The sequence below is a fragment of the Rattus rattus genome, chromosome 1 (genome assembly GCF_011064425.1).
Source record: "Rattus rattus isolate New Zealand chromosome 1, Rrattus_CSIRO_v1, whole genome shotgun sequence".
Classification (NCBI taxonomy): Eukaryota; Metazoa; Chordata; class Mammalia; order Rodentia; family Muridae; genus Rattus; species Rattus rattus.
Genome location: NC_046154.1, coordinates 32,198,963 through 32,342,067, shown reverse-complemented (window position 1 = coordinate 32,342,067; position 143,105 = coordinate 32,198,963). Strand labels below are relative to the sequence as shown.

General features: G+C 47.2%; 3 protein-coding genes and 1 non-coding gene across 5 annotated transcripts; 3 read left to right on the top strand and 1 right to left on the bottom strand.

Annotated features, from left to right (window-relative positions):
• Positions 1–27,339: 27,339 nt before the first annotated feature.
• On the bottom strand, positions 27,340–27,411 carry Trnae-cuc. Its single transcript has one exon. It is a non-coding gene; the product is annotated as a tRNA-Glu (tRNA).
• A 39,045-nt stretch (positions 27,412–66,456) lies between these two features.
• Positions 66,457–85,273, top strand: Csf3r (colony stimulating factor 3 receptor). The gene is made up of 17 exons (XM_032888497.1): positions 66,457–66,508; positions 67,922–68,012; positions 69,175–69,258; positions 71,297–71,596; positions 73,565–73,688; positions 73,899–74,086; positions 75,221–75,390; positions 75,475–75,628; positions 76,158–76,237; positions 76,558–76,771; positions 77,860–78,042; positions 78,357–78,458; positions 80,313–80,459; positions 80,567–80,707; positions 83,549–83,639; positions 83,785–83,866; positions 84,367–85,273. Exons 3-17 carry the CDS (start codon positions 69,195–69,197, stop codon positions 84,841–84,843), a joined length of 2,517 nt encoding a protein of 838 aa, XP_032744388.1. The 5' UTR covers positions 66,457–66,508; positions 67,922–68,012; positions 69,175–69,194; the 3' UTR covers positions 84,844–85,273.
• Positions 85,274–89,348: 4,075 nt separating this feature from the next.
• On the top strand, positions 89,349–99,573 carry Mrps15 (mitochondrial ribosomal protein S15). The gene is made up of 8 exons (XM_032898197.1): positions 89,349–89,573; positions 89,801–89,842; positions 91,009–91,087; positions 92,607–92,655; positions 93,414–93,498; positions 95,804–95,862; positions 97,681–97,872; positions 98,089–99,573. The coding sequence occupies exons 1-8, from the start codon at positions 89,444–89,446 to the stop codon at positions 98,224–98,226; spliced, it is 774 nt and encodes a 257-aa protein (XP_032754088.1). The 5' UTR covers positions 89,349–89,443; the 3' UTR covers positions 98,227–99,573.
• Positions 99,574–101,782: 2,209 nt separating this feature from the next.
• On the top strand, positions 101,783–137,656 carry Oscp1 (organic solute carrier partner 1). 2 transcript variants are annotated; one of them, XM_032898176.1, is made up of 11 exons: positions 101,783–102,018; positions 107,602–107,631; positions 122,050–122,204; positions 125,424–125,591; positions 126,054–126,134; positions 130,820–130,923; positions 131,557–131,685; positions 132,358–132,427; positions 135,350–135,489; positions 136,683–136,746; positions 137,342–137,656. In XM_032898176.1, exons 1-11 carry the CDS (start codon positions 101,907–101,909, stop codon positions 137,456–137,458), a joined length of 1,170 nt encoding a protein of 389 aa, XP_032754067.1. In that variant the 5' UTR covers positions 101,783–101,906; the 3' UTR covers positions 137,459–137,656. The 2 variants fall into 2 exon arrangements, with proteins under 2 accessions (XP_032754067.1, XP_032754076.1); XM_032898185.1 differs by lacking the exon at positions 107,602–107,631.
• Positions 137,657–143,105: the final 5,449 nt, after the last annotated feature.

Genomic DNA, 143,105 nt, shown 5'->3' with positions numbered 1-143,105 from the left:
CTTCCTGCTGTGCAGTTACCGCTGTAGAAAAGTATCAATGGCTTCATTTCCTATAAACTGGAGTAATTTCCCCACACTTGTGTAGAGGACTGACAGCACATTTGGTATTTAGGTAATCTGAACCAGTTCTTCAAGTGACTGTGTTTTTGCGTTACTGTGAAGACACGGACACGTAGTGCATTGCAATTTAAGTGATTGTAATAGTAACTTCTTGATTTCTACTTTCCTTCTCTGAACCTTCTTGGAGTTTCCTTTCAGAAGCAACTTTTCCATGCTCTTATTACAAATTCCTTTTTAGTAGGAATCCAGAAGTGTTAGATTGAATGGGAAAGCGCTTAATGCATCCGGGTTTGGGGGTCACAGATTGAAATGTCTCCTGTATCACATAATCTGGAGGTTACATCTGTCTGTGACAACAGGGCATTTCCTTATGCATTCTCATTTGCTGCTGTTTAAGTTGACAATTTCCCTCCCAATAAAAATTCATTTATACCTCCTGCCTTCGTAGCTCGGGTATTCACTTTACCTCGTGATAGAAGTAGCATGTTGCTGCCAGAATACGAGCATTGCTTTGGGCAAATTAAAATGCATGTCCTTTCTTAATCCACTAGGAAGGAGAAATAAAGTACACAAGTCCAAGTCTAGACTTTAGTACTTTTCCATGCATATTTCTGCACATGTGAGGGGGTATGCAGTTTGCCCAGTGATCGTTCTTTAGAGAGTTGGACCACTATATTGTGTCTTTGCTAATCATTGACTCTAGTCCCCAAAAAAAGCCTTGTGAAAATGTTATGCCCTATGTAACAGCAGAGAAACATAAAATAAAACTATATTTTATAAAACCAAAGAAAGGAAGGAAGGAAGAAAGAAAAATGAATGAATGAATGAATGAATGAATGAATGAATCTAAGAAAAGGGAGCCAGTTACACCTAAAGTAAATCTGAAGTGAACAGGGAGGAAAAAGGACTAAAACCGAAAGCTGTAAATTAGAAAATGTCTAAATTACTAAAGACAAAGGATGTTTGTTTGAAGAAATCTATAAAACCAATAAACCTCCAGCTGAACCAATCAGGGAAGGAGCGAGGAGATGGGAGTTTACCAGCACCAGAAATGAAAGAGATTACATCACTACAAATTCCATAGATAGTCTTCTGGCTTGGGGTCACATGCTGTCTTAGTCACTGTTCTATTACTGTGTGTGAAAAGGCCCCATGACTTCGGCGACTTAAAGAAGAAAGCATTTAGGGCTGAAGAAATGGCTCAGTGGTTAAGAGCACTGGCTGCTCTTCCAGAGGTCCTGAGTTCAATTCCCAGCAATCACATAGTGGCTCACAACCATCTGTAATGGGATCTGATGCCCTCTTCTGGTGTGTCTGAAGTCAGCAACAGTGTACTCATAACATAAAAGAATAAATAAATTTTTTAAAAAAGAATTCTAAGATTATAGATGCGTACTACTACACCCAGCTTTTCATGTGGGTTCCAGGGATTCAAACCCAGGTCAGTAGGCCTAAGCAGCAAGCCCGTTTACACACTGAGTCATTTCCACCGCCCAAGATTCCACAGACATCAAAAAGGAGTATCTATTTAGCCAGCTGAATCTGAGGTAACAACCTTCCTGCAAAGATAACTTTAGAATCAGATGGCTTCCCTGGGGACTCTTAGCAAGCACTTATGGAAAGTGTGATATTGCGAAATCTATATTAGATTAGGTCTCGGATCCCATTTTCTGACACGTTGTTCCTAAAGCGCTTTGAATCACTGGAATACAAGTCTTTTGTGTACTGTCTTCGCTCATTTGGATGGCTAGAACAAAATACCTTAGACCGCCTAATTTATAAATGAAAGAATTCTATTTTGTGAGGTTCTAGAGGCTGGGAATCCTAAAATCAAGGTGCAGGATGTCTGGTGGGGCTCCTTAGATGGTGGTTCATGGCTGTGCGTCTTCATGTGACTGGAGGAGCAGAAGGGACCAGGCAGCACCGTGTGCTTCCTGTATACAGCTACTACCTCAGGGATGAGGTCAGAGCTCGTATGCTTATCACTGCCCTGAATGCCCTGAATGTCTTTTAAGACCCTGACTTGAGCTCAACAGATGGACTGGGGTGGGAGCGAGGATTTGGGCTATAACATATGCCGAGAGGGCTGGCAGCTGGTGGCCCTACATATCTTCAGGAAGAGGAAGGGGCTGGACTCCCTCCCCCACAGAAAAACTAAGGTACGGCTTTCAGCCTTGTCTCCTCAGGAAGAATAGAGGGACTGCAGGCAAGTCAGTGCAGAACGGCCAGCGACTTCCACAGTCACACCAGGGTAAGGAAGATCCCGTTAAAAACCGAAGGACAGGATCTTGAGTGTTCTAGATTGCTGAGCTCAGGGCAGTGCCTGGAGGGGCGCACTCCTGGAGAGGGGGTGAAAGTTCCATGCTCCTTCTCCATGGTTCCTACCTATCTGTCTACCTGTATTCTGTGTAACATACCTGAAAAGTAACTCAGCAGCCACGAATCAAATTCCCCTGAGTTCTGTGATCCACACTAGCCAATCAATCAAACTGGAGAAAGGCCTTCGGTACACACACCCAGGGAAGCTGGACACGAGGCTGTAACCTATGGTGCCACTCAAAGGCTGGGCTGACCTTATCCACTCCTGTTCCTATTCCCAGAGACTCCTACGTCACCAGATCCTCCTAGCTCACCACCATCCTGGATAACCCTGTGGGTCACTGTGTGACCCCAGAGGTCTCTAGTTCTCACTTGCTTCTGTTCTAATGGGACGGTGTCCCGGTGACCCGTGGCTGGGCCAGCAGGCTCTGGCAGCTGCAGAGTCAATGACTACAAGCCTGTACTAACCAGAAGTCAGTCTTCCAGCGCCTGGGGATCTCCAGGAGTCCTGTGGGGATAAACTGGGGGTAGGGATGCCCCCAAAGGAAAGTTAGCGGAGTGTTAGAAGTCTATCTGAGGATACTACTCTGAACCCAGGCTTTAAGATCCTAAGTAAGTCACTTCACCTAAGACTTTAAAAAAAAAAACAGGGTCTCACTTTATAGCTAAGGGTGGCTTTGAACTTCCGTTCCCCTATCTAGTTCTGCACCACCATCTCAGGTTTACATGGTGCCGATCAAACCCAAGGCTTCGGACTCTGTGCTTGTAGCCACTCTACCAACAGAGCCATATCCTCAGCCCCACTTTACCCCCTCCCACCCCCGAGCCTGTTTCTTACTCTGTACAATGGTGTTTGCTTCAGAGAATTGCCCTGGGATTGAACGACATAATACGAAGATGCTTCACCTAGCCTCTGGTCACAGTGAGCACCGTCCATAGGGGCCCCACCCTATCTGTGAACTGACCCAAGAAGAACCCAGGAATCCTGCGAGCTAGGGCTGAACTCGAGATCCAGGGCAGAACAGCTACCTCTCGATCCTCTGCTTGGCTAAGGGCTTCCTCATAAAAACTCTCCACCGTCTGCTAGCACCTTGCTGGTGTTTTGATTGCTCTGAGATCTCCAGCCCAGCTGCTGAGAGCCTCTCTACCAGCTGGGCCTTAGCTCTGTTCCTCCAAGCTACGAAACAAGCAAGGACCCCAGGGTGGAGTGGAACCCGCCTTTATCTGCCTCCAGAGATGTATATAATTCAGCAGTTAAGAATGCTGACAGCCTGGCTCAGCCCCCTCCCTCCCTGCTTCAGGTGGGTCACATGGCCTCTTCCTAGTGACGTAAGGTGGGTCACCTGGCTTCTATGCCTCAGGTTGAGGATTTACAAAACCAGGCCAGGAATGGTCATTTTTGTTAATTAGTTAATGACCTTAAAGCGGGTGTGGTGCTCTCCGGTGCATCGAAACATTTGCTATTGTTATTTCCGTTGTTTCCGTTCGTTTCTCCAGATCTCCAGCCAAGCGCACAAGAGATCTCGGAACATATTTATTGAATGAGCAAATATATGGATGGGTTCATTAATGAACACGCCCGCCTCTAATGCTCCCGGTTCGCTGGTCACAATGGCTTTGGGTTTGGCGCACCTCGGTGGGCGCCAGGTGCACCATGGCACGTGATCTAACTGAACCTTAGGCGGTTCACTTGTCCAAGATGCCGGCCATTTCTTTCCCTTCCGTTTCATTTTTAATTATACACACGACACAAAAACCACTGAAGAAAAAAAGAAAACTAATAGGAGGAGGCAAAATAAAAAACAATCGACATAAAAAAAAAAAATCACCTAGGATTCCGCACTCTGAAATTACCATTGTTAAGCATTTGCTGACAGTCAGCCAGACTGTCTTCATGCAAATTTCTTTAACAAAGATGGGCTCGCATTATGCATACATCGCCCCGCAATGGAGTGTGACTCTCTCCATGTCAATAAATATGTATCACAGGCAGCGGCGACTATTCCATTGTACAGCAGAATCACAATTTATTTAACCAATTTGCTGTTGGGGGATATTTAGGCTGATCCAATTTCTCACCATTTTCTGTGATGAATATCCTCCTTATCCAGACAACTTCTTGAACTTGTCCAATTATTTCCCTAGGATAAATCTCCAGAAGGGGAATTTCTGAGTCAAAGACAATAGACTTATTTAGGGCTTTTCATCTATGCACACGGCCACAGCGTCTCCCGGGGTTGGCCATACCAATTTATACTCCCACTCTTGGCACAGGAGATGTGGACCACAAATACGGAAGGTATGGGGAAATACATCAGGAAGCTGACATCCGTCGGGAAAGGCTAGGCCATGCCACAGTAGCAAATTAACCCCCAAATCTCAGTGGCATAACACCGAGAAAATTTATGTCTGGTCCAAGTGGCAGATTCAGTCTGGCTCAGGAGAGTCTCGAACAGTGAAACTGAGGGGCACACGCTTCGGAGAGACCTGCCCCAGGTGTAGCTGTGTTTTTCAGAGCCTGGGACCTCCAAGGCTTCCCTGGAAGGACTTAAGAGGTTAGCACCCTGGGGTGTGTGTGTGTGTGTGTGTGTGTGTGTGTGTGTACATGTGTATGTATGTGTATGGAGGCCGGAAGCCAGAGATGTCTTCCTCAATCATTGTACACTTTTTAATTAATTAATTAATTAATTAATTAATTAATTAATTAATTAACTTATTTATTTAAGGACTTACTATGTAGCCCTGGCTGGCCTAGAACTTGCTATGTAGACCAAGCTGGCCTTGAATTCAACAGGGATTGGTCTGCCTCTGCCTCTAGATTAAAAGTGTGTGCCACCATAACCAGTCACGCTGATTTTTGAGATAAGATTGCTCTTTGGACCTGGAGCATCCTGAGTCAGCTAGACTACATGTTTTACAAGCTACAGGGATCCCCCTGCCTCTGCCTCCCCAGCACAGGGATTACCAGCACACACCTCCTCACCCAGCTTTTTACATGGATTCTGGGGATCTGAACACCCAGGCCCTGGTGTTATCGAGTAAGCCATTTCCCCAGGCCACTGGAGGTTCACATTCAATGGCTTGGTGTAGAAGCCACAGCTCATCAGCTGGAATGATCACGTAAGGGTGTGACCTTCCACATGTCCAGGAAGGAAGAGACATCTGACACAAGGAGACAGTGGTGATGTCTCTGCTACAAATAGAAAGGAAGAGCGATGGGAACTGAACCCTGTTGAACTTGTGCTGGTTTTGATTCACTCTGATGAAGTGTCTTGTAAGAAAGGGTTATTTTGGACTGGAGAGAGTGGTTAAGAGCACTGACTGCTCTTCCAGAGGTCCTGAGTTCAAATCCCAGCAACTACATGGTGGCTCACAACCATCTGTAATGGGATCTGATGCCCTCTTCTGGTGTGTATGAAGACAGCTACAGTGTACTTATATGTAATAAATAAATAAATAAATCTAGAAGAAGAAGGAGGAGGAGGATGAGGAGGAGGAGGAAGAAGAGGAGGAGGAAGAGGAAGAGGAGGAGGAGGAAGAGGAGGAGGAGGAAGAGGAGGAGAAGAAGAAGAAGAAGAAGAAGAAGAAGAAGAAGAAGAAGAAGAAGAAGAAGAAGAAGAAGAAGAAGAAGAAGAAGAAGAAGAAGAAGAAGAAGAAGAAGAAGAAGAAAGACAAAAGGAGAAAGGTGAAAGGGTTATCTTGCCTCCATATCCTGAAGATAATCAGGGAGACCAGACTATGTGTGGGGAGGTAGACTGGAGACAGCTCTTCCTTACGCACAGGAAGCTCATCTTCACTGCTTACCCTGAACCACAAGTCCAGAGCCATGTGGCTCCCCAAAAGGCAGGGTGCCTAGTCACCTTGAAAAATTCTGAGTGGCCCAGAGATGGGGTGCATGAGAAATCCTGGCCCCTGCTGTCTTCTCTGCTGCCTTTGCTTTGCCAACAGTCATGCAGTCAGCCCACCCCACGAGTCAGGGACATGTAAGGAGCCATGGCCAGGGAGATGACACTGGTGTCAAGGAGTTGGGAAGAGTTTGAGCAATCCTGCAGGCCTGAGTTCAGATCTTCCGCACTCACAGGCAAAGCCAGCTGGGCTGGCACCGTCTATAACCCCAGTGTTGAGGGGGAGGCACTGGAGGCAAGAGAGCTCTAGGGCTTGCTGCCCAGCCAGCCTAGACGATCCACTGAGTTCCGAGTTCAGTAAAAGATCCTGCCTCAAGAAAGATGAAGAGCAACCAAGAAAGACACATTCGTGGGCACACCTGTACACACACATGAACACATGCATAAGCAGGTAAATTTGTGCACACACACAAACACATACAAAGGGGAATCTTCAGGTCTGACCCCATTCCATGTGTCTTCACGCCCATCACCAGTGCCAGTGGCCCCACCCTCACCTGTCCCCACCTCTTGTTCTCACCCTCTCTGCAGTCACCTGACTCCTGCTAATCGACTTTAAGATGAAGCTCAGATTCACTTCTCTGCTAAGCACCATCCACAGTATAGTCGGAAGTCACTTTTCAAGGGCTAGAAAATATTTCAACAGTAGAACATTGGCCCAGTGTGATGGTTAATGTAAATGGTCAAATTTACAAAACCTAAAACCCTGTTTCTCTGAGGATCAGGCCTCTGGGCATGACCGTGAACCTAATCAAGGAACCATCTTGATTATGTTGAGGTGGGAAAGTCTGCTCACTGTGAGCGGAACCATTCCCTAGGTAGTGATCCTGGACTATGGAAGAGAAGAGAAAAAGTGCTTTTCTCTCTACCATCCATACACCCATCCACTGTTCTCTGCTTCTTTACTGCTGATGTGATGTGACTAGCTGTCTCGAGTTACTATGACTTCAGCTACCTCTGCCTCTGTGGTCCTGCCCTGACACATCACTAGCCACAGGTTTAAGGAAAAATGACTCCAGCTTAGAGCAGGGAGTGACATCCGGAGATGAGCAGCCACTGCAGCTGCAACATTCTCACGGAGATGTGGCTTCTAGAAACCACAGGCCAGGGGCTCATCGTCCTCAGCTCCATCGTCCTGGAGGCCGGGGAGACACCCACTCCACCTTGCCAGATCCAGAACGTGGTGGGGATAGAAGAGGCCAAGGGTCATCCACAGGGACACAGAGGCAGTTTGAGTGGCCCATGTAGGTCATCTCTTAAGACAAACCAAATTCCATCATGACTACGACTTACGCTGTAGGCCCTGCCCAGTGGGAAAAGCTTTCTAAATGAGGCATTCATTTTTCATAGCAGTGGGCTGGACCAGTGAGGGGGAGGAGCCTCCACTCCTGGGCAGGGACTAGAGAAAAGTGTCTGCCGATATCTAGGAACCCCAGCTAAAGGAGACAATCATGCCTTCATTCCTGCAGCTCAGAATCCCCGCTGGAACTGGGTTGGTGGGAGGTCTGAAAATAAGGTAGCAGATATTCCCGCAGAGGCCCTCGGTGCCCAGAGGAGACCACTAAGCATGCGGAGTCTTGGCAAAACCCAGGAAGCAATAAATACAGTCTGTGAGCACTACATTGTAAGGTCTCTGAGAAGAGAGCCCCCCCACAACTCATGTTGTGACTCACGTTTGCAATTTTCAAGTGAGTCGGCCCCAGCAGGGCTAGCTCTAAGTACACAGATAGCAGGGAGCTTCTAACACTAAGCCCATAAACTGTGGCATAGAGGAGACTGCAAAAAAAGAGCCTTGACCGCTATCTGGAGAAGTGTCCTGTGTAGGGCAGGCTTGTGTGGGTCAGCACAGGGGTCACAGCTTGCCTCTAGCCTGAAAGAAATCCCCTAGTTTTATCCCCAGGGGAAGGGAAAATAAATTCTTAACAATGCAGACCACGGGGGCTGGAGAGATGGCTCAGCGGTTAAGAGCACTGACTGCTCTTCCAGAGGTCCTGAGTTCAATTCCCAGCAACCACATGGTGGCTCACAACCATCTGTAATGGGATCTGATGCCCTCCTCTGGTGTGTCTGAAGACAGCTACAGTGTACTCACATAAAAGAAAGAAAGAAAGAAAGAAAGAAAGAAAGAAAGAAAGAAAGAAAGAAAGAAAGTAAGAAAGAAAGAAAGAAAGAAAGAAAGAAAGAAAGACAGACAATGCAGACCACGGTGGTCCAAGACTCACCATTGACTTCAATCACCCTGTCCTGGTGGACCATCAGCAAGGGCCTCGAGGGAATCCCAGAGGGCCACAGTCTTTCTGCTCCAAGGGTTTCTGCAAGGGTCATTCACTGTCTGCATTCAGTGGTTTTGACACCCCGGTGGGGTTTTTTTTGAGAGGATGGGGGGGGGGAGAATGACCTATAAGGGCACACTAGGAGGTTTGGGGAGAGGTGTTGCAACTGTTTGTTTTTTTTTTTTTTATTTCCTTTAATTTATTTTTTTTCCTTTTTGTCTTCAAACCCTTGTGTCCAGGGCTGACTTTCAATAGATCGCAGCAAGGGAGCTGCTCTGCTACTTACAAAACCCGGACCCAGAAGCAGGTCTACGAATGGTTTAGCGCCAGGTTCCACACGAACGTGCGTTAAGCGTGACGGGCGAGAGGGCGGCCCCCTTTCCGGCCGCACCCCGTTTCCCGGGACGAATGGCTCTCCGCACCGGACCCCGGTCCCGACGCCCGGCGGGGGGACCCGCCCCGCACCCGGGGGGGGGGGCAACGAGGCGGGGACCCTTTTTTTTTATTTCCTATTGTTGTGATAACACCATGACCAAAAGCAACTCAAGGAGGAAAGGGTTTATCTGACTTGCACTTGCTGATCACAGCCCATCATGAAGAAAAGTCAAGGCAGCAGCCTGGACGCAGAGACTGAAGTAGAGTCTATGGAGGGACACTGCCTTGTCCCCTACGGCTTGCTTATTAATCAAGAAAAGGCCCCTAAACTCTCGCCTACAGGCAATCTGAAGGAGCCATTTTCTCAATTGAGGTTCTTTTTCTCCCAGAGGACTCTGAATTGTATCAAGTTGACAAAAACCTAACCGGCACAAAAGGAAACTTAATCCACCATAATTCGGGAAGGAAAGGGGTCACCTTGCCCCATGAATATACCACTCCCTGACAGTCCTCTAACCGTGGTGCGGGTCTGAGATGCACTCCCTCAAAGCCAGCTCAGACCCTCCAGGTGGGGAGCCCATCCCACAGAGCAGCCCCCCACTTCAGATCCCTATTGCCGTCTGCTGGTAGTAGCCTCTGCCTCTGATCAGCCAGCTATAAATCAGGGTTTCCACGACCCCTTCCTAAGGTTTGATTAATTTACTAGTCCAGCTCCCGGAACTCGAGGAAATACTTGATTTAGGTTTGCCCATTTATCACAAAGGATATTATGAAAGTTACAGAGGAGCAGCCAGATGGACGGCATGTACGAAGTGGAGGATGGGGTATAAAGCATCCTATCCCTCCCATGTGTATCCCTCGCCGTACATCGGGGGCCCCCAAATCTCCCATTCTCTGGGCTTTGGGGCTCTATAGAGAATTCACTGTATGGACATTATTGATTAACTCATTGGTTAATTGATTAGCTCACCCTTTGGCCTTCTCTCCTCCCCGAAGGCCTAGGCATGGCACCAACCCTCCAGTCACGTAGTTGGTTGCCCTGGTAACCAATCGCCACTCCGGAGCTGTCCAGGAGGGACCCAGAGCATCGGGCGTGTCATTACCACACAAATAGACATTTATCACTTAAGAGATGCCAAGGAATCTAAGAACTCTGTGGCAGGAATTGAGGGGAAGACAAAATATATACTTCAGAGGGGCACAGCCAGGAAAGCTATCTGCCATCCCCAGTGTGGGTGACCCACAGCCAGTCAGGAGAAGACCTAAGGGAATCAAAAGATGGCTCCCCACAGGTAAAGGTTCTTCCTGGCCACCCTAACGTCCTGAGTTCGATCCCCAGGACCCGCATGACAGAAAGAAAAAGAAATTTCCTGTACTCTGTCCTCTGCCCACACTTGTGCCATAGCATGAACATACCTACACATGTATGTGAACACACAAAAATAAGGAAACAATTATGTTGCTAATCTTAGAAGGGGAGAGAACTGCTTTCTCCCATGTCCTAGTTAGGGCTTTATTGCTGTGAGGAGACTCCATGGCCACAGCAACTGTTATTAAAGGAGACCATCAGTTGGGGCTGGCTTACAGATCAGAGGATTTAGTGTTATCATCATGGCAGGAAGCATGGTGGCATGTGGGCAAACATGGCTTTAGAGAAGGAGCTGAGAGTTCTACATCTAGATCTGCAGGAGGCAGAGTGAACTGGTTTGAGCTTCTGAGACCTCAAAGCCCACCCCCTAGTGATCCACTTCCTCCAGCAAAGCCACACCTACTCCAAGGCCACACCTACTCCAAGACCACACCTCCTAATAGCATCATTCCCTGTGAACCTATGGAGAACATTTTTATTCCAAACATCCCATAAGGATGAGCGAGTCCCCCCTACCTTGGTCGGGGACACTGATCTTTGCAGCTGTTGGCTCTGATGGGAACATTGGCTTCTGTGTCTTAAACCTACCAGATTTGGGAATTAGCTGGTTATGGGACTTCTTAGTCTTTAGACCCACGAGAACCCAGTATTTATACTACATCACTGTGGATAGACACTCCTGGCAACAGATACAGATCAAAAGAATTGAGAGAGGACATGAGGGAGAGGAAATAATATGATCAAAATATACCGTGTGGAAAATTTTAAAAGAAAGAAAATTAACAAAGAATATAAAGTTTTAAAAAAATCAAGGATCTAGTTGTGGTAGCACAACCCTTTCTTTAGTCCTAGCATTTAGGAGACAAAGATAGTGAAGCTGATGCAGGGATGGGCAAGCCAGCCTGGGATGTAGTAGGTGAGTAGGAGTTCTCCTCAGTCTATAAGGCTAGGAAAACTAAGGGATATCCTTAATCCTGAAGCCTGCAGGAACTGGGTCCTGGGCTATCTACCCCTTCTTCCCCCTCCGATGGACCCATTCCTCAAGTGTCAGGATGGAGGACCCAGCTTCACTTCCTCTCTGGCCTTCCCCTTGCCATTCCCACCCACCCTGTCTTAATGAAATACCCAGTGATTAACTTCTAGTGGATTAAGAACAGGACAGCTATTTAATTAACACACATGTCTGAAATTACTCAGGACTCATTATGGTTCTATGATTGACTTGTTAATGTGCAAGAATTCAATTACATGCCTGGCAGTGAACTCCTGGCCAGGGGATGCCAGAGCAGCCTGGAAGACCAACACTTAATCCTGAAGGGGTCTGGTCAGCCTGGTGGCTCCAGTTTGAGCAAGGACACAGCCTAGGTTGGGGTGGGGAGGGATCTCTCACATGCTCTCTTGCTCTCTTGCTTGCTTGCTTGCTGAGTGTGTGTGTGTGTGTGTGTGTGTGTGTGTGTGTGTGTGTGCGCGCGCGCGCGCGCACGCTGGTGTGGTGTGTGTTTGTGTTGCTCTGTACTTCTCTCTCTCTCTGTATGTGTGTGTGTCATTCTGTCACACACACACACACACACACACACACACACACACACACACACATACACACAGGTTTATTCTGAAAGGAATGAACAGCTTCTGCTTGGGACAGACACCCCAGACCACCAGTAGTGCTCACCAATCTCAAAGAACTACAGCCAAGCGGGATCAATCTGGTCTTCAGCGTCTTACCAGCAGATTCCCTGGGCCAAATGGGGCAAAAGACCAGAACTGTTGGGAAGGAAGGAGACTTTGTCAAGGAAGTGCTTGTTCTGCAAGCATGACCTAGGTTCAGATCTCCAGCACCCATGTAAAACATGGAGGTTCTGTAGCTCCAGAGCTGAGAAGAGGTGGCCACAGAGTCAGGCAGATCCTTGGAGCTCCCTGGCCAATCAGCCTGAGCTCCAAGTTCAAGAAGAAGAAGAAGAAGAAGAAGAAGAAGAAGAAGAAGAAGAAGAAGAAGAAGAAGAAGAAGAAGAAGAAGAAGAAGAAGAAGGAAGAGGAAGAAGAAGAGGAAGAGGGAAGAGGAAGAGGAAGAAGAGGAAGAGGAAGAGGAAGAGGAAGAGAGAGGAGGGAGGAGGAAGAAGAGGAGGAGGAGGAGGAGGAGGAAGAAGAAGAAGAAGAAGAGGAGGAGGAGGAGGAGGAGGAAGAGGAGGAAGAAGAAGAAGAAGAAGAAGAAGAAGAAGAAGAAGAAGAAGAAGAAGAAGAAGAAGAAGAAGAAGAAGAAGAAGAGGAAGAGGAAGAGGAAGAGGAAGAGGAAGAAGAAGAACTACTTTAAAATATGCAGTGAATAGCAATAGAGGAAGACACCAAAGGCAAAAGCTGGCTGGGGATGTGGGGGGCGAGGGGCTGGGGAGACTGACTCTCTCACAGAGAACTAGAAAGATAGAACGATAGCAGGGCCAGGGCATGTCTGGGGACTGTCTCAGAAAACAGGGACAAACAGGGAGAGAACAGAGTGGTCCCACCAACTCCCTCCTTCAGGGCCTCAGTCCCTCACCTGCCTGGGTCCCTGACTATACTCACTAGGCTGGAGCCTCTGAGGTAGGCCTAGGACCTGCAGCTACCCATGACCCCACCTAGACGGGGACTGACATGCTCTGTACACAGGAGAGGAATAGTCTGGGGAAGAGGTAAGGAAAGATGGGGGAGGAGCAGGGAGAGTAGCTTCAGTCCCCCTGAGTTTCTGGCTGGCACCTGCAGTCACAGAACTCTGTGACCTCTTCAATGCGCAGGGTCTCTCACAACATCTCACAGATTCTTCCACTTTAGAGATATAGACAGGGTGACCAGAGAGGCTAGGAAGCTAGTCCAAGAACACACAGCAGTAAGAGATAGAATGTGGTTGGTCTGGCCTCTGAACCTGGACCCTTCAGTGTGAACCTTTAGCATGTTGTCCCTCATGGCCGACCCCACCCCCACCTCCACGACATGGCTCTAAATGGCAGACATCACCCCAGGCCAAGGAACGATTGACATTACAGGCTGCTGGGGAAGGGGAGTTAGCCTTCTTCAGTGACGTAGCTACCAACAAGTTGCCGGTGCCCACATCCCTGACATACTTAAAGTATGCCATACACATGTATGAGACTGCCAGTGAATAGTCTTCAAGGATTTAAAAAAAAAAAAAAAACTTACCTCAAAGTGTGCAAGGGAAATTCTCAAAGGAGGAGCGTGACAACCTAAGGGACGACAGCCTTGGAGCCCTGGAAGAATACATTCCATCATGAGGCCGGGAGCTCTGTGTCAACCAGGCTCAGTGCATGAGTGGCGATGCAGGGGTGGGAGCTTGAGGCTGGAGCTGGTATACCTCTGTAGGGTGTCAATCCAGTGTCTTTTTTTTTAAGATTTATTCATTTATTATATATAAGTACACTGTGGCTATCTTCAGACACACCAGAAAAGAGCATCAGATCCCATTACAGATGGTTGTGAGCCACCATGTGGTTGCTGGGAATTGAATTCAGGACCTCTGGAAGAGTAGTCAGGTGCTCTTAACCGCTGAGCCATCTCTCCAGCCTGTCAATCCAGTGTCTTAAAACCAGCAGCAGTTGGGGAAACTCAGAGGCTGGCCCCCAGGCCAGGCTCAGCCTCCTACACCCATGTGTGTCAGCCTCAGGCAGGTTACTTCACCTTCCTGAAACCCTTTCCTCTGTGTAACTGAGCCTGGTGACAGAGGTTCCTGGATGGAGTAAACCCTGTCACAGCGTCCATCCCAGTCCAGGGCAGGAAGAGCACTGTTTCATGATTGTCAACATGAACAGGAAAAAGGAACCCCACCAGAGCAGCCAGTGGTACATGTCTGAAATACTAGCACTCTGGGAGCAGAGGCAGAAGGATAGATGGAGAGATAGCCACAAGGTTGAGGCTAACCTGGTCTACAGGGTGAATTAGACTAGCCTGGGTTACAATAACCCTATGTCATATATACACATATTACACATACATACTACACACACACACACACACACACACACACACACACACACACACACACGTTCCCTCCATTACATCCACAAGTACAGGCTTCCCGAGAGGGTGAGGACCGGAACTCTGCCTCACAGAGCTGCCCGGGTGCTTTCATGACTGTGGAATGGGGGTGGGCGGGATATCATAGCCAGTGGAAGCAGTGGATTAAACGATTCACGGGCAGCACCACTGAAGATGTGGCACATGTGTGTGCCAAAGATATTTGATGATGGCGGGATGTCATAAAGCTCAATGGGCCCACAGAAGTGTCTGGTGACACCCAAAACCTCAGACAGCATGTTTATACCAAGACGTCCCAGTAAAGTAAAAGTGGCTGTGCTTGAAAACTTCAGGAGAAGGATTCCACACAGGCAGCGGAGCAAACAGCCAGAGAGAGAGAGACAGAGAGAGACAGAGAGACAGAGAGACAGAGAGACAGAAAGACAGAGATAGAGACAGAGAGAGAGAGAGAGAGACAGAGACAGAGAGACAGAGAGACAGAGAGAGACAGAGAGAGACAGAGAGACAGAGATAGAGACAGAGAGAGACACAGAAAGAGATAGAGACAGAGATAGAGAGAGACAGAGAGACAGAGAGTGAGAGAGAGAGAGACAGCAGAGAGAGAGAGAGACAGAGACAGAGAGAGAGACAGAGAGACAGAGAGATAGAGAGAGAGACAGAGAGACAGAGATAGAGACATAGAGAGACAGAGAGAGAGAGAAGAAACACACAGAGACAGAGAGACACACACAGACACACAGAAACATAGAGACAGAGAGACAGAAAGACAGAGAGACAGAGAGACAGAGAGACAGAAAGACAGAGATAGAGACATAGAGAGACAGAGAGAGAGACAGAGAGACAGAGAGAGACAGAGAGACAGAGATAGAGACAGAGAGAGACAGAGAGAGACAGAGAGACAGAAAGACAGAGATAGAGACAGAGAGAGACAGAGAGACAGAGATAGAGACAGAGACAGAGACAGAGAGTCCAAAGGGACCGATTGTATCTATTTTTAATAATTTGTTATTTTGTATTTGTGTGTGTATGCATGTGTGTGTGTGCGTGTGTGTGTGTTTGCACTCTTATGATCCTGTGCATGACTAAGTACAGGAACATAAAGAGGCCAGAAGAGGGGGTTCAGAGCCCCTAAGCTCGAGGGACAGGTGGTTGTGAACCACCTGAGTTACTGAGAACCAAACTCAGGCCTCTGCAAGTCAGTCAGCAGTGCTCTCCCTCCTGAGCCATCTCTCCAGCCCCCAATCTAGCAATATCTTAAAATAACTATAAAACCCAAAATATCTGCAGATAAACACATAGGGAATTAATGTCTTTTTTTTCCTCTGCGGGGAGGGAAACTAGAAGACTGGGATGTGGGAAGGGAATTTTTCACTGAATAATACCTCTTTGTGATTTTTTTTAATTTTGAATCCAGCGAATGTATTGCCTATTCAAAGATTAAATTAACGAATGCTAGCGCCGGTTGGCTCCGGTTGCTGAGGGATGGCTTTACCTCATTCCTCTGTTTCCCTGTGTTGCCTGACGTTTTTAATGGGCATGTATTACATTTCCAAATCAAGAAAAATAATAACACTATTAACATTTCCTTTCAATGCCTGCCCTGTTTGTATAATACTGAAGAACTGCCTGGGCCCCAACCTGTGACTGAGTAAAAAAGTCTCAGTGGCTTTGTAGTCCAAGAGAAACCATTTAGAGATGTCAGCAGGTTTGTCGTGGGGCTGCAGAGGGTGGACAGAGGGATGGAGGGCAGGAGCAGGCACCCAAGGCTCAGGACAGCAGCCAGAGGGTGCTTCCTGCTCCTTGGGGGATGAGCTTCCCATCAGGAGGGGTATGCAAACGCATTCTGGCAAATGCTTGCAAAAGAGTCCACACTCCACAAGCGCTTGAGGAGTTACGGCACTGTGACCAAGATCACCATCCCCGGCACTGACCATCATCAGCTTTCAAGTCCCATGTGTTAAACAGCCTGAGAGGTTAAAACTCGCCCAGTGCCTGGCTGCCTGAACCACTCTTCACTACAGGCACAGCGTAAGTTGCATCTTAAAGAAGAGACTCTTGCTAATATGAAATAATGAATGATCAGCTAAACAGTTTATTGAGCACTTAGTGTATGCCACGCTCTGGCTTGAGCACGTCCCATAGATTAATGGACTTAATCTTTAGGGCCAGTCTGTAAGGCAGGTATAGTTTTTTCCCCCCTGTTGCAAACATAAGGAAACTGAGGCAGGGCAGAAGTGTGGCGTTTCATCGTTGCAGCCTTCCGTACTTTAAGGGAAACAAGTCTGAGTAGTCGAAGCTGCACCCCTGGGGCAGCCACAGGAAATGCAAACAGTCACTGGGGTTCAGAGCCTTTTAGCCTCCATCAACTGTAAAGGAGTGTGTGGGGACAGAACAGGCTTGTGCCAGAACGCACGTGTGCACACATGGGCACTGTCTTAGGGTCTTACTGCTGTGAACAGACACCATGACCAAGGCAACTCTTATAAGGACAACATCTAACTGAGGCTGGCTTACAGGTTCAGAGGTTCAGTCCATTATCACCAAGGCAGGAAGCATGGCGGCATCCAGGCAGGCACCTTGGTGCGGGAGGAGGGTCTACATCTTGTTCCAAAAGCAAACAGGAGAACGATGGCGTCCAGGCAGCTAGGACGAGGGTCTTAAAGCCCGCACCTGCAGTGATACACCTACTCCAACAAGGCCATGCCTCCAAATAGTGCCACTCGCCGGGCCAAGCAATATTCAAACCACCATATGCACTTCACACCCTCTCGGGGACGGGTTGGAAAGCGTGAACTGTCTTGAGTGACATGTGTGAGCACAAGTGTGGCTGTGTGTGGGTGCATGTACACACCCGAGCGGGTGGGGCTGTCATTATACAGGACTGCGTCCCTTCATCCCAGCTACGAAACAGAAAGAAAGTGTACACACAGATACATCCTCCGTGGCCTCTCCTGTGTGACCATGACAGCTCAGTGTGAAAAACATGAAGGTATCTATCCCCTGTGGGTCTAACAGAAACCCTGTAGGTGCCCAGGGTAAAAGCTCCTTTATTAGCATGGCACATAGTAGGCCACTCCTTAGATATCTCAATTCTGCAAATGAGAAAGTAGACCAAAAGGGTCCATTCTATGTCACATAGAAAACAATGGAATCCAAGCTCAGAGAACCTGGCCAGGGACAGCTCTCTGCCCTCTGTAATTATCAAGTAAAATTTGTAGGAAGTTGCCAGTTTGGGCTATGCTAAGCCAAACAGACCAAATCAAAATGGAGTGTCTTGTGCTAATGTCTCAGTCACCAGGAGAGTAGGAGACAACGGCCAATCCTCCAAACAGGCCAAGAAGTGTGTTAGCTACCACCCCCTGATTTACTCTTTGAAGTGAGCAGTCTGGTGTTTGTGTTCCGTTCCTGCCTCTATTGGGCCCTCTCTGTGTGGAATGTACACTCAGCCCGGCCAAACAAGGGCTGCCTGGTTCTGAATGGGAAAGAGAAGCCAGCAAGTGCTTGCATCGAAAGTCATGCCCAGGGTTTTCAGGCTTGCAATCTCATACAGTAGAGTAGCCGGTGTAGGAAACACAAGTTCAAGGCCAGCCTGGGAAAGTTATGGAGACCCTGTCTCCATACACATTTTTAAGAGTAAAAGAAGCCTGGAGATATAGCTCAGAGAGAAAGTGCTTGCCTAGGCACAGGGCCTGGGTTCAATTCCCTTATCACCAAAGAAGGAAAGGAAGGAAGGAAGGGAGGAAGGAAGGAAGGAAGGAAGGAGGGAGGGAGGAAGGAAGGAAGAAATTAAAGGTGTGATTTTTGTCATCTGACAATATATAAATAACTTTATACACAATCACGACTGTCTACCATATAAATATTTATGGCATATAAGTATTTTATACACACACACATAGATGCATTCATAACATGTGTCCATTATACATAGACAGTCATCACCTATATACATAGAGATATACTGAGGTGTTCATCACATACACATAAATGTCAATTACACATTAGCATCCACTGCATGTACACATACATGTGTGATATGCACTCACATATGCATGTAGCCATAACATACGTGTCCAGATTTCCATCATATATGCCACAGATACCTGAACATGACAATACACCAAACAATGTTTAGGAAACAATGAGTCTGCATGCATAGTGAGACTTTCTACTTACTAAAACCCTGCAAAGCTGGTGCCTTTCTTACCCTAGAGTCATGGAAACTGAGGTGCAGAGGGGTGAAGTTCTCCTCTTTGTCAGAACAGAAGTCTGTGCTCTGGGCCCTGAGCCCCTCCCCGCCTCCCGCGTGCACCTTTATTCCAGCTATCATGTGTGCCATTGAGGTGTGTAATTATTCACCACACAATGGTCTGATGCGAAAATGAAATTACCAGTGACCTGGGCGTGGGCAGCTGTTTTCCAGCCGGAATGGTTTTGAACAATTCGATGATCAGATGTCTGTGCTGAAGTCTTTCCTTTGTTCTGATTAAATTGGCCTGAATATGCACTGTTGTTACGCCGGATCCTCTAGCCAGGAGCTAATTTTTATACCTCATCTGTAAACAGGAATATGTCTGCAGAAGGTGAAACAACCAGGCCTCGTAGGGACCCATCAAGAGGTGGGGGATTTTCAAATTGGCCTCAGGAGTCAACTGGTGGCCCACTTGGAAGATCCGAGGAAGAGCTAAGAGTCTTCAGAAAGGAGACCTGAAGGCCCAAGGACAGTTGTTTTCCCTGCAAGCCAGGACATCATGCTGAGCTGCATGTCTGGGAGAGGTTGTCTGCACATAACATAGCAGACACAATGTGCCTCACCTCCACCCCAGGGCTCAGGAAGACAAGGGAAAACCTCTCCAGTGGGGTCATCCAGGTCTTGCTGACCTGTATCCCTGCCCACAGCCTTCCAGAACAATCTGCCGGCTGAGCAGCCCCTGCCCTTGCCTCTGCTGTGACCCACGGGATGCTAGAAGCCCTGGCTTATGGACCAATAGATCCTGAGACTGGAACACGTTTACGGAACAGGCTCCATGGTTGCTGGGTGCCGCTGAGAACCACCCACCCAGTTCACGGTCTTCCAGGCTTTGCAGAGACTCTTCGTGGCCCGTGGCTCTAAGACTGGGCTCGTTCCTCACCCAGAGACACACACCAGCACCGGACGCCCTCAGAAGTGTATCAGAGGATGGAGGAAACCCAGACTGAGGGAAAGGAAGAAAAGAGAGGCTCTGCCCCCACCACCTTGTTTCCCAGACACCCTCTGTGGTCTTTGAAGACCACCCCCACCTCTGGATAGGAAAAAAGACAGAGATGAAACAAATAAACCAAAGCTTCCCAAATCCGAATCCACCCCACGGCCTTATTAGTCAATCTGGTCTCTTTGAGGTGCACAATCTGCCTTGGCCAAGGCAGCCTGATCTACTGGGGACAAACTTGATACAGAGAGCCTGCCTCTTCCGGCTAATGGGTTAGCAGAGGCTCCCGGCAAAGCGTCTTTGTGACGGGTTCAGGCATCACTCGGCCGGAGCCTCAACAGCCTTCTGGCTTCGTGAAAGCTACTCTCTACGACTGCGGTCACTGTTAGATGGGAACCAAGTCCCTAAGGCCTCAGCTCCTATGCTCTTGACTGTATAGTCTCCAGACTCGGCCCACAGGTCACTATCCACACAACCACAGGAAAATTTGTGAGTGAACCCACACAACCACATGCTGGGTTGTGGGGATGGAAGGTACTCAAGGCTCCAGAGAACATTTGACAGTGCTCTGTGGGGATCCCATCTATGCATACAGGAAGCCCATTCAGAGAGGGGGGTACGGCCCTGTCCTCAGGAACTGCAGTTAAAGAAGGACGTGACCCACTCCTTAGGAAGCCTGGTCTCAGGGAATCGGGTCTGAATATATGAAGAGAAGGTTAGGGACTCGCCATTCCAAAGACAGTAAATAAAACAACCCTGCAGGGAGGGGGACCGAGTGGTCATCTCTGCCCTTCTTCACCCCTCAAATGAGCTGTCGATGGGCCTCCCGAGTCCCCCAGAATGGGCATCGTCAGCCTCAGGGCACTCGCTAGGGAGTGCCAGGCAGAGCTGTCATTCAGCACGGCTGCTCCCCGGGGAACATTTTACAACTTCACCTATTCCGTGTCGCCTGCTTGATGGAGCATCCGCAGCAATTCCAGGACTATATTTCATTGTCACATTTATTTGCAAGGGGTGTCAGTCAGGCCCCGGAAGTCAGCTGCCCTGCTGCTCCGTGCTTTTTGTCTCACAAACAGGCGCTGGAGAGAGTATGCACACGCACGCGCGCGCACACACACACACACTCACACACACAGACACACACACACGCACACACAAACCCACACTCAGGTACGCCTCAGTGCACATGGAAGACACCCAGAAACACGTAACCACAAACCTGTGGGCCATGTCTGGGAGTCGTCACATTGCTAACTCAAGAAGCACTGCCCACTCACCGTCACATATTTGCCATTTATAAGCAAAAGCCAGTGTCCCTCATTCACAGGCACCACATATGTACATGCAACAGCAAGGCCCTGTTAGACCCACTTACAGAGTCAGAGTCCTCAAGCCAGGGTGATGGAGACACACCCTCCGGCCTCTCGGTTCCCTTAAAGAGCAGGAATAGGTATGTTGAGACGCATGGGGTCCTCTCGAAAGCCTTACCACACACACACACTCACACACACACACACACACACACACACACATGCACGCATGCACGCACGCACGCACATGCACACACACGCACAGACACCAGCAGGAGCTTCTTCAGCTGCCGAGCTGAAGCCGAACCCATTAGCACTAATTACCACACTTGTTGGGAAAGGGGTTTAATTAACTCTCTGCTGGGTAGCTCCTTGGGTGTGGGAGAAGGGTCTCTGACGACTCGGGTCTGAAGGGCAGCTCTATACTGACACGTGCCGTACACATTCAGATATGCACAGCGTTTTACAGACATGCTTGGAAGCAGCCCCCCCTACATGGGATTCCATGCTTTAAAACAGATGAGAAATCACAGGCCCAGACAGCTAGGCGGATAGATGATGGATGGACAGACAGATGGAAAGAGATAGTGATAAATAGATGATGGATGGGAGGATTAAGAGGGTAGATGTGGCTGAGGGGTGAATGAGCAAACAGTCAACGGCTCACGGAACATGCCCACTGTGTATTCCTGCCAGCCTCCCACAGGGGCACAATTAGAACCATTCCAAATCTCCCTGCGTGCATGTGCTCTCTCCTCTCCCTCCTGGGTCCCTTCCTCTCTTGAAGAGGAAGGAAGTAAAAAGGTCTTGGAGTACGTAGACCACCTAACATGATGAAGCCCCCAAAGCCTTTGTCTGTTACCACATGTGGTGGTTCGAATACGCTTGGCCCAGGAGCAGCACTATTAGGAGGTGTGGCCTTGTTGGAGTAGGTGTGGCCTTGGTGGAGGAAGTGTGTCACTGTGGGGGTGGGCTTTGAGGCCCTCCCCTTAGCTGCCTGGAAGACAGTCTTCTCCTGGCTGCCTTTGGGTTAAGAGCACTCTTGGCTCCTTCAACAGCACCATGCCTGCCTGGAGGCTGCCATGCTCCTGCCTTGATGATAATGGACTGAACCTCTGAACCTGTAAGCCAGCCCCAGTTAGATGTTGTCCTTTACGTGGTGTCTCTTCACAGCAAGGTGCCACCAAGGTGGGTACTGCCTCTTCTGGGAGACAATCTGGAGATCCTGGCAATATGAGGAAAAGTGTCCCGCAGAAAGCAGTAGATCTCCCTTCCCCTCCCTAACACCACCCTGTCTTTCGTGGACACACACCCTAACTCAACTCCACTTTCCTGTAACACAGTTGCTTACCTTTAAAAAAAATTTTTTTTAAGAAGCAGAGCCCCAAAGCTGAGAAGGAAAGTCCCCTGAGGGTGCCTGGCCGGGGGCGGGGGGAGGGGGGGTCACAATCTAGCAGGCAGCCAGCCGTGTGCCAGGAAGGGCTGGCCAGGCACCAAGCTGGAGTTAAAACGAGGAGAGCCACTTTCCTGGGACCCTGGGCCCCCAGCCCCAAACAATGATATATATTTTCAATTTTCTCAAAGATTATATATTTTTTTTTCCTCCAGACGTTCATCCTGTGCTTTTTGACCAGTATAAACTGAAAAATAATGGAATCCAGATGGGAAAGAGATACTCATTCGTCCTGAACAGACGGCGGTGCCAGTGTGAGCCCCAGCCCCAGGGTGGGTAGCTGCAGAACGGGAGCTGAGTTGGAGCCGGGTGGGGGATGGGAGCACGGGACAACTGAAGCCCACTGCAGCTCCCTCACAGCCTGGTGGCACGAGAGGACCTGGTCAAAGCCTACGCAGACGGCCTTACATCCCAAGGTGACCTTGACAGACACACTCTCGTCTTAGAGAGCTCACCTGGAAACTGGGAAGATTCACTGTAAGGTTGGACGAGAGTTAACCCAGAATAGAGGTGGGGGGAGGGCCTGTCCGCCAAGACTCCACCCAGGAGAGGCGGTGCCTCTAGTTTACCCTAAGGTAAACTCAGCCTAACCTGAACCCTGGGCTGAGCCTAGCGATTGCTTTGGTAAAGTTAACCTCGGCAAGCCTCTTGGATCCCCTGCACACCCAGCACAGATTTCAGCACCAGAACACCGCCTGACTTAGGATAGTATTTTGATTTCAAAAGACCCTTGAGGAAGATAAACACAGGATCTCCATCCCCACTTTTAAAACCCACTCCTTTGGGAAGTGCTTTCAAACGTCTAACTCAACTCCGCTTTCCTATAATGTAGTTGCCTACTTTTTAAAAAAAAGAAAATGTTGGGGCTGGAGAGATGACTCAGTGGTTAGGAGCACTGACTGCTCTTCCAGAGGTCCTGAGTTCAATTCCCAGCAACCACATGGTGGCTCACAACCATCTGTGATGGGATCTGATGCCCTCTTCTGGTGTGTCTGAGGACAGCTACAGCGTACTTATAATAAATAAACCTTTTTATGTTAATTATGTGTATGCTTGCGTTTCTGAGTGTGGGTTTGTGCCTATGAGTGTAACACCCGAGGAGGCCGAGAGTTTGGGTTCTCCTGGGGCCAGAGTTAGAGGCAGTTGAGAGCCACCTGACACGAGTGCTGGGAACCAAACTCAGGCCCGATGTACAAGGAGTCTGTGCGCTGAACCACTGAGCCTGTCGCCAGCCCTGTGTGCTGCTGACGTGTGGTTGGTGCTCTGTGGGATTAAAGCCTGGTAGAAGAACTGCGGTGACAGTGCTGTGAATTAAGTGCTTGCCCCTGAAGCACGATTCCCAGAACCCATCTGAGGCAGCCAGCCAGGCACAGCAGCAAACGTTCAGACTCCCACTACCAAGGGAAGCACAGATTCGGGTGAACGAGGCCGGTGGGATGCTTTCAAGAGTGAAGGCTGCCGCCGCCAAGCCTGATAAGCCGAGTTCCGTCTCCTGGATCTGCGTGGCGGAGGGAGAGTATCAACTGCCGCAAGCTATCTTCTTACCTCCAGAGACCCTGGAAAAACCGGGTGAGGGAGGAGGGAAGGGACGGGGGGGGGTGGACCCAGAGGTGTGGACAGTGACCAAGGTGAGCAGGCATCTAAGACGTGACACCTAAGATCTGCCTCTGCGACCCACACCCAGGGCAACACGAATATTCAAACACACACGAACACACAAGCACACACATCTGGTAGACCATAACTATCATTTTTCCAGAGCTCAAAAATCTCCTTTCCCAATGTCCCTTGCATGGAGAGAAAGGTGCCCGGTAAATTAAAGGACACTGGAGTCTGGGTTTCAAGAACCAATTGTGTCAATTCCTGGCTGTGTGACCTTGGCCAACTTACCTAACTTCTCACAGCCCCATCTCTTCAGAGCTCAGAAGCCAGCGCCGCCTCCCTCTGAAGTTGCTGAGTGGAAACAGAAGCCCCAGTTAAATGAGATAATCCCCCACAGAGTGCCTGGACCTTCGGGACCACACCACAGCTCCACACACCCCCAACTCCAGCATCCCTGCCAAAGGTTAGACTTTATCTGCCCGGAGCAGGAGAAGGATGATCTGGAGGGAGAGGAGAGTAATTGGTGGTAATCCTGCAGCTGCTCGAGGCCTCACTCCCGCCACGGGGACGCTGTGGCCTCATCATCCGTCATTAGCCAGAGCTCTTCTGGCCGCTCAATTGCAGAACATGATTTTAATAACCCTGGCAGGAGGGGACCAATTCTTCTTTTGTCACTTAACTCTGATTCTGTTGGAGAGAGACAAGGACGTGAAAGAGAGAAAGACGGGCTGACAGAGCGGCAGGGACAGGCGTAGTAAAAGGGGCGTAGGTGGGGGCAGACTTGGGAAGGCCAGGCACGGAGAAGGGAGAAGGCAGCAGGAAGAGGGTGGTGGAACTTAGGAAAGGCAGGGCCGGGGAGCGCTTGCCTAGGAAGCTCAAGGCCCTGGGTTCGGTCCCCAGCTCCGGAAAAAAAAAAAAAAAAAAGAACAAAGCTAGGTGCACAGTTTTCCAGACCTTGGTAGTCACCCCACAAGATTTTTTTTTTTTTTTTATATTTTTATTTATTTAATGTATATGAGAACACTGTAGTTGTCTTCAGATACACCAGAATCCGTTACAGATGGTTGTGAGCCACCATGTGGTTGCTGGGAATTGAACTCAGGACCTCTGGAAGAGCAGTCAGTGCTCTTAACCACTGAGCCATCTCTCCAGCCCACCCCACAAGATTTAACGCTGGCTTTGGCATACCACCTCATGCCATGGGTCCCTATTTTGTATGGTTGTTTGGTGGACAGGGACTCTGCCGTGTCCACCAACAGGCACAATACATAGAAATAGCTAGCAACTGAAGTGCCTGGGACACAGAAAACAGCCCAGGCAGCAAGATGAGTGGTTTCTCAGGAGAGCAAGCAGCGAGACAAAAGGCATACTGTGAACTTCGACAGGCAAGTTATGGGACCTACCCCAGACGGTAGACCAGCCCCCAAGCACAAGCAGAGCCAAAGCCTGCAAAACTGGGACTGCAGCGCCACCTGCTGGCCACCACAGGAGAGCACCGAGAAACCGTCTTGGAAGATGGAGCTGTTCAAACCTCAAAAAGACCTTCAGAGGTCTCTGGGAGAATGCATCATATTGGGACCCAGGATGCTCTCTCTGTTTCAGGGGTCAACAAAATCTCCTTCAAGTGACAAGGCACAGCAACGCAAAAAATGATCTCCCCCTCCCCTTCAATTCAAGTCTCAGATATTTTATGTAGACTTAGGTAAGGAAGGGACCGCCCAGTTCTTGACATAAGGGAACCCCTATCTGGCCAGACTCGGTGGTTAGAAGCAGGGTGGAAAATTGAGAGTGGTGTGAAGTGTGCATCTGGGATCAGGCAAATGCAGATTTGCAGATGAGGGAGCCTGGGTGCCGATGGGCTGTGCAGGAATAGAGACCTCATCATGACTGTCATGAACATGGTAAGACTCCACTCTCCCAAGAGCCAAGCCCATGGCCAGACTTATATAACAATAAACTGTTTCTCTGTTTTCCCCATCTGTAAAATGGGTATGATAGGTTGAGGGTTGTGTCTTGGGCTCAAGGCTTGTAGCCTAAAGTGTTGCCCCTGGTTTTTGCTTGTTCACAGTCAGGAGGAAGCTAAGCTGCCCTGAGAATCTCTGTAATTCCTCTTTCCCAGGAATAGCAAGCCAGCCCAGCAGGGAGCACAGGACCTGGGCTGAGAACGGAGAAGGCATGGGAAGTGTGTGGCATCCATCAGCGTCAAGGTTTGAACCGGGGATGGGAACATCTGACCAACCTAGCCTGCCAAGGACTGGTCTCAGCTTAGTCTGGGTTCTGAGAGAAGGGGTGTCTGGGAGCAGCAAAAACAAGACTCAAAGTCAAATCGTGGGTCCAAACTGATGGTCTATGCTGAGATGGCTTTCCAGACTGCTCCCTCCCTCTCTCTCTCTCTCTCTCTCTCTCTCTCTCTCTCTCTCTCTCTCTCTCTCTCTCTCTCTCGTTTGTGTGTGTGCATGTCTGTCTGCTTGTCTTTCTGTCTGTCCTCTGCTCTGCCCCAGACACAGCTTTTTCTTGCTATTCTAAAAGCTCTGGTTGAGACAGCTAGCTTTCTGTTCAAGACAGCTCTCTCTGTTAGTAAAAATTCTAAAAGTTCTCTAGATAGCTCATGGGTTTTCTGACCAAAGACAGAAAAGCTGCTATAAAAAAAAAATTCCTGATCTTCTGACCAAGTCAGAAATCCTGTTAGAAAATTTCTAAAATTCTTGGGTTTTCCAATCAAAATGGGGAAAGCCAAAGAAAATTCTAAAAGAGCTGTGTTTGCTCTTCAGACAGCCTTCTCTGGATAGCTGCTAGAAACCATTCCAAAAGAGCTGTGTCAGCTCTCTAAGTAATTCTTGGGATTTCTGACTAAGAAGTCCTGTTAGAAAAATTCTGAGTTGTGTTTGCTCTTCATGGATTTTCTGGCTAAAATCAGAAATCCTGTTAGAAAAAGTCTTGAAGAGCTGGTTTTGAAGGCATGAAGGAGTGATGGAGAGCAGCCAAGGCTTGGTGCTATGTGTCAGGGCTGGAATCTCTGAAGAAAGCCCAGGAGAGGCTATTGGTGAAAGCATTTTGGAGATGCCAGCATCATGACCACAAAGAACAGCAGTGGGTAGGAAGTAGAGACAATGTGTGTGCAGCACCAGGGGGCAAAGGAGAAACGACTCAAGCCCTTTGGAGGAGCCCAGACAATCGTGAGTGGACCCCAGACATTAGATACTGAGTTATTTACACAACACCCTTCCCAAGTTGGGCCAAAGGAGGAGGGTCCCTTTGGGGTTAGCTGATATTTTTTTAAGATTTATTTATTATATATGAGTACACTGTAGCTGTCTTCAGACACACCAGAAGAGGGCATCAGATCTCATTACAGATGGTTGTGAGCCACCACGTGGTTGTTGGGAAATGAACTCAGGACCTCTGGAAGAGTAGACAATGTCCTTAACCATTGAGCCATCTCTCCAGCCCAGAAGAGAGGCTTCCCTGACTGGGAATCGAACCCAGGCCACGGCGGTGAGAGCACTGAAACCTAACCACTAGACCACCAGGGAGCTCTTCCTCTTGAAGTAAGAAAGTAGTTCTCTTTTTTCTTTCTTTCTTCCTTTCTTTCTTTCTTTCTTTCTTTCTTTCTTTCTTTCTTTCTTCCTTTCTTTTTTTCTTACAAAAGCCCACAGTTAAGAGAGACCTTGAATTTTTAAAGATTTTAGATTTTTAAAGGAACTGGATATTTTAAAGGAATTGAACTTTTAATGTGTTTAAATTTATAAAGACTGTGGGAGCTTTAAAGTTATTTACATTTTTCATGTGAGATCTTGGGGATGAATGAGAAAGGAAAGGTTGTGGCTTGTTAGTGCTGTGTTTGTGTATCAGGTTGACAAGGGGTCAGTTGTGCTGTCTTAGTTTTATGTCAACTTGATACACGCTAGAGTCACTGAAGAGGGAGCAGCGACTGAGAAAAGAATGCCTCCACAGACTGGGCTGTAGGCAAGCCTGTAGGGCATTTTCTTAATTACTGGTTAATTAATAAATGATGCGGGAGAACCCAGCCCACTGTGGGTGGAGCTACCCCTGGGCAGGTAGTCCTGGGTTCTAGTTTAAAAAAAAAAAAAAAAACAGGCTACCAGGAGCAAGCCAGCACCTCTTCCTGCCCTCTACATCTGCTCCTGCCTCCAGGTTCCTGCCCTGACCTCCTTCATTGATGGGCCATGATGTGGAAGTATAAATCAACTAAACCCATTCCTCCCTGACTTGCTTTTGGTCAGGGTGTTTCATCACAGCAAAAGAAACCCTAATTAAGACAGAAATTATTGGGCTGGAGAGATGGCTCAGTGGTTAAGAGCACTGACTGCTCTTCCAGAGGTCCTGAGTCCAATTCCCAGCAACTACATGGTGGCTCACAACCATCTGTAATGGGATCCGATGCCCTCTTCTGGTGTGTCTGAAGACAGCTACAGTGTACTTATATATAATAAATGAATAAATCTTTAAAAAAAAAAAAGAATCCATGGTTCTGGCTAACTCGGGCTGAAGAATTAGCAATGATTGAGAAGAAACCAGCATCGGGGTTGGGGATTTAGCTCAGTGGTAGAGCGCTTGCCTAGGAAGCATAAGGCCCTGGGTTGGTCCCCAGCTCCAAAAAAAAAAAGAACCAAAAAAAAAAAAAAAAAAAAAAGCAGCCTCACTGAGGTGAAATCTTCTGGGAAGCCTTTTCTCAGGGTCAGCACTCAGGTTGTGGTCCAGCTAATCCAACAATGGCTGTCTGTGGACAGAAGGTCTAAGAATTCAGTAGTTGTGCAGCCCAGGAGGCTCGACGTCTCCACTGGTCTTCAGAATATGCCAGAATTAAGAAAAATAAATCACTCAGAGGTGTCCCTAGTCACCTGGATTTTAGTTAATTCCAGATGTGGTCAAGTTGACAACCAAAAATGGACATCATAGCTGGAGAGATGGTTGAGAGCAAGTACTGTTCTTCCAGAGAATCTCAGCTCAACTCCAAGCACCCGTGTCAGACAGCTCACACCTGCCTGTAACCCCTCTCTCTCTCTCTCTCTCTCTCTCTCTCTCTCTCTCTCACACACACACACACACACACACACACACACACACACACACACACTTTTTAAAGATAACACTAAATTTAAAATAACAACCCAGTCCAGTGATGTGCACTTGTAACCCCAGTGCTGGAGAAGTAGAGACAAGCTGATCCCTGGGCTCACTAGCCTAACTTGCCAATCAGTGAGCTCTAGGCAAAAATAAAATAAAATAAAATAAAAAGAAGTCTCAAAAGCACAAGGTGGACAGCTCCTAAGGAATGAGATCTGAGATTCTCCTTTGGCCTTCACATATATGGTCACCTTCACCACACACATCACACACACACACACACACACACACACACACACATGTGCCCCCATGAGGTGTGGTCACCGATCTTACCCATCAGTATCAGGGATCATGCGATTTCTTCCTCCAGAGAGGCAGAATCTGTGTCCCCATATCATATCCAGTTGATTTCTAAGTATTTTTAATTCTCTCTTTGAACTCAAGTTCCTGTGTACCTAGGTATATACCTCTCTCTATATTACAATTTTGAGACAAGGTCTCATGTAGCCCAGGCTGGCCTTAAACTAGGTAGTCAAGGTTGGCCTGGAACTGTTGATCCTTCTTTCCACCACCTAAGTGTTGGTACTGTAGGCCTATGGCTGTTTCTCTCATCCTTGTGAGCCTGGCTATGCTTCCAACAGAGTCGCCCAGCTCCAGCACCGCGGACAGCTCCGTGTACAGCCCACTTCCCCCTTACCCACCAGAACCCAGCAGCTCTGCTACCTTTTAAGTTCCCCTAGAGGACCACACAGTTTTGGTATGTAAGGACTTTGCTAAGTGGGGTGATAATCCCCTGCCAGAGAACAGAAAAAAATCCCAACAAGGCACTTAGGACTGGGTGTTTTCTCTGATCTCAGACACTGGTACAGTGCTCCCACGTAGTAGGAAGGTCCCACTGGGAAATCACTCCAGTTCAGAATCCCAGTGTCCTCTGTATCGGCTTCTCCTCCAGTTTCTCTCTGTGCAGATCTAAGTCCCGGTTCCCTGCAGATCCCCTCCTAGACTCTGAAGCCAGAGACTGATCCTGAAGGCTACAGGTACCAAGCTCCTGGCCTTATAAGAAGCACTGGGGGGAGATCGGAAGACAGGAGGAAAAAATAAGCCACAGACATACTTGGCCTTGCCCCCACGTGGGTAGCACCTCTGATGGCCATTGTGTCCAGGTCTCACTGCCAACCCTTGCTTGTCAGCACCCCAATGGGACAGACACAGTCACAAAGTCCTGGACCCCTCTCCTCCCTGTCTTTCTTGCTTACAGGTACTAATTCCTGAACTACTGGTTCCTGGCCTCGGTTTTATCTCATTGCACCCTGATGGCTTCTCAGCCCCTGCCAAGAACCAGCCTCCGCTTGGAGAGTGTTCTGAGAGAAGGGGTGTCTGGGAGCAGTGAATACAAATGCCTCAAAGTCAAATTGTAGGTTCAAGCTGTCTATGCTGACTATGCACTGCTCTAATGGCTTTCCAGCCTGCTTCCCTCTCTGTTCTGCCTGCTTCCCTCTCTGTTCTGCTTCCTTTTTCTCTGTTGTACTTTCTCTGGAGATCTTCAGACAGGTCTCTTTTCTTTTCTTTTCTTTTCTTTTTTTTCCCCCCGGAGCTGGGGACCAAACCCAGGGCCTTGCGCTTGCTAGGCAAGCGCTCTACCACTGAGCTAAATCCCCAACCCCCGACAGCTCTCTATATATCCAGTCATTTGCTTCAGGTTTTCTTTTGATTATCCTATGAATTAGCATCCCGTGACCCCAGCCCCTTAATTCTTAGGGAACAGCAAGCACACATTTTCTTTTAACATTCAGAGATCTCCCTGCCTCGGTTAAACACAGTTGATAAGGTAGCTGGGTGGGACCCTGTCCTGGAATTACCATTTCTACCACACCTGGACCTAAGTTTATCCTAGGCTGACCTTGAACTCAGGAATCTGCCTGCATTTGTATCTGTCTGTCTTTGTATCTTTCTGACCAGCTGGCTCATAGTGCAGCTGCCTCTGTTCCTTTAGATCTGTGAGGCCCTTATACAATTCATATTTCATCCTTATATTTTTGCATAGTTGAGAAACTATATATTTTTAAACTCATGTTTTCAGATTTCTTTCCCACAGCCGTAAGGGCTGCCCTGAAGGTTCCAGAGTTTATCATTTTGCTAACACATTAGCCACACCTTGGCCTCCAGAACTCATGTTGTCTCTGATTATCAAGGACTTATTAATGTTAACAGGGGGGGACATTCCTTAAAGGAGGAACATGAAAATATGTACATATTATACAGACAAGCCTTATCCCCACAGTGCCATAGATATTTGTGGAGGCCCATGCCTGCTGGTCCTGTCCCAGGGGCAGGAACCATGTCATTCCTGTCCCCACCAAGGCCATGCTGGACCCAGCAAGCCAGAGAAGCCAATACCCTGCATCGAATTCCCTCTGTTAACATATTCTTGCTTGCATCTCCCTTCTGGTCCTTCCTTCTGTAGGGCTGATCTACACAGAGGCCTGATGATGTCTCACAAAGGTGCTAAGGGGCTAATGAAAAGTTCATCAGGAAAGCCCACCCACCCCTTCCATCGTACAGACACACTTACTTGCAGATGCACACATGTGTCCCTTGATACCAAGAACCCCAGCCTTAGAAACAAACAGGGTCTTAGCCCCTCTGTGGAAAAGGGATATGTTTTCATTTCTTCCTAAACACATGATGAGCATACACATATTCCCACACATGCACATGGACACACTTAAATGCACACACATGCATATACACATTTCTGTGCACACATTTATACACACACACACACATGCACACACTTAAATGCACACACATGCATATACACACTTCTGTGCACACATTTATATACATGTGGGCATGCACACACATACACACACACACGCACTCGTGATATGCTCTCCCTCTTGGCACTACAGGTGAAAGCCCAGCTCCCTGACCCTCTTCATGAATGTTGCCTCTCCTGTCAGACTGAGTGGGCCAAAAAGAGCTTGTACAATCTCTTAATAGGATTCTGTTCTCAGCTGAAGTCCCCCCAAGGTAATCACTGTCCCCTGAAAGAGAGCCTCTCACAATCCTGGCTTGCTTCTTCGGGCCATCCTGCCTGAGCTGGAAGAAGTGGACTTTCTTTTAATTTTCTGTTTGCTTTTCGTCTTGCTTTGCTGTTTGTTTTTTGAGGCAGTATCCCCCTGTGTAGCTCTGGCTGTCCTGGAACTCACTCTGTAGACCAGGTTGGCCTTGAATACAGACATCTACCTGCTTCTGCCTCCAGAGTACTGGAACCATTGGTGTATGTCAGTACATGCACATATGTGGGGAGCATTGCCTCATGGTACATATGTGGTGCTCTACCTCAGTGGTCAGGCTTGGCAACAGAAGCCTGACCTGCTGTGCTGTCACACTGGCCCTCCCTGTGAGCCTTTTGGCTTGCTGGTCTTTTCTTATTCTAGGGCCTGCCCTGGCCTGCAGAGCAAGCTACCAAGAGTGAGTGCTATCTCTCCCAAGCTCCTGCTGTGGAGAATTTTACCCAGAGGCCTGATGATGTGGTACAAGAGATCCTGAGGTGCGAAAGAATGGCACTATAGGGTAGGAGAGAAGGCTCGGCGGTTAAGAGCACTGGCTGCTCTTCCAGAGGTCCTGAGTTCAATTCCCAGCAACCACATTGGTGGCTCACAACCATCTGTAATGGGATCCAATGACTTCTTCTGGTGTGTCTTGAAACAACTACAGTGTACTTATAAAATAAATAAATAAAATAATAATAATAATAATAATAGTAATAATAATAATAAGAGTGGCATTGGGGCTGGGGATTTAGCTCAGTGGTAGAGCGCTTACCTAGGAAGCGCAAGGCCCTGGGTTCGGTCCCCAGCTCCGAAAAAAAGAACCAAAAAAAAAAAAAAAAAAAATAATAATAATAATAATAATAATAATAATAAGAGTGGCACTATCAAGTGGACCTCAGCCAGCCTGTATGGCATGTACCTTGTAACTTCTCTCTGCTCTGAGCTAAGATATGCTGATAGAGTTCTTTAAAACCCTTGCTGGATGGTGTACTGTATCATGGAATTCCGGGCTGAAATAAACACTTTCTCCCATAAGCTGCTTGACAAAATGTCAAGTAGTTTAATCACAGCCACAGAAAATGAAAATGAAGCAACCAGCTCCTCCCTACCTGCTGTTAGGTAAGGACAGGTGACCCAGGGCTGCCTTGCCACCTTACCAATACCCTCCCCCTAAAGAGGCCCATTCACCCTGGGGAACCACTGCAGAGGCCCTTGGTCGAGCCCAGCAGAGCAGTGGCCACTGCCTCGTTCCTGAACCATTGCTTTTTTTCTTATTTTTCCCCCCAGTTTCCTATGACCTGTGCTGACCTCCAATTTACTCACTATGTAGCTGCCGGCAGCCTTAAACTTCTCAGCTCACTGCCTGAGTCCTGAGGGCTGGGACTATAAGCTTCCAGCACCACACCCAGCATTCCTGAGCCTCTTCTGATGAATACGAACGCCCCAAAAGTATAGAACATAAGTCTAAAACAGCGGTTCTCAATCTGTGGGTCTCCACCCCCACGGGGGTCACGCATCAGATATCCTGCCTATCAGATGTTTACATCATGGACTCACAACAGTAGAAATATTATAGTTATGAAGTAGCAACAAGATGATTTTATACTTGGGGGGGAGGTGTCAACCCAACATGAGGAACTTAATTAAAGGGTAGTAACATTAGGAAGGTCGAGAACCACTGGTCTAAACTGACCTACACTCCCAGCCTGCCTTCCTGTAATGAAACCACTGAGACCCCAGCCACTGTGGTTCTGGTCCTGAGTGGAACCCACATGCAAAGGTCCCTGTCTCTTCAGTAACTGGCCTCCCTAGAGGACACCTTACAGCTGTTCCCCTCCCCCTCATACACTTGTGACTCAGCCATTGGCAGGGTGGCTGTGTGGGGAGATTCAGTGGTCATCTTCTGGTATCATCTCTGAACTGTTAACATACAGCCAGTCAGGGGAGTGTTAACACCAGTCCGCCCCTATCTAACCCAAATCCTGTAGCCCGAAGGGATCGGACGACACACCCTGCAACCTCTGGGTCACAGTTAAGAAGAAACTACGCTGTAGCTGGCTCTCCCACGCCTTTGTTATGTCCTGGGCTATGTTGATTATAAATAACATAATGTGTGCCAATGAGGGGTGGCACACACCTTTAGTTCCAGCACTTGGGAGGCAGGGGGATTACTGAGATTGAGGCCAGCCTGGTCTACAGAGCTAGTTCCAGGACAGCTAGGGTTACACAAAGAAGCAAAACAAAAGCAAACAAAAAAAGGCAGGATCTGAAACTTCATGCCAGCCCCCAGAACTCACGGAAGTCCCACGCTTTGTCCCGAGAGGCATCTCAGGCTGTCCCCCATCACATTCTCATGGTGGCTGTCTCTTCCCTTCACCCTCCTTTTCTCACTTCTTTTCTAGATGTATCCATATTCTTTTTATTTATATGTCTGTGTGCGCCTGTGTGAGTGAATGCCGCATGTGTGCAGTACCCACAGAGGCCAGAAGAGGGCACTGGGTCCCCTCGATTTACGGACATTGTGGCGCTTTTCTCCAAGTTTTAATGGAAAGCCTCTCCTTCCCTTTAAGACCCCACAGTGTTTGAGCCTCACACCCTGTACCTGACTGATGCTCTTTCTCCGTAGAAGTTCAATCGTGGCCTCAAGGCCCTTTCTACAATAAGCCTCTCCTGACAGGAATTGTGTGGCAACTTCCTTCTCCCTGACTGGTCACTAGGGCTTTATCATCCTTTCTGTTATTGTATTTGACAGGGAGGGGCTAGATGCCTATTAACCTGGCCCCACCAAGGAGCATGCTGGCCTTGCTACAACTCACCAGCATCCCACCCCCCACCCCAACCGCCCCACCCCACCCCCACCCCACCTCCTCACTGCCACCTCCCACTCCCCAGGCAGAACCAGCCCCACCCACAGCTGTCCCACCGGGGTCTGTGTCCATCAAGTTTGCCTCTGAGCACAGAAGGCTGGGGACACCACAAATGCTGTCCTGGCAGTGAGAGTCACAAGTTAGGCTCACGCTAGGAGAGGGCAGGGACAATTCCACTGTCTCACCAGGACAGTCGGTGGCTGACAACGCAGTACCAGCGTGACTCATAAGAAGTGCATCCGGCTGTTGGCTCCATAAACCCATCAGGACTCTGTCTCATGGCATGCCAGGAAAAACAAATGACAAACTGCCCCCCAACGATGCAGCCCCTATAAAATGTCACTCATGAAGTTCCGCCGTTCTCTCAGAGGACCTGGTAAAGACACACATCGGAGACATCGCTCCTCCAACTTCCTGTCATCCGGGCCCAAGGAGGCTTAGCTTCCCAGATCAGACAAGATCATTAAAGTCAGGGTGGATTGATACAGACCCCCCCCCCTTATACTATCCGCTCCCCAACTCTCCTCCTGAGGCCCAGAACCCCTGAGTGGGGATCAGAGGCTCTTCTCTACTTGTGCCTTCCAATGCTTGATCAATGCTTGTCCCTTGACTTCTTCCATGGTACCCTCATCATGGAGATTTTTACTTTATGAGATCAAACCTAACTGCTTTCCTTTACGGTCCTTGAGTTCTTAGCCTTGTTCAGAAAGGATGTCTCTGTTCCTAAAGACATTTTTCTGGAAGTGTCGCTTGGAGTGCAGAGAAGGTGCTGGAACTCTGCCTGGAATGTGAAGGCCACCAAAGCATGGGCATGGGGGCCACTGTCCCAGAACTTCCTGGAGGCTGCTGGAAGCTCTCAGGGACTAGAGATGAGGTTTTCTTCCGTCTTTTGGAGACAGAGTCTTACTCCACAGCCCTGTTTGACCTGGAACTCACTATGTAGACCAGGCTGGCTTTGAATTCATACAGAACTGCCTGCCTTTGCCTCCCAAATGCTGGAATTAAAGACTGGTGACAACACACCCCCAAAGTTAATGATTTCTTTGCTGCAGCAAAATGGCTGGGTGCTTTTCTTCTCTGGGCCCACGGTTTCCTCATCAAGCTTAGAATCTCTAGTTCCTGTGTTTCGTGCCCAGCTCACACAGCCCACCCCAACCCACATCATACAACCTCTCTGCTCAGGTCTACTCTTACACATAGCCCTTTTTCATCTGTCCCCGTCTCTTCTGGGAACACGCAGCCTCACCCAGTGCCCAGCAAGGACTTCTGTTATTTTGTTTCCCACATGTCACCTGTTGGAAAATGTCTGCTTCCTCGGTACCAGGACCCCACCCACAGGGACTCCCAGCAGCCTGCTTCACTTCTCCAAGCAGGCCTTGCCAGGGTCTACGCCCTGAACAGCATTCAACTGGTCTCCTGGGCCCTCGTTGTCATTAGGCTCCTGAAAACTGCAAGAGGGCAAAATCATTACAAAGTACTGGGAATGGTGCTCAAACCTCTGCTCATTCTCAACCCAAATCCCGTGAGCCCCAGCCAGGAAGAAAGACATGGGTAATGAGAACTGGGGAAAGGCACCTCCTTCAGAATTTCAGCTCTCCCTCCCCTCTGTATGCCCTCTGCCAAGAGCTATGGACTCCTCTCTCCTTCTGTCCCACGTTTCTGATTGACTTCCAGCCTCCCTGTCCCCAAAGCAGTGCTTTTAGGTCACCCGCTCCCCGCACAGAAGCCTTCTCCATTGCTGTCCTCCTTCGCCCTCCCTCAAGTTCCTATGAATTTAAGTTACATATGTACTAAGAAGGGGCCACAGCTGGGACCAGGGTCCCAGCTCTCCAGCAAGGATATCACTAGACTCTTATTCATGAGCCCCGAGGCAATGACAGCAAAGTTGAGTTTGGGCTGAGGATGCTTTCCCCAACACCCCTTGTGGTTTCCAGGGACCACAAGGTTGTTACAGATTCAGAACTTACTATTTAACTCACCTCCACCCCCAAAGGCCCTGAGATGGCTTGACAACAAGACAGATTAATTCTGTCAGCAGATTTATGATACCGCAGAAAGAAAAGGACACTCCCAAGGGTTCCTTATAGATGCTGTGAGAGATCCTGAAATTCAGCTTTGAGCTTCCTGGAAGGCAGGATGAAAAGGAAACACAGTTCTGAGGTTCTCATTACCAGAAAAGGGAAGCTAATCAGTTCCTTCACGATGACAGATGCTTCCAGGAACTCATTTGCATGGATGGCTTAATAAAATCTTCTAAAGAACTAGATAGCAAGATGTGATGTAGTCAAGAAGTAATAAAGACAGGAGGTTCTGGAGTGGGTATGGGTCTTGCCTGTGGCTCAGAAAACTTGGAGTTTCCAAATGTCTCAACAGCTGGATCTTCTCTTTGTCTTTGTTTTTGGTTTGTTTTTATTTTTTTTGAAAGGTCTTACATTTGGGGTTCAAGGAGGACATCAAGGCAGATTGCCCTTTGGAGAAGAGATTAAGACCCCATGGTAGAGGTTCTGAGGAGAGCTCAGGTCATGTGGCAGAGTGGGGGGAAGGTTCCAGGCCTTGTGGTTGATGAGTAGCACATAGTAGATGTTTACAGGAAGGCTTGTCTGATTCCCAGGTGGCAGGGGGAGGGGAGAAAGGGGAGGGGAGAGAAGAGGGGTGGAGAGAAGTGGGGGAGAGAAGATATGGGGAGGACTTCAAGCATTTCCGGGAAGAAGTGTGGGACCTTGAGTGTGGGGGAAGCAAGGGGCCCCTGTTTAGTCAACATCTACTCCAGAAAGTTTCTGACAGCTCAGATTCTGGTACCCAGCAGCCTTAGTGGAGACGCAGCTTTGAGGAAGCTAAGAGACACAGGTGGGACTTGAACACAGTTGTGTGTTTGTTGTATGGGTTTGGAGTTTTAGAAAGTGGATCTCAAGGGAATTCTCCTGCCTCCGTCTCCCTAATGCTGGTATTATAGGCTACCCAGCCTAGTCAAATTTCTGGTTCAGTGAGAGACCCTATCTCAAGGCAATGAGGCAGAGACAGAAGATACTCCCAAAGTCCTGCTCTGGGCTCTGAAAACTCATCTGGGGGCTCATATCTACACACACACACACACACACACACACACACACACACACACACACTCGACAGACGTGCTGAGAACAAAGAAATAGGTCAAGTGGCACATTTGAAACAACGGGCAAAGCAAAAGGAATGATGAGATGATCCAAGTCTGTGGTTATAGCTCACAGGAATAATACTTGCCTAGTATGTATGTGAGGCTCTGTTAATACAGATCCCCAGTACAAAAGAAAAAAAGAGGTTGATAGAATGAAAGTCCCAGAAAGAACAGAGAAAGAAACGGGGAGTAATTTGAAGACACAACAGTTGAGAACTCTCCAGAACTAATAAAAAGATGGCTGGGAGTAACCAGCATCAACAAGGTCGCTAAAGGAAATGCATGGCCACAGTGCCAAGGCTGCACACACAGATCTCTGCAGCTGTGCAGCAGGGTGTCTCCCTCCAGCTGCAGGCCTCCAGAGGAGCAGCAGAGGCAGCCAGAGACGGCAGCCTCAAAACCGGGGAGAAGGTTACTCAATGGGGAACTGCTGAGGGTGAAGTACAAACACCAGTATTTCTGCCCCATAAGAAAACTAAACAAGAGCCCAGCGGTGGTGACACGAGGAGGCAAAGGCAGAGTTCCAGGCCAGTCCTGTGTATAGAGTGAGCTCAGGATAGCCAGGGCTACACAGAGAAACCCTGGAGGGAGGGAAGGAGGAAGGGAGGAGGGAGGGAGGGAGGGGGGAGGGAGGGGGGAGGGAGGGAGAGAGAGAGAGAGAGAGAGAGAGAGAGAGAGAGAGAGAGAGAGAGATGACAGGATGTCCTCCAGGTTGACAATTACATCAGATGAATAAAAGATACATTTACATTTTTCTTTTTCCTTTCTCCCCCACCCCCCTACTTTCTTTTAAGTAGCCTCTCTTTTCTCTCTCTTCCCATGGGAGTTAGGCATAGCCTATTTTGTCAAATCTGTCTCTGATTCATCACTTTTTCTGCCATTCAGTCAGACATCACTTTCACACATGGTTGCTTCTTCCTACAAACTAACTTTACCTTCATTGGGATTAAAGGTGCACCAAAGGAGTGTCTGGATTAAAATCCCTCTACAAGGCTGAGAGCACTGACTGCTCTTCCAGAGGTCCTGAGTTCAAATCCCAGCAACCACATGGTGGCTCACAACCATCTGTAATGAGATCCGATGCCCTCTTCTGGTGTGTGTGAAGACAGCTACAGTGTACTCATATATAATAAATGAACAAATCTTTTTTTTTTTAAATCCCTCTACAAAGGAAAGAAAAAAACCCAAACAGCAAATCAGAACAGAACCTTTGGAGAACATGGAAAATCATCCCAGAAGGAAGAAGGAGCAAAGAAACTAAGATGTATTTAAATCTGTACAAATATATAAGAGTAACTGTGGGAACAGAGAGAACTAGAATGTTGAAAGAAATGCAATCACGTCAATCTGCAACAGAGTCAGGTGTGACTTCTAATCACCTAGGACTTATGCAGATAGGGCCATGTTCCCAGGCAAATCACTGGGGCCAGTGAGGTGACTTGACAGAAAAGCATTTGCTCCACCACCCTGACAACCTGAGTTCTGTCTTCACGGTGAAGCCGGTTTCCCAAGTGCTCCCAGAACACACATGCTGTGACGTGCACACACATGCTTCGTACACACACAATAAAGGTAAAAGTCATTTTTAAACACAGTCACTAGAAGTACAGAGCACGGCATGTGCACTCCTAACCAGCAAAGGGAGTAGGAGAGAGCAGCTGGAGAAAATTAACAAACGCAATAAATCCAGCCAGGGGAAGAACAAGAGAGGAGAGAGAGCACGCACAGGGGGAGGAAAATGAGGCGATAAAAGCAAGTCAGGGTACATCAATAACCACACTCCACATAAAAATTCTAAATGTGCCCTTTAAGAGACGTGTTGTCGGATAGGACTTTAAAGTTCAGCTCTTCTCTGTGTGCTTCTAACACATAAAGAGACAGGTTGAAGAAACATCAGAATACCAAGCAAAAGAGTGCTGGGGCCAGACCTGGCCGCACAGACCTGTCATCCCAGCACTTGGAAGGCAGAGGCAGGTGAGTTCAAGGCCAGCCTGGCTACATAGTGAGTTTCAGGCCAGCCAGGACTATATGGTAGTCCTGTCTCAATAAATCGTTTTTTTTTAAAAAGCAATGATGGGGCTGGAGAGATGGCTCTGTGGTTAAGAACACTGACTGCTCTTCCAGAGGTCCTGAGTTCAAATCCCAGCAACCACATGGTGGCTTACAACGATCTATAATGGGCTCTGATGCCCTCTTCTGGTGTGTCTGGAAACAGCTACAATGTATTCATATATAGTAAATAAATAATTAAAAAAAAAAAAAGCAATGATGGACCCCTGGGATGGGTTCTCATGCTTCCTCTCCATGACTTACCACAGCCAAGCAGCCAGCACATTAGTCAAGGGTATACAACCGCATACCTCTCAACGCTTGGCGGAAGCCTACGGAGTCTCATTACAGACTTAACGTTCCAGCAAGCATTGTGTCCCCACCCCCCACTCCACCTCTTACCAGCATCGGGGATGGAATCCAGGCCGGTTTGAATTCTAGGTTAACACTCTGCAGAGCATCAGCCCCGAGCTCTTTTTAAATTAGTGAGTCACGTACTAGATAAGCTATCAAGCAAGTCCCACTCCACAGGCCCTGCTCCCTCAGTGCAGGGCTGTTTAAATTAGACCTCTCTGAGAGGAGGATCGAGGTAAACCCACACACATGTTGATGCTAAAGCTCTCCTCAAAGTAATCCATAAATCAAAGAAGAAATCATAATGGGAATCTTTATGTAAAAACGGCAATGCAGGGTCAGCAGGATGGCCCAGTAGGTAAAGGCATTTGTCACCAGTTCCGAAGAGCTGTGCTTAATACTCCCAGACCCACCCAGTAGGAGAGCCAACTCCCTGAGTTGCCCTCTGACCTCTGAGGATGTGCACACACGCCAACACACACACACACACACACACACACACACACACACACACACCTAAATAAATTTATGTAATTTAATTTTTTCCCACTTCTTTTTTAAATTAAAAAAAAAAAATTGGGGCTGGAGAGATGGCTCACCGGTTAAGAGCACTGTTTGCTCTTCCAGAGGACCTGAGTTCAATTCCCAGCAACCACATGGTGACTCACAACCATCTGTAATGGGATCCGATGCCCTCTTCTGGCCTTCAGTCATATATGCAGGCAGAATGATGTATACATAATAAATAAATAAATCTTTTTTAAAAAAAAAATTGATGTCAATGAAAAAAATTATTTGTCAAGTCAGCCCTGGTGGCAGACACCTTTAATCCCAACACTCAGAAGGCAAAGGCAGGCAGACCTTTATGAGTTCAAGGCCAGTCTAGTGTACATATCCAGTTGGAGGGCAATAAGCTGTCTCAAAAAATAAAATAAAATTAAATTAAATTAAAAATTAAAAACTGCCCATAGGTGGAAATTTCAAAAGTTGATCAGAGTTGGGGTAGTGTGTGGCTACAGCACAGTTGGGGTACAGTGTTTGTGGGGCATGCTTTGCATAAATCAGGTTTCATAGCCCACACCAGTAATCCCAACACTCAAGAGATGAAGGCACGGAGCTGCAGGATTCCAAATGCAAGGTCATCCTGGGCTACAGGAGACCCAGTGTCCAGCAACAACAAATTGATCTTGTATAAGGAGAGAGCCTGACAGGGGCCAGGCATGGTAACAGACATCTGTAATCCTGGCCCTCAGGAGGATGGAGAGTTTGAGGCCAGCCTGGGTGACAATGTGAAACTAGGTTGGGAGACAAGAGTAGCACTGGTTATTAGCAGAGTCTGGAGCAGGTAGGCAGGAGGAGAGCAGAGAGAAGCCTGGTGGTGAGAGAAGAACGGAACGGAGAGAGCAGGCCGAGCTCTAGGGCTCTGACATAGCAGGATGACTGTAATTAACAATGATCTATAGTCTGTTTTAAAGTAGCTGGAAGGGAGGACTTTGAACTGCTCCCCACACAAAGGAACAACAAGCTCTAAAGAGATGCATATGCTAATTAGCCTGATTTGGTCATTACACATTCTATACATGTATCAAAATACCACTCTCCACCCATAAATATGTAAAATTGTAGCCAATTAAAATTGAATTAAAAATAGAGAAAGCGCAAAGTAGTACATTTAACAAAATACAGAGCCTTGAAAGTTCAACCAAAAAATTAATAAGCTAAGCCCCCATCTTAAGGAGTTTACGTTTCTTAAAAATAGAATAAGCCCAGAGGAAGTAATAAGCAAGCTAAGAAGAGAGAAACCATTAAATCAAAGCAATAAAAAAAAAAAGAGGCAATATGAAAAATAAAATCTACAAGGTCAAAAGCTGGTCCCTCAGAAAAACTAATAAAAAGACGAACCTCTGGCAAAACTGATGAAAAAGCAAATGAGAGACACAAGGACTCTTATTAAAAATAAAGAAGGAACTTAGGATCCAGAGGAGATTAGAACGATGGAAGGAGAGAATGTGACCAGTTCAGTCTAGCTCACACAGGCTCGTCCAGGCCCAGCCCAGTCCCCCAGGGCAGCATAACTCAGACTCCAAGTAGGAATGCGCAGACCCTAAGATAGGAAAATCACAGCCCAGACACAAGAGCCCAAACTGAAGAGCACTTTGAAGCCAGTGCCCACATAATGAACGCCCTAGAACTGCTGAGATGGCACCCCCACTGCCCCAGGTGCTGAGGTCTGAATCCAAGGCCTGGAGAACGTTAGACAATGTGTATGCTCAACCCTGCTTGTCACGTTTTTGAGGCAGGGTCTCTCTAAGTTGCTCATGCTGACCTTGAACTCACAACCCTGCATGCAGCCTCTGGTTTCACACCAGGCCTTACCAGAATGTTTTAATATTTTGAATCTGTAAGTGAGCTTGTCTGACTTACGGACTCAGTGGGAGAGACTGCGGATATCCTTCTCTTTTCTATTTTTTTCTATTTTTATATTTTTTTCCTTATAACAAATTGACAATTTATAATCATAAGCGTTTATGGAGTGCAAAGCGACGTTATGTTTTGGGAACATAATCAAGCTAATTAGCATATTTGTCACTTCAAATTGTGGTGAGAGCATTTGAAATTTGCTCTCTTAGCTATTTTGAAATGTGCAATATACTATTATTAAGTATCTTTTCAATAAATACAGAAATATTTGATACGATTTAACACTTGTGGTTTTTTTAAAGCCATGAATGGAAAATTAAGAGGGGAAACTTAACAATAAAAGATTATATCTACTCAAAACCTCAAGAAGGTTTGGATTTTTTTTTTTTTTTTTTTTTTTTTGGTTCTTTTTTTGGAGCTGGGGACCGAACCCAGGGCCTTGCGCCTTCCTAGGCAAGCGCTCTACCACTGAGCTAAATCCCCCAACCCCTGGATTTTTTTTATTACATTTTTTTTTCGGGCTGGGGACCAAACTCAGGGCCTTGCGCTTGCTAGGCAAGCGCTCTACCACTGAGCTAAATCCCCCAACCCCTATTCCATTTATTTTTAATCTCTGTGTGTGCCTGTGCGTGTATCTGTCTGTCCGTGCCTGTGTCCATCTGTCTGTTTGGGTACAAATATATCACAACAAGCATGTGGGGGCAAAGGGACAGCTTGTAGGAGTTGGTTCTCTCCTTCCACCCCGTGGCTTTTGAAGACAGAACTCAGGTTGTCCAGCGTGGCAACAGTGTCTTCACCCGCTGAGCCATTTCTCCAACCCTAGCTTTTCGGTGTTACAGATTGTTTTATATGTGGGATGGGTAAGGTAGCAACATTGTATCAAGGCATAAGTACATGTCACACCAGCTGTAAACATTAAGCCTCCTATCTTTTTTTCAGACTTAGGCTTATTGTTCTTAATTATGTGTACATGTGTGCATATCTGTGTGCATGAGTCCAGGTGCCCTCAGAAGCCAGAGTCTGTGGGATCTGGAGTTGGAGTTAGAGACTGTAAGAAGGCAGACATGAGTGCTGGGCACCAAACTCTGGTCCTCTGACAGCAGCCAAGTGCTCTTTTTTTTTTTTTTTTTTTTTTTTTTTTTTTCTTGGAGCTGGGGATGGAACCCAGGGCCTTGCGCTTGCTAGGCAAGCGCTCTACCGCTGAGCTAAATCCCCAACCCCCAGCCAAGTGTTCTTAACCATTGACCCACCTCTCCTGCCCAAAGTCTTTTGTTCTTAATGAGATCTCAGTGTTCTCTTAATAATGACAAAAAGACAAAGATCTTCTCCACCATCGCTCCTCTCCAAAGCCAGAGCCACAATCCTAGCCTCAAAGTAAGACAAGAGAAAGAAGGAAACATAAAGACTGAACGATGACAATACTTACAGATTTTATGTTTGCATGGGACACCCTGTAACTACAAGTAAAATGTGAGGACAAGACATTTACTGAAGTCGGGGTTGGGGATTTAGCTCAGCGGTAGAGTGCTTGCCTAGCAAGCGCAAGGCCCTGGGTTCAGTCCCCAGCTCGGGGAAAAAAAAAAAAAAAAGACATTTACTGAAGTCACTACGTTTTTAGAAAATATTTAATTCTTGTATGGTGGCTGTCTGTAATCCCAGAACTTAGATGCTAACAGAATTGCCAAGAGGTTTTGGGTTTGGGTTTGTTTTTTTTTTTCTTTTTTTTTGGTTTGTTTGGTTGGTTTTTTGGTTTGTTGTTGTTTTATTATTTTGTGCACATGTGTATTTTCCTTACATGTATGCCTGTGTACCATGTCCATGAAGTGTTTCCAGAGGCTAGAAGAGAGTGTCAGACCCCTGGGACTGAAGTTACAGATGGTTGTGAGGCACCATGTGGGTGCCGGGGATGGAACTCGGATCCTCTGAAGAGCACTGAGTACTTCTTACCTCTGGTCCATTGGTTCAGTCATGATTGCCAGGAGTTCAAATCCAACGCAGAATGAATAGTGAGTTCTAGTTCATCTTTAAGTACAGAGTTAAATACTGTCTTGGGAATGGGGATGTAGAAGGCTCTAAAGGTTTCTATTGCTATGATGAAAAATCATGACCGAAGCAGCTTGGGGAGAAAAGGGTTTATTCAGCTCACACTTCCACATCATAGCCCAGCACCGAAGAAAGTCAGGGCAGGAACCCTCAAAGATAAAGCAGGAACTGGGGAGATGGCTCAGTGGTTAAGAACACTGACTGCCCTTCGGAGGTCCTGAGTTCAAATCCCAGCAACCACATGGTGGCTCACAACCATCTGTAATGGGATCCGATGCACTCTTCTGGTGTGTCTGAAGAGAGCTACAGTGTACTCATATATAATAAATAATCTTTTTAAAAAAAAAAAAAAGTACTGGATGTTCTTCCAGAGGACCCAGTTTCAATTCCCAGCACCCACATGGGAACTGATACCTTCTGGCCTGCTCAAGATACACAGTCATACATGAAGGCAAAATACTCATACATGTAAAATAAAATAAAATGACTAAGAAACAAAAATAAATTTAAAAATGTGGATGGCTCCTGAGGAATGACAGCCCAGCTTGTCCTTTGACCCCCCCATATGCACACATGCATACTGTACACACATACACAGGAAATACACATAAATCCTTGAATGAAACGGTAGACTTGAGGGCCTGGAGAGATGGCTCAGTGGTTAAGAGCACTGGATGCTCTTCCAGAGGTCCTGAGTTCGATTCCTAGTAACAGCATGGTGGCTCACAACCATCTGTAATGGGATCTGATGCCCTCTTCTGGTGTGTCTGAAGATGGGGACAGTGTACTCACATGCATGAAATAAATAATAAATCTTAAAAAAAAAATGAAATGAAAAAAAGAAAAGGTAGACTTGACGCTTAAATATGTTGTTTCTCTAAACTGATAAAGTCAATGAGATTCCGATCAAAATCACGGCAGAATGTCTATGGGTCTTAGCAAGCAAACTCTAAAATAGAAAAAGACACATAAATAGACACCACTGGAAAAGGGAGGAACATGGAGGGAATTTGCCCTACCAGGTATCCCAAAAAAGAAAAAGTGAAGGCCTTGGGGTGGGTGGTGTACGTATGAGATGACCATATGGACCCCATGGACCCCTGGAGCAGAATGGGTGTCTCCAGAGCAACGTCTGGCCTCTGCAAGCATACATGTGGTATGCAAATATACATGCTGGCAAACACCCATGTTCATAAAATAAAACAGAGAGGGTGTGTGTGTGTGTGTGTGTGTGTGTGTGTGTGTGTGTGTGTGTGTGCTTGCTTTCAAGACCAAACTGCCAGACCCTCCTGGACTGACAGCAAGACCCTTGTCCCATCTGCTTCCAAGAAGAAAATAAAAAAACTCCTCAAAGGGCAATAACAAAGAAATGACTAAAACTAATAGATCCGCATCGGACTGTACAGAGGAGGGAAATGGGTGAGCCTTGTGAGCATGTTATAGATGTAATCATAACGTATAAATCAGGCAGCCTCCAGTCTACAAATGGAACTAGAGCTCTCACTGAGCACTGAGCAGGGAACAACAGGGAAGAAATCAGTCTGTTAGTGTTGGGTTTCTTCAGCCTACTTCATAAAGGTTAAAGAGACGTCCTTTTAAATGTTTCTTCGTAAAAACAGTTTTGTTGCGATATAACTCACGGATTGTACAATTTACTGTCTAAAGCATACCATGGGTGTTCACAGAGCTGTACAAACATTTCAGGGCATTCTCGACTCCCCTATAAGGGATTCCAGGGGCAACAAGGTGACTCAGGGAGCAGAAGCATTTACTACACAAACATGACAACCTAAGGTTGTCCCAGAGAGAGAGAGAAAGAGACAGAGACAGAGACAGAGACAGAGACACAGAGAGAGACAGGAAGGGGAGGGAGGAAGGGGAGGGACAGAGGGAGGGGGGAGAGGGAGAAGGAGAGAAGGAGAAGAAGAGAGAGGGAGTGGGAGAGGTGAGGGAGAGAGAGAAGGAGAGAGAGAGAGAGAAAGAGAGAGAGAGAGGAATAGGGAGAGGGAGGGAGAGTCCATGATCATTGATAACTGCTCCTACTTTCTTCTATCATCTTTCTCAGTCTCTGCTCCCTAGCCTGACCCAATCATTTATCTTCTTGTGTGTGTGTGTGTGTGTGTGTGTGCGCGCGTGTGTGCGCTTGCGTGCACGCACGCATGCATGTGGGCACAGGCCTGTATGTGCATGTGCCTGTTAAGGATTGACCCACACACCCCCAGACCTCTTATACACTGGGAACACCCTCACTGAGTTAAACTACATCTCTTGCTCTATTCTGTATATTTTTAATGTTTTTCATCTATCCACCAACAGTGAGATCAGGTTCAGTGAGGGGCTCTGGCTCTAGGGAACATAGTAGAAAGTGACAGAGGAGGATACCCAACACCTGGGTCTGGCTGCCTCATGTGTATATGTAAATGCACAAATATACATCCATGTTTGTGTACACTCATGCACGCGCACGCGCGCGCACACACACACACACACAGACACACACACCACATAAAAAATAGGTAAAGGCTGGAGCGATGGCCCAGATGTTCTTGTGGAGAACATGGGTTCAGTTCCCAGCACCCACATCGGGTGGCTGACAACCACCTGTAACTCCAGTTCCAGAGAACCCAACACCACATCAGATACAAGGCTGAGAATCAGGAGGAACACCAACCATATTCCTGGTTCCTGTCATACCTTGAGCTTGGAAGATGGTCTGTGAGGGTGGTAGGGTGGTGGCAGAGTGTCCCTTGGGGATGAGAGATATGTGGAGGTCTTAAAAAGAGGCTGACAGTATAACACGCATGCAGATGCAGATGGGCGAGTTTGCCTGTCATGGGGTCTAAAAGCCTGCAGTCTGAGTCACAGATGACTCTCAAGCTCAGGAGCTGATGATAGTGTGCAGAAATACTGGGTGGCACTAAAATCGGGGACTAGACAAGGCTGCCCACTCTCTCCCTACTTATTCAATATAGTTCTTGAAGTTCTAGCCAGAGCAATAAGACAACAAAAGGAGGTCAAGGGGATACAGATCGGAAAAGAAGAAGTCAAAATATCACTATTTGCAGATGATATGATAGTATATTTAAGTGATCCCAAAAATTCCACCAGAGAACTACTAAAGCTGATAAACAACTTCAGCAAAGTGGCTGGGTATAAAATTAACTCAAATAAATCAGTAGCCTTCCTCTACACAAAAGAGAAACAGGCCGAGAAAAGAAATTAGGAAATGACACCCTTCATAATAGATCCAAATAATATAAAAAGTACCTCGGGGTGACTTTAACCAAGCAAGGAAAGATCTGTACAATAAGAACTTCAAGACTCTGAAGAAAGAAATTGAAGAAGATCTCAGAAGATGGAAAGATCTCCCATGCTCATGGATTGGCAGGATTAATATAGTAAAAATGGCCATTCTACCAAAAAGCGATCTACAGATTCAATGCAATCCCCATCAAAATACCAATCCAATTCTTCAAAAGAGTTAGACAGAACAATTTGCTGAATTCATCTGGAATAACAAAAACCCAGGATAGCTAAAACTATCCTCAACAATAAAAAAAAGGACTTCAGGGGAATCACTATCCCAGATCTCAAGCAGTATTACAGAGCAATAGTGATAAAAACTGCATGGTATTGGTACAGAGACAGACAGATAGACCAATGGAACAGAATTGAAGACCCAGAAATGAACCCACACACCTATGGGCACTTCATTTTTGACAAAGGAGCCAAAACCATCCAATGGAAAAAGATAGCATTTTCAGCAAATGGTGCTGGTTCAACTGGAGGTCAACATGTAGAAGAATGCAGATCGATCCATGCTTATCACCCTGTACAAAGCTTAAGTCCAAGTGGATCAAGGACCTCCACATCAAACCAGATACCTCAAACTAATAGAAGAAAAACTAGGAAGCATTTGGAACACATGGGCACTGGAAAAAATTTCCTGAACAAAACACCCATGGCTTATGCTCTAAGATCAAGAATCGACAAATGGGATCTCATAAAACTGCAAAGCTTCTGTAAGGCAAAGGACACTGTGGTTAGGACAAAACGGCAACCAACAGATTGGGAAAAGATCTTTACCAATCCTACAACAGATAGAGGGCTTATATCCAAAATATACAAAGAACTGAAGAAGTTAGACAGCAGGGAGGCAAATAACCCTATTAAAAAATGGGGTTCAGAGCTAAACAGAGAATTCACAGCTGAGGAATGCCGAATGGCTGAGAAACACCTAAAGAAATGTTCAACATCGTTAGTCATAGGGAAATGCAAATCAAAACAACCCTGAGATTTCACCTCACACCAGTGAGAATGGCTAAGATCAAAAACTCAGGTGACAGCAAATGCTGGCGAGGATGTGGAGAAAGGGAACACTCCTCCATTGTTGGTGGGATTGCAGACTGCTGCAACCATTCTGGAAATCAGTCTGGAGGTTCCTCAGAAAATTGGACATTGAACTGCCTGAGGATCCAGCTATACCTCTCCTGGGCATATACCCAAAAAGATGCCCCAACATATAAAAAAAGACACGTGCTCCACTATGTTCATCGCAGCCTTATTTATAATAGCCAGAAGCTGGAAAGAACCCAGATGCCCTTCAACAGAGGAATGGATACAGAAAATGTGGTACATCTACACAATGGAATATTACTCAGCTATCAAAAAACAATGACTTTGTGAAATTCAGAGGCAAATGGTTGAACTGAAACTATCATCCTGAGTGAGCTAACCCTAATCACAGAAAGACATACATGGTATGTACTCATTGATAAGTGGCTATTAGCCCAAATGCTTGAATTACCCTAGATGCCTAGAACAAATGAAACTCAAGACGGATGATCAAAATGTGAATGCAGATCGCTCATGAGAGACACAGCCAGAATACAGCAAATACAGAGGCGTATGCCAGCAGGAAACCACTGAACTGAGAACAGGACCCCTGTTGAACAATCAGAGAAAGAACTGGAAGAGCTTGAAGGAGCTCGAGACCCCATATGTACAGCAATGCCAACCAACCAGAGTTTCCAGGGACTAAGCCACTACCCAAAGACTATACATGGACTGACCCTGGACTCTGACCTCATAGGTAGCAATGAATATCCTAGTAAGAGCACCAGTGGAAGGGGAAGCCCTGGGTCCTGCTAAGACTGAACCCCTAGTGAACTAGACTGTTGGGGAGAGGGCAGCAATGGGGGAGGGGGGGGGGAACACCCATAAAGAAGGGGGGGGGGAGGGACTAGGGGGATGTTTGCCCGGAAACCGGGAAAGGGAATAACATTCGAAATGTATATAAGAAATACTCAAGTTAATAATAAAAAAAAAAAAAAAAAAAAGAAATACTGGGTGGGTGGATGGAGGATGAATGGATGCGTGAATGAATACAAGGGTGGATAAATAGATAGGGTGGATGGACGGACAGATGGATGGATGGACAGATGGACAGACAGATGGATGAATAGGTGGGATGGATGAATGGATGGTTGGTGGATGGATGGGGGGATGGGGGGATGGATGCATGCATGCATGAATGGATGGGGGATGAGTGGATGGATGGATGGATGGATGGATGGATGGATGGGGATGGTGGAGGAATGGATGGGTGGATGGGGATGAGTGGATGAATGGGGGATGGGGATGAGTGGAGGGATGGATGGGTGGATGGGGGATGAGTGGATGAATGGGTAAGCGGGTAGATGGATGAAGGGTAAGTAGATGAATAAGTGGATAGATGTGACGGATAGACAGGTGGTGGATAGAAAAATAGATGACTAAGACATGAATGGGAACAGGAAAGAGAGGTAAGCCATGAGTGTCATGAGGAAGTCAATGAATGAGTTATATAAACTGGGCATTCCAGAAAACATGGAAAAATAGCACAGGAGGCCAGAAGGCTACAGGAGATCACAGATCCAGCCTTGGTCCAGCAGTCTAAGCTATTCCGAAGAAGAACACTACAACCACAGGATTACAAGTCACAGACAGCCTTCTGCCCTGTGGGCAAGAGTCTGACCCTGCACTCCCTGGGTCAGGACTACAGGGGCAGAAGACAAAGAGCCAATGACCTAGCTACTCCTTAGTACAGAACCCCCTTCCTTCAGGGATCCAGTTCAGACAGGCTAGCAGGAAGTCTGCAGACCCAGACAATGATCCTGACGTTCTGTTCTGCTTCACCTCTCTCTACTCTTCGGCCAGTTGTTTCGCTTCTGGACCTTCCTCCTGAAGGATGTACAGATACATCAGTCTTCTCACTGTTACCTGGGCTCAGAGCAATGGAGCCTGAAGCGGCTGCCTGGTTAGGAGGAGTTGGCAGTCTCTGGACAAACGGATCTAGATCCTTCCTCCAAAGAAGTTCATGATGGGCAGATACAGCCTGGCCTAGGGGACATACCTTCACCTAAGGGGCAGGATTCCTGCAAGCCAGATACTAACCTGAACCAGTTACGTGTCTTAGCCTCTGACTTCCACACTAGCAGCCACCAGGACAGCCAACAAAACTATAGCAGCCAGGTCTTAAGATGCAGAACTAAGTCTCCCATGGGCAGCAGAGAGAAAGTTAGAATTCTACTTCCTATCCCCAAGAGAGCCCCTGGGCAGCTGGTGGGGCTTCTCAGCCCGTGGCCCTGTAATGTCTCAAGAGCATTCAGAGGCGAGTAAGTTCTGCTTCACTCATTGCTTGCCCTGGAGTGGCCATCAAAGGCAGAGAAAGGGAATCCTGTCTATCTGAGTGCCAGGGAAGCAGGAGAACATGGTGCTGAGTACTGCAAAGGGGACAAGTCTACTCTACACCTTTGTGACTGGATGGCCATTTGTAGTGCCATATTGGATTTGGGCCTGGCCGCTTTGTAACTGCATGGCCACAGTAAAAGTCATGGGATTGTTGGACAGAGGCCTCTCCCATGTATTTACGGCACAGGAAGAAAAGACCAAGTAGTAAATACCCGGTGTCTCCACTGCATGACCTCTGCTGAGCCCGGCTGATGCATGTGGAACTGACACACCTGGACCACACCTGGGTGGTGGTCAATTTACTTCTGCCTTTTACTTCCTCAGCCTTTATCCTTGAGATTTAGGCTGGCCTTCTCGGATTTCTCCCTAATTTATTCAGATCTCCTAGTCGGTCTTTTGTTACCGAAGTCACGAGCCAGGTAGTCACGAGCCAGGGTCTCCCACTGTGCTTCCAGTTATTTTCTACCTGGAGACTTGGGTATATAAGTGGTGAATAAAGCTACAGGACTCTCTCTCACTATTTCCTCCTCACTCTTCCTTCGCTCTCCATCTCTCTCTCTCTCTCTCTCTCTCTCTCTCTCTCTCTCTCCTCTCTCTCTCTCCTCTCCCTCTCCCTCTCCCTCCCTCTCCTCTCCCTGGCTTGGACACGAATAACGTGTGTGTCGTGTTTCTTTCATCCCGTAGGCTTCGCCCGATTCTCGGTACCAGGTCGGGCGCCGACAAATGGAGGTCCCACCGAGATCGGGAGAAAGGGGGTACCACCCCTACGGGACGTCCCTGGAGCCCGGCCGGCGTGGGAGAAGGGCCCCTGAAAGGCGTAAGATGGAGCAGAAAAGGCCTGGATGATTTGGCCTGAGTAAAACTTGTCAGGAGAAAAAAGGGACAAAGGTAACGGTAAAGTGTTTTTTGTATGTGTTCTGTTAGAGTTATATTTTAGTCTTTGGACCCTGACTAGAGATAGTTTACACCTAGACATGAGAGAGAACGGGTTTGGGAAAAACAGTCCTCCGGACTCTCCCAGATGCTTTGGAGAAAGAGAAAACCTTTTCAGAGCTCTCCCTAGGAACAGAGGGAAAGCAGGAGACGTCCTGCCTCTCGGCTGGCTCCTATTGGAGAAATGTTTATTTCTGGTTCTGGGTTCCATAGGTAGGATATGTGGGTCCCTTGGTGGGACACCATCCAGTTTTTCCCTCTATGTCTATTGTCTGTCCTTGGTGCACCAAGCTGTCCATGTCTGTCAGTTTATGTCTGGTTTTTGTTTATCGTTGTTTAAATGTTTTGTGTTTCATGTTTAAAAGAAAAGGTTAAAATTTTAAATGCTGGTTGATTCATGCATTGATGTAGTTTTAACTCCTTTCAAAAAAGGTACAAATAAATAAAAGGTTTCAATTGGCTTTTGGAGCCTACATCTGTAGCTAGAAGCCTAAGTCGGCTGGGCAAGCTCCCCAGGGGGCTTATTATTAGACTTAGCAGGTGACAAGGTGCTTCTCTTAAAATCATAGCTAGAAAAGTAAAAATGGTGCTTGGTCTAAATATTAAAGATAGGTGTAGCCACTTCAATTTTGTTTCTGATTGGTTTTAAATGTATAAATATGCTCTACATGCCTTGGTTATGGACTATTGGCTTTTAAGTTATTGGATATGCTTAAAAAGGTATAATATTGGTAACAGAAAGTTGACATAAAGCTGGTAATTTGTACGGAGTCATTCTAGACAACATGCGGCATGAGCCAACCTAGGGAAATAGGTCTAAATTGAGATAATATTTTTATGGGACTCTTATTGTAGAAACCAGGCTTCTAAAAGAATTTAGGGCAATGTCTCTTTCTTGAGGTATTGGAGACCGCACCATCGTGCGTTCATATGTAGGAATTGGCAGTCAAACTTAGTAGCATGAAGGATAAACTCGGTGTTTTGGAGACTAGTTTGTTGGAGGTTGAGTTTTTGCTTTCCAAAGTCGTAGTTTGCCCTGAAGTTATGTGTATTTTAATGCTAATTCCACTGCCCCAAGGACAGCCGCCTAGTCACTTACTCAGGACTCAGGTGACCTTGTGGTGGTGGTCTGGTGTTACAAGGAGAACTTGAGGATTTGATTAAGGATTGCCAGTGTTACATTGACTAACTCAAATTTATTTATAATTGAGAAAAAATCAAACAGATAGAGATTATATTAGATAGAGATTGTTACAGGATTTACGAAGGATTGATGAGGGTTTGGAACTTGTGAGAACATTATAGCCAGTTTCCTTACTCCAAGATTTAGAGGATTGTTTTTATGCAGTTTGTTTACATCCTGGCGATTGTGAGTTTTTATTTTGTGAGCTTGCTTATTTTAGAGAGCCCATAGAGTGATATCATTAAAAGTGGCTAACAGCCTTATATTATATAATTTTGTTACTTCTTCAATGTAAAAGGTTAGAACCTTAAATCTTTCAGTGTATATGAAAAATTTTACTACAAACTTTTGCTCTCAAAATGAGCTTTAATATTTGGGGAGTAGCTGTTGCACTACTCCAGAAAAGAATATTTGAAACTAATTTTAAGCCTCTAAGGATATGTTAATTGGCTAAGTACCTCACCTTACCAGAGGACTTAGGTCTTTGTTATGCACATTGGAGATAAAACTTCAGCTGTGTTAATACAGAATTGTAGGCTAGAGTCATGGAAGTATTTTAAAAAGAAACCTGGTGAAACATACCTTAGTCCAAACAGCAATTTAATTGGTTATTACAAAATACTGATATTTGGCCTATTACATATACAAATTTCAGGCAAAATTGATAATTTTACTCCTTGCATGCTTTTGTATTTACTGTAAATTTGTGCATGCAACCCATAGAAAATGCGCTTCCACTGTTTTTTAAATGTTAAAAAATCAAGCTTTCAATTCATATACTGATAGCCAATGTGTGGCTTGTGGTTTTACAATTGATTAAAAAGTTTTCCTTTTTTTTAGATACTACTAGCCCTCAAATTTTACAATTACTTAATGCTTTATTAGAGGCAGGTTTTCTACTTGAAATCAGTGAGTGATGATTTCAGTGTGAATTGTCTGACAACTCACTGTCCTTTCAGTGCTCTGGCTCAGAGAACTAAACAATACCATAGACCCAGCTCTTTGAAAATGGTAATGGAGTTGATAACACACCCTCACAAAAAGAGGAAGACTCCAGTTGCTTACATTCAACGCCCAGCCTCACCCTGCCAACTCAGGGATTTCTAGATAAGGCTAAATCTGGACCTTGTTTACAGGATTTGGCATTTCTAATTAATGCTTATGTTTAGGCAAATAAAGCTGGTGAGGGGCTGGAGAGATGGCTTAGTGGCTAAGAGCACTAAGTACTGTTCCTTTATAGGCCATTTAAGAACTCAAACTGGATTGCCTGGACCCCTTAGCAAGGGAGGACAATGATACCAGGCAGATTATAGGCCTTACATAGAAACAATTAGTCAAAAAGTCTCATTCTTTATATATCCAAAACAATAATGCTGGAGACAATAATTTGGTATACAAGTCAAATTATAAATACAAGTGCTCAGTGTCCTCAATTTAATCCTTGAGGACTTATCTTAATAAATAATATTTTAACAAATTTTAATAAATATAAGGGGGAGCTATCCCTGAATGCTAATAATGCTCCTTTTATTTCAATTTTAAAATTTGGATGCCAAGGTTTATGGCTCCCTACAACTAGGCATACTTCCACCTAGGTGAAATAGTAAGATCCACATATTGGCATGATCCTGTCCAGGTATTTTATATGGGGAAGAGGGAATGTTTGTGTTTTTTCTACAGGATGCTACAGGAGTGTGCCAGCTGCCTGAGTGTCTGGTGAGCCATGCTGATCCTGGGAGCATGAAGATTCAGCTCTCCTAGTTCGGGTTCCTGGAGTCATTCCTGTGCCCTTAGAGGAAGATGGAGGATTCCCCCTCATCTTTTGTCATCACAGAAATTCTGGCGTTGCTGCAGTCAGTGTGTCCCGTCCTACCGCGGCCTGCGCTCCGACCCTCTGTGCACTGCTGCCTGCGTGAAGCTGCTGTGGACTGGGGAACTCTGCCCTGGCTCTGCAGATCTCAGAAATGGTTCCATTGCCTGCTGGTTGTTCCAGAGAATGACTGATCCTGAACTGTCCTGGGAAAAACCTTGGCATTTTTGCTGCTATTGTAGCAGCCATTACTGCTGCAGCCATTGTGTCTGCAGTGTCTGAAGTTACCCTCCCCCAATCTATTGTTAGGCAAGCACAGTGGGTGAACTTTCTGGAGTAGTTGCTAACAATTGGGAATTCTAAATTTTATTATAGGAGTGGCTTGACTACGGCCCTTGGTGGTAGCAGCTGAGGAGAACCAGATGAGGTGCCCACTACTTATCGGGAGAGGCTCAACTTCCACAATCTCTTAAATTAATGCCATCTGGCCCCTGCTCCTTCGCCCCTGGGCTCAAGTAAGAGGAATGAGAAGATGACCTGATGTAGCTATTCTCAGTGACGGGCAACTTCCTCTGACCCTTTACCAATCTAGACATGGAGCCTTGAGGGCGACAAGGTGGTCCTATGACAGAGAGGCTGGGGTCTGAGAGGTCGATCCTAAGACAGAGGTAGCTACACCCCGTTTAAACGTACGGGCCGGTCAAATGCTCCTCTGCCCAGTTTCTCCCCCAATAAACACTCGTATAGCCCAGAACGGTGTGTTACAGCATAAGTTCACTCCTAGCCATTGGGGTGCAGTCCTAACTGCAAGAGTGGCTCGCCATGGCCGAGCTGGGCACTCTGTGAGGCATGTCTGATCTCTCTCAGACCACTACTTCCACCCAATGGTCTTTTATAAAAGAATAACGGGGGAGATGTAGTGAGATTTGGGCCTGGCCGCTTTGTAACTGCATGGCCACAGTAAAAGTCATGGGATTGTTGGACAGAGGCCTCTCCCATGTATTTACGGCACAGGAAGAAAAGACCAAGTAGTAAATACCCGGTGTCTCCACTGCATGACCTCTGCTGAGCCCGGCTGATGCATGTGGAACTGACACACCTGGACCACACCTGGGTGGTGGTCAATTTACTTCTGCCTTTTACTTCCTCAGCCTTTATCCTTGAGATTTAGGCTGGCCTTCTCGGATTTCTCCTAATTTATTCAGATCTCCTAGTGGGTCTTTTGTTGCGAAGTCACGAGCCAGGTAGTCACGAGCCAGGGTCTCCCACTGTGCTTCCCAGTTATTTTCTACCTGGAGACTTGGGTATATAAGTGGTGAATAAAGCTACAGGACTCTCTCTCACTATTCCTCCTCACTCTCACTCTTCCTTCCGCTCTCCATCTCCTCTCTCTCTCTCTCTCTCTCTCTCTCTCTCTCTCTCTCTCTCTCTCCCTCTCCCTCTCTCCCTCTCCCTCTCCCTCTCCCTCTCCTGGCTTGACACGAATAACGTGTGTGTGCGTGTTTCTTTCCTCCCGTAGGCTTTCGCCCGATTCTCCGTACCAGGTCGGTGCTGGCGCCGACAGCCATTGATACATCAGCCTCTTGTGGACACCTGCTCCATGCCAGGCTCCGGAGGATGCTGGAGTCAAGGTCTATCCCTGCCTTCACAGGGACCTTGGGAGCCCAGTGGAACAGCATCCAACCAAGCCAGGACAGCTGATGCCGATGCTGAGATTGGAGGCTCGAGGGAGACCTCTATGGATGTAGAAATTAGAGGAGAGGTGTTCCAGGCAGAGGGAAGGTACAGAAAGGACCCAGAGCTATAGAAAGGCCATATGAGAACCTAGTGGGATGCAGGACAGCTCAAGTGTTGGGTAAACTGACAGGAAAAAAGCCAGGGAAAGTTCCAAGGCTGAGAGGTGGGGGTCCCAAAGGCCACTTGGAACTTTACCTGTAGGCAGTAACCCAGAGACAAGCATGAGACCAGCGAGAAGCCATTACAGCCATCCAGATACCTGAGGGACAGCATCCGGCTTCCCTCTTGGTGCTGTGATAAAGAACTCCACCCAAAGCAACTTGGGGGAAGTGGGGTCTATTTGAGTTACACTTCCACAACCCAGTCCATCACTGAGGGAAGTTGAGGCAGGAAGCATGGAGGAAAACTTGCTGACTCTTTCCCTGACTTGCCCACTTCCTCTCAGCTGGCTTTCTGAAACAGCCCAGGATCACCGGCCCAGGAAATGGTGCCAATCGTCATGACCCTCCTACATCAATTAAGACAACCCCCCCCCGACACACACACCTCACACACACACACACACACACACCCCACACACACACACACACACACACACACTCTTGGCCATGCTTACAGGCCAACCTAATAGGTTACACAACTGAGACTCTTTTGTGGGGAGGGAGTGGTTTTTGTCTGTATGGAGTTGACAGTTAAACTAACTGGAACAGTCTGAGCTCCCGAGGGGCCTTGAGGCTGCAGAGAGGAACCCACCAGAAGGCATGTCTGGCCAGATGTGCAGGTGAGGGTCAGAGAGGCTTCAGATTGAGCCACTCAACAGAACAGGAAGTAGTTTTTTTTTTTCCAAAGGAAAATGCAAAGGAATTCAGTTTGGGGAGGAGGGATTGGAGTGACTGCAGAGCCAAAAAGCATAAATGGGAACCCAGGAAGCAGGACCACAAGTGCTGGTTAAGGTTATACAGAGTCAAGGTTGAGCCTAATCCAGAATGCTGGGTTTCATACAGGCACGAGGGTGCACCACGCACAAGGACTTCGCTCCCACAGTCCTTCCACCCAACACACCCTTCTCTCCTTTCAAATCCCACCTGCCCCTCAGTTCCCAGCTGGAGTCCCATTCCACTCCAGAACCAGAGTCACGTTCCAGGGTCGGGAGTGGGGTGGGTCTGGAAGAGAAGGGAGGGTGTGGCCTAATTAGGGCCCCAGCTTCCAGCTGTGTGACATAAGCGGGCCATTTTATCCCCTCTGGGCCTCAGTTTCCTCCCCTCTTGGGCAAATCAGAAAAGATTGTTAAGTTTGGGTAATTTGCCTTCTTGAAACAGCCTTAAGAGAGCTTCAAAGATGGCTCAAGACATTAAGATCACTTGCAGGAGGCTGGAGAGATGGCTCAGTGGTTAAGAGCACTGACTGCTCTTCCAGAGGTCCTGAGTTCAATTCCCAGCAACCACATGGTGGCTCACAACCATCTGTATGTAATGAGATCTGATGCCCTCTTCTGGTATGTCTGAAGACAGCTACAGTGTACACATACAAATAAAATAATTCGGGGTTGGGGACTTAGCTCAGTGGTAGAGCGCTTGCCTAGGAAGCGCAAGGCCCTGGGTTCGGTCCCCAGCTCCGGACAAAAAAAAAAAAAAAAAAAACAAATAAAATAATTCTTTTAAAAAATGCAAAACAAATATAGATATAAATATTTTTAAGAGCAATCCTGTGGTTGTCTTGAGTATGAGAGGAAGTTTATGATGAAATGCTAGAGGGCGTGGCCTCTTAGCTTGGAAACAAGAAAGGGTAAACTACTGGAGTTCTGCATAGAAAGATGGTGGAGGAGGTGGTCATGGTGGTGGTGATCATGGTGGTGGTAATGGTGGTGGTGGTTTTCTGAGACAGTCTCCCTACACAGCCCAGGATGGTCTGGAACTCTGGTACACTGGGAAGATAAACACGTCCAACACACCCAGCTTAGATGTTGCTTCTGAGCTGACAACACTGGCATTTTTTGTAAACACACTACCCAAGCTGGGGAGTCTCCAGTAAACACCTATTTGCACAATCAAGGTCACACACGGGGATGTGCTTGCACAATGACCTGTTTGCACAATCTCAGTCGACTGCTATATTCTACCCAGAGCAAGCCCTGCTAGAGGATCATAGTCTCCACTTCTGCACACTCAAGCTGCCTGCCTGCCCAGCAATGCCTGCCCAAGCCCCTCTGGACCCAGCAACTCTCTGATCCATGCAGCAGTCCCGCATGGTCCAGATTTTGGTGTTCCAGGCTTTTGAGAATAGGGCACTGTTGAGAAGGGAGCGGGGATCCAACCCACAGAGGCTCCCTTTAAGGGAGGAAGAACAGGAACAAGAGGAGGAAGTACCTTACAGCAGATGCCTGATGCAGTTGAAGGAGCGATGTCTCATTGCTTTGAGTGCTTCCGTCCCTCATATTTAAATATTCCTTAAGCGTTTGCCTGGTACCTCACTCTGCTCCTTGCTTCTAACTAATTTCATTCAAGAGCCTTCTGAGGCAGATACTGTGATTTCTATCTTTAAGCTGTCAAAACAGCCTGGGAAGGTGGCTTAGCTGCTGGAATGGTTGCCTAGCCTAGGCAAAGTCCCGGCTTGGAGCCCAACGCATCATAACCTGGGCATGGTGGTACACGCTTGTAATCTTAACACTCAGGAAGTATTGGCAGGAGGATCAGAAGTTCAATAGCCTGATAAGATACTTACTACATAAGACAGTTTAATGTCAGCCCAGACTACATGAAACCCTGTCTCAAAAACAAAGAAGCAGGAGCTGTAGAGATGTCTTAGCAGGTAAGAGCCCTACTGCTCTTCCTGAGGACACGGGTTTGATTCCCAGCACCCACACAGTGCCTCAAAACTATCTGTAGCTCCAGTTCCGGGGGATGGGACCCACTTTTCTGTCCTCCAAGAGTACCAGACATGCACATGTTACACATATGTGTATTCAGGCAAATATAGTACGCATAAAACAAAGCCAAACATTTCTTTAAAATGGGGGAGGGGACAAGAGAGAGAGAGTTTAGCAGTTAAGAGCAGTCACTTCTCTTGCAGAGGACCCAGATTCAATCCCAAGCACTCGCATCAGATAGACCACAGCTACCTGTAACCCCAGTTCCAAGAGATCTCAACGTATCTGTTGGCCTCTCCAGACAGCTGTGTGCATGTGGCTGCACATGCATACACTCGGGAACACAGAGATTTAAAACAAAAAAAACTTAAAAACAAAATATGAGGGCTTGGGGATTTAGCTCAGTGGTAGAGCGCTTGCCTAGGAAGCACAAGGCCCTGGGTTCGGTCCCCAGCTCCGAAAAAAAGATCCAAAAAAAAAAAAAAAAAAAAAAAAAAAAAAACAAAAACAAAATATGACAAAACCGGGGCTCAGAGACCTTGAATAACTTGCCTAGGTCACACAAGAAGTGACAAAGGCGAGCAGTGTGAGCCCTCAGCCCGACTCAGCCTCTCTACTCTCTTAACTCTTCTTACCCAGCAAAGTGCTTCCGCAAACCCGACTTTCATTTCCTCGAGTCTAATTTTCATTTCAGTCCCATCTGTTCCGTGTCCTGGTCTAACCAGTGTGATCAGAGAAATGGTCCTCTGAGGACCATGGAGAGATGGTTCAGCGGTTAAGAGCACTGACTGCTCTTCCAGAGGTCCTGAGTTCAATTCCCAGCAACCACCTGGTGGCTCACAACCATCTGTAATGGGATCTGATGTCCTCTTCTGGTGTGTCTGAAGACAACTAGTGTACTCACATACATAAAATAAAAAAAAAAGAAATGGTCCTCTGAAATATCAAAAGGGGCAAGGTGTGGGCAGGGGGGACAAAGCAGTGTTCCTGAGTGCCTACTATGTGCTGGCAACCCTGCTGAGCAGTGGTGGAATTTCTTTTTGTTGTTTTTCCATTTCCTTTGGTTGGCTTGTGATGTTCCGGGCGTGGGCAGAGGTGTTGGTGTTGATGTTTTCTGTGTTTGTTTACTTTAGAGACAAGGTCTGGATTGGTAGCCCAGGCTGGCCTGGAGTCTCCTGAGTGCTGAGATTGCCAGCCTACATCACCATGGCAGGCTCCGCCACTGCATTTCTGAGAGTTCTTCTAACCTTCCCTTGGGAGAGCTACTATTCTTGTGGCACGGAGGAAAGCAGAGGGAAGAGTGAACCATGTCCCTAGGATTCTGCAGCCCAACAAGAAAGAGTGATCTCTGTAGCTTCGCGCTGTGCTGAGCTGGGAGCAAAGGCCAGGGGATAGTTTCTGCCCTGACAGACTTCAAAGTTTACTGGAAGAAGCAGGCAGCACCAGTCCACTACTCTGTTACAAGTATGGGGAGAAGAACACCCGATGCAGCTGGAAGCCTAGATCAGGGAGGGGACTGACTCACTTAGCAGAGAGATGACAAGGGCTCACCTGTCCGGCAAGAACGAAAGCACAGAAGTGTCACGGAGCCTAGGTAGTCTGGAAAATACAAACCACTCAGCTTGGCCAGAGCAGGAGGCAAGTGGATATGGAGGCCTACGCAATGGCGGGGGGGAAGCGGGGACAGCTTGCTAGAACCACCAAGGTACTGATTCTCAACCTGTGGGGTCAAGACCCCTTTGGCAAACCTCTATCTCCAAAAATATTGACATTATGATTCATTACGGTAGCAAAATGACAGTGATGAAGTAGCTGCGAAATAATGTTCTATTTGAGGGTCACCACAATGTGAGGAAGTATATTAAAGGGTCGCAGCATTAGGAAGGTCGGGAACCACTGCTTCAAGGAGTTAGGAGACCAGACTCTGAGGTTTGTCAAAGGTGGAGACAAGCTGCAGAGCTGGAGCAGAGAGGAAACAGAGTTTAGGATTCTGTCAAGGCCAGAGTGGAATCATCTCCCATCCCCCCAGCCCCAAGGAGAGGTTTGGAGGGCACAAGATAAGTACAGGGAAACCAGGAATGTTAAACATGCAGGGTTGTATAACCTGTTTTCTACCCAGAAGGCTGGGAATGGAGGTGGTTTATGGGCCAGCGACCTAAGCATTATCTGTATGGGTGAGATCATACCAGATCCTCTCCCTACCCCTGACCCTTAAGACATCACAAGGAGTCAAATCTATAGAATCCATCTTTATGGACCGATGTCGCGTGTTTGTTACAAAGAATTTCGATGTAGTCATGCCTGAAGCTTTATCGGTGCACACAGGATAGAGATAATCATGACCAGGAAACTTTTTTCCAAATCGTGCTCTACCTAAAGATGCCTAAAATAATTTTAGATTCTCGAAGTTTGAATAAACACCGGCTACTGAGTCTCGGGAGTGTTGAACTTGACCTCCTTCTTGCCTCACATGGAGAATCAACACTTTGCTGGTTGTGGTGTTTTGCAGAGACCCCACCCAGAGGGGGAGGGGATTGTGATCAAATTCTGAGACGAGTCCATGGGAATTGGGACAGTTTTGACAAAGGAAGAAACATTCAGTCGTTCAAGAACTCAGTAAGCATGGGCTGTAGACTCACACCTGCAGTTGCAGGCGCCGTGTGAGTGTCTACAGTGGTGTGCTGATTGGCTTGGGTTTTTACTGGCTTTGTATGTTTTTCTTTATGGCTTTTTTTTTTAAAGAATCGTTTCTCTTATGTGTATATTTCACCCATATGTATGTATACACACCTCACATGTGCTTGGTGCCCAAAGAGGCCAGAAAAGGACACTGGAACTGGAGTTACAGACAGTTGTGAGCTGCCATGTGGGAATTGAACCTTGGTCCTCCGAAAGAGTACTGAGTGCTCTTAACGGAGCCATCTCTCAAGCCCTGGGCATTTGTTTTGAGACATGGTCTCCACCTGTAATTCTGACTGATCTAGAACTAACTATGATGCTCAGGTGGCTCCAATCTTACGGTTATTCACCTGTTTCAGCCTCCCAAGTGCTAGGATTACAGGGATGCACCAACACAATCATCTGCTGTCTTGAACAGAACAGGCAAACTTTTTCCACTGTAGGGGTTCAATTCTAGCAGGGACAGGGAAAATAAATATTAGAGGGAAGAAGAGGGTGGAGGGATAGAAGCAACAAAAGAGGGAATGAGAGACCAGGTACCCAGAAGACTTCAATGGGAGGGTGATATCTGAGCAAAGACCTGAAGAGGGAAGGGAATGACCCCAGGTTTCTCCCTCATTTTTTGGAGAGTCCAGGCCAAAGAAGCAGCAAGCACAAAGGCTCTGGGGTGGTAGGAAGCCTAGCAAGCTCATCAAACAAGGACAACAGAGAAATAAGAAGCCAGTACACGGTGGGAGGAGAGGATCTCAGAAGGCCAAGGAAGCCAAGCAGATCGCTGATCTTTCACTTGGGCTCCAAGTGAGATGGGAGCCATCAGGGAGTCTGGGGCAGAGAGCATCAGGACAGTGATCGATCCAACATGTGATCATGACAATACTCAGACACAAAGTGCCAAGTTGAATTTTCCTGTGAACACCCACGTGCCCAGATGGCTGGGACTATTGTGAAGGAAGAGTCATGGATGTAACACGTTGCAGGTCTGTGTGGTGGTACCTAATCTTTGTCAGGTGGTGAACTGTGCATAACTGTGAGTAGCTGAATCCTCAGAAAAGTATCTGTAGGTAATTGCAAGAGAACTGTGAACATAAATAACAACAAAAAAACTCCAACCGTTGACAACATTCCATGTCTCTGAACCATTTTAAGTCCTACTGTCTCAAAACACAAGGTAGAGGGGCCCAGCATGGGAGTACCAGTCCTTAAGTCCAGCACTTAGGAGGCAGAGGCAGGTGGATTTCCTGTGACTTTGAGGCTAGCCTGGTCTACACAGTGAGTTCTATAGAGAGACCCTGGTCCAAAAAACCACACACACACACACACACACACACACACACACACACACACAGAGGCTCACTCATACACACATGAGAAAGATTCTCACACACACACACAGAGGCTCACTCATACACACATGAGAAAGATACTCAGGGAAGGAATGAGACACACGAGAGAATGGGTGGGAATTCCTCAAAAACAGTCCCACGTCACTGTCTCTAGCTGTACTAGTTATTTTTTAATTGTCCACCTAGCACACCCTACAGTAAGGTAAGAGGAGGGAGCCTCAATTAAGGAATTATCCAGATTAGATTGTCTTGATTGATGTAGAAGTTTCCAGCAAGACATAGTCCAGATGAGCCAGTGGGCAACCCAGAAAGCCTTCCCCCATGGTTCCTGCCTCTTCTCCTACCTTTGGTTCCTGCCCTGACTTCTCTCAAAGCTAGACCATGACCTAGAAGTGTACGCTGAAATAAACCCTTTCCTCCTCTCAAAATGCTTTTGGTCATGCCTTTTACCACAGCCACAGAAAGCTAGCTAGAACAGATAATTGCCGTCGTATGTTGAGAGTATGTAATTTGCTTTTGAAATTCATAGACGTTTACAGTTAAGAGATTCGAGGTTGTTGCTATTGTTATTGTTTTGAGACAGGGTTTCTCTGGGTAGCCCTGCCTATCGTGGAACCTACTTTATAGACCAGGCTGGCCTTGAACTCTAAGACCTTCCTACCTCTGCCTCCCAAATGCTAGGACTAAAGGCATGTGCTGCCACACCTGGCTGGTTTGTGAGACTTTCAAGGTGTTGGAATTTTTTAACAAGTCTAGAACTTTTAAAAGCAGACTATGCTTTACAGTGTGACGTAGCCATGAGACTTGGGGTCTAAGGGGTTGAAGGTGATGGTTTTTAAAGCGACCTGTTTGTGTATCATTGACAAAGAATGGATCGTGACGCTTGACTTTAAATGTCAACTGGCCACGATTTAGAATCGCCCAGGTGGCAATCCTCGCTTGAGGAATTATCTCGACTCCCTTAATTGATGTGGGAAGGACCCACCCCAGATATGGGCCACACCTTCGGTCGCAGCCCAGATCGAAAGCAGGACATGGAAGAAGGAAGACTGTTCAGCCTTCACTCCCAGACCTTCCCCCCTGCTGCTACCCTGCCACTGCCACCCCATTTGATTCCTTCGCTCAAGTCAAAATCAGTGTTTCCAGGCTTTCCACATTGAGGGTGGACCAGACACCCTCCAGGTCTTCAGTACCACCTCGGGAGTGCAAGACACCTAAAGATTTCCCAGGTGGGTTCTCGGTAGCTTCCTCTGTATTGCATAAGCTAATTTGATCAATTTATGTATGTGTGCACTAGGTTGGTTCTGTACCTCTAAAGCGGTTCTCAACAGGGGTCACCTAAGACCATTGGAAAACACATAGATATTACGATTCATACCTGTGATAAAATTACAGTTATGAAGTAGCAAGGAAAATAATTTTACGGTCCGGTGTCACCACAACATGAGGAACTGTATGAAAGGGTCATCGAAGCACTAGGAAGGTTGAGAATCACTGCTATAGAGAATCATGCCTAATATACCAATATCTACTATTTTGGTGATTTTTAAACTAAGAACCATTTTTTCCCCTCTCTTTCTTGAAAGTTGAAATTATAAGGTGGGTTCTGGGGCATTTTGAAAGGGATTACAACATGATCCGATAAAACCAGGAGCCACTAGCATTGTACAAAGCAGTGAGGGCATGGGCCATGGACTAGGGTGGGAGTGGAGGGTTCCTAGTGAAAGTCCTAGAATACAGCAGGTTTTCAGCCGGAGAAAACCTTAAGTAAATGTTCTAGAATCTTGATTCTTCGCAGGCAGAGGCTTCAGCCAGACTCAGTGGGGAGGGACTCCTCCTCCACCCTACCACACCCCTTATTAATTTTCCACGCCTTTTTGCCCTGCTTCGTACTGAAATAAACACTTGAAGACCCCAGCCCTCCCTTGGTCCTGTCTAGTCTCCGGTGCTCTGCCCAGCCTCAAACCGTGGAGCTCAGGAAATCCGGAGAGAAGGGAGGGCGGGCCTCGGGCCAGGTTGCTACAATGCCCAACCCTCTAAGACCCCTGAGGCAGGAAGGTCGCTAGCTCACCAGTTTCCCTCAACCTCCTTCCTGAGAGGAAGGGGCTGTCTATGTCCCCCCAAGGGTGAATGCCCAGCAAAGTGCAGCAGGGAAGCCAGGAAGGTGTCGCAATCCTGGGTCCCCCCCCCCCCGCCTGTCATTAACGACGGGGCTAGAAAGAGAAGTTTCGGGAACTTGCCCCAAGAGGAGAGGAGACAAGAGAAGAGAGAGCAAACGTGGGGGCTGGGCACAGCGCCCCAGCCCCAATGTAAGTAGGGGGAGGGCGGAGCCCTGAAGGCCTTAGACCATTCCCCAGCCCTGACAGGGCCACATCAGGGGGCCCAAGACAGGGGATCCTTGGGAAATGGAAGGCTCTCTGTGTGTATAGCATCAGGAAAGTCAGACAGCTGGATCTCTTTGGGAACAGGAGCTGAGCTCAGGTATGAAGACATCTCTCCCAGAGTCCCTATCCCTCGGGTTGGCTTGCTCCCTGTTTTCAGTCAGTTGGCCTGCTTCTTAGCAAGAATGGCGGTCTCAGAGTCTCTGGGCCTCTGTTTCCTCTGGCCCTTCTCTTAGCCTCCTAATTTTAAACAGTTGATGCAAGACTTGGCCTGCCAGGCCTCTGCCTGTCTAGAGCCACTGAGCTAGCTTTCTCCGTCTGCCTCTTGGCTTCTCTCTGTATCTCTTCAGCCTGGTCTTTGTTGTTGCTGCTGCCGTTGTTGTTGTTGTTGTTGTTGTTGTTACTGTTGTTGTGATACATAGCTCGCATGCCGGTGAGGCTTATCACCACCTAGGCAGATAAGAACCTTGAACTTCGGATCCTCCTGCTTCACAAATGCTAGCTAGTCTGAAGGCCTACACCACCACGACTGATTCTTAATATGGAATTAGGAATCAAGCCTAGGCCTTTGTGCCTGCTAGACAAGTACTCCACCAACCGGGTTCTGTCATCAGCCCTGGTTGCTTTTTATTTTTGAGGCAGATTTTACCAAGTTGCCCAAAACAGATTTGAATTTCTTCTATAGCACAGGCTGGCCTTGAACTTGTAATACACTTGCCTCCACTTCCAGGGTGCCCGGTCTCAGACCCATGCCACTGGGCTAGGCTCTGCCTCAGTCTATCTCTATGTATCTCCTTCCCCCACCTCCATCCCAGCCCATCTACTCACCCATCTATTGATCCATCGATCCTTTGTCTCCACCACACCTGAGGAGCCCTCTCCCTTAGTTTATTCCCCATGCCCCCTTCCTCCCTGTCTTCCCACAGACAGACTTTCAAAAGAGCAGGACAGGGGAAGGGAGCGCAGAGGGGGTATGGCGATGATGAGCGAAGGGAAAAGGCAGAGAGGATGCTGTCGCAGCAGTGACTTATGGCATCAGCTATGTCTGTGGGCACGGTGCTCACAGTGGGCATGGCGAGCAGCCGCAGAGCCCAACGCATGGCCTGAGTGGTAGGAAGAGTCCGAGAGCCTTGGAGCTAGAAGTAGACCAGCACAAAGTTGCATAGACAAAGACAAGATGGGTGTCCCAGGAGGCTGTCCTGGGACACTAAGTCCTGCTGGTTCCGTTGGCAGATTTCCTGCTCTCGGGGTTCATACAGCTAGCCCGCTGCTTCTGAGAGCTCGTACCTCGAGCACTGTGCCAAAGGCGCTCATCTTAACAGTCTCGCTTCGTCATTATAGCATGGCTGAGACATGAGCATAAGCCCCTTTTCCCAAATGGAGAAATTGAGACTCAGAAAGGTGAAGTAACCCATCCAAGTTCACCAGGCAGGTAAGTGTTGGAGCCGGACTCAGAACCGGGCTCCCAGCCTCTTTGCACACTTTCCCTAGACAGTAGGCTCCAGCAGGGCCAAGCTCCTACTCAACTGGGGCCACCCCCAAGGTCTTCCCAAAGATAGGGAATTGTTCTGATGTTAAACATACCAGTCCCAGGCAACCTAGAGAGGACGCCTGGTCTCCTCTGTTCCGTTTTCTGCTCTTGGCATAGCCTGTGGGAAGGATACAGTAGTACCAGGTATGGACTAGGCCTACTACAACCACAAATGAGTGGAGAGGGGAACCAGCATCCTGAGCCCTGGGGGTAAGTCTTTCCCACTCTGTGTGTGAATGTGTGTGTGTGTGTGTGTGTGTGTGTGTGTGTGCATGTGGGTGTAGGAGATGATCAAACAGGTATGTTGACGTTGAAGTTATTGTCTAAGGTTTCCATCGTTGTGATAAAACACCTTGCCCAAAAACAACTTGGGAGGAAAAGGTTTATTTCACCTTACACTTCCAGGCAACAGTCCATCACTGAAGGAAGTCAGGAACTGATGCGGGCTAGTCAGGAAGACAGAAACTGATGCAGAAGCCATTAAAGAGTGCTCCCACTGGCTTGTTCCCCATGGTTTTCTCAGCCTGCCTTCTTATAGCACTGGGACCACCCATCCAGGGGTGACACTACCCACAATGATCTGGATCCTCCCACATCCAGCATCAATCAAGAAAATGTACCTACCACAGGCTTGCCCACAAGCTAATCGGGTAGAGGTATTTTCTCAACTGAAGTTTCCTCTTCCCAAATGACTCCAGCTTGTATTCAGTTGACACAAAACTAGCCAGCACAGTTAGAAAACAAAGATAAGTAAACAGAGGTGGGGGCAAGAGGGAAGAAAAGCTTGCACCCTTTCTGGCTTTGATTCCTGCTCTTTCTGGAAGGCAGATTTGACCTTGGCAGTATGCTGCACACAGAGAGACATTTCCTTGATGCCCTGGTGAGGGGAAAGCCGTTGATTTGAACCATTTCATGCCTTCCTCTCAAAGGCAGTACAGGCCAATGTTACCTCCATGTTGCAAACACTGAGACTCAGGGGTCAGGTAACCTGTCCAGACACTGGCAGAGCAAGGACTGAGCTCAGGCTGCAAAGCCTGTTCTTACCCATCTCTCACTGCTCCAGGTAAACACCAAGCTGGCGAAATGGTGGGGCTGGGAGCCTGCAACCTGACTGGAGTTACCCTGATTGTCTTGCTACTCCCCAGAAGTAAGTCAGGGGCTGGGGAGGGGGATTAAAAGGGAGGTACCACTTCCCAAGCTGTGCGGCAGTGAACAAAACAGCCAAGGCCTCTACATCACAGAGCTTAGAGACAGCAGGGCAGTTGTGACTAATTACAAAGTGATGTCAGAAAGCCAAGGATACAGTCCGGTTCATCAGGATACCCAGATGCTAAGCTGGTGAGAGAGGGTCGAAAGAGCTCCTTGAAGAGGGGACAGCAGGGCAAAGAGCCACAGGTGGGAGAAATCACATTGTTTCTTCAGGAGCAGACCCTGCATCTACAAGCAGAAAGCACAGTCAGAGCTGAACCAGTGAGTGAGGCCAGGAGCTACGTGAAGGCTGGACCTCCATCCTAACCTTGGCCGCCTGTACTCTTCTGACAGCTCCCGTTCTTCACAATGATTCTCTTAGCTGGGCAGAAGTGGAGCACGCCTTTAGCCCCAGCACTTGGGAAGCAGAGGCAGGCGGATCTCTGTGAGTTCTAGGCTAGCCTGGTCTACAGAGTGCATTCTAAGACAGTCTAGGAGTCAAAGAGAAAACCTGTCTCAAAAAATGAAATAAAATAAAGTAAGGAAAATGAGCCCGATGCTGACCCACGGTGGACAAGCACTGAGATTTATTAACAACAGCCAGGTCCTTGATAATGCCGGTCACCCAGCCACGGGAGGCAGGAATATGGCCGAGATGTGACAACAGCCCACAGAACTGAGGAAGTTCCTTTTCGAGTACAGGGGGTTCTCTGGGTTTAGCAGATTGGTGGTCGTGATGGCTAGGAGATAAGGCTATAAAGTAGGAAGCTAACCACTATCCTGCCCTATCTTAGAGCCTGTTACACGCTAGGATCCTTGCAGCTTTGTGGAAGTACTAGGTAGCATGTAAGGCATGACTGGTCCACTCTACAGAGACAGCTCTGGGATCTAACTGGTAGAAACTATTTTGTTTGTTTGGGTTTTTTTTTTAAGATTTATTTATTTATTATATGTAAGTACACTGTGGCTTTCTTCAGACACACCAGAAGTGGGAATTAGATCTCATTACAGATGGTTGTGAGCCACCATGTGGTTGCTGGGATTTGAACTCAGGACCTCTGGAGGAGCAGTCAGTGCTCTTAACCACCGAGCCATCTCTCCAGTCCTTGTTTGGTTTCTTTTTTTTTTTTGGTTCTTTTTTTTTTGGAGCTGGGGACCGAACCCAGGGCCTTAATCTCCATTCACAGATGAAAGAAGTAAGGCACACGGGGTCCCACTTACATAGACCAGGATTACTAACAGTAAGTAAGACACATGAACTAGCCAGTGTCCAGGCCCACACCCAGCACACCAGCAGCCTGCCTTCCTTGACAAACAGTGGAGGTCCAGCGCCTTTGAAGTGGCACAGTCACAAAGGGCTCCTACAAACAGATCTGAATCTTGACAAAGATTGCTGTGGCCTTGGGGGTTCTTATCACTCTGACTGGTTTTCACCACCCAGTCCCTCCGTAGTGGGGAACTGGAGCTGGCTAGGAGGAATAGACAGCATTCGTAAATGCATTCTGGGAGGGAAAGGGGACGCAGAGGTTCCCACAGCAGGAAGCACATCATGGGGAGGGTGTTTAACGAAGCAAGCAGGGAGAATTCACACCCCTGGGGCATTCACACCACAGTGGGCACGCTCACTGGATAGGAAGTGTTCATAGCCGAGGGAGTGTTCACACCACAGGAAGTGGCCCTACTTCCTAAGGGTATTCACATCCTGGGGAGAGTGTTCCACACCATCGAGGGGGTTCACACCCCAGGAAGTGACAAATGCAAGTCGCAAGTCGGGAGCTGCTTTGCTCTGCTGAGCCCGTGGATAACCATTTATGGGCACGGGGTTTTCTTTGTCTCTCACTATAGTACATCTTGCAGGTCTTGCACTTAGCTCCCAGGTCCTGATGGGAGGGTGAAAAGACAGAGGCGGGATATGAGGCTAGGGAGCCAAAGGTCTTGACCTGGCCCATGTTGGCCTGGCAAACCAGTCCTCCAGGGCCCACCCTCTGCCAATTCAGGTCTGGAGGGCTGCGGGCAAATCAGGATCTCACCCCCCATTGTCCATCTTGGGGATCCTGTCCTGGCCTCCTGCACCATCAGCCCAAACTGCAGCAAACTGGACCGACAGCCAAAGATCCTATGGAGACTGCAAGATGAGCCAAACCAGCCTGGGGACAGACAGCATCACCTGCCTGACGGGTCCCAGGAGTCCATCATCACTCTGCCTCATCTGAACTACACTCAGGCCTTCCTCTTCTGCTTGGTGCCATGGAACAACAGCTTCCAGGTCCTGGATCAAGCTGAGCTTCGTGCAGGCTGTAAGTCCCTCCAGCCACCTACCCATCTGCTTCCAATGCCCCTCTGCCAAAACCAGGGAGAGCTAAGACCTCACTCAAGCAGCCGAGTACGAGAGAGGGTGTGGTTCTTCCTATCATTCCTCTCTAATTCTCCAATGAAGAAGCTGACATCTGGTGAGGGCGAGTGACCTCCTGCAGGCCACACCCACAGCGGACCTTGTAGAAGCACTTGTCTGTTTGGCTGTTTAGCAAGCTCAGGTTGCAGGCCAGAAGTGGAGCTAAGTCTGGTCCTGGTTTCCTTTCCAAATTGAGCAGGATGGAGTTTGTGTCCAGCTGAGGTATAAGGAACAAATAGGAACCAAGGCATGAAGCCACATCTTTAATCCCAGCAGAGGAAGGCAGCTATCTGTGGTTTTCAAGCAGGGTTTCTTTGTGTAACAACCTTAGCTGGCCTTGAACTCAGAGATCTGCCTCCTGAATGTTGGGATTAAAGGTGTGCTGGTGTGTGCCACCACTGCCTAGCAAATATCTCCTCTCCCTCTCCCTCTCCCTCTCCCTCTCCCTCTCCCTCTCCTCTCCCTCTCCTCTCCCTCTCCCTCTCCCTCTCCCCTCCCCTCCTCCTCCCTCTCCCTCCCTCTCCCCTCCTCCTCCCCTCCTCCTCCCCCTCCCAGGATCTCTGTGATCTTTGAAGACAACTTGATCTACATAGAGAGTTCCAACGCAGCTAGGAATACATAGTGAGACCCTGTCTTATCCCATCCCCTCAAAAAGAAATGGGTGCTAGGGTTGAAGATGTAGCCCGGTAGTGGAACACATGCTCAACATGAGCAGGGTTCTGGGTTCTAATCCACACCAAGCAATAACAGAGCCAGGCGTGGAGCCACACTTCTGTGGTCCTAGTACTACTTGGAAGCTGAGGCAGGGGGATGGTGAGTTAGAAAGTAGCACAGACTGTGTCAGGAGTCCTGTCTCCGATAGAAAAGAAGTGACCATCGAAGCTGCGGCCTGCGTGACCGCACTTGGGGGCAGCCTACACATAGGAAGTCTCTTAGCCCTCGTGTGAACTTTTCTGTTGTTATGACACAGCACCGTGACTAGGAAACTACGAAAGGAAGCATTTAATTGCCCTACGGTTAGAATTCGTGATGGTGGAGCAAAAGCTTGGTGACAGAAGCAGCTGAGAGTTGACATCTTGGGGAGCAAGCAGGAGACAGAGTTAGCTGGAAATAGGGCAAACCTTTTGAAACCTCAGAGCCCACACTCAGTGACACACACCTCCTCCAACAAGGCTTCCAAACATGAGCGTGTGGGGGTCCATTCTCAGTGAAACTGTCACAACCCTTAAAGAAGTCTAGGGGAGGGGTTGGGGATTTAGCTCAGTGGTAGAGCGCTTGCCTAGCAAGCACAAGGCCCTGGGTTCAGTCCCCAGCTCCGGAAAAAAAAGAAAAAAAAGAAGTCTAGGAGAGCCGAGTGGTATCACACACCTTTAATCCCAGAACACAGGCGGCAGAGGCAGTTGGATCTCTTAGTTTGAGGCCAGCAGCCTGGTCTACAGAGTGAGTTCCAGGATTTTAGGATAGCCAGGGCCACAGAGAAATACAATCTTGGGGGGGGGGGAGAAGGAGGAAGAGGAGAAAATGGAAAGAAACCTAGGGGAGAAATGTATTAGCATTGCCTCCTCTTTACAGATAAGGAAACTGAGGCAGAGAGCAGTTCAGTCACTTGAGGATGAAATGGCTAAGGAATGACTGACCAAACCATAATAAAACCCAGGCTGTACTGTCACTGACCAAGGGGCCACCAGGGTGCTGAGAGTCCGGGAGGCCTGCCCCTATACCTGACAGTAACATAGTTGTCCTCACAGGTCTACACAACAGAAGGAATAGCCCTCCAAAGTATGGCCACAAGCGCACACACACACACACACACACACACACACACACACACACACACCATGAGAGCTCCTCACATTCTTCTTACCCTATCCAGATCCTCCTGCCAGCCCCTCCAACCTATCCTGCCTCATGTACCTCACCACCTACAGCCTGGTCTGCCAGTGGGAGCCAGGCCCCGAGACCCACCTGCCCACTAGCTTCATCCTAAAGAGCTTCAGGTATGTAGGATTTCCATGCCAGCCCCTTCCGGGTCCTGGGTTGGAACACAAGTCCCTGTGGTGAGGCGGTGGGGGTGGGGGGGTCAGGGAGGTAGCAGAGACAGACAGACAGACAGAGAGAGAGAGAGAGAGAGAGAGAGAGAGAGAGAGAGAGAGAGAAGAGCCTTGCCTTCTTCCTCTGCTTGGCACCAAAGCCCAGCCTGTTGGCAGGAGCCGCGCCGGCTGTCAGTACCAGGGGGGCACCATCCTGGACTGTATGCCCAAGAAGAGACACAGCAACTGCTCCATCCCCCGCAAACACTTGCTTCTGTACCAGAATATGGTCATCTGGGTACAAGCGGAGAATATGCTAGGGTCCAGCGAGTCCCCAAAGCTGTGCATTGACCCCATGGATGTTGGTGAGTGACACCTGGGTGTGAGAAAATGGAGAAGTCCCCAATCGGAAGACCCAGAAGTGCATAAGGAGGAAATACAGACCTGGGCACAGACAGAGAGATTTTGGAAGGCCAGGAGAGAGGCAGAGAAGAGAGAAATAGGGACCGGAGGCTAGGGACATGTTATTCTCTTGTTTATTCATTGGCTTTCAAGACAAGGTTTCCCTGTGTAGCCCTGGCTGCCCTGGAACGTGCTGCACAGACCAGGCTGGCCTCAAAATGTGCCACCGCCACCCGGTTCATCTTATTTATTTACAGGGGCAGCGCACACACATATAGCACACATGTGGAGGCCAGAGGAACTTTCTGGAGCCAGTCTCTCTCCTACCTTGAAGGCAGGGTCTGTCTTGTCTCTGATGCTGCCCTTGACTCCAGGCAGTTTGATCTGGAAGCCTCAGAGTGATTTTCCTGTCCCCACTTCCCAGTTTGCTGCAATACTGATGCTGTTACAGAGAGACACCATTACACTGGGCTTTTTTTTTTTTTATGTACATTAGTGTTTTGCCTGTATGTATGTCTGAATAAGGGTGTCTGATCCCCTGGAACAGGAGTTACAGGCGGCTGTGCACTGCCATGTGGGGAATTGAACCTGGGTCCTCTGGAAGAGCAGCCAGTGCTCTTAACCACTGAGCCATCTCTCCAGCCCTGCACTGGGCTTTTTGATAGGAGTTTGAGGGCTGTGTTGTCAGGCTTGCATAGCTAGCTAGCTCTTTTACCCCAGGCTTCGACTTATTTCTTGAAGGGCCCCCACCTCATGCTAAGCAGAGGAGGTCCTAAAGGTAGGGCAGTGGACCAAGCTTCCACCCTCAGATTAGGTGGCAAGATAAATCAAATACGGTGTCAGACAATTTTAAGACATTGACAGCTAACTTAGACCCTTGGAGGAACTGAGGAAGCAAGCCCCCCAGATATCGGGAAAGAAACCGATGTGAGAAGATGGAACCACCTACTAAGAAATACAGACACTCATACCCAAGCACAGCTAGAGATCATGGCGACAGAGAGAAAAAGTCTGAAAGACACCCAGGAAGGAAAGGGGAGCTAAGCCAGAGCCCTCTCCATTAGGCAGGGAAAGTTTGACAACCCCACCTCCTGCAGTGAAATTGGAGCCTCCCATGCTGCAGGCCCTGGACATTGGCCACGATATAGTCTCTCACCAGCCTGGCTGCCTATGGCTGAGCTGGAAGCCATGGAAGCCCAGTGAGTTCATGGAGCAGGAGTGTGAACTCCGTTACCAGCCACAGCTTGAAGGAGCCAACTGGACCCTGGTGAGGCCGAGAAAAACCTCGAGATGGAGGTGGGGGATGGAGAGAGGGCAAGCTGGATTTAGTGTTACCCCTCCCACACACCAGGTGTCCCACCTGCCTTCCAGCACGGACCGGTTCGAGCTCTGCAGCCTTCATCAAGCCCCAGTCTACACCCTACAGTTGCGATGCATCCGCTCATCTCTGCCTGGACTCTGGAGCAGCTGGAGCCCTGGCCTTCAGCTGAGGCCCACCATTAAGGGTGAGGAGGCCAGGGGAAGCCATCAGAGCTCAGTCCAGGACCCAACCCCCCCTGCCCTCCATCAAAACCCTCTCATCTTGGGGCTGGAGAGATAGCTCAGTGGTTAAGAGCACTGGCTGCTCTTCCAGAGGTCCTGAGTTCAATTCCAGCAACCACATGGTGGCTCATAACCATCTATAGTGGGATCTGATGCCCTCTTCTGGTGTGTCTGAATACAGCTACAGTGTACTTCTATATAGTAAATTAAAAAAAAAAAAAAAACTAAAGAAAGCAAATGATAATCCTTTTTTAAAATATTTGTTTATTTATTTATTTTGTACCAGAAGAGGGCATCAAATCCCATTACAGATGGTGGTGAGCCACCATGTGGTTGCTGAGAATTGAACTCGGGAACCACTAGATGGGCAGTCAGTGCTCTTAACCATTAAGCCATCTCTCCAGCCCCAAGTAGTCATACTTTAAAGAAGAAAAAAAAAAAAAAACCTCTCATCTCATCTATCCATCTATATCCTCCCCCATCCATCTACAGCCCCCACCATCAGACTGGACACATGGTGGCAAAAGAAGCAACTGGATCCTGAGACAGTGAGAATGCAGCTGTTCTGGAAGGTGATTCTCTGAAACCCCCTCCAACCCTCCTAAGAGAGCCCCAAAGTAGGGCTCAAAACTGCAGTGTGCCTGGGAGGCAGTTTGGAAGCATGTTACACATACCTCAGAAGCCTCAGGGAGAGACTGCAATACAGGGTTCTGGGGTCACCTGTGCTGACTGGCTTCTTCTTTCTCTCCTAGATCTTGCCACAGGGGAAGCGGGGGGGGGGGGAGGATGTCTTATGGCCCAGTTCTTATGACTGGTCCCTGGCCCTCAGGTACTGACCAATTCACCGTGAACTAGACAACTCCCTCACCATCTTCTTCCTCACCCACCACAGCCAACACCCCTGCAGAAAGACAGTGGACAGATCCAGGGCTACCTGCTCTCCTGGAGTTGCCCACATGGGCAAGGGCGGATCATGCACCTCTGTAACACCACAGAGCTCAGCTGCACCTTCCACCTGCCCTCAGAGGCCCAGAATGTGACCCTTGTGGCCTACAACTCGGCGGGGACCTCCTCCCCTACTCTGGTGGTTTTCCTGGAGCACGAAGGTAAAGAGGAGCTGAGCAGCCGAGAGCAGCATGGGAACTCGAAGGCAGGACTGCCTATACCCTTATCTGTCCAGTCAACCACTTGCTAACAGAGTGGCCGGGACAGGTGACTGCCCTCCCTGGCCTGTTGTCTCCAGAACCTGCAGGTGTATGCACTAACATTGTTAGCCAGAACTAGGTTAGTCTGGGAGAATATACATACCAATATATATGCCTGCATAGACATGTTGTGTATATGGATGGATGGATAGACAGACAGACAGACAAACTATGATTCCTGCTTACAAGTTGTGTGTATATGAATATAGCAGCTGGCAGACAACCTCAAATGTCATTTTTGGGTGCTGTGTACTTTTTTTTTGGAGACAGGCTCTCCCACCGGTCTGAAATTCACTGTCTCTACCTTCCCTGTGCTGGGTTATAAATGCCACACGCTGTTTCATTTGCTGTTGTTTCCACATGGAAACTGGGGACCAAATTCAGTGTTTGCCTCATAAACACTCTGCCAATTAATTTGTCTCTCCCCAGCCCTGAGCCGTGTGTGCCTTTTTAAAAATTTGTTCATGTATTTTATGTAGATGAGCGCTCTGTCTTCTGGTACATCAGAAGGAGGAGTCAGATCTCATTACAGATGGTTGTGAGCCACCATGTGGTTGCTGGGATTTGAACTCAGGACCTCTGGCAGAGCAGCCAGCGCTCTTAACCACTGAGCCATCTCTCCAGTCCCGGAGCTGTGTGGTCTTTAATAAGCCTTTCAGCCTCTCTGTATCTCCCTTTTTTACTCATTGATAATGAGTCCCTGGTGTGACTGTTGAAGAACTCAGTGAATCACATATATTACACTAAATGGTGCCAGGCTCTGTGCTAGACTTGTTCTGGGCACCCTCCTTTAACACACACACAAGCCTCTACAAAGTGGGGATTTTTTTGATTGTCACTTCCACATTACAGGTGAGGAGCTTGATGATCAGGTACTGACATACCCTGGATCACAGGGCTGTTGGCAAAGGCAGGATGTGGATCCAAGGGTCTAGTCCTGAGGCCTGCATACCTTTCATCTTCTCTCCTATGTCTTTCTTTATCTCCAGGTCCAGCTGTGACCAGCCTGCATGCCATGGCCCAAGACCTGGGTAGCATCTGGGTAGACTGGGAAGCCCCCAGCCTTCTGCCTCAGGGCTATCTCATTGAGTGGGGCCCGGATTCCCACAAATACAGCAATAATTCCTGGAGGATAGAGCCCAGTGGGAACACCACTGGAATTCTGTTAGAGGGTGAGACAGGCCTGGGACAAAGGGATGGGTTGAGAGATAGGAAAAAGAAACAGAGTGAGTGTTTGTCTAGAGGTAGCAAGGGACAGTTGGAACCTCCCTATAGAGGCAGTCTCCCCAGCCTTTTTTTCCTCCTCTAGTCCATACTCCATTCCTGTTCTAGCTCTCTGTTACATGTTCCCTTTGTAGCCTCCATCAAATGAGCTAAAAGAGATCTCTGAGATTAGTCAAAATAAGGCCATGCAGAAATAAGAGTCTGAGGCTGGGTAGCAGAGGTTAGCCCCCAACCTTAGTGCTGTCCCTTGTTCTCTCTGCAGACAATATAGATCCCTTTCAACTCTACAGAATCACAGTGGCTCCCCTGTACCCAGGCACCGTGGGACCCCCTGTAAATGTCTACACCTACTCTGGAGAGAAAGGTTTGTCTACCTCAGTGTTACCAGAATCCTCTCCTCTCTCCCTATCTGGGCTCTAGCAACTGGGGAGTATGAGGATAAATGTATTCTTTTACTTCTGGCCTCTGAGGTGGGTGCTTTCCATCATGGCTTACACTGGGCTCCCCAAAGCTGGGCAGAAGATGGAGTAATAGACAGGGAGAGAATCAGGGATGAAGCGAGTTTCACAGATCAATCCATGGCCCCAACAGAAACCCAGGATCACAGCTGAAAGAATTGAACCAAGTACCTGACATGATTCAGAGGGTGAGTGGCAGAAACCAGATACCAAGTCGTGTAATACCAGATGTGGCAGAAATCAGACAGCAAAGATTCTCAAGCAGATAGAACCGACTCAAACCCAGGCTAGGCTCTGCCTCTGGGAGCCATAAACTGAATTCACATGAAATCCTGGTTGGAGTGGGGAGCTCTGGACAAAGTGGCATCTACCTCTGACCCTAACAGCTCTGATGAGGTAGCATTGTGATTTTGAGGACAGCCTGAGCCATGTGGTGAGATCACCCCCGTCTCAAACAAACAGAGTGCCCTCTAATTTTTTTAAGATTTATTTATTTTATTTATATGTGAGTACACTGTAGTTGTCTTCAAACACTTCAGAAGAGAGCATCTTATTACATATGGTTGTGAGCCACCATGTGGTTGTTGGGATTTGAACTCAGGACACTAGAACAATCAGTGCTCTTAACCACTGAGCCATCTCTCCAGCCCCAGAATGCCCTCTTAGAAGGGATCTTTATCTATTTATCTGTCTGTCTGTCTATCCATCCATCTATTCATCCACCCACCCACCCACCCATCCATCCATCGCTACCTGTCTCTTCCTCCTCCCCACCCCCACGTTTGCTTTTGGTTTGGGGTTTTGTGTTTGTTTCTTATTGGTTTTGCCGTTGTATGATGTGCGTGAATGGATGCACACATGCCGGAGTGCCTGGAGGTCGGGGACAGCTCTGTATGCTTAGTTCTCTCAGTCCATCTTTGAGTGGTGTGCTAGTTTTCACCATCAATTTGACAGAACCTAGCGTCACCTGGTCTAGGGAACCTCAGTTGAGCAATTGCCCATATCATATTGGCCTGTGATTACTTCTATGAGAAATCATCTTAATTGACTGATGTGGGAGGGCCCAGCCCACTATGGGAAGCACCATCCCTACTTAGGTGGTGGATATGAGTATGTATGCATGAGAAAGCCAAAGCAGGTCAAAGAGCTAGTCAGTAAGGAGCATCCCTCTATGGTTTCTGCTTCTGTTCCTCCTTGACTGTACCCTCTGACTTCCCTCAACAAGGAATTAAGACTGGAAGTGTAAGTTTGAAATAAACTCTGCAGCCAAGTCACTTGGGGCCCTGGGATACATCACAGCAACAGAAAAGCAAAGAGCACGCGGGCTTCGGGAATGGAACTCAGGTCTCTAGCCTTGCAGGGCGAGAACTTCACCAGCTGAGACATTTTTTCAGGTCCTTTTATAGGTGTTTAAGAATAGCATCTAGGGGTTGGGGATTTAGCTCAGTGGCAGAGTGCTTGCCTAGCAAACGCAAGGCCCTGGGTTCGGTCCTCAGCTCCGGGGCGGGGGGTGCGGCAGGTGGGGGGGGGGAAGAATAGCATCTAAATACCATAGCCCAGGCTGACCTCAAGTACCCAGCAATCCTCCTGCTTCAGTCTCCAGAGTGCTAGGACTAAGGACATGCAGGAGCACACTCAGTTCCTTAAGCTCTCTTCTCTCAGTCATCTATAGTATGCCCCAGGTCCTGAGTCCAGAAACCCACCTGAGCCCAGTCAGGCTCACATCAGCCCTCTTACCTCCTCTCTCTCTCTCTCCACAGCCCTTCCTCATGCTCCAGAGCTATATCTAAAGCATGTTGGCAGGACCTGGGCACAGCTGGAGTGGGTACCTGAGACCCCTTGGCTGGGGATGATACCCCTCACCAACTACACCATCTTCTGGGCCGATGCTAGGGACCACTCCTTCTGTGAGTCAATCCTTAGCTCCCCACAAACCCAGAAGGTCCAGAAGGGTTGTTCCTCAGCACACAGAGGTATGTTCGCACCCCAGCCTGACCATATGCTCCACCCACAGCTGTCACCCTGAACATCTCCTTCCATGGCTTTGTCCTGGACCACCTGAAACCTGCCAGTTTGTATCACGTCTACCTCATGGCCACCAGCCGGGCAGGGTCTACCAACAGTACAGGCCTTACCGTGATGACCATGGCCCTAGGTAAGGGGGGGGGGAGTGGAGGCAGACAGCATTGGCTGTTGGGAGGGTGCCCCACTTTGTCTCTCAAGATACCCTGATTTTGCCAGGTGTGGTGGCACACATGTTTAATCTCAACACTAAGGACACAGAGGCAGGTGGAGCTCTATGAGTATACAGTCGTTCTTATCTACATAGTTTCAGGCCAACCAGGGCCACAAAGTGAGATCCTCTCTCAAGAAAATAAGTAAATAAAAAGAAATCCTGATTTTTAAAGAGAGGAGAAGAGAGGAGATTATGTATGTGTATTTTTTTTTAATCTAAAAAGTTAAAAATCTTGCAGGGCAGCAGTGATGTACACCTCTGATCCCAGGACTCGGGAGTCAGAGGCCCGCAGATCTCTGAGTTCAAGGCCAGCCTGGTCTACAGAGTGAGTTCTAGGACAACCAGGGATACACAGAGAAACCCTGTCTCAAAGAAAACCAAAAGAGGAGTCTAAACTTTGAGAACATTAGGAACCTGCCTTAGGATCTGCTAATCTGAGGGGAGAGCAGGGCGCATCCAAGGATCCCCTTCTGTTTGAGGAAACCCAGCCCTGCCCATTATTCCTGACTTAAATAAACTACTGTCCAGGACTCTTTAATCTTTCCACTTTTAACCCCTTTTCTTTTTTCTTTGACTTTCTGAGGCAGGGTTTCCTCTGTGTAACAAGCCCTGACTGTCCTGGACTCATTTTGTAGACCAGGCTGCCCTCGAAGTCACAGAGATCCTCCTGCTTCTGCCTCCTGGGTGCTGGAAATAAAGGCATGTGACATCAAGCCTGGGTTCACCCCTTTTCACACAAGAAATTTTTACATAATTCTGGGCATGTACACATGTAAAACATACCCAGATCAAACACTTAACTGATAACAAACCATACATTTATTTTTTTTTAATCTATTTATTATATATAGTGTTCTGCCTGCATGTATGCCTGTAAGCCAGAAGAGGGCACCAGATCCCATTACAGATGGTTGTGAGCCACCATGTGGTTGCTGGGAATTGAAATCAGGACCTCTGGAAGAGCAGCCAGTGCTCTTAACCTCTGAGCCATCTCTCCAGCCCCCATTTATTCTTTTAAAGATTGATTGATTGATGATTGATTGATTATAAGTACACTGTAGCTGTCTTACACCAGAAGAGAGCATCAGATCTCATTACAGATGGTTATGATCCACCAATGTGGTTGCTGAGATTTGAACTCAGGTCCTCTGGAAGAGCAGTCAGTGCTCTAACCACTGAGCTGTCTCTCCAGCCCCATACATTTATTTTGAAACAATTCTTTGGTAGACACGTAAGTTTCCCTTTATTAGAGCTAAAGTAAACTTTGCACTAATCACACAGATGTCCTTGCCTTTTGCACAGTTAATTAAATGTTGGCTGGATGTTAGATACTGCGGGCAAAGAGCATCTCAGCCACCTTCAGCATTTTTCAGATTTAGTCAATATTTTGATCTTTGCAGTCATCCGTGCTGAGGACACGTTGCATAGAAACACAGTACTGAATGGCAAACATATGCTCAGGGCCATTCTAGAAATGAGAAATTCTGGACTAATTCCAAACTAGAATTCATCAAACAAATTTATTTTCTTTCTTTTTTCTTTCTTTCTTTCTTTTTTTTTTTTTTTGTGAAATTCTTGTCAGCAACTCAAAAAGCAATTTTTTAAAAATTTATTTATTCTATGGACATGAGTGCACTGTCACTCTTTTCAGACACACCAGAAGAGGGCATCGGATCCCATTACAGATGGTTGTGAGCCATCATGTGGTTGCTGGGAATTGAACTCAGGACCTCTGGATGAGCAGTCAGTGTTCTTAGCCGCTGAGCCATCAATCCAAAGATATACTAATTTAATATCCACGCACTGAAGATTGATGGCAGGAAAATGTTAGGAGTCCTTGCTTTCAGTGGGTGGTGGTGGCACACGCCTTTAATCCCAGCACTCGGGAGGCAAAGGCAGATGGATCCAGCCAGCTTGGTCTACAGAGAAATCCGGTCTTGGAAAAACAAACACGGAGAGAAAACAAGAGTCTTTCCTTTGCTTGCTTCTGCAATGGCGAAGCCCTCAATGTACAGTAAACACACGGAGATTCTGGGCTTCGTAGCATCCAGTAGCCTTGAATCTGAGCCAAGGTGTTTCAGGCAGTATCGTGTGGTGTGATGGCGTATGCACGTGCAAAGTGCAAGTGTACAACACAAGTGCACACAGATTAGAACCAAGGCTGCAGTGAACTTGTGTGATGTTACATGGATGAAATATGTTGGAAGTATGTGAGATTCATTATGTGCATGTGTTGGTTTTTTTTTTTAATTATCTAGTATTTTAAGTTCATGTGTTTTTGCCTGCCTGTATGAGGGTGTTGGGTCCTCTGGAACCGGAATCACAGACAGGTGTGAGTTGCCACGTGGGTGCTGGGAATTGAACCCAGGTCCTCTGGAAGAGCAGCCAGTGCTCTTAACCACTGAGCCATCTCTTCAGCCTCCAAATCTTCCACCTCCCCTCAGCACCCCCGATGGTTTTCAAGATGGAGGATCTCGGTATAACAGTTCTAGCTGCTCTGGAACTCCCTATGTGTCTACCTCAAACTCACAGAAATCCACCTGCCTCTGCTTCCCAAGTGCTGGGGCTAAAACTAAAAGTATGTGCCACACTGCTGGACCGTGTTTGGTTCTTTAAATTACCTTTTGGATGTTATTCTTTAGAAACCTTTCACTCCTGCCAACATTTGACTGTCCGTCCCCACATTCAGCTCCACCATGGGTTCATGACCCACAGTGGAAAAGCCACACCCTAAACACTTCTCACTTTCTCTCCCCTCAGATTCATCTGATGTAAACATTTTCCTGGGCATACTTTGCTTCGTACTTTTGCCCATTACCTGTGCAACTGCCTGGTTCTGCTGCAGGCACAGGTGAGTGAGTGACTTCCTCTTAGCCATGGGTGCAGAAGTCCCTTCCTACCTTCCCAGACTTCCGGACCCCAATCTGGGAGGCCTCCTCCTCTCTTCAGCTGCCACATGGCATGCTGACCCAAACCTCACTTGTCTCCTTCTCCAGCAGAAAGACTTTCTTCTGGCCAAATGTGCCAGACCCAGCCCACAGCAGCCTGAGCACCTGGGTGCCCACCATCATGACAGAGGTAATCATGAGGCAGAGAGGGGTATAAACTGACTGGCAGACAGGAGGAGTCATTAAAGGGATGGCCTTCTGCCCTTCAAAGGAACACACACCTGAGGCTTATTTCCAACCAGGCACACACACACACACACACACACACACACACACACACACACACACACACGCACGACCGAGATCTATCTCTCTCTCTCTCTCTCTCTCTCTCTCTCTCTCTCTCTCTCTCTTTCTCTGCTTTGGAGAGATGTAGGCCTGAGTTCGACTCTCAAAGATACTCTCAAAGATTGGTCACCTCACTACGCAAGGATGCATGGGTGGCAGAGGGTGGGGTGGGAGTCACGTGTCAGGTCCATGTCAGGAATGGACAGCTGCCAGGCAAGTGTATCCCTATGAGTTCTGCCACAGAGCAACAAGGGAGATCCCATAAGTGGCTCATCTCAGGAAGGAACATGTGGAGCAGACATTTGAGATAAACCACGCCGCATTTTGTGTCCCTGTATTCAGGAAACCTTCCAGCTGCCCAGCTTCTGGGGCTCCAGCGTGCCATCAATCACCAAGATCACGGAACTGGAGGAGGACAAGAAGCCGACCCACTGGGATCCCAGTGAGAGCTCTGGGACTGGGAGCCTTCCAGCCATGGTTCAGGCCTACGTGCTCCAAGGAGACCCAAGAGAAATTTCCAACCAGTTCCAGCCTCCCTCTGGCACTAATGACCAGGTTCTCTATGGTCAGGTGCTTGGGAGCCCCACCAGCCCAGGAGTAGTGGGATACCTTCGATGTGACTCCACTCAGCCCCTCTTGGGAGGCCCCACACCCAGCCCTAAATCCTATGAAAACATCTGGTTCCATTCAAGACCCCAGGAGACCTTTATACCCCAACCTCCAAGCCAGGAAGATGACTGCGTCTTTGGACCTCCATTTGATTTCCCCCTCTTCCAGGGGCTCCAGGTCCATGGAGTTGAAGAACAAGGGGGTTTCTAGGACTTTTGGGGTCCTTACATCCTGAAGGCTCTGGCCTATTCAGGAAAGATCCCACCACTAATATCTACTGGTCCTGAGGGAAGCAGAAAGGCCCTATTTGTCTCCAGCTGTGGCCCCTAGGACCTCTCCTTCACTCTAACCTCCACAGGCTACTCCCCTAGGTCTTTCTCACACTCCAAGGTCCAGATACATACTGTTTACAGCCCACTAGTCACCTTGTGTCTCTCATATAATTTCAGTCCGTTAAACTAAGTGTAGGTTTTGAGTAGGGACTAGCATGTTCAGAAATCCTGGCTGGACGTGGTGGTACCTGCCTAGCATCCCAACTCAAACATTTGGGAGGAAGATGCAGGAGGATTGCAAGTTCCAGGCCAGCCTGGGCTACATGAAGAGATCCTGCCTCAAAAATTAAGCAAAAGCTAAATAAATTTTTTTTTTATTACATTTACTTTTTTTTTGGTGGGGTTGGGGGCTCAGTGGCAAAGGTCAGACACCTTGAGGGAATTAACTCTGGCCTCCAGCCTGTAGATTTTGGGAGGTGAACTTAAGGTTTAGTGGCAAGCATCTTTCCCCAGGGAGGCATTTCACTAGTCCCAGAGAGGAGTCTCTTGAGTATAGCTAAGTGTCTTTTACTCTTGTCTGTCTATCTGTCTGTTTTTCAACAAAGGTTTCTCTGTGTACCTGTCCTATCTGTCCTGGAACTCACTCTGTAGAACAGGCTGGCCTCAAACTCAGAGATCCACCTGCCTCTGTCTTCTGAATGTTGGGAATAAAGGCCTGCACACCACCATCCAGCAGTGTCATTTCCTCTCAGGGCCCAGCAGTCAAGAAGCTATTTCTCAGTCAGTCATCTATTCCATTCCTTCCCTCCTCTTCCTCCTTCCTTCCCTCCCTTCCTCCTTCCTTCCTTCCTTCCTTCCTCTGCTCCTTCCTTCCTCCTCTCCCTCCTTTCTTCCCTTCCTTCCTCTTGCCTAGCATCTAAGATTCAAAAGAGACAACCCCCATAGACAGCTGCTATACTGGCAATGGGATCTTAAAACTGTTAATCAGAAAGCAAGCAAGAGCTTCTTGGAAGGAACTGGAGTGTTAGGGAACACAGACCTGGAAAGAGAGGAGCCCTGCTGCTGCTGCTGCTGCTGCAATCCCAACATGTGAGAGGCTGAAACAGGAAGGCTGTCCATTTGAGGTTAAGTTGTGATACACAGCAAGTCAAGAGCCTCTCTCTGCTTCTGCCTCTCTCCCTCTCTGTGTAATCTGTCTGTTTCTTGTGTGTGTGTGTGAGTGTGTGTGTGTGTGTGTGTGTGTGTGTGTGTGTGTGAGAGAGAGAGAGAGAGAGAGAGAGAGAGAGAGAGAGTGAGAGAGTGTATAGTGGGGAGGCTGGAGAGATGACTCAACAGTTAAGAGCACTGGCTGCTCTTCCAGAGGCCCCGGGGCTTACTCTCAGCTCCTACACAGGCTCACAACCATCTATAATTCCATCTCTAGGAAATCCAGTGCCCTCTTCCAGCCTCCGTGACAACAGATACATGGGTGAGGCACAGCTGTGCATGCAGGCAAAACACTCATCCATACATATCACATAAAATCTCACTGATGAAGGATTAGCTCAGTGGTAGAACATTCGCATGATATGTATGAATCTTGGGGTCTGATCCTCAGCATAAATAGAAAAATAAATGACTTGCTGACCCAGAAAACCTTTCTCCAAGGAGGGAAGAGTGAGAGAACTTCATTACTTAATAAACATTAAGCCGGAATGTAAGGTTCATGGCAGACTATCGCTAAAGAGGTTAATTACAAAGACTGGCTTTACCTTTTTCTTTTTTGAAGGACTTAATATTTTATGTGTCTGAGCACTTGAATGTGTATATGTCTGTGTACCACATGTACACACAGTCCACAGAGGACAGAAGAGGACATCTGGTTCCCTGAAACTGTTGTTACACGTGGTTGTGAGCCGCCACATGGATGCTGGGAACTGAACTCTGGTCTTCTGCAAGCCCTAACCACTGAGTCTCCTACTCAGCAGTATTTTTAGGTTGTTGTTGGTGTGTGTGTGTGTGTGTGTGTGTGTTGTTGATTGGTTTTGGACTTTTTCCCCTTGGGGAGACTCCAATACTGATTTCTGTGGTGATTACACACACACATTCCCAGTAGCGATGTAGAAGAACGTTTTCAGCTATGCTCACGCCTTTAGTTCCAGCACTCAGGAGGCAGAGGGAAGCAGATGTCTGAGTTTGAGCCAGCCTGGTCTACAGAGTAAATTCCAGGATACCCAGGGCTATCAAACAAACATTTCTTGTCACTCAGGGTCTTGGTGACAGTCATTTCTCCTGGGGTGAGATGGCATTTCAATGTATTTTTCAATTTGCATTTCCATTGTGGCCAGGTGTGTTGAATATTTTTTCCAATATCTATTAACAATTCTTATCTCTTCTTTTGGGAATTATCTGACCAATTCATTTGTCCATGTATTGACCAATGATCTGGTATTGGGAATTTAATTACTGGAGTTCCTTGTATAATATACATAATTCCATTAGATAATTAACTGGTCAAGTTTTCTCCCACTCTGATTGCCCCACACACATGTAGAGACCAAAGGTTGAATTCTCCGTAGTTATCAGTTTGCCTTGTCTTGTTTTGTTTTGGAGACAGAATTTCACTAGTTCTGACTGGCCTGAAACTTGCTAGGTAAACCAGGCTGGCCTCAAACTCACAGAGATATCCCACTGCCTCTGCCTCCTAAGTACTGAGACTAAGACATGTGCTACCATGTCCATCCACCGTACTTTTTCTTTTTCTTTTATTAAATATTTGCTTATTTTCTTGTGTGTTTTGACTGCATGTATGTATATGCACCTCATGCATGCCCGGTGCCCTCAAAGCTCGTGAGAACAGAGCATCAGACCCCTGGAGGGAGAGTTACAGAAGGTCGTCATGTGACTGCTAGGAACCAAGCCGAGGTCCTCTGCAAGAGCAATGAGCATTCATCTCTCTAGCCCTCACCCAGCTTTGTCAGCAGGGTCTCTCGATGGACCTGGTGCTCCTGGATTCAGCTCTCCTGGGCAGCCAGTGAACTCCAGGGATCACTTCCTCTACATTCCTGAACCCCTGCACTGTAGATGTTGTGCCTGGCTCTTACCCAGCTGCTGGGATCTGATCTTGCATGTTCTTGCTTACACAGCAGGCACTTTACCAACTGAACCGTCTCCCCCGCCCCACCCCTTTTTAAAAACAGGGTCTTATGTAGCCTAGGCTGGGCTCAAGTTTGCTGTGTAACCAAGGATGACCTCGAACAACTTTTAACCTTCTTGCCTCTGATTCCAAAGTCCTGGGATCAAAAGCATATACTACTACATCCAACTTTTATGTACCACTGGGAATCCAACCCAGGGCTGTGCACTCTAGGCAGGGACTCTGCTAACCAAACTACATCTCTGGTTGCCCAACGTCACTTTAACTCCATGCAACCGCATTTGTCAGGATTATTCCCTGTGCTATTGGAGATCTTTTCAGAAAAGCCTTGCCTATCTCCATGTCTACTTTCCTCTGGCCCTGGCCTCAGGCTTGGGACAATATGTTCTTTCCTTGATACTTTTACACACACACACACACACACACACACACACACACACACACACACACACTTTTTCTTTATATTTGTCCTTACATCCCTCATTTCACTCTTATCACAGCTAAGTACTGACTCCTGACTATTTAAACACGTGTTTTGTATACAGCTGCCTCGGTCTATAGGCTGAACAATGTAAAAGACACTACTACCATTCTCATTTGATGTTTTGAATACACTACAGCCCAGAAAGGTAGACTTTGCCCACAGGGTCTCATAGTAATGGCTCAGCACCCTTCCAAAATCTTCATCCTTAGTCACTGGGATACAAAGCCGACAAAAGAAGGCTGGAACCTGGGGGTTCTTACAGGGCCCTGGACCTGGAGGAGAGCCAAGAAAGAATATTAGCCTCTAAAGAGGGTATGGCCAGTCCCACAGAAGCCCTAAAATAACTAGGACCTTCTCAACCTTCTTAATGCAGAGATACTTTAATACAGTTCTTCATGTTGTGGAGACCCCTAATAAAACTATTTTTGTTGCTAGTTGATAACTGCAATTTTGCTATTATGAATTATGTGAATATCTGATATGCAAGATATCTGATGTGCGACCCCTATGAAAGGGTCGTTCAACAACCACACCACCACCACCACCACCCATCCCTACCCCACCACCAACCCCTGTGTGTCTTGACCAATGGGCTGGGAACCACAGACCAGGTCAAGAACACAAGAAATTTTAGGAAGTGATTAAGGCCGGATGCAAGGTCAATGGGTGACATTTTAGAGTTCACACAGTGCTCCAGGACTGCAAGCATAGAAACAGGCCTCACACCAGGCCAAATCCCTGGACTCCACCCCAGCTTCTCAACACTCCGGAGCCAATCCATTCGCTCAGCCCTCGGCTGCTCTTGTCGAGCTCTCACCTCGATTGGTCGAGCCTGAACCATCATGGCTGCGCCCGTGTAACCTAGAGCCACCGCGGAGCGGACAGTGGCGGCGCCGGCCCGCCGAGTCAGAAGTCACCATGCTGCGGGCCGCGTGGCGCGCGCTGAGCTCCGTTCGTGTCCAGGCGGTGACACAGGCCCCAGTCCCTGCGCTGAGGGGCAGAAGCAGCGCCAGTCTGCCCTCCGCACGCTGCGGCCTACAGACTCCTAGTGAGCCACCGAGCTGGGTCCCATGGGAGCTGGGCGAAGATGGAGGATCCAGGCACCGGGAGACCGGAGAAAGGCAGTGACAGGATGGGAAAGAAAGGGTGATGGCTAGGAAAGGAGTGACGAAACGGGAGATAGGGAAATAAGGCGCAGGTGCACGCAGTCCGTGGTATAAGGGTTATGCGGGGCTGTGTAAGGAAATGAGTCTCAGCTATTTCTGTTCTGCATAGGTCTCCTGTATGCCGCGCGTGCATACGCCGTCCAGAAACCAGGTACGAGGTTGATACTTGAGGTAAAAGACTGCCTGGAGGGCTTGGGGTGAACAAGGGGACAGAAGTGGTGCGCAAAGGAGTGGGCCAAAAGACACCCTACATTCACGTTATATAAAGCGTATGTTTATGGGGTGCACGAGAAGGTAGGAGTAAAGCACTCATTCATTTGACATCACAGATCACCAAAAGCTCAGCTTTGGTGTGGGCGTTTCTACAGTGTCCTTTAGAAGTGAGATCGAAGCCTGGGGTCCAACCCAGTCCAGCTTGGCTGGACCCAGTGAGTGAGTAAGTGGCTGGCAACACTAGGAAGCATTGTGTTCTAGGAATGTAACACTTTTTATCTGCTATTCTGAGATGAAGGATGTAGTTCTCATCCTAAGTTAGTATGCCTTAGGGCCCTCTAACAAGCAAATATTATTTGAGGCAAGCTGCTTTTTGTGAACCAGCGCTGAAATGAGTGTCAAAGGATCCATTGGAACAGTTATTAGGAGTCAATCATGGCAGCGTATGAAAAGCACCCTTAACCCTGTGCACAATAAACTGTGATATAATAGTCTTTATTGCTACTAGTGTCCTTTGCACAGTGGCAAAACAGAGTCTGGCTAAACAGAGTCGAGAGGATAGATCATCTTGGTGGCGCTGGACTAGGTTTGGACTCCAGGCTTCAACCTCACTTCCAAGTGACACAGTAGGAATGCACACACAATAGCTGCACTTTTAGTGATCTGTACTGGCTCCTGACATTCCCTTAAAGCTAGCCGCATTCCCTCAAACTCTTTATTTCATTCATGTGGTCAACCAGTAAGCTTTGTTAAGTGCTTATTCTAGGCTAGACTGTGGACCAGGATAGGGCACTGAGTTCAAATGAAGCCAAGCTCACTCCTGTCCACAGGAGAGCTTATCCCAGTGAGGAATCTGATAACTGTAGAGCCAAGTGGGTTTGTGTTGCAGGCACAGTGCATATCTTGGGAAAGGCCCCCTGTTTGTAGCATGCAATATAGGAGCAGGTGCCCACAAGGTTTGCGGAAGAGAAACTGAGCTTCGATGTGTCCATTGCCTTGTTGAGACCCTAGGTACTTCCCACAGATTTGGAAAGTGAGTAGGAAGAGTGGAGCCTGGGAGAATGGGAGTTAACACTGAGTGTTTTCCATCCCTGTATTTGACAGTCCAAGCCAAGCAAGATGATGAACCAGCCTCTTCCACGTTCATCAAAGAATACAAGAACATCATCCCCAACATGGAGAAGTAAGTGGAAAGAAACCTAGCTGTAGGTATAAGAGTTCCTGGGAGGATGGACAGGGAGTAGAAAAGAGGTGACTTAAAGACTCGGCCTGTTGTATTTGAAGCTCGATTAGGTGGATCCCTGGATGTGGTGAGCATTGGTGAGGGCCACAGGTGTGATGGGCACAGGTGGTCAGCTAGGGTACTTGGTGCTCATAGAGCTCAGCTCCCCTTTTGTTTCTGGTACTCCTAGTGAAGACCTCACAACCATAGATGCTAAAGAACTAACATGCTCCACTGGTCTTGGTAGAAATCTCTCCTCTCTTGACTTCACAAAAGCCCTGTAAAAGAAGAGATTGTGTCCTATTTGTATAAATGTTCTGTCTTACACAGAGCTAGGACTAGAATCCGGAGCTGGGAGACACCAAAGCCAAGTCCTTCTGCTTAGCCTCTGTACAGTGAAAGCTGGACTGGCTCCAACCTTCTTTACTATGCAGTCTGCCTGTGTCTGTATGAGGTGGAAATCCTTCCTTTACTTTCCCTGAGATGAGACCAGAACATTCAAGCCAATAGCCTCAGTTGTCTGGCTGTCTTCAGCCCAACAGACCAGAGCTGCATTTCTTGTAGAAGTAACTGTCATTTGTTCTTGCAATTTAAATGTTCTTAACAATTTATTTTTATTTATGTGCACGTGTGTATCATTATGTGCCCATAGGCGTGAGTGCCCATAGGCGTGAGTGCTCCCAAAATAAGGCACTGGAGTCCCTGGAGTTGGAATCGCAGGAGGTTGTAAGACAACTGTGTGGGTGCTGAGAACCAAACTCTGGCCCTCTGCAAGAACGAGTGCTTATAACCACTGAGCCATTTTCCCAGTCCCTACCTTTTCTTTAATTTGTATTTATTACTGTGTATGTGTGCATGACTGGGCGGGGTCCCATGAAGCCGATGTGTGGAAATCAGAGGACAACTTTGTAACGTCAGTTCTCCTTTATAGCTTTATGGTTCCCCTGGGCAGACTTACACACAAAGCACCTTTATACATCTGACCATCCTCGCTCTTCATTCTCTGGTTTTTGTCTCAAGTCTAAAATTTTTAGATTTATTTATGTGTATGTTTGTGCACCACATGAGTACCCGGTGCTTACAGTGGGCTGAAGAGGTCATTGGGTCTCCTGGAACTGGAGTTACAAGCCACTTTAGCAAAACAGTGCTCTTAACTATTGAGCCCTCTCTCCAGCAGCAGCACCACGCCCTTTATGAGGTCTCAGTCTGCCATTCTTCCCCTTCAAACTACTGTGAAAACCGCATGGACAGGCTAGGTGGCTCAGTAGTTAGTGTTGCTGCTCATCCAGAGGATGCCAGTTTTGTTCCCATACCGGACAGCTCAAAATCACCTTAACCCAGAGCTCCAGGGGTTGTCCACCCTCTCCTGGCCTCCACAGGCACCTGTGTGCCCATGAATATAATCTCTACACATAAACTCTCATAGAAAAAAACATTTCTTCCCCTTCCCATCTTGTCTCATTGCTCTGGTTTTTTGCAGGGTTGATGATGTTGTGAAAAGAATCTTGTCTTTGGAAATGGCCAGCAGGGTGAGTGTATACCTGTGTCGCCCTAAGTCTTCTCTCTGGGAACTCCATTCCTCCGTCCCAGGCTTTCCCAGTCAGAACATTTATCCCGCAGTCATTCTCTATGCAAACCAAGCCCCAACAAGAGGGTTTTGCTTCTCCATTTTGCTTCTGACGTCTGATAAACAGCTGATGCTCAGTAAAGATGTCTTAGTCTTTTTTGTTGTTGTCTCTGTGAAGAGGCACCATGACTAAGGCAACCCTAATGAAAGAAAGCATTTAATGGGAGGCTTCCTTGCAATTCCATTACTTTAGTCCAGTATCATCGTGGTGCAGGCACACAGTGGAGCAGTAGCTGAGAACTCCATATGATCCATGGGCAAGGAGAGACACTGGGGCTGCCTTGGGCTATTGAAAGGTCAAAGCCCACCCTAGTGCTACACTTCCTCCAACAAGGCCACGCCTTCTAACCCTCTCAAGTAGTGTCACTCCCTGATGATCCAGTATTCAAATATAAGAACTTATAGGAGCTGTTCTCATTCAAACCACACAGATGTGTACATGAATGAACAAGTACATCTTAAACATTCAGCCAGCAAACTAGTTTTCTTAACTTCAGCTCTAGCCTTGGGCTCACGAGGCTACAGATAGCCATGTGGTTGGCCAAGGCTACAGTAAACTCTGGCCCCAATTTTTCTGGGCTTAGACTTTCCTACTCAGGAAGTTTGGTCTTTAGAGGACTTTCCCTATTCATATTTCTCCCCAATTTCTGTCTCCAACAGAAAGAGAAGTTAAAAATCAAGCGAGAACAATTGATGAACAAGATTGCAGAAAACCCTGAGGATTACAGAACCTTGGAGGCTCGAAGTTGGTCCAGGGGCTCTTGGTAGTGGGGGTGCATGGGAGTCTGCTAGCTGGTTCCTAGCCTAGGCTCTCGATGTGGCTTGGGAAGGGGAGAGGCATGCTGGGAGTCTGGATCCCAAGTCCAGTGATGCTAGAGTGGACAGCTGAGTTCTGCCCATTGTTCTGTGTGAAGGCAAACAGGGCATCTGTCTTCTCTGGAGTCGCTGCTTCCAGAGCAGAGTCTGAAGATGGAGCTAGCTGGGGACAGGGCTGAAGTTCTGTTTCCTACTTTGTGGTGAGACTGAGAAGCTCAACAGTGTATATACTCCTTGGAAACAAAAATGAGGCTAACAGGGAGACTCACATCTGTGGAGAGCTGTCATGCCCGAGAGCGTGGAACATTTCCAGGTTCCTGTTTTGGTTCTGGCTGGAGTTAGCAGGAGCCCTCACTAGATATGAGTGACAACCTACTTCTTGCATGGAACCAGGGGGTAGCAGGGCAGTGACTTGGTGGCCTACGCAGTGTCTGCAGGGTTTCTTCCCCGCTGCCATCAGCCTGCATTACAGCTGGAATTACCTCCTCTGTCTTTGAGCCTCCATCCCTCTTTAAAAACTTCGTTAATGTGTATGTCTGTGCACCATGCCTAGTGCCAGCGGAAGTCAGAAAAGGGCTTCAGACCCCGTGAACTGGAGTTACACACAGTCGTGAGCCACCATCTGCTGGGAATGGAACTTGGGTCCTCCTGAAGAGCATCTTTTTTTTTTTTTTTTTTAGGGCTGGGGATTGAACCCAGGACCTTGCGCTTCCTAGGCAAGCGCTCTACCACTGAGCCAAATCCCCAGCCCCCTGAAGAGCATCTTAACCCTGTGCCATCTCTCCAGTCCTCTAAGTGAGAAGTTTAAATTCTGTAACCTTAATAATGGAAACACAGAGAGAAAAAGAGTAACATTTTAACAGTTAACTTTATTATATTATTATTATTATTATTATTATTATTATTATTACTGTATGTGGAAGGATATGATGTGTAAGCGCATGTGCATGTGTGCCAGACAGGACATTTTTAGATGTCCACCTTCCATCCTTCTATCTGTCCTTCCTTCCATCCTTCCACCATAGATTCCTAGGATTGAACTCAGGTGTCAGATTTGTACCTGTACCCACTGAGCCACCTTCTGCGTTTTCTTGAAAGTTTTAGTGTTTTAGCTCAACGATTGCTGGGACCTCTAGTACAGTAGTGAATCATTGACCGTGTGGCATGGTAGAGTTCCTGAATTTGATGCTCTTGCAAGTGTCTTCAACCTGAGGCCTGCAGGCTGCCCCAGGGTAGCTATGAGTGCAGCCCAGCTCAACACAAACTCATAAGCTTAGTTAAAACATTTGAGGGTTTTATTTATTTTTTTTGGTTTTGTTACTGTTTTTAGGGTGTTTGTTTCCTTTGAGACCAGTGGTTTTCAACCTTCCTAATTCTGTGACCCTTTAATATAGTCTTCATATTGTAGTAACCCCCAACCATAAAATTATTTCGTTGCTACTTCATAACTGTAATTTTGCTACTGTTATGAATTACAATGTAATTATGATATGTGACCTCCGAAAGGGTTTTGACCCACAGGGTTGAGAACCACTGTTTTAGACACTGTTTCACTATGTAGCCCCCGCTGGCCTGAAAACTTGCTATGTCAATACCACACAGAGATCTCTCTGCCAGTGTCTCCATTATTTTTGTAACTGAAGTGCATGGTTCTCAGGCATCAGCTTTGCAGATGAAAACATTATATCACAAGGCCAAAAACTAGGACGGCAGTTTTGCCATTGAGAGTGCTGTTTACCAGCCAGGCCCAGGGGTTCACACCCATAATTCTAGGTACAGGAAGAAAGGCAAGCTGATCAAAGTGTGGGCTACATAGCAAGTTTTAGGTCAAACGGGGCCCCATAATGAGACTATGTCAACCACCTTCTCCACCATCACCCCAACACACACACAGTGCTACTTACTATGATAGATAATGACCTCTATGGAATGAAGTGTTTCCTTTTCTTGAGCTTGCTTTTTCTTTTCTTTTTTTCGGAGCTGGGGACCAAACCCAGGGCCTTGCGGTTGCTAGGCAAGTGCTCTACCACTGAGCTAAATCCCCAACCCCTTGCTTTTCTAGTAGAAAGATGAGCCACAGTGTTTTGAGGTCTTGCAGTTCAGAGTGCTTTGGGATTTAGAGCTATACGGAAGCACAGCTGATTGTTATTCCTCTGGTTCTTAAAACACGAGGTGGACCTGGGCCCTCCCTTCCTCTATGCCCCACTCTCATCCTCTGTGGTTTGTGGTTTCAGTTGTTGCCTTGACTGTCAAGATCCGCAATTATGAAGAACACATGCAGAAACATCGAAAGGTAAACCCCAGGCTTGACTCAGAGCTAAACCACAATAGCAAGGAGGTGGGGCTTGGTGAAGCTAGTGACTGACACCAGAGAGGCTACCCTCAACCCTATAGGAAAACACTCCCCTCTTGCCTCTAGAGGAACAAAAGGAGCCTTGCAGACTCTGCTGGGTGCCATCAGTGGTCAAGAAAACAAACTGTAGAGCATGCTCACTGCCTAACACATAGTGAGTGCTTAGTAAACTGTAGAGCATGCTCACTGCCTGACACACAGTGGGTGCTTGGTAAATAGTTTTTAAATGCATGGATAATAGCTCTGTCACCTCTACTTAAAGTCACGGTGACTTTAGGCCTGGTGTGTGAGCACATGTTCTCAACATCTGTAGAGTCCTGCCACAGGACTGTAAGGATTACAAGAATTAAGCCTAGCATCTCTAGACTCTTCGCAGTGTTGGTGTCTCTTATAACCTTTAGAACTGTTTCTTTATAATCTTTCAGAGGCGCACTCTCGCCATGGAGTGACATTATTCCTCAAGGGACACTGCTAGGGAGTGATGCCTGACACATAAAATAAGGCAGTCTTGCCAAGGGGCCCATATTCCTAACCACTGTGTCACTGCTCAGCCAGGCAGCACAGAGCTGCTAGAAATAGGAGCTCACTGGTGTTTTGGTCCCCGTGCTGCACAGGCTGATTCTGAACTCTCCATCCTTTCACTTCAGCCGCCTGAGATCTAAATTATAGGGCATGTGCTATCATACCCAGCTACTTCTAGGGTTCTTGTTGTTTTTTGTTTCGCTTTGTTTTTATTTATTTTTTTTTAATAAACATCAGTGTCTTTTCTTTTTTTTTAAGATTTATTTATTTATTTTATGTACAGCATTCTGCCTGCATATGTGACTGCAGGCCAGAAGAGGGCACCAGATCTCATTACAGATGGCTGTGACCTACCATGTGGTTGCTGGGAATTGAACTCATGACCTCTGGAAGAGCAGTCAGTGCTCTTAACCGCTAAGCCATCTCTCCAGCCCTGTTTTGTTTTTATAAGTACGAGTATGCAGTTGTGAACACAGACTGATCTAGCCCTTAGCATTCCCAGGAGCTGGTTGAACATGCTCTTTGGAAGTTAGTTTTGCTCATTTGAGATGTAGAATGCCAGCTCCACTGCAGAGCCCCTCACGGAGCAGGGCCTGGAACAGAGGACAAGGCTCTTTCTTCCTACTCAGGCCGACATTCTCCTAAGTGCTGGAGACTGAGCGGACGCATGGTACTGGGGAGACTGATTTGCAGTCAGCAGTCAGTAGACGCAGATTCAAGGCTTGTTCTCAGGGTCAGCAGTCTAAAGACCTATGGCAGGCAAATATGTTCTCTAAACTTTATTTTCCTGTCTGTAAACTGGGAACAATGACATTATCTCCTGCAGAACTGTAGTAATGTTTGCATAAGATTGTAGGGACATTTCAATGAAATGATGAAATGGCCACATATCATTAATGGGAAGCAAGTTAATAATTACAAAATACTGAAATTAAGAGTAAGTATGGGGCTGGAGAGATGGCTCAGCGGTTAAGAGCACTGACTGCTCTTCCAGAGGTCCTGAGTTCAATTCCCAGCAACCACATGGTGGCTCACAACCATCTGTAATGGGATTCGATGCCCTCTTCTGGTGTGGCTGAAGACAGCGTCAGTGTACTCACATACATTTAATAAATAAGTAAATATATATATGTATGTATGTATGTATGTATGTATGTATATTTGAGGTCAGCCTGGCCTCACAAAGTGAGTCCTTGTCTCAAAACGACAAATAATAGAATGTAGCTTCTTCTATAGGACAAAGTCCACAAACGCCATCTGCTGATGAGCATCGACCAGAGGAAAAAGTTTCTCAGACTCCTCCGTCAGACCAACTATGACGTCTTCGAAAAGACATGCAAGGAGCTGGGGATGGAGTACACCTTACCCCCTCTGCATTTCCAAAGGGTTCACCGCCGCTTCCTGGCCAAGAAGGCTCTGTGCATTCGGGTATGAATTGATATGGTTGGTCGCTTCGGTCAGCCTCCCTGGACTGAGGTGCAAGAGTAGAAGAGAGAAGTGGTCTGTGTCTGACCAAGGCCTAGAACTGGCTCAGGTCACCGGCACATGCAGAAAAGATGAGGTGTCCATGTAGTTCTCGCAGAGTTGCTCCAAATCCGAGCTTTGCATACAATTACAGTCTTTTTCTATCCTTTCAACCACCAGGTTTTCCAAGAGGTACAAAAGCTGAAGAAGCAAAGAATGGCTTTAAAAGCTGCTGCAGCTGCTGCCAAAAAAGAAAAAAGAGAGAGGGTGCCAGAGAACCCTTCAAATGCCCTACCAGAGAAGACCAAAGAAAACTAATAAAGTCTATTCCCTTGAAGAATGGCAGAAGATGGCCTTCTTTTTAGCCTGAGAAAGAAGAGTTTATTTTTCATTTGGCCCAGGGATTTCAGAGGCAGAGTCCCTGTCATCTGCCCAGAGGACGCAGTCACAGAAACAATACGGGGTATGTTTCCGAGAGGTAATGCTGGCAGCCATAGGAGCTGTCTACTGGGCGGCCCTAAAGGGTGAGGAGGAGTTCACTGGCAGAGAGAAACAGCATCTAGGCATAAGGAACTGCAAGTTAAAAGGGAAAGAAATCTAAAGGCATACATTCAGGGACAGTGGGACTCAAATACTGTAATTTTGGTGTTAGGGCTTCAGTCTATGAATGGGACTCGGGCACAGAAACATTCAGTTTTCCACGCAGTGGTGGTGCACACTTTGAATCCCAGTACTCAGATGCTGGTAGATCTCTTGAATTCAAGGCCAGCCTGGTCTACAGAGTAAATTCCAGACAGCCAAGGGCTACACAGAGAAACCCTATCTTGGGGGGCGGGGATCAGTTCATCATACTGAAGGAAGAACTCTGGGCCTCATTCTGAAAAGGGAGACGCCACAAAGAGAAAGCCATGTTAACGTGCTACCAAAGAGCCTTTGGAAGATGAGGGCTGAGACCTGAACAGAGCAGTCTGGGAGTTGTTAGGGTAACTGAGGCCTGGTGTGTGACTGCCATGGATACTGAGCTTTTGTGTTTGAATGACTGGCCCCAGCAAGTTACAGACAGGAATGTCATTTCAAGGCCATCTTTGTTTGCATGACTAGTTTGAGGCTGGTCTAGACTATATGGTACCCTTTCTCTAAAAGTTTAATTGCCGAGGAAAGGAATATAAAAAGAAAAATGAACCATGTCAGGATGGGAAAATCATTTCTGAGGACCCCCCTGAGATGGAGGAGGAGGTGAGTGGGCAGGAAGACTCAAAAGTGAAGTTGAACGGTTTGGTTATCGCCTCCAAGAACACTGAGGAAGGTCCTAATGAAATGGGCCTCAACTGGACTTGGAGGTCCTGTGCTACAGGTCCAGGTGCCAGCCTTTCAGGGGACTAGGGAGTAAGGAGAAAAAGCCACAGGGGTGGATCAGGCCTGCAGGAAAGGCACTGTTTTAAATGCTGCCTTGGGCACTTTAGTATTGCATGACACCTTAATCCATTCCTCAAGCTGTCTGTCTTTCTCTTTTTTGGGGGGGAGGGGAGGGTAAGGGAGTTCCAGACAGTGTTCATCTGTATAGCTCTGGCTGTCCTGGAACTCTGTAGACCAGACTGGTCTGGAACTCAAAAATCCACCCGCCTCTGCCTTCCAAGTGCTGAGATTAAAGACTTCTGCCACCACTGCCCAGCCTAACTGTCTTTCTATTGAAAACAGACTGGGAAAACAGACAGCTGTGGGGCAGTGAGAGGAAGCCTGGTGTGGTCGAGCTAAGGCTTGAAGCCCCAGGGACCCTGAAGGAACTGTAGGAGCTTCTGCTTCTGGTACCAGGCCCCGTGTCATGTAGGGGCAGTGCCCCAAGCCCTCCACATGCAGATGAGGCATTCCGAACATCTCAGATTGAGCCCTCCACATGCAGATGAGGCATTCCGAACATCTCAGACTAAGCCAACAGGAAGCACCTGCTGTCAGACCCAATCCGCCCCCAAACTGTATAGAGGATCCTAGCCAGAAGGAGTAAAGGTGCGAGCTACTCTGTCATCCGAGAGCATCTGTCACAAGAGCCATAATACACTGCCTGGGAAGAGAACCCTCGTGCTGCCTGGCTAGCCCCACCCTCAGTTTACTCAGCCTAGCTCTGCTCAGCACATCCAGTGCAGCACCTTGCAGCAACAGCGGCTGCTGGGGCAGTGGCAGTAGCAGAAGTGGCAGAGACACTTTTTCCTCCCTGCTTGTGCCTTTTCCTCTTCGCTTGAGCCCTCCCACCTAGCCTGGCCTCTGATCTCTTTGAATAGCCTCTGGCACACAGACCAGCGGACAACATGTCCAACTTTGCAAGCTGATTAGGGTTCAAACCTAGCTCTCCCTGGTTTGGGGTTTTTGTTTTTTTAAGACAGGGTCCGTGTCTTGGCTGTCCTACCTGCTATGTAGACCAGGCTGGATTCTGCTTACAAAGTGCTGGGCTCAAAGGCATGTGCTGCCACACCTTGCTTCTAGCTGTCTTGATTCTAAAGACCATATATACAATCTGACACTACCCAGAGGGAAAAGAGAAAGGGGGTCTGTTTTGCCAAAACTTTAGGTACTTAAGGGAGCTAGGCAGGTAACAAAATGCATAAGCCCCCCCACCCACCCAGAGGGTAAAGATGTTTATTACAGGTGGGGTTGAGGTGTTAAGAAGCTCAAGTTGTACCAGGATCCCAAAAATCCCAGAGCCAGAGGCAGGTGATCGTTGAGTTTGTGGCCAACCTGGTCTACACAGCGAGTTCCAGGACTACACAGAGAAACTCTGTTTCAAAAACCAAAAGAAAAAGCTCAAGTTGTACTAGACAGTTTTTAAAAGTTTGGCTCTTAAAAGGAGGAAAGGGTCTGGAGAGATGGTTCAGTGGTTAGAGCACTGACTGCTCTTCCAGAGGACCTGAGTTCAAATCCCAGCAACCACAAGATGGCTCAACCATCTGTAATGGGGTTTGATGCCCTCTTCTGGTGTGTCTGAAGACAGCTACAGTGTACTCACATACATTAAATAAATAAATAAATCTTTAAAAAAGAAAGAAAGAAAGCTAGAAGGTGTGGTGAGGAGGATGCCAGAAGCGGGATGGATGGGACTAAAGGAATGTGCTGTTTTTTAAGTAGTGCCTTTTGAAATTTAGTCCTACTGCATCAGAGCAGTGATACAAAGGAACGTGGGAATACAGAAAGGGGAATTAAGAAATGTGAAGATTCTGCAAGGAAAATAAATAAGTGGCTGATTATTAATAGGACCTAGGGAGGTGGATGTGGATTCCAAAGCTCAAGTCTCAAGATTGCTGAGGCTGGAGAGAGAGATGCTTAGCAGAAACACTGAAATCTACAAGAATCATCTGAAAAGGACCAGCCGAAGGTGAAGAAACGTGCGGGTCCTACTTAAGCCGCTAGGAGGGCCGGGCCGGGTTGCCACACTGAGTAGTAAATCCGGCATGATATCGCTTCCAGGAGAGTTTAGAAAGGAGATAAATGATATATAATTCAGAGTGCCTTTATGGCGCTTGCCGTGACCTCACTGGTTCCTCTGAGCGTCCCTGGGAGGTGGCTCACAAATCTGCCCGGGGCAGCACAGCAGGCAATGTGGACCGGGACTCTAGACAGGGCGAGCGGCTCCGAAGACTCTGGGGCTGACTTTCCTTGTTCGCCGGTGCAAAAAGTTGTCCCTGGCTGTGCCGCAACGGATTCCTGCAGCTGGCTGGAAGGCTCCCGGCGACTAGGAAGCTAGACTGGAAAACTCAAAACCAGCGCTCCCCGGAGGCCAACGTAGAGCACCTCCGTTCGGACCAATCCCCTGGAGCGGTCTTTGTCACCTAACCCAATAAGCGCTGTTCTTCGGAGCACCTCCTATCAATCCACCATATGATTGGTTCGCCTTTCTGTTCCGCGGCGTTGCCCCAGCAACCGGGCTATGGACGCGGAGGGGCCTCCAGGCAGCTAAATTCCGAAACCCTGGGGCTCTTCATTCACCTGCCCTGCGGGCCTCAAGCACCATGTCGGTGCGGACTCTGCCGCTGCTCTTCTTGAACTTAGGCGGAGAGATGCTTTACGTCCTAGACCAGCGACTGAGGGCCCAGAACATCCCGGGAGACAAGGCCCGCAAAGGTAAGAGGCCCCCGCAGCCTTGATCTACCCTCCTCATCAACGCACCAAATGTCCCCCTCCAGAACCGCAGCCTAGCACACCCCAACCTCCTCCCTCATACCTACAGGCAGACCGGCACCTGGCCCCCTTCCTCGCATCCCAGTAGCCACACGAACGCCTCTGCGCACTTCGCTTTGACAGCCGGGTATCTTTCCCAAAAGATTCATAGCCCATGCAGTTGGAAGCCCTCGGGAGTCAAATTCTCCAAAAGAGCATTTCCCCACGGAGAAACCTAATACATTGGACATACTTAAAGTGCTCGACTCCCTGGTCTCTGGAAATTCGTCTATTTCCAAAAGTAGTTCCCAGCTGGCAATCAATATACTTTTGACAGGTATAACCATCCGTTAACCCCCACGAGACGGATGTGGATTCGCCCGCGTCTCTGTCCTACGTACGCTAAAGCCTAGTCATGCTCATTTCAGAAGCCATTCCTAGAAATGTAGGGTCGTAAAATAGCATAGATAAGAACAAAAACATACCTCTTGATTTTGGAAGGGAATTGTGAAAAGACTATTGGGAAGCTTGTAAGATGCAAAATTATACCATGTGTAATTCAGAGAGAAGCAACCACCCAGAACACACTGCCAGTTTTTCTTACTTCTCGGCAAACAACTGTGTTCACCAAGTTTGCTGGGCTTAAGTATGAACTATTGTACTTCTAGGTAGAGGAGTAAAGGTTTATATGAAGGACAATTGAACACTAATGAAAACACAGTTTCCCCCAAACAGCTCATGTGCCCTCAATTGATGTTAAACATGCACGTTCTGATATTGTGTCTGATTTTGTGTTCATGCATAGACAAAACAAGAGAACTCCCAGAACCCCTCCTTTCCATTCACTTCGAGCTTTGACACCAGAGGACTTTACAAAATGCAAATATGACTAGTACCTCTCTCCTTAAAACCTGCAGTCAACCTTCCTCTCCTGTCTGAGTGGAGACCAAGTCCTAGGCAGGACACGTTGGGGCCCTCTGAGTCCTACTCACACCAAAGTGTATGTGTAGATCTTTAACCTGTGTCCTTCCTGACACCATCATTTTCCCGATCTCCTGTACCATTGACTTCGTACGATCTCTTCGTACCATTGACCTAGTCCTCGTCCTTCAGGAGCCTCCCCCTGCCTCACCACATGGCTGGCGGGTTGATACTCAACTGTTTGCGTGTGCAGTCTCCCCACTGTTTGTACTTCAGCATCCAGCACTCAACACCCGGGTCACAATAAATCAGTGTTCAGTGAAGGACTGCTGAGCAACTTGCCAGTGTCACGTGCCGTTGCGTTCCTTCCTCAGGAGGCTTCTTTGTTTCTTGCTGCCTGTGTGACATGATTCCACTCAGGCTAGTGGCCCTAACGGAGGGGCAGGCTCCATTTCTCTAGGTGGCCCGCATCTTGGAAGACAATGTAAATTAGCAATTTACGTTATTTACATCGTCTGTAAGGCATACAGGTCTAGGCCCCACATTTAGCTAGCTGCACAATCTTGAGGTGTGACAACCCCTGTATGCCTCTTTCTCTATAAAATGGTGGTAATACACACCTGAGAGCAAAGCTGTAATGTGTGTTTCACGTTCACACAATTAGTAGTTGACGTTGCCTTTCAAGAGGCGGTCTGGGCAAGACTCTGAGTATGAGGAGGGGTCAGGAGTCCCAGGCTGGAGAAAGCCGTCACTGCAGTTAGGAGCACTTACTGCATTTTCATAGGGTCCGTTTTCCATTCCCAGCATCCTCTGGGAAGCTTGCAACCACCTGCAATTCAATGCTAGGGAATCCAACACCCTCCTCTGGCCTCCCAGAACATGCACATACCCAGACACATACACAATTAAAAATAAAAATGTAAAAGCCAAGCTGTAGTCGTTAAACCAGGCACTTGGGGGCTAAGACAAGAGGACCCCTGCAAGTTCCAGGCCAGCCTGGTCTACCTTGTAAGTTCTGGGCCAGCCTGGTTATCTAGTAAGTTCCAGGCCAGCCAGCACCACATAACAAGACCCTGTCTCAAAAGTACAACATATACATACTATCTTTTCTTACATGAACGACCACTATTTTGTTTTTTTCTGAGATTGGCTCTCATGTGGCAAAGGCTGGCCTGAACTCTGATCCCCCTTTCCCCACCACCTCAGCATTACAGTTGTGTGCTACTATACCAGAAAATGTTCAGAGTGATAGTCTTTCTGGTTTACCTAGACTCTGTTTTATGAAGTCTCATAAAATGATTCCTTCTCATCCACTCACTCATTCTGTGGTTTTGGGCAGATGTCACACCATGTGAGATTCTGGGGAGACAGGATCGAGTCTATCTGTGCAGTCCCTGGAAGTGGGGTGCCGAGGAGTGCAATTCACAACTGATTCTAAAACTCAAGACCCAGCTCCATAATGTCAACAATACAATACTTGTTTTGCTTTGTTGAAACAAGGTTCGCACTGTAGCTGTTCCAAAACTCATTGAGTAACAGGGATTAAACTGGAATCCACAACGGATGTCTCCCCTCAGCCTCCCGGGTGCTACGGGTGTAGGCAGAAGCCACCACTCATGACTACTGAAACAGTTTCTCAATTGTATCACTACTTCACTTAAACACAGTGATGTCTAGGCAGTGGTAGGACACGCCTTTAACCCCAGCACTCAAGAGGCAGAGGCAGGTGGATCTCTGTGAGTTTGAAGCCAGCCTGGTCTACAGACTGAGTTCCAGGACAGCTAGGGCTACACAGAGAAACCTTGTCCTGAAAAGAAAAACAAACAAACAAAACAAAAGGAAAGAAAAAGAACAAAACCAAACGATGATGCCCTCACCTCAGCTCTTCTCCCGTATAGATAACACTGCCACCCAGATTTACAAGACAAACCGAAGCTGCTTTGCCCAGGGTTGCAGAGCTGGTGGGAGGAGTAAGTGACTTGACACTCCAGGCCTTGAGACTCCATATCTCCCACTCCTACCCAGCACGTCCTTAAGTGCTACTGCACTGGGCCGCCTCATCTGAAGGGACCTTCTGGGAATTTTGTGGAGTTTGGTTGACAGGAAGAGAAGGAAGAGGGGTTGGGGATTTAGCTCAGTGGTAGAGCGCTTGCCTGGGAAGCGCAAGGCCCTGGGTTAGGTCCCCAGCTCCGGAAAAAAAAAAAAAAAAAAAGGAAGACTTTGAAATGCACATACACACAAACATACATGCACACACACAAACACACATGCATATATCCACCTGGTTTCTTTTTCTTTTTTTTTTTTTTTACAGATTTGTTCATTTATTTTATGCATCAGTACACTGTAGCTGTCAGACACACCAGAAGAGGGCATCAGATCCCATTACAGATGGTTGTGAGCCACCATGTGGTTGCTGGGATTTGAACTTGGCACCTCTGGAAGAGCAGTCAGTCCAGTCCCCCACCTAGTTTCTAAAAGAAATGAAATAGTAGACCAGTGGGGCCTTGTAGAAGAGAAAGAAAACAAGACGGCATAAAATTTAAAAAAGTTAAGCGCTTGTCTATCATGGTGTTAACAGTTGGTGTGGCTGCAGCTCGAGCCAGAACCATTGTGACAGATGCCTGGACACAGGCCTCTAAAACCCTCGTGGACGTTTTGAAGGAAATGGTATTTCTTGAAGCTGTTTTCATTATCTTACACAACTAATTGGTCTCCTGGAGGCCTTCCCTGTTCCCAAAAGGCCAGTACAGACATTGCGTTTCTCCTACAATGCAGCCAGAGTTTAGTGTTGAACAGAAAGGAAGTGAGCTCTTAATGGGGCAGCTTGTGAGAGTTGCCTACTGAACGTTGGCCCACATTTTAAGCAGCAGGATGGGCAATAGAAGCCACCTCTGCCCCGCCCCCACTTCTAGCATCATAAAACCCTCCTGCGTCTTGTTTACCTTCCTCATTACAGGAGAGGAACCTGAGACACACAAGCGGGCGACTGTGAAGTGACCTTTCCGGTTTTTTGTTTTGTTTGTTCTCTTGTTTTTTGTTTTGTTTTGTTTCCCTGAGATATGTAATACTGAAGGACTAAATAGCAGTGGAGTTCTGTTCTGGTTCAGATTTAACAGCCAACCTGAGAACCCCTGGGCCCACATCTCATGCAAAGCATGACAAGCTGGATGGTCACAAACAAGTCATCTGGAGAATACCTGGCCTGGCATTTTAAAGAAGAAAGTAGGGGAGGAGCCAGCCGCTCTCTAGAGCCCTCTGCTGGCGCCGAGTGCCATTACGGACTGGAGTGACTGCGCTTCCTGGTATTTTCTATTCTGTTTTATCCACAGCCATCCAAGGAGGGTCAGACACACCTTCAAGAGCATGAAAACTCCCCATCTCTAAATATCTGCAAGCCCGTGATGCTAACACCACAGGGAAACCGTAGATGTTGATACAGGACCCAAAATTCAAATAACTGCTCTAGGAAGGCCAGACAGGACCTGCTTCTCTATTTACCCCCTCCCCAAAAGCCTATGACTTTACCACATTACCCCCATGAGGAGTACACGGACCTGGACTTAAAGCCTCATACACACTAGGCTCTCTGTCATTGAGCTGCCTCTAACCAGCTACGTTTAGAACGAGCATCTCACTAGGTTGCCTTGAATTCACTCTGTAGAGCCAGTTAGATCTCAAACTTTTCATCCGCCTCAGCATCCTGTGTAGCTAGAATTACAGTCCTGTGCCACAAGGCCCAGCTATCCCTGGGGCGGGGGCAGGGGGAGCTGGGAAAGGGTTCTTCCAGGGGAGTTTGTCCTTGCAGTGGTACCCACTAGCTTCAGAAGAGCTGTTTGTATTGTGTGTTGAGGCTATGCCAGTGTGTGTGAAAGCATGCATAATTTCAGTGTACTTCAGAGATCGTTTCCAAACCATATAGTGGCAAGTATTTCCCAAAACACCATTGATTGTGAAGTGTTTTCCACAGGCAGATGTGTGTGAAGCTCTTTATTGGAAGGACTAGGAGAGAGGAAGTGGAAGGAGCCTGTACACTGAACTATTCCTACCAAAGAAAGGAGAAAGGACAAAAGTTGATCTTCAGGGATTAGGGAAAAGATCAGTGGTACAACACTTGACTACTAAAAAGCACAGGGCCCCAGCTCTGGGATGGGGGTCAGCAGAGGATCAGGAAAGTCCTTTTCTATCTGTTCTTGGGATTTTTCTTCATTGGGAAGCTAATATTAAAAGCCTGTGTATGTGTGTGTGTGTATATATATATATATATTTTTTTTTTTTTTTTGAGACAGTGTCTGACTGTAGACTAGGCTGGCCTGGAACTCACAGAGAGCCACCTGCCTCTGCCTCCCAAGTACTGGGATTAAAGACCACCACACCTGGCATAATGTATGTTTTTATCACATGGGAGAAGCTTCCTCTTACACTAATTTTTTTTCATTAGTCATCTTTCATTAGTCAACTCAATCTTTGTAAACTTCCAGTTGAAGGTGGGATGTGCACATAAGCCATTTAATTCAAATATAAAAGAGAAAACTCGATTGGCCAGATGTAGTGTTTGTAAAGCCTCCATGCAACTAATGTTCTTGCTTCATGAACTGGTGTTTTCTTTTTGTATGCTTCATATAGATGAATGGACAGAGGTGGACAGAAAACGAGGTATGCCATTTCTGGGCTGCATGCGTTGAGTCTGCGTTCACAGGTTCACTCGGTCCGTTATCAGTGGGTTTTTAAGCAGGACCACTTTAAGTATTGCTAGGTAAGACATAGGTGTGAGGGTCTCCAGCTGAGACATTGAGTTCCCTTTGGAATGCTTTACTCCAAAGGAATAAACACGTTGTGTAAGACAGAATCCCAGCAGGCTCTGGCAGAGGGGCCAGCCACACTGCATCTGAAGGGCTCCCCACTAACCTCCACCCCAACCCCACCACCATCCTCTTTATGGTGCTGGTGCTGTTCCAAGCTTTCAGGGACAGCTGGGGCAGAAGCTCCACTCCTCAGTACTGCGGTAGTCCTAAAACAGGTCTTACGCTATGACGTAACGGAAGAGTTGGCTGTGGTCTGAGTGGCCCTCCCGAGCTGTCCCCTTAGCACAGAGTTGCCTGTTGAGCAACTGAGGAGGATGAAAGCATGTGGCTGCATGGCTGCCAGGAGTGTGGGCAGAAGGCATGGACCATGCATGAACTGTTGCCTTACGTTAAGTCTGACTGCCCCTCACCCACAACCAGCTGCACACCTGGAAAGGTGGAGGTTTGCCCACAACGGGATTTCTGCTTCTCTCAGTCTCTGTGTGTCCAAGGTGCCTTGGAACGGTTCACACCTGTCATGGCCAACCTCAGTGTTTTAAATTCTCTTATCACACAAGATATGCCAGTTATGTATACTTATAATACATAAAACATAATGAAACCAAATATGATCGTGGTGCATTATGTACATGTGTGAAAATAACATAACAAAATTCATTATTGTGCCTAATTAATATATACTAAATTTTTTGGTGTTTTGTGCATAAAGTGTATGTATATTTAAAATATGAAAGGCCCACTGAAAGCATTTCAGTATCTTCGATTTTGAATTTAAAGGTGTAGGTTTGTTTTATGTAATTTCTTTTATTAATGAAAGAAAGTTTTTAGTATAATTACATAAATTTGACATTATTGTGGCAAGTGATGTTTTCGACTTTGTAAATACTCTCCTAATTGTAATGGCATTTACTTAGAATGTGATATTGTGGAAAACAAAAAGCAATTATAAAATCAGCTTAAAACAAATAACACCAGGATAGGAAATGAAGAATTTGGAACAGGATAAGCAGAGACAAATAGGGTGAAATATCTATTTAGCAAATTTTGATAAATGGATTTAAGTCTGATGTGCTAATGGATTACGATATTCTGAATTCATATGTGTGTATCATATTCGTGTGTGTGAGTGTGTGTGTGTGTGAGTGTGTGTGTGTGTGTGTGTGTGTGTGTATGTATGTGATAGCACACACCTTTCTTTATCTTACCACTTAGGAGGCAACACACACACTACACACACACTCACACACACTCACACACACTCACACACACACACTCACTCACACACACACTCACTCACACACACTCACACACACACAATTAGAAATAATTAGGCTGGCTGTGGTAGTGCACTTTAGAGATCTATTTTTATGAGTCTGAGTGGTTTTCCTGCATGAGTGTGTACCACATTCATGCCTGGTGCCCACAGAGGTCAAAAGAGGGAATTTGATCCTTGGGAACTACAGTAACAGATGGCTGTGAGCCACCATGTAAGGGCTGAGAACCCTCGTCCTCTGCCAAAACAGCCAGTGCTCTTACCCTCTGAAGCATCTCTCCAGCCCTTGGTTCGTTCCTTTAATCCTAAAACTAGGGAGGCAGAGGCAGGCAGATGTCTTAGGGTTCAAAACCAACCTGGTCTACATAGTGAGTTCCAGATTAGCCAGGGCTACATAACTTTGTCTCAGATAAATAATGCTTTAAAAAATAATGATAATAAAGTGAGACAGAGCCCTTTCTAATTTCAGCTCCATCATTAGCAGCTTGGATTTTAAACTCTCCCTCTTCAGTGGAATGTGGGGATGAGGATAATTTAAAGTCACCTTGGGCCTCAAGTGAGGAAATTCCTGTAGAGTTCTAAGCCCAGTGTCTTAGAACAGGGTAGAGATTCAAAGCATTGTAACCGTGCAGAACATTCCCTGGCTTCTCTCGTGTAATCTTGGCTCCATCATGTGTAATTCCACAAACGAGTGGTTTTGGAGCAGGGGTAACTGATAGGAGCTGAATTGCTTCCATCAAGATAATTATTTCATCAGCCTAGGCTCAGAGAAGCCCCATGACTGCTGGGCTGCCTTTATTGTTTCTCAGCCCTCTTCCTGTCCCACGCGCGACTTTCCGCCGGCAAGAAGCACGCGAGACATAGAAATTCTTACTATGAGTGACTTTTATTCCTGTCTATTCCTCTCTCATGGTGGAAGCCCGCTTGCGCCCGCCAGGCGCACCCTATTTATCCCCTGTAACGCACCCACACCTGATTGGTTGCTTCATGACCTCATCAGGTACGCCCGGAAATGGGCAAAAGACCTGGCATGAAGGCACTCTTGCACATGCGCACACAGTAAATCTCCCCATAGGGAGCGGTTTAGGTAAAGGCTAGGCGCCATCTTGACTGACCTGGCCTTCCACGTGGGGCGCAGTGGAAGCCAGCGCCATCTAGTGGTGGCGAATGTTATTGCGGCCCTCTACATCTCCCCCTATTTATTTATTTTATAACAAATCAATTCTTTTATAACAAATCATGATCACCCTATCGCGTGCAATGGGGAAACCTCAGCGATGTGCAAGGGCTGATCAAAGGAAATCACTGAGTCTCTCTCAATCCCAGTGCAATGATCCACAGATCTATGGGGTGCAAGAGCAGAGAACTCAGAATACAGAGAGAGACCCTCTCCTCCCAGTGCAAATGGACCCACAGGTCCTTGGGGTGCAGGAGCAGGGAACTCAGATACAGAGTAAGTCCTGAGCAAGATAACCAAATTCAGTGGAGGCCCTTCGTACAATGGCCATCAGTGCTCGAGTGATTAACTGCCTTGTCACATTATAGTTGAGATCTGAGTTTGCAAACCAACCATGGTATGAATACTGATCCACAGCATAGGGCTGCATCAAACAGAGCCACTCCCGATAATTAGTGGGCACCTCATTTGTTCCTCCTCAGCTGTTGCCACCAAGGCCCATGTTCAAGCCACTCCTATAATGAAATTTAGAATTTCTAATTGTTAGTAACTTCTCCAGAAAGTTCACCCATTGTACTTGTCTAACAATAGATTAGGGGAGGATAACTCAGACACTGCAGACACAATGTCTGCAGCAGTAATGGCTGCTACAATAGCAGCGAAAGTGTCAAGGTCTTTTCCAGGACAGTTCAGGATCAGTCATTTTTCTCTGGAACAACCAGCAGACAATGGAACCAATTTCTGAGATCTGTATGACCAGGACAGAGTTCTCCAGTCATTGTAGCTTTACACAGGTGGCTTTCTGTGAAGCTACAGTCTGTAAAATGGCCACACCAGTTACCAGTTAAGGCAGCAAGAGTCACCAGGGAAATGAAGGGACAGGGGGTAACAGCTGAATCAGTAAGCAGCAGTGTACAGAGTCTGAGCGAGGCCACAGTGGGACGGGAACACACGCAGCGGTAACACTGACTGCAGCAACGGCAAGATTTCTGTGATGACAAAAGGTGAAGGGGGATCTTCCGCCTTCCTTTCACGGCAGAGGAATGACTCTAGGGACCCAACCACGAGAGCTGAATCTTCATGTAACCAGGATCAGCAAGTCTCAGCAACCACCCAGGCAGCTGGCACACTCTTGTAGCATCCTGTAGAAAAAACAAACATTCCCTCTCCCCATATAAAATATCTGGACAGGATCATGTCAATATGTGGATCTCTCTAATATACCTAGGCAGAAGTATGCCTAGTTGTACAAAAAAAATATAAACCTTGGCATCCAAATTTTAAAATTGAAATAAAAGGAGCATTATTAGCATTCAGGGGGTAGCTCCCTTTTATTTATTAAAATTGTTAAAATATTGTTTATTAAGATAAGTCCTCGAGGATTAAATTGAGGACACTGAGTACTTGTATTTATAATTTGACTTGTATACCAAATTATTGTTTCCAGCATTATTGTTTTGGATATATAAAGAATGAGATTTTTTAAAGGTGAGATTTTTTACTAATTTTTCTTATGTAAGGCCTAATCTGTCTGGTATCTGTCCTCCCTAGTTAAGGAGTCTAGGCAATCCAGTTTGAGTTCTTAAATGTCCTATAAAGGAACAGTATTTAGTGTTTTAACCACTAAGCCATCTCTCCAGCACCTCACAAACTTTATTTACCTAAACATACATTAATTAGAAAATGTCAAATCCTGTAAACAAGGTCCAAATTTAGCCTTTATTTAGAAATCTGAGTTGGCAGGGTGAGGCTGGGCGTTGAAAGTAAGCAAATGGAGTCTTCCTCTTTTCGTGAGGGTGTGTTATCAACTCCATTATCATTTTCAAAGAGCTGGGTCTATGGTTTTGTTTAGTTCTCTGAGCCAGAGCACTGAAAGGACAGTAAGTTGTCAGACAATTTACACTGGAATCACTCACTGATTTCAAGTAGAAAACCTGCCTCTAATAAAACATTAAGTGATTGTAAAATTTGAGGGCTAGTAGTATCTAAAAAAAAGGAAAACCTTTTAATCAATTGTAAAACCACAAGCCACACATTGGCTATCAGTATATGAAGTGAAAGCTTGATTTTTAACATATAAAAAACAGTGGAAGCGCATTTTCTATGGGTTGCATGCACAAACTTACAGTAAATACAAAAGCATGCAAGGAGTAAAGTTATCAATTTTGCCTGAAATTTGTATATGTAATAGGCCAAATATCAGTATTTTGTAATAACCAATTAAATTGCTGTTTGGACTAAGATATGTTTCACCAGGTTTCTTTTTAAAATACTTCCATGACTCTAGCCTACAATTCTGTATTAACACAGCTGAAGTTTTATCTCCAATGTTCATAACAAAGACCTAAGTCCTCTGGTAAGGGAGGTACTTTAGCCAATTAACATATCTTTAGAAGCTTGAAATTAGTTTCAAATATTCTTTTTCTGGAGAAAAGTGCAACAGCTACTCCCCAAATATTAAAGCTCATTTGAGAGCAAATGTTTGTAGTAAAATTTTTCATATACACTGAAAGATTTAAGGTTCCAACCTTTTACATTGAAGAAGTAACAAAATTATATAATATAAGGCTGTTAGCCACTTTTAATGATATCACTCTATGGGCTCTCTAAAATTATAAGCAAGCTCACAAAAATAAAAACTCACAATCGCCAGGATGTAAACAAACTGCATAAAAACAATCCTGTAAATCTATCTTGAAATGGCAGTTGGAGTAAGGAAACTGGCTGTAATGTTCTCATAAGTTCTAAAACCTCATCAATCCTTTATAAATCTTGTAACAATCTCTATCCAATACAATCTCTACCTGTTTGATTTTTTCCTCAATTATAAATAAATTTGAGTTAGTCAATGTAACACTGGCAATCCTTAATCACAATCTTAAATTCTCCTTGTAACAGCAGACCACCACCACAAGGTCACCTGAGCTCTTAGTATGTGACTAGGGCAGCTGTTCTCCGGGCAGTGGAAATTAGCATTAGAATACAGATAACTTCAGGGCAAGCCACACCTATGGAAAGCAAAAAGTCAACCCCCAACAATCTAGTCTCTAAGGCACCACAAGTCTATCTATTATGTTGTAAAGTTTGACTATCAATTCTACATTTGAACGCACAATGGCGTGGTCTCCAATACCTTCAGACAATGTCCAAATTCTTTTAGAAGCCTGGTTTCTAGCATAAGAATTCCATAAAAACATTACCTCAATTTAGACCTGTCTCACTAGGGGTGGCCCAAATGTCACGTGTATCTAGAATTACTTCATCTAAATTACAGTTTTAAGCCAACTTTCGTTACCAATATTATACCTTTTAACCATATCCAATAACTTGAAAGCCAATAGTCCACAACCAAGGCAAGCAGACATATTTATACATTTAAAACCAATGAGAAACAAAATTGAAGCGGCTACACATATCTTAATATATGCACCAAACACCATTTTACCTTTTAGCTATGATTTTAAGAGATGCACCTTGTCACCTGTTGAGTCAATTAACCAGTCAGGATTTTTCTAAGAGAAACAGCTATCAACTCTTGTACCAAAAAAGCTGAGAAGCTGTTACGCTTTAAGATCAGCCCGTGTAGACGCTTAGCCAGCTTCTAAGCCGCTCCTCCAGCTAATCTAGACACCTGGCTCTAGGCACAGGGCTTTAAAGACCTGATTGAAACTGTTTTTCTATTCATTTGTTCCTTTTGAAACGAATTAAAACCAAGTCAAGGTGTATACGACCGGCAGATAAGGTTTTTACCATTTTTTCTTTTGAACATGAAACGAAACATTTAAACAACGAGAAACAAAATCACAGACATAAACTGACAGACATGGAGACATCCTGGTGCACCAGAGACAAACAATAGACAAAGAGGAAAAAAACCAGATGGTGTCCACGGTGACTATCCACCGGGTGGAGTTGATATGGGCGATGGATTGTCTCAATTCCTGGACTAGTCCACCAACGTGTTGAAACCCAATTCCTGTAAGATACTAAGATATATTATCTGAGCGTACGACCGATATTTGCCAATGGTAAGGAAGTGAAAACACAGCCCTGAATATTTTTTACTCACAACCCAATTACATAAACTCCATCAGGCTGTGCACGGGCACTGAGATGTCCTTTTATTTGATTCTCCTGAATAAATTTTCAGGCGTCTGCCTCGATCAAATCTGATCAGCATGACTCTGTAAAGCTGTCGAAGTCAGCGACGGACGCCGCTGGCTTCCGGAGAGCCGGCGCCGGAGCTTAAGTACACCTTTATAAGCACCAAGAGAAAGTTTTCTGCCAACATACTGTGTTCCTTTACCTCCTCCCTTCTACTACCGGGGCATTCTTTCCCAATATTTCACCTCGAATTGGAGGGGACTGCTACTTGAGATCGATCAGTTTCCTTTTCTCGTTGCAACTTTTCACTCCCCCTGTTTCTGACCATCTTTTTCCTTCCCCCAACGCTCTCCGCTTTGTTGTTTTAACTGAGCAGTTCCCACGCGACCTCTGAAGCCGTTTGGTGGTAGCTAGAAACTCAAAGGTCAATAGAAAAGCCCGAGGGTTGCCAGAGCAACCCTAGCGGCACCTGTCAAAGGTCTGCAGTGGTAAGAGTTGGAGCAGATCAAGGCTAGCCATGGTCTCAGGGTCTTACCCCACTCATAGCTTCTGAATTTCTCCCATTTAAATGGAGGCTTCGTGGCACCGGGGCGATGTTTTTTGTCCAGGGTTTTTGGCACCAGATGTCCCACGGCGACTTTCCACGGGTAAGAAGCACGAGACATAGAAATTCTTACTATGAGTGACTTTTTATTCCTGTCTATTCCTCTCTCATGGTGGAAGCCCCTTGCCAGGCGCACCCTATTTATCCCCGTGTAACGCACACCCACCTGATTGGTTGCTTACTCATGACCTCATCAGGTACGCCCCGGAAATGGGCAAAGACCTGGCATGAAGGCACTCTTGCACATGCGCACACAGTAAATCTCCCCATAGGGAGCCGGCTTGCGCGGTAAAGGCTAGCGCCATCTTGACTGACCTGGCCTTCCACGTGGGGCGCAGTGGAAGCCAGCGCCATCTAGTGGTGGCGAATGTTATTGCGGCCCTCTACATCTTCCGACACTTCTCTTGAGCAATTTTTGGCTCATCCTTTGAGGCCTGGCAGAATCACAGGTCTGGGTCTCGAGGGCTCCTCGTGTGTGTGATTATTTATCATAAGTGTTCACCTTCTGTCCGATGAGTGCCCAGTCACCAGCCCTCCTGACGTCCCCATGAAAGACCCTCCCCTCCTGTCTTCATCCTTTTCCTGACCAAATCTGACTCTCCTTTCATTCCGACTCACGGAAAGAAGGCAAAGCTCATTTGAGTGCTAAAAACCAATGCCAGGTTGGAAGCCTGGTCCCGGCAGGGGAAGAGAGTTCTAGCTGGAGACGCGCATGCCCCTCCCTTCAGCTGTCAGACTGCTGACTTTGACAGTGGACTCCAAAGTACTCAGATTTCCCAAAGTCCCGATCTGTGCAGAGGAGAAAGGCTGTACAGCCCTGGCATCAACTGAAGGAGGGACTTGCGTTATAGGAGAGCTCATACAGTTCTGGCCATTTACCTCACAGCTAAATTATCCAATGAACACCATAGCCTTGGTTTCTTCTCTTGTATAAAACTGTGATGTTGCAGAGGAGACTAGGGAAAGTAGACTTTTTCTCCCCGGTGTAGGCAAACTATAAATAAATCCATTTTCTGTTACCAAGTCGAATTTCCTCATTTTCGCATTTTAAAAAAGACAAAGAAATCCAAGTGCCTGGTAACAAGGGCAGCCCAGGTGTCTGAGGAAACCTGCTACACAGATGGGAAGCGTGTGCAGTGCACATCTCGGGGCGTAGCTCCTTCCTCTGTGTCAGTGCAGCGGCGTTCATCTTGGGGTCTGGTATACTGCACGCCTGCCTGGGCCAAGTGCTACACAAAGCCAACTGCAGGGGGGAAAGATGTCTGTCTCCACACTCTCAGGAGAATGAATGGGGACAAGGTGCAGGGCCCAGCCAGGAAACTTCCATTTCTTCTCTGGGGGCTCATGTGTGCCCTGCTGTGCCCACAGACCTGTGCCCTCAGCTCTCAGCAGGCGAGCATTGCTTAGGTCTGGTGTGGGAGCCATGGTGACGCACAGCTGTTGCATGTCCCCAGGGAAAAGCCTCATTTTTCTTTTTGCTTTGCCCAAGTCAGTAACAATCGCCTTGGGGTTTTGTCCCTTTTCAAACCAATTTATTTGAGGCTAAGCTATTCTCCTGGATCCTGAATGAGCTCAAAGTCCCTAGAGAAATGACTCCGCTCCTTGTAAGCTTTAACCCAATTGCAGCACACAAGGAATGGTTTGCCGTGACTCCTTCCTCTCCAGCCTACATCAACTCTTCCCTTTTTCTTTTCTGGGGACCCTGTGGCTTTTCATTTGTATCTGTTCCTTGCAGATTCTGTCCTTTATATAAGGCTGGGTGAGGAACAAAAGTTAGAAAACCCAATTTATTGCAGGTCCTTGCTTTATCTGTCTGAAGCAAACCCAGAAGGATTCGTGTATCTCTGAGCATCACTGTGAAGGAGTGTTATCTGGCCATGCTGTGCCGGAGTGTGGATGTGTAGGTCAGTCTGAGGAACAGGAAAGAGTCGATTGAGGGAAAAGTCCAAGGGGCAAGCGTGAGTTTAGTGATTCTATAAGGAATCGGCTGTGTGCATTTATATCTTATTTTCCATTGCTGTGGTAAGGCACTATGACCAAGGCAACTTAAAAAGAAAGTGTTAAATCGGGCTTATGGCTTTAGAGAGTCAGAGGCCATGGTGGCCAGTGAAGGAACAGCTAGGGCCTACATCCTGATCAAGAAGAACGAGAGAGAGAGAGAGAGAGAGAGAGAGAGAGAGAGAGAGAGAGAGAGAGAGAGAGAGAGAGAGAAAGAAAGAAAGAAAGAAAGTAGGCCTCTGAAACGTCAAAGCCTGCACTGGGTGGCATAGCTCCTCCAGTAAGGCCACGCCTGTTCATCCCAAACAGTTCCGCCTAGGGACCAAGTATTCTAACACATGAACCTTGGAGCCATTCTTATTCAAACTACCATAGACAGATGAGAGGAAAATATACCCCTCCCTCTGTCTGGAGAACTTGTCTATCAAGTACCAGCTGAGTGTAGCTGTGTGCGCTTCCAGTCCCTGCACTCTGAAGGAGCTGGCAAGGAGCAGGAGAAGCTCAAGGCCATCCTTGGCTATAAGCCTTAGTTCTAGACCAGCCTGGACTACATGGGACTCTGCCTTTAAAAAATAAATAACTCTCGGGGGTTGGGGATTTAGCTCAGTGGTAGAGCGCTTGCCTAGCAAGCGCAAGGCCCTGGGTTCAGTCCCCAGCTCCTAAAAAAAGAAAAGAAAAAAAACAAAAACAAAAAATAAATAAATAAATAAATAACTCTCAACTTCGCTTTCCTCTACAAATGCCTTTAAAATACTACTAATAAAAAGTCCCTGCTCTTTGTTACCTTCGTTCTTTAAAAGTTTTCCCAGAGCCGGGCACCTAGCACTTCCACTGCACTCAGCAAAGAGAAGCAGAGTTTGCTTCTTCCAGAAATAACCACTCATGCCAGGCAGTGGCAGCTAATTTAATCCCAGCATTGGGAAGCAGAGGCAGGCAGATCTCTGAGTTCAAGGCCAGCCTGGTCTATAAGCAAGTTCCAGGATGGCCAAGGCTACATAGAGAAACCCTGTCCTTAAAAACAACAAAACAAAACGAAAGATGAAGGGAAAGAGGCGGAGGAGGAGGAGGAAGAGGGGGAGGAGGAAAAGGAGGAGGAGGAGGAGACAGAGAAATAAGCACTTGTATTAAGAATTCATTTTAGAGGCTGGGGGATGGCTCAGCAACTAAGAATATGCATCACCCCACACAGTACCTGAGTCCCCAGCACCCATACTATGTGTATCACTGCCTTCTCCAACCCTTGCTACAGGGATCTAAAGCCCTTATTTGGCCTCTCCAGCCACCTGCGTTCACTCATACACAGATAAAAACATAGGATTAAAACTGAAAGATAGGGCTGGGGATTTAGCTCAGTGGTTAAGAGCACTGTCTGCTCTTCCAGAGGTCCTGAGTTCAATTCCCAGCGACCACATGGTGGCTCACAACCATCTGTAATGAGATCTGATGCCCTCTTCTGGTGTGTCTGAAGACAGCAACAGAGTACACACACACACACACACACACACACACACACACACACACACACACACATATTTATATATATATACAATAAAAAAATAAATCTTTAAAAAAAAAACTAAAAGATAAGGGCTGAAAAGATGGGTCAGCGGCTAAGAACATATGTGTACTGCTCTTGCAGACGTCCTGAGTTCAGTCTGCAGCAGCTCCGTCAGGCAGACCACAACTGCCTGCAACTCAGTCCAACGGACCCAGCTTGTCTGGCTTCTGTCGGGGGCCTACACTCTCTAGAACATGTCTAAACCACATGCACATGCTCACACACAAGCACACACATAATTAAAATAATACAAATAGATCTTTAAAAATAATCTTTTTAGGGCTGGAGAGATGGCTCAGCGGTTAAGAGCACTGACTGATCTTCCAGAGGTCCTGAGTTCAAATCCCAGCAACCACATGGTGGCTCACAACCACCTGTAATGAGATCTGATGCCCTCTTCTGGTGTGTCTTGAAGACAATGACAGTGTAGTCATATACATAAAATAAATAAATAAATCTAAAAAACAAACAAAAAAATAATCTTTTTAAAAAGAATCACTTTATATAACAAAGTAACCCAGGTGTCTGTGAATATATGTGCTTGATAGCCATATACTCTCCCTGTTACACTAAAATAACTGGTTTAAGAATAATCTGGAGAGGGTATCAGGGTGGCCGAGTGGTCTAAGGCACCAGACTCAAGAAGGGAAAGCCCTTGGTCTTGCCAAGGTTGGACCCCCCAATGCAGGGGAACATGGGGGAGGGCAATAAGGGGGATGTATATGGAGAATACTTGTATGGGGAAGGGTGAGGGGAAGGAATGGGGCTTATGGACAGGAAACCGGGAAGGGGAATAACCTTTGCAATGTAAGTAAAGAAATATATAATAAAAATTAAAAAAAAAAAGAAATCCATCCCTTAAGAAATAAAAAAAAAATCCAAAAAAAAAAACCAAAAAAAAAAAAAAAGAAATAAAAAAAAAAAAAGAAAAGAAAAGAATAATCTGGAGAGCTGGAGAGATGGCTCAGAGTTAAGAACACTGACTACTCTTCCAGAGATCCCGAGTTCAAATCCCAGCAACCACATGGTGGCTCATAACCATCTGTAATGGGATCAGGTGCCCTCTTCTGGTGTGGCTGAAGACAGCTACAGTGTACTTATATATAATAAATGAATAAATCTTTTAAAAAAATGAGAGAGGGGTTGGGATTTAGCTCAGTGATAGAGTGCTTGCCTAGCAAGCGCAAGGCCCTGGGTTCGGTGCGCAGCTCTGAAAAAAAAAAAAAGAAAAAAAAAGAGAGAGACAGAGAGAGAGAGAGAGAGAGACAGAGAGAGAGAGAGAGAGAGAGAGAGAGAGAGAGAGAAATCTGGAGGGCTAGAGATATGACTCAGTGCTTAAAGCATACACTGCTGTCACAGAGGACCTGACTTCAGTTCCCAGCACCCGTGTCAGGTGGCCTACAAGCACCTTTAACTCCATCTCCAGGGGGTTGGGTCCCTCTGGCCTCTAGCCTCTGAGGGCACATGTACATACACCACACAGACACATGTTTTTAAAAAAAATTTCAAAGACTACTCTTGGCCAGCAGATAGCTCAACAAGTAAAGGCACCCGCCAAGCAAACCTGTCACCTGAGTTCAGTCTCCACTACAACAGGCATGAGGTAGCAGAAAAGAAGCAGTGTCACCAACTTGTCCTCCAACCTCCACACATATACCTTAGCACACATGTGCCCCCCAATGACACACAGTAACAATATGAAAAACATCGAGAACAATCTATGCATACCTGTACCTGCTGCTGTTCTCACACCAGAGCTCCTCCCACCCCCACCCCATCCTTCACCAGTGTACTTAGCTGAGTCATCAAAGTATCCACTCGAGCCGAGCTGAGGCCATGGCGGTCTGCACAAGTCCTTAATTCCGAACAGGTGGAAGTTTCACTGTCCCAACAGGATGGGATCTCTTCCTGAGCTGTGAAATCAATATCATAGATCAAAGAGGGACTAGGGCATGCTAACATGGAGCAAAACAAAGAGCAGGTTTTATAGAAGCATTAAAGACACTGTAGCTGCTAACCAGTGGGCAGCGTGTCCGTTTTCACGGAATGTTTGTTACAAAAAGTGAACCGCCATTTTTTTGTCTGATGCATGAAGTTTAATTTGAAGTGAAAAATGGTTTAAACTGCTTAAAAGAGAAACAGCCCCCATTGTGCACATACATGGACCTATCATGAGGTAGAATATATGCCGTAAAGGGGCCAGCAAGATGGTCGAGTGGATGAAATTCTTGCCGTGCATGTACTCCTGCCAGCCCGAGTTCAATACCCACAAGCCCCGGAAAGGTTGGAAGGAGAGAAACCACACAATGAAGTTGTCCTCTCACGTGCACACGCTGTACCACACTCCCACACACTCCTATACAAACTAGTAATGAAATTCGTTTATTTATTTTTTCGTTTTGGTTTGGCTTTTCAGATGGGGGTCTCACCATGGAACCCTGACTGGCCTGAAAGTCACTCTACAGACCAGGCTGGCCTCAACCTCACAGAGACCTGCCTCTGCCTCTCAAGGGCTAGGACTGAAGGCCAGCCTAACGTCTTTTTTAAGAATGTGTGTGCCATTTCTCTTTGTAAGGATGTGCTCTAACTTATAATCTTTCTACGTTTATAAGTCTTTTTATTTATTTTTAATAGAAAAAGTTTAGATTTCTTTATATTAATGAGTGTTTTGCCAGCATATATGTCTGTATGTATATCACACACATGCCTGGCACCCTCGGAGATCAGAATAGGGCATCGGATTCTGTAGAACTGGAATGAGCCACCATGCGGTTGCTGGGAACTGGGTACAAGTCCTCTGCTAGAGCATCGAGTGCTCTTAGCGGCTGAGCCATCTCTCCACCCCACATTCTTTTTCTTTTTTGTTTTCTTTTTTTTTTTTTAAGATTTATTCATTTATTATATATAAGTACACTGTAGCTGTCTTCAGATACACCAGAAGAGGGCATCAGATCTCTTTACAGATGGTTGTGAGCCACCATGTGGTTGCTGGGAATTGAACTCAGGACCTCTGGAAGGGTAGTCAGATGCTCTTAACCACTGAGCCATCTCTCCAGCCCTCTTTTTCGTTTTCTTGTTTGTTTGTTTGTTTGTTTTGTTTCTGAGACAGGGTTTCTTAGTAGTCTTGGCTATCCTGAAACTCACTCTGTAGACCAGGCTGGCCTCAAACTCAGAGATCCACCTGCCTCTGCCTCCCGAGAGCTGGGATTAAAGGTGTGCACCACCACCGCTCAGCAAAGCAGCACTGTTTTTTTATTAAAAAAGACTTTTCCTTATCAAGGCAGATGACGTCTGTGAAGTGGTATAGTGTAACATGTAAAGCACGATCTTCTTGAATATTGTCACTGTGGACATTGCCCTGGATGTCTGCACACGGCACTCCTGAGCCCTGCTTCCTACAGACACCTGGGCTTCTTACAAGAGGTTGATTTCAGCAAGCATTCCATACCTCAACTCTGTCTACGCCTAGCTCCCACTCATAGGCAGACAAGCACTCCTAAACAAGGCTTGTCCAGTCCCATCCTGGCTCATCTGGATTCTCTCCTGTCTCTACAGTTCTGAACGACATCATTTCGACCATGTTCAACAGGAAGTTCACGGAGGAGCTGTTCAAACCCCAGGAGCTGTACTCCAAGAAGGCCTTGAGGACTGTGTACGACCGCCTGGCTCATGCCTCCATCATGCGACTGAACCAGGCCAGCATGGATAAGGTGAGCAGGCAGCAGCTTGGTCAGCTCAGCTGCTGCTCGAGCACCTGCTGTGGATGCCCCTAGATGGGGTCAAATCGGATTCCATATGCGATGGTGTCTTGGGAGAAAGGCAAGAGTAAATACGAGCTGCTGTCAGTTGTCAGGATCTCAGGAGGCATCTGTACTCCGCCTCTCTGTTGTGTTTCTCCTGCCCAAAGGGAACCCTGCTGCTCACATCCTATTTACAGGCATGGACATGTGCCACCTGGGTTCAAGTACTCTACCCCCACCCCCAAACTTTACCCTTGGGAGGACGGTAAGAGAAGCCAGTTAGGAAAACAAGTATGACCAAAGCACGATGCGCATATATGCAGATGTCACAGTGAAACCCATTAATATAAGCAATAAATATATCTTAATACTTGGGTTTTAGCTAGGCAGTGCTTGTCCACACCCTTGATCGTAGCACTTGGAAGGCAGAGGCAGGTGGATCTCTGGGAGTGTGAGGTCAGCCTGGTCTACAGAGTGAATTCCAGGACAGCTGAGAGTACACAGAGAAACCTTGTCCCAAAAAAACCCTAATAATAATAATAATAATCATAATAATAATAATTTAAAAGAAAAATTTAAACTACCTCATTACAATAAACCTCAGCTCTGCCATTAGAAAGCCTGGCATTTTTAAGTTATATTTTCAAATATTCAGCCTATACTTATATGAACATATCTATGTCTTTGAAAAACAAACTATTAGAGCACTCTTTTTGTTTATTCTTTTGTTTTACGTGTATGAGTGTTTTGCATGTATGTCTGTGCATCATGTGTGCAGTGACTGTGGAGGCCAGAAGAGGGCGTCACAACCCTTGGAGCTGGACTTAAAGATGGTGTGAGCCACCCTGTTGGTGCTGGGAACCAAACCTAGGTCCTCCGCAAGAGCCCCAAGTGTTCCTAACCACCAGGGCAGCCCCTGGAGCACTCTTGACTTTTTAAAAGAATCATGCCACATAACTGAGCGGCAGAGGACATACAAATCTGTTCAGAGGAATTATGAGTCATTTCTGTAGACACCTGCCCTCCAGGAAGGAGAAGCTGATGACAGAAGGAAATGCCCTCTTGCCAGAGTGTGCAGAGTGAGAAGACATTAGCACATGTGCAGATGCTTCTCAGCAGGTGGCCGGAGGTCCCAGGGGATGCTGACATTGCTTCCTGCATGCTATAAAGAAAATGGCACATCACCTGTGGTCTTCCTCCCCAAAGCCCATAGCCCCAGTGTAACCATAAGAAAAGTCTCAGACACATAGATATCATCAGCATGCTGCAAAATGCAAACCAGAGCACCAGTATTTGGAACCATCGGTGGCTCAGTGCACTCTTGCTTTTTTAAAGGACCAGAACTCTGTTTTCAGCACCCATGTGGGATGGCTCACAATGGCCGTCACTCCAGCTCCTGGATATCAGACACCCTCTTCCAGCTTCCATTTTAACCACACGCACACGCACTCATGCATACACATGTGCACGCATAAATAAAACTAAATGTAAAAACAAATGTTGACATGACCCATGAGGAGAGTCGGCTAAACCATCCCAACCAAGAGGAAGCCAGCATAGCCTGCAGCCAAACGTACCGATTGTTCTGGAGGGGATCCTGCAGCACAGTGGGGCATCAGGGCTGGGGAGATGACTCGGTCACAGTGCTTGCCTCACAGACACAAGAGCGTGCATTTGATCCTCAGCACCAAATGGGGGCATGATACCTGATGTGCTCATAATCCTAGCATTAGGAGGTGAGGCAAAGACAGCAAGGTGTCTGGAGCTTGCTAGGTAAGAAGCCTAGCTGAATTGGTGAGCTCCAGGCCAATGAAAGACCCTGTCTCAAGAGAGCTAGATGGCAGTCCTAGACGACACTGGAGGTTAGCCTCTCGCCTCCACAGACACACACTTACACATAAAAATCGAGGACATTGGGGAGAAACTAAGCTAATGAGATTGCTCTTTTAGATAGGGTCTTATGTATCCAGGTCAGTCTCCAACTCACTATGAAGCTAAGGATGAGCTTGAACTTCTGATCCTGCTGCCTCCACCTCCCAAATGGTGACCTGCACAACCATGCCTGGCCACGTGCTAGGAGTCCAACTCAGAGCTTCCTATGTGCTAGGAACGTTCTACCAACCAAGCCAATTCCCAGTCCTCAAGTTCTAGGACTACAGACGATTATCAAGCTAGACTTGAGTAGTGCTAATTATTTTTCAACTTGCTCCACTACATGAACATTTTAGAATAAAAAGTCATGGGGCTGGAGAGATGGCTCAGTGGTTAAGAGCACCGACTGCTCTTCCAGAGGTCCTGAGTTCAAATCCCAGCAACCACATGGTAGCTCACAACCATCTGTAATGGGATCCGATGCCCTCTTCTGGTGTGGCTGAAGACAGCTACAGTGTACTTATATATAATAAATGAGTAAATCTTAAAAAAAAAAAAAAAAAAAAAAAAGAGCAATCGACTGGGGTTGGGGATTTGGCTCAGTGGTAGAGGGCTTGCCTAAGGCCCTGGGTTCAGTCACCAGCTCAAAAAAAAAAAAAAAAAAAAAAAAAAAAAAAGCACGGACTGCTCTTCCAGAAGTCCTGAGTTCAAATCCCAGCAACCACAAGGTGGCTCACAACCATGTGTAATGTGATCTGATGCCCTCTTCTGGTGTGTCTGAAGACAGCCACAGTGTACTTATATATAATAAATTAAAAAAAAAGTCATGAGGACTAGCACTAGATAGTGAGTACACAGAACCAACACGTATGTGTTCTAGTACTAGAAGCCTGAGTGAGAGACACCAGCCGTAACCGAGTGAACCCTTACCTCCTGTTGTTTCCTTTGGAAAAGTTAGCTCATCCCTGAGTCGTCCTGCTCACTAACAAGTGTTCAGGCAGAGGAAGAGGGATCAGGATTCCAGATCCTCCCAAGTCCAGTGCTTAGTCAAGACCTCCCAGCAGCCGATGTGGTTTCATGTGTGTCCCATCAGGGAGACAGGATGACCAGAAAACATGGTTTGCCCAGGGACCCTCTGGCTACCCCGTTGTCTTAGCTTAGTTACTAGCATCACCCCGCACATCCTCAGAAGTGCTCTGACTTGGGTGACAACCCATGTGGTCTCCTGAGCTGCCTGGCAAGCTCATGGCTGCAATGACTCTGCTCAGCTTCTGGTCTGCTTTTATGATCCCATCTATTCTGTGTGCGGGTTGACAGCTCTATGACCTGATGACCATGGCTTTCAAATATCAAGTGCTGCTGTGCCCACGCCCCAAGGACGTGCTGCTAGTCACTTTCAACCATTTAGACTCCATCAAGGGTTTCATCCAAGACTCACCAACCATCATCCATCAGGTGGACGAGACCTTCCGGCAGCTGACAGAAGTAAGTCCCCCACCAGCCTGCCATCTCCCTACCACAGCCCTTGTTCTTAGTCAACTGTGAGACCCAGCAGATTCTGTGATTATAATGGCAGGGTCAAAGCTTGTCACTCTCCTAGAACATTCTAAAATCCCACAGCTGCTGCCTATTTTGTAACTGCAATGGCAGTTATCACCTATGTCCTCTGCTTGTAGCCTTTGTAGTGGGAAAACAGCAACAAAGAACTTCCTTCCCCCACGTCTGAAAGTGTTGAGGTGCATGTCTGCTCAGTTGTGGCAAACATGCTCCAGGCCCCTGGGGAAGGTGGCGTGGCAGAGTCTGTTCTACTTGTGAGGGAGGATACTGACACTCCTGCTGCCAAGGTCCCCCTTATCTGAGTCCCACCCTGAGCTCCCCAACCCTGCCTGTCCCCACAATGCAGCCCACGGTGGAAAGTACAATGCTTCCCTCCACCTTGCCTCGCAGATCTACGGGAGTCTCTCTGCCGGGGAGTTCCAGCTGATCCGGCAGACACTGCTTATCTTCTTCCAAGACCTGCATATCCGAGTAAGTGCTCCCCACTCCTGTGGCTGTCATCTGAGCAGACCAGGAACAGGATTTTGCCCAGCTGGTGATGTTCATCATGTTTTGAATCTGTGACTATAAGAGGTCACATGATAGATTTTAAACCATTTTCCCCCCAGATCCATTGAGCTTCTTTGAAATGTAGGCTCACCCTTTGCTTCTACAGAAGAACTGTGTTATCGGGTACTAGTGTCACCAATGTCCCAGCATCCGACACTGTCACATGCTTCTCTCCTGCTCCGTGAGATGCTCCCCTTCCCTGGCCTTCACCCATCCACCTGCTTGTTGATATCCATATGACCAGACCCATTGGGCCCATAATTCCATGCCTGCCACTAAGCTTTGCCTGAGAGCCAAGTTTCCCAGCTGTGGTTTCTGTTGAGGACACTTCCTTCCCACCACTCCCTTGGCTCAGAACCAGTGTCACTGTGATTTTCCAGTCTTGGTGTGTCCAGTTGCTTCTAATGTGCATGGGTTTGCTCTGCCTGTGGTTCTTCTTTTCTCTCTAAGCTGCTGACACATTACCTTGGGTTTACATACTTTTTTTTCCAGTTTCTGGGACCCTGACCAAGTCCCCATGTATGCTAAACAGTTTCCCTGGCCCTGAGCTATATCCCCTTACCCTGGATTCAGTTCTTGCTGGCTGTTGTCCCCTAAATGTCCCCCTCTCATGTGCCATGCCTACTCAAAACAGTTCTTTACCCTAACTTTAAAAAATTACTCTTCTAAATTTGTCCCTTTCTAAAACCGAGTCAACTGAGTTGGAATGACGGTGTCTACAGCAACACCAGCTCTGGCCCCAGTGCTAGACAGCACCAGCTGCACACTGAGCCTGTGCTCGTGAGTCCGAGCATCTTCACCTGCAAAGGGGACATGACAGTGTGTATTTGGAGTTCACTGGAAGAACCCAGTGAAGGAGGAACCATTGTGTATGTCCCTTCTACATTGTAGAAGCGTAGAACACTGGCAAGAATGTGGTCACAGTGCTACCTCTTGGGGGTCAGGATTGTGGAGGAGAAACAGGACAGAGGGACACGGCCCCAGTCCCTTCCGGACCTCATAGCTACGCAGCCATGAGAACCGAGTCAAGAGGAGGACTAGAGTACAGTTCACGCCTGAGTGCATTTCCCTTCCAGGGGAAGGAGTGACAAGTAGATTTCAACTCTGATGCCAGTTTTATCTTTAATGCTAATGAATAATTTCGTTGTATTTACTATGGATGGAGCAAGAGTAATATGAATCTAGACTAAGATCTCTAATGTTTATGGTTAGAAATAAAAAATTACGAAAGTACAAGCGAGGTTAAGTTATGTAGCAGATTAAAAATCAATTTGAACATGTTGAAAATTCCACTCAGCGGTGTTACCAGGACCATGCATACATTTAGGCATATCTTATGAATTATAGTAATATTAGCAACCATATTGATCTCTCAGTTTTGAGGAGATACAATTCATCGTAATGAAAATGCACGCCTAATCATAATTCTGTAGTAAAATCGCTGAACTGTATTATGCCACTAAATATGTTGGGCTTTAATTGCCAAATGGGCCGACAAGGAAGCATCAAGATACAGCTCGTCCAGGATGCACACACCATACCCCTCCACCCAGGAGGCAGAGGCCAGAGGGACAGGAGTTGAAGGTCACCCTTAGCTATAGCTCCAGCCGGGGGAGGGAGGGCTGAGGGAATGGTGGTGAGTCACCGCCTGCCATTCCTCTGCCAGTGATCAGCACAGCTGGGCTGGCTTCCACGTCTGCTCTCTAATGTTTCTGTTCAGCTGTGATTTATGATTGCCTGTACAAATTCTCTGTTTTCAAAATAGTCTTGATAGTTTTTAGATTTGTTAGCAAAACCAACTAACTCAAGAAAACACAGCCCTGCACTGAGATCTCTTTCTTTCTTTTTTTAAATAACCAGAGCAAAAACAAAACTGCACATCATCTAGTACCAAGCTTTCTCTATCATGAACCACATGAGGCATCATGACCTGTTCCTGGGGATCTGGACAGAGACTGCACTAAAACCAGTTCCGTTTAGGTTCCTGGGGAGTTGGTTACAACCATCCCTGCCCTACAATCCTCTTGAGCTACATATCAAACTCAAGCCTGGAATTCACAGAGATACCCCCACCCCCAGCCTCCTAAACACTGGGATTAAAGGCATGTCCCACCACAGCCAGACGTCCATCTTGTTTTCTGAGTAGGGATTCCCACTGAGACCTGGGGCTTGCCAATTAGACTGAACTGGCCAGCTAGCAAGCCCTAGGGAGCTGCCTGTCTTCATCTGGGTTTAAAGGCATGATAAATTTAGGCCATTGGTCAGCATCTGTTTGTCTTGAGTGTCTCCTTGGGAGGACAGGGACCTCTGGCAGCAGTCGCAGGTGGGACTGACTCTGAGCACCCTTCCTCTCACAGTGAAACCAACCACATCTGCTTTTACATGGGCTCTGGGAGAAGCTGAGTCTTCATGCTTACACAGCTGGCAATTTACCTTCTGAGACACTCTCTCTCTCTCTCTCTCTCTCTCTCTCTCTCTCTCTCTCTCTCTCTCTCTCTCTCTCTCTCTCTCTCCCTCCACCCCAAGGCAGATTTGTAGCAGGCTCATGAAGGAAAGGGTTGGGGGCAAAGATACTGGCTCAGTGGCTGCCAGGGCTGGCAGGGAGGTTTTGGTACTTGCATATAGGAAATGCAGGAGTTGGAAATGGGCCTGCAGCTGGATTTGATCTGGTAGGCAGCAGGGAACCAAGGATTCTAAGGAAAGTACATGGTTGCTAAGGAGTCCAGGAGCGTGTCTTTATCACTAGGATGGAGAGTAGGGTCAAAACAGATAAGGAGAGCAGGCAATGGTGGTCAGCAGTAAGGAGAAGCAGGTGGGGTGGAGAGGAAGGCCAGGTACAAAGAGCTCGTTACACTGGCATGGCTGGGCACCCAAGGAGATAAAGGAAGGTGACTGACGGCTCAGATTGCTAGCCTGGTACTGAAACTGGAAATTATAAAGGGTGAATGGGGCTAGGAAAGGCAAAAGATCTGAAAGTGAGGAGTTCCTTAAAGGTCATTCACCCACCTCTGACCAAGCCAGTTTGCCACTTCTCCTCAGAACATGACTTGTGCCTGCACATCTCCACTTCTGAGGCTTCATGCACAGTGCCTGCTTCCTCTGGTTCAAACATCATCCCAGTCCCTACATTCCTGACCTGTCAATGCTCTCTTCAGTGAGCCTCTATCCTCAAGTTCACTATGTGGAATGTCTTTTTTTTCTAAAGAATTATTTATTAATTAATTTATTTATTTTATGTATGTGAGTACATTGTAGCTGTCTTCATGACACCAGAAGAGGGCATCAGATCTCATTGCAGATGGTTGTGAGCCACCATGTGGTTGCTGGGAATTGAACTCAGAACCTCTGGAAGATCAGTCAGTGCTCCTAACCACTGAGCCATCTCTCCAGTCCTATGTGGAATGTCTTGCTTTATAATGTGTTGTAGTGATTTTTCTATTGCTGTTGTTGACCAAGGCAACTCTTATAAAGAAAGCCTTTAGGGGTTGGGGATTTAGCTCAGTGGTAGAGCACTTGCTAGGCAAGCTTGTTCGGTCCTCAGCTCTGGAAAAAAAAAAGCCTTTAATTTGGCTTACTTATGGTTTCAAGGGGCTAGGGTCTATGATGGCAGAGTAAAGGAACAGCTGAGAGCTCAAATCTTGATGCAGGATCACAAGGCCCACAGGAAATCACACAAGTCTTTTAAAACCTCAAAGCTTCCCCCAGGGACACAACTCCACTAACAAGGCCACACCTCCTCTAACAAGGCCACACCTCCTCTAACAAACAAGGCCACACCGCCTCTAACAAGGCCACACCTCCTAATTCTTTCCAAAAAGTTCCTCCAACTGGAGACCAAGTATTCAAACATGAATGTAGGTGCATTCTCATTCAGACCACCACATGGTACTTTTACACATGTGCTGTGTCCTGTGTCCAAATAGGCCCTCTTTTTAATTTCCAGCTCTAGCGCGTGGGCTCAGAGTTCAGCCATGTTCAGCAGATGCTCTAAACTAAGCTGTTGCCCTAGTCCTCCAAGCAGTCTAGCAAAGAGAATTAACAACCATTTACTGAGCGCATACTATGTGCAGACTCTTCCTGCTCACCGTCCTTGATGCCAGGGCCTTACACATGCTAAGTTGTTGTCTAGTGATAACTTGCATTCCCAGTTCCTGTTTTTATAAAATTTCCTCAGGTTTAAGATAGGGACGCACTGTTCACTTGGAGGGTTTAGGACAATGTCCAAAAGTGGCCCAATTGCATGGAGCTGGAGAAGTGGCTCAGCTCCAGGGGCCCAGTGCTTTCTTCTGGCATCCACAGGCACCCACATACATGTGTGCACATATACTTAGACACACGTATACATAAGTGAATATACAGATACATGTGCACATATACATATACACATGTATACACACACATAAAGTCATCATGTGGATGAAGCCACTCTAACCCTGCAAGTCTCTTGGGTATGTCCCCCTCTCCGTGGGGTGTGCACACGCTGTGTTCCTGGCACCTGTGTCTCACTAGGTAGTAGTCACAAACCACTGCTTACTGGTTCATCCTCAGAAGACTCGTGTCCATGAAAATATACCAGAAAAATGACATCAAATATATATTTTTTCTAGGTGTCCACATTTCTAAAGGACAAAGTTCAGAATTCTAATGGTCGCTTTGTGTTGCCAGTGTCGGGGCCTGTTCCCTGGGGAACGGAAGTTCCTGGAGTCATTAGGTAAGTCCTTTGTGATAACTGGCTAGCAGTGGTTGCGGTGCCAGGAACACAGTATGTGCCCACCCCACAGGGGTACCAGGAGCACAGCGTGTGCCCAGCCCACAGACTGCAGCACTGCCAGGCCTCCCAGGCTCTGCTTGCTTGTCCCTCCTTCCGTAAAGCTCGGCTATATGGAGGTCAAGAATCTAATCACAGCTTTGCCTCTTGAAGGGAGGATGCTGGGGCAAGTCAGCCAGTTCCCAGGTTCATTTCCTCATCAGTTAAGTGGTCACTGTGAGCTCTGCCATGTTCACACAGCCTGGCAGACAAGATCATCTTTATCTCTTGCTGGTTTCGAGCCTAGCCTTTAACGGCCGAGCCATCTCTCCAGCCCTGTCTTTATCTTTCGGTTGGTTGGTTTCAGGGGCACTGGGACCTGTGGTCTTGCACCTCCAACCTAGCGCCTTTCTCTCAAAAGAAGGATTACGGGTTGGGGATTTGGCTCAGTGGTAGAAGGCCCTGGGTTTAGTCCCCAGCTCCGGGGTGGGGGGAGGGATTACATTCCCTTTTGTCCTGCTGTGTGCAAAAGATAAGTTGGCCTGGAGGCTGCCCCAGCTTAGAGAAGTCCCTATCCTGTCATACTGTGCATTTCAGAGTGTTCAATGACAAAGGTGACGAGGTGAAGAGGATGGAATTCCGGCACGGCGGGGACTATGTTGCTGCCCACAAGGAAGGTTCTTTTGAGCTTTATGGAGACCGAGTCTTGAAACTGGGAACTAACATGTGAGCAAAACCTCCACTGAATGAACTTGAGTACACAGAGGTCACATCATTTAAAAAAAAGTTCTCTGAGAAATCCCCACTGACTATACCGAGGATGCTTGCCTAGCATCCATGACGCCCTGATTTCCATCCCCAGCACCACCTAAGGTGTCCTGGGGTGCAAGCCTGTACCCCCAGCACTTGCGATATGGAGACAGGAGAATGAAAAGGTCATCAAGGTCATCCTGGGCTTCGTAGTGAGTTTGAGGCCAGCCTAGAGTACATGAGAGCCTGACTGGGGAGAAAATTAAACCCGTTGGTCATTGGAGTCATTTCCCCCAACATAATGCACGTCGAGCCATGACATTCAAGCACTAAGGATCCCTGGTGACACCTCCATAGGCAAAAGATACATACTCTTGAATAACCGAGGGGGAGAAGTAGCCAGTGTCCCTTTGCCATGCAGAGCCACACAGCCTCCCTGTAACGCTATCTGTGTCCTCATACTGTTCCTTCTGGGGCCTTTTCTCGGGGGGGGGGGGTAATGTGAGCATTTCACAACTAGTTGTATTCTAAACTCAGCACCTTTCTGGGTGCCATCTAATATCTCAGAATACCAACCATTGTGCTCCCCAGTTAGAAGGGAGTCAGCGACCAAGGCTGGGCAACAGCACTGTTTTCTGTTGGTGCCAGGTACAGTGCGAGTCGTCCTGTGGAAACCCATATGTCTGCAACATCAAAGAACTCAGCCTCCAGGGCACAGGTGAGCGACTGCTCTCCCCCCTTCCTCTGTGCTTCTTCCCCACCCAGCAGTCTGCATGAGGGGCGCAGGACTTTGGCATTCAGAGCCAGTTAACTTTCTCCTCCTTCCCCTCAGCCTTACATAGATGCAGGTTTCTAACTGTAGCTTTGCTCAGAGCCTTCCAGTGATCTCACTAATTGGTAATTTGGGGTTTGGTTCATCCCCACAATTAAATAGGAACCAAACACTGGGACGTGGCAAATAGCTTTGTACCAGAGCCGTGAGGCCTGTGGCCTCTGGGTTCAACATGTGCATAGAAGCAGATAGGAAAGCATCCCTTTCTATCCAGCATCTACCAGATGTCTACAGAAGGAGAAACTCCACTACACTAAACTCCTGAATCTTATCCATCACTACAAAATGTCCCTATCTTAGGCAAATGTCATCCTAGCAGTCTTTGGGCATTGTAAGCCCATTGCACTTAGTTTTTTGTTTTTTGTTTTTTTGGGTTTTTTTTTTCTGAGCTGGGGACTGAACCCAGGGCCTTGTGCTTGCTAGACAAGTGCTCTACCACTGAGCTAAATCTCCAACCCCCCTAGCAAACTTTTATGTGCTTTTGGTGCAGTAATTCTGCACTGTACCGTGTTTGTTTGCCTTCATTTACTCTGCGAAGTTCTCTTAATCATGACACATTTGTAACAACTCTATTTGTAACTAGAAAGATTTTTGCCATTTGGGGACAAAAAGAGCAAAGAGAATATGGTTAGGATTGGTTCTTGGCTAAAAACAATATACAAAGCATTTGCAGAGTCTATTATGACTCTGCAGAAACATACGTGAATAAAGACTCAGAGATGCTAGGAACATCAGTATCTGGAATCCTCATTTGATCACCCTTATGAGTACTATAATTTCACAGTGCTCATTAATAAACATATGTCTCCATATCCTGAAGTCTAAGGGGCATATGCCAATTCCAAACTCTGGAAAACAAATTTAGATCCAAAGGGGAACAAAAGTCTGAAACCCTTTGGACTCTGTTCTATAATATTGTACCAACTACTCGATTGCAAGCATAGCCCACGTGTGGTAGCAATACATCTGTCTTACACTGTGGTCACCATCAGTAGGCTAGCCCTAGATATTGATGAGTGCCTAATTAGTACACAGCCTGGAACTTGTACCCCCAGAGTCAGGAAAAATCCCTTACCAAAGCGGTAATAATAAAACCTACATGTTATATGAAAAGTACATGCAGGCCTTAACTTATGGAGAATTTATGCTCTGGAAAGATACTGAAACTTGAAACAAGGTAAATTAAAACAAATCTAGAGGGGGTTGGGGATTTAGCTCAGTGGTAGAGCGCTTGCCTAGGAAGCGCAAGGCCCTGGGTTCGGTCCCCAGCTCCGAAAAAAAGAACCAAAAAAACAAAAACAAAAACAAAAAAACAGAAAAACAAACAAATCTAGAATCATCAAAAATGAGACTTGAAACTGTGTGCCTGGTGTTAAGTGGACACGACTATAAGCTTGCCCTACTCACTTTGTTACCAAATATATATGAATTTTAAGTGACTTAAAGTTTTCTGAAGTAGAACATAAAATTGGACAAATATTGCAACCAATCACATAACCTTTTTTCTTTAATTTGGCTTACTAGTGTGATCCCTGGGAGAAGAAGTATACAGGTCTATAAGGCCTCAAGGAATTATCTAGAGAAAGAATCTGACCTGTATTTGCTTCATCTGTAAAACGTGAGGGATGGTAGAAGTAGACAGGACCCCTTCTGGATGGTAGAATTCTAGGTTTTAGAAAATGAGGTTTTTATCTCTCTGAAGATACCAGGACAGAAACTTGGCGTCCATGTGGTCCCAACCCAAAGAGGGTTTGCCTCCCCAGGAAGGACAAAGGTAGACACAAACGGCAGGATGGAAGGACACTGACAGTCTATGGCAGAAGACCAGGTGCTCTGTCCTCTGAGGTGGGAGCAGGGGGGCAAGGGATCACAGTGGCTTTCAGAGGAGGTGCCATGGAAATAGGGCTCCAGAATGGGCAAGACTCAGGTGGCAAGAAATGGGTGCCAGCCATGGTGGCGGGGTGGGCACAGGCAGAACAAGGCAGCTGGTCTCCAAATAGCTCCATCTTAGCACACCAGAGGTTTTACTAGAGAGCACGAGGGCCTGATTAAAGAAGGTCTAAACTCCATTTGGGGGGTTGTTTTGTTTTGTTTTGTTGGTTTTCCGAGACAGAGTTTCTCTGAGTAACCCTAGCTGTCCTGGAACTCTCTCTGTAGACCACAGTAGCCTCAAACTCACAGAGATCTGCCTGCTCTGCCTCCCAAGTGCTGGGATTGAAGGTGTATGCCACCACAGTCCAGCTCCATTCTTCCCTTATGCAGGGGTTAAAGGGCTTTGTCTCAAACAAGGCAGAAATAAGAAAGTGCGTTTTCAGTAACTGACAGTACTGAATTAGATAGAGCCCAGAGCCAAGTAGGAAGGTAAAGTCTAGAAAGGGTAGCGAGAGGAATGGCCTACTGCGTTCCTGAATGTCACCACCAGAGGGCGGTATGGGAGTTCCTCCGGAATGGTACCCCTTGAGCAGCAGACCTGACAGGAGCCACTTGGCAGAGGGAACTGGACCCGACTGAAGAGGAAGCAGGGCCCTTCTCTCCTCCAAGGAGGAAGATAGCCTGAGAAATGTGGTCCCTGGGGCATTCCACTAACTCAAAGTTGAAAGTCTGTGGTTTGCTCCTTTGCTAAAGTCCCACTGTTGCTGACTGGATTGTTCCGGCTAAGCTTGCTTTCTGTGTGTTAGCTGTACCCAGAAATAATTTAAACTGTTATTATTTTTGCTTTGTTGTATAATTCCTTCCTGCGTCTCTGGGGTCTTGGCAGGAAAATGTGATCTCCCTGTATGGCTACAAATCACACAGTTGTTTCCACAGGAAAACATTGCTCCAAACCCTCTTGCCAAAGAAGAGCTGAATTTCTTGGCCAGGCTAATAGGAGGGATGGAGATCAAGAAGCCAAGTGGCCCTGAACCAGGATTCCGACTGAATCTGTTTACCACCGACGAGGAAGAGGAGTACGTTTTAAACCTGCTTTTCTTTCTTTTCTTTTCTTTTTTTTTCTTAAAGATTTATTTATTTATTATATATAAGTGCACTGTAGCTGTCTTCAGACATACCAGAAGAGGGCATCAGATCCCATTACAGATGGTTGTGAGCCACCATGTGGTTGCTGGGAATTGAACTCAGGACCTCTGGAAGAGCAGTCAGTGCTCTTAACCACTGAGCCATCTCTCCAGCCCTCTTTTCTTTTCTTTTTTTTCTTTTTTTTTTTTTTTTTTTTTGACAAGGTCTCACATAGCCCAGACGGCCTCAGATTCACTATATAGCCTTAAAGTCCTGATCCTCCTACCTCTGCTTCTGAGGTCCCGGGATTACACTCGGTTTATATGAGACCAAATCCAGGGCTTTTGTGTGTGCTGGATCTAGTGCCCTACAAACCAAGCTAGCTCTCCAGCCCTAAACCCATTCTTTAAAGACATAGAATACATTCTTGTCTCCATGGCTTAGATCAAGTGTAAATACACATGCAAACCCATACATGGGATAAGAACACAGACACGACAACTGCAGACCCACACACATAGGCACAGATGTAAAAGCCACCAGCGAATTCCCAGCAACCCGTGCAGGCCTGATTAAAGACTCCCCCGGGATTAAGCAGATGGGGCTTCCTGAAGTCACACCCCTACAATCTCTGAAGTTTTACTAAACAGGAAGCCACACGAGTGTTAGGAGATGACCGGACTGAGCTGGCGGGGTGGCTCAGCAGCCAAAGGCCCCGAGCTCAGGACCTGCATTCAAGCCCCAGGATGGAGGGAGAACCAACACTCACAAGTCATCCCTGACCCCTACACACATGCTGAACACACACCGATATGGAGTACAGGACCCCCGAGCTGTCCTTAAGTCATTTCAACTGCTGGGTCACAAATGTCTTAGTGAAGGCCGACTTGCACTGTGGCTTCGAGGGACTGCCGTGTGACCTGGGCCTCAGAACTTGCTAAGAGAAAGGAAAAATGTTGGCAAAGAAGCAAACACACGTGACTTTCTGAAATCTAGGGATGGAGGGGATGGGAGGGGGAGGAGAAGTGGCAGAAGGAGAAGCAGAGAAAACAGGTTACCATGTTCTCATGAGGTGGTTCACCATACTAGGAAGAGGGACCATGAACCGTGTAACCTTAGGCCTGTCTCTTCCTGCCTCATCTAGACATGCAGCGCTGTCTCGGCCCGAGGAGTTATCCTATGAAGTCATCAGCATACAGGCCACACAGGTATGTGAGGGGACTCCCGGGGCCCAGACCCGTCCTCCTCAGCATCTTGTAAAACCTTTGCTCTCCAAGCATGGAGATAGCTCAGTGGTTAAGAACACTGACTGCTCTTGCAGGACAAGAGTCTTAATTCCCAGCACCCATATGTTGGCTCACAATCATCTGTAACTCCAGTTCCAGGGGATCTGTGGGCACTAGACATGACTACGATGCACATACATACATGAAGACATAACACTCATACACAGAAAATACAAATAAATATTTTTTAAAATTGGGCAGTGGTGGGGTTGGGGATTTAACTCAGTGGTAGAGCGCTTGGCGCAAGGCCCTGAGTTTGGTCCCCAGCTCCGAAAAAAAAAAAGAAAAAAGAAGAAAAAAAAATTGGGCAGTGGTGATGCATGCCTTTAATTCTATCACTTGGGAAGCAGAAGCAGACAGCTCTCTCGGTTCAAGGCCAGCCTGGTCTACACAGCAAGTTCCTGGATAGCCAGGGATACACTGAGAAACCTTAAGAGCATGATAATTTAAGTACTTCCTGCATGAGATAGGAGCCCTGCAAACAAGTCCTTTCCTTCTCTCCCCACACTTCCCACAGGACCAGCAACGGAGTGAGGAGTTGGCCCGGATCATGGAGGAGTTTGAGATGACAGAGCAGCCGGAGCGGAACACAAGCAAGGGAGATGACTTGCTGGCCATGATGGACAGGTTATAGACAAGCAGATGGGCACACCCTAGGCCTCCCTCAAGAGACTGACTGCCTTATGACCACTGGGAGAGACAAATGGCCTACACCTTCTAGTCCATTTTCTAAGTCAGAACAAACTGTGAAGATCTCTCAGAGAGCATCCACTTCTGAAGCCACACATGTTTGTGTATTTTCAGCAAAATATATTCTTGCTCTTAACCCAGACCTTCCCCGTTACTCTTAATTCACTGATGACCACGGAAGCATCCTGGGCCATTGCGGGTTTCCCACAGCAGCTGTCCTGCAGGGACCAGCATCTCATGCATGCCTGGAGGGACAAAAGAGCAATACCAGAAACCCTGTAGGATGTTCCAGGCCATTCTGGCTGCATAACACGACATATCTTTAAAAAAAAGTTTGGGGACTCAGGGAGCAAATGCAGTAGCCATGCAAACCTGGTGACTGAAATGTGATTCCTAGAATGTACAGGTCACAAACCTGCCTTGGGGACTAGAGAAGTGGCTCAGGGGTTAAGTGCACTGGCTGCTCTATCAGAGGACCTGGGTTCAATTCCTGGCACATGGTGGCTCACAACCATCTGTAATGGGTTCCTTTATTGTTGTTGTCGTTCTTTTGTTTGTTCTGTTTTTCAAGACAGGGTTTCTCGGTGTAGCCCAGGGTAGCCTCAAACTCAGAGATCCACCTGTCTCTGCCTCCCAGGTGCTGGGATTAAGGCACGTGCAGCATAGTTACAGCCCAGCTGTAAAGGTTCAAATGCTCTCCTCCGGCTTTCAGCCACGCACTCAGTGTACTCTAGAGCAACGCATGCATAAATCAGGTGTTTTGGGAAGGTGATGTGGTAGCACACATCCGTAATCTCGGCACTTCTACTGAAGGACGGGAGTGGAGACAGAAGAATTGTCTGGAAACCTGCAGGCCAGATCACTTGAGGTATGTAGTATAGCAGTAGAAACCAAAGACTCAGGAACTGGCTCAAATCTGAGACCAGCCTACGCTTTATGAGACCCTCTCTCGCAAAAGCAAGCAAGCAAACAACAAAGGAAAAGAAACCCGGAGGATGGGGATATGGCTCAGGGGACAATGTCCAGCACAAGAATGAAGACCTAAGCTCGGGTCCCAGAACACACATGAAGCCAGATTCTATGACACATGCCTGTAATCGCAGGATCCTACAGGTAGATTTGAAGCACAGTTAGGAGAATCCCTGGGAGCGCACAGGCCAGCCAGCCAAGCATTCAGAGCAGCACACCAGAGATCCTATCATGGTCAACGCAGGAGCACCTGAGGTTGTCCTCAGTTTCTACACGTGAGCCATGGCGCACATGTACCTGCACTTAACTACACGCAGGCACGCGCACAGAGATTTAAAGATTAAACGTAACTAGATAAATAAGTAAAGATTCCGAGGAGTGCTCTGTTCAGCTTGTCTTACAGGTGAATTTGAAATCAGGAAAAAGGGAGTCACTTCAGTGTGTAGCTAGGGTTGACGACACTAGCTTGAGTCACTGGAGAGATCAGAGCCTCAGTTGAGAAGATGCCTCCTTAAGATCAGGCTGTAGACGAGCCTATGGGGCCTTTGCTTAGTTAGTGATGGATGGGGAGGGCCCAGCCCATTGTGAGTGGAGCCAACCCTGGGCTGGTGGTCCTGGGGTTTTATCAGAAGGCAGGCTGAGCAAGCCTTGAGGAGCAACCCAGTAAGCAGCACCCCTCCGTGGCCTCTGCATCCGTGCCTGCCTCCAGGTTCTTCTTGCTCTGTTTGAGTTCCTGTCCTTTGATGATGAACAGTGATGCAGGAGAGTAAGCCAAATAAACCCTTTCTTCCCCAACCTGCTTCAGTCGTGGTGTTTTCCCCACAGCAATAGATACCACAAGACTATCAAGGCTCAATTTAGAAGGCACCCAACCCTGTCTCCCAACACATTGGGAGCCGTCACCTCTGAGAGGCGGAGTAAGCCAGGCAGTGACAAGACAGGCTTGCTAGGCTCCCGGAGGACACCTGGGGGTCTGTTCTTCCAAGCATGTACTCCTTCCCTGAGTCTATCTTTATCACTAACGACATCAGTTTGCTGTGACATCTGTATCCTCTAGGTTACCATCAAACACTAGGCAAGCCTTAGGTTGAGTGTCTAGGAAGCAAATGTGGTGTTCTCCCCACCCTCCCCTTCCCCCATCCCCCATCCCCTGCCAGGGACTCACATGAGTGAACAGCCTCAGGTCAAGACTGCCCAAGATAGTTCAGAAAGGCCAAGAGTCCTTATCCTACCTGCTTTCTCCTGGGACCAGTAACCTCATGTTCCCTCCGGGCCAGCCAACTGTCACGGAGTCCATTCCTCTGAGATGAATATCTGCATGGCACAAGCAACAGAGAACCACATCTGAGCAGGCCACTGTGTGAAACGGGGTCAGCTTGAAGGACCATGGAGGTCACACCCCATGGGAAGTATGGGGATATAGTTTTGGAACGCAAGATCAGGGAACCTGCCCTCTGGCTGACAGAAGGCATAGTTTCCATCCTAAAAGGTAAGCCACCAGATAAATTGGCTATCTCTCACCCAGTGAAGACACTCCTTCCTACCAGGCTCGTCCAACCTTTTGACATTGCCACAAAGTTCAACAACTGCACAATTGAGTTGTTTTTTGTTTTTGTTTTTTAAAATCGTGATTTAGCTGAACAGAGGGGGCACATGCCTTTAATCCCAGCACTCAGGATGCAGAGGCAGGTGGATTTCTGAGTTCGAGGCCAACCTGATCTACAGAGTGACTTCCAGGACTGCCAGGGTCACACAGAGAAACCCTGTCTTGAAAATAAATGAATAAATAAAACAAATTAAAAAAAACTCCAAACAACAACAACAACAAAAAATATGCTTCTTGTTTGTTTTGAGGCAATTTATTAAGACAGGAAGTGGAGCACACACTGGCAGGACCTTTGGAAGAGCAGTCAGTGCTCTTAACCACTGAGCCATCTCTACAGCTCCTGGTCTTTGCTTTTTGTGAGACAGGGTCTCACTATGTAGCTCTGACTGTCCTGGTACTTACTATGTGACCAGGCTGGCCAGGAACTCACAGCGATCCCCCTGCTTCTGCCTCTCAAGAACTGGGAATTAAGGTATGTGCTACTGAGCACAGCTAAATTTACAACTGTGTTGGATTGCATGTATGGCCCCTCTGAGGCACACATATCCCATAGGCTGCAGGTTAGATCCACCTGTTTCTGTTGGAGACGAAACTTCAACTGCCTTAAATTGCCTGCTACAAATAGACCGCATGAACTCTGTTTAGCCTCTGAGCTATGTGGCCGACAGCTGGGTACTGACTGGGGAAGGGGAGGGGAAGGTGCTGTGATTCTCCATACTGTCGTAGCTGTAGACCTCACTGTCATCTGGGACTGGATCTAGGAGATGGGCCACCCTTGCCCAGAAACTACCTCCTCCCTCGCCTGTCCTGCAGAGGTGCTAACTATGTGAGACATCCCCGTCCTCCTCAGTAAATAAACAAGAGATACGCATCTGTGCCGATGAAGCAATCTCTAAGTTTCATGCTTCTAGACCTGCACAAATATTGAGAAAAACAAGTTTATTTGCATGGGAGTCAGGAAGGGAAGAATAAGGAAGAAAACAGGAGCCAATGGGTGACTCTGTGATTTATCAAAGTGTGTGAATCCCCAGGCTCCGCTCCTAGCATCAGGGAAAGGAAAAAAAAACCCTCCCTAAAATTTCCATTGAGAATCAAGCCAAAGGGTTTGCAATATAGCTTAGCAGGCAAACACACACACACACACACACACACACACACACACACACACACACACACACACACACACACACACACAGAGGACCTAAGACCTAAGTTGAATCTATAGAATGCATGTAAAAGTGGAAGGAGATAACCCACTCCACAAAGTTGTCCTCTGCCTTTTACATGTTCATAGGAAGAAAGAAAGTAAGAAAGAAAGAAAGAAAAGAAAGAAAGAAAAAGAAAGAAAGGAGGGAGGAGGAGGGGAGGAAGGAAGGAAGGAAGGAAGGGCTGGAGAAATAGCTCTGTGGTTAAGAGCACTGACTGCTCTTCCAGAGGTCCTGAGTTCAATTCCCAGCAACCACATGGTGGCTCACAACCATCTGTAATGGGATCCGATGCCCTCTTCTGGTGTGTCTGAAGACAGCTACAGTGTACTCATATATAATAAATAAATCGGAAGGAAGGAAGGAAGGAAGGAAGGAAGGAAGGAAGGAAGGAAGGAAGGAAGGAAGGCAGGCAGGCAGGCAGGCAGGCAGGCAGGCAGGCAGGCAGGCAGGCAGGCAGGCAGGCACAAGCGTCTCATACAATGCCCAGCGTGGCTGGAACTGAGATGCTCTGGTCCTGTCTCTGCCCCAAATTCACCGTGTTGTCTTTGGCCAGTTTGGCCTGCACCAAGCACCACTAAACTGTAAGAAAGAGGGAGACCCAGTTCACTGGCTGCAAACCAGCAGGCCCAAGTGAATGTGCTGAACCTCCAGGTTCTAGGCGTCGCCCCAGGCAAGACATGGGGCTAGGGTGTCTTCACACAGCCCTGTGCCCTGCTTCCTCCTATCCTTCCAGCTCTTTTATGACCATGGCTTCCTCTCAATTAAACAGCACAGGCTGAAGAGAGGACTCAGTAGTTCAGAGCACCAACTGCTTCCAGAGTACCCAAGTTCGATTCCCAGAACCTGCATGTTGCTTTACAACTGTGTGTAACATCTGCAACTCCGGAATCAGGGCTTGCTTCTGGCCTTCAGAGGCAGCAGGCACACACACAAACAAATGTAGCAAAACACCTATGTATAGTAAATAAAAAATAAATAAAACCGTTCCTCTCTTATTTTCAGAGTTAGAGGTAAATAAACAAGAACAACATCCAACCAAATAAAAAGTCATTTTATATGGTTGCTCAAAGAATGCTGGAATAAAGAGGAAGAGAAGAAATATTTAGCCCTTGGTTCCAAGAGGAAAAAGTCAGTTTTTGTGGTCCACTAAAATAACCATTTTTAGAGGTAAAACTTTAGCTGGGGTTGGTGGCACACATCTTTAATCCTAACCCTTTCATTAAATTGTTTTATTATTTTATGTGTATGAGTATTTTGTCTGCATGTGCGTCTGGGCTGGTTACCACATACATGCAGGGCCCACTGAGGTCAGAAGATGGCACTGGATCCCCTGGAACTGGAGTTAGAGACAGTTGTTCGGTGCCATGTGCTTCTGGGAATTGAATCTGAGACCTCTGGATAAGGAGCAAATGCTCTTAACCACTGAGCCATCTCACCATTCTCTAATCCTAGCATTTAAAATGCTGAGGCAGGGGGTTGGGGATTTAGCTCAGTGGGAGAGCGCTTGCCTAGCGAGCGCAAGGCCCTGGGTTCGGTCCCCAGCTCCGAAAAAAAAAAAAAAAAAAATAAAATAAAATAAAATGCTGAGGCAGGAGAGGGGAGGGTTGTGAGTTCCAGGTCAGCTTGGGCTACACAACCAAACCTTGACTCCAAAAATATAAAAACAAGGTAAGATACTGCTTGCTTGTAATCTCAGCACTTGGGAGGTAAAGGCCCAGAGGGTCAGGAATTCAAGAGCAGCCTCAGCTGTAGGACTAAAGCCAGCCTAGGCACATTAACATGTGACACCAACAATGTCAGCACTGAGC

Excerpts from the sequence above, each read along its gene's own strand:
- Oscp1 (XM_032898176.1), top strand. The coding sequence starts at position 101,907 with ATGTCGGTGCGGACTCTGCCGCTGCTCTTCTTGAACTTAGGCGGAGAG. Across the intron at positions 102,019-107,601 it reads GGGAGACAAGGCCCGCAAAG|ATGAATGGACAGAGGTGGAC; the intron begins GTAAGAGGCCCC and ends TGCTTCATATAG. Across the intron at positions 125,592-126,053 it reads CCTTCCGGCAGCTGACAGAA|ATCTACGGGAGTCTCTCTGC; the intron begins GTAAGTCCCCCA and ends CTTGCCTCGCAG.
- Mrps15 (XM_032898197.1), top strand. The coding sequence starts at position 89,444 with ATGCTGCGGGCCGCGTGGCGCGCGCTGAGCTCCGTTCGTGTCCAGGCG. Across the intron at positions 89,843-91,008 it reads ATACGCCGTCCAGAAACCAG|TCCAAGCCAAGCAAGATGAT; the intron begins GTACGAGGTTGA and ends TGTATTTGACAG. Across the intron at positions 91,088-92,606 it reads ATCATCCCCAACATGGAGAA|GGTTGATGATGTTGTGAAAA; the intron begins GTAAGTGGAAAG and ends GGTTTTTTGCAG.
- Csf3r (XM_032888497.1), top strand. The coding sequence starts at position 69,195 with ATGGTGGGGCTGGGAGCCTGCAACCTGACTGGAGTTACCCTGATTGTC. Across the intron at positions 76,238-76,557 it reads GAATGCAGCTGTTCTGGAAG|CCAACACCCCTGCAGAAAGA; the intron begins GTGATTCTCTGA and ends CACCCACCACAG. Across the intron at positions 83,640-83,784 it reads TGGTTCTGCTGCAGGCACAG|CAGAAAGACTTTCTTCTGGC; the intron begins GTGAGTGAGTGA and ends CTCCTTCTCCAG.